General features: G+C 44.7%; 2 protein-coding genes across 4 annotated transcripts; one reads left to right on the forward strand and one right to left on the reverse strand.

Moving 5' to 3' along the window:
* The first annotated feature begins 11,317 nt into the window (after positions 1–11,317).
* ARHGEF4 (Rho guanine nucleotide exchange factor 4) lies at positions 11,318–83,847 on the forward strand. Of its 3 annotated transcripts, none has more exons than XM_065881148.1 (11): positions 11,318–11,892; positions 64,382–64,521; positions 75,044–75,223; positions 76,163–76,339; positions 76,412–76,591; positions 77,939–78,171; positions 78,456–78,585; positions 80,285–80,416; positions 81,177–81,420; positions 82,079–82,156; positions 82,683–83,847. In XM_065881148.1, exons 1-11 carry the CDS (start codon positions 11,490–11,492, stop codon positions 82,832–82,834), a joined length of 2,049 nt encoding a protein of 682 aa, XP_065737220.1. In that variant the 5' UTR covers positions 11,318–11,489; the 3' UTR covers positions 82,835–83,847. The 3 variants fall into 3 exon arrangements, with proteins under 3 accessions (XP_065737220.1, XP_065737221.1, XP_065737222.1); XM_065881149.1 differs by lacking the exon at positions 64,382–64,521 and having other exon boundaries at positions 11,490–11,506; positions 11,562–11,892; positions 82,683–82,834; XM_065881150.1 differs by lacking the exons at positions 11,318–11,892; positions 64,382–64,521 and adding an exon at positions 70,970–71,203.
* Positions 83,848–89,321: 5,474 nt separating this feature from the next.
* On the reverse strand, positions 89,322–114,989 carry FAM168B (family with sequence similarity 168 member B). The gene is made up of 5 exons (XM_065880986.1): positions 114,920–114,989; positions 106,129–106,212; positions 91,527–91,669; positions 91,218–91,395; positions 89,322–89,434 (listed from the first exon to the last, which is right to left on the reverse strand). Exons 1-5 carry the CDS (start codon positions 114,987–114,989, stop codon positions 89,322–89,324), a joined length of 588 nt encoding a protein of 195 aa, XP_065737058.1.
* Between the last annotated feature and the right edge of the window lie 29,190 nt (positions 114,990–144,179).

A 144,179-nucleotide genomic window follows, 5' to 3' on the forward strand; every position in this document is an offset into this window, starting at 1 on the left:
ACCACGTTTTTGTTGGCATTTGTTTCTATGTATTTTTAAAATTTCCTCTTTCCTCTTCGATTTCTTCAGTGATCTCTTGGTTATTTAGCAGTGCACTGTTTAGCCTCCATGTGTTTGTGGTTTTTACAGTTTTTTTCCTGTAACTGATTTCTAATCTCATAGCATGTGGTCAGAAAAGATGCTTGATACAATTTCAATTTTCTTAAATTTTCCGAGTCTTGATTTGTGACCCCAGGTGTTATCTATCCTGGCGAATGTTCCATGTGCACTTGAGAAGAAAGTGTATTTGGCCACTTTTGGGTGGAATGTCCTATAAATATCAATTAAATCTATCTGGCCTATATAAAGCTTGTGTTTCCTTATTTATTTTCTGTCTGGATGATCTGTCCATTGGTGTAAGTGGGGTGTTAAAGTCCCCCACTATTATTGTGTTACTGTCAATTTCTCCTTTTATGGCTTATCTATTGAGGTGCTCCTGTGTTGGGTGTATAAATATTTATAATTGTTATATCTTCTTCTTGGATTGACCCCTTGATCGTTATGTAGTGTCATTCCTTATCTCTTGTAACAGTCTTTATTTTAAAGTCTATTTTATCTGATATGAGTATTGCTACTCCAGCTTTCTTTTAATTTCCATTTGCATGGAATATATACTTCCATCCCCTCACTGTCAGTCTGTATGTATCCCTAGGTCTGAAGTGGGTCTCTTGTAGACAGCATATATACAGGTCTTATTTTTGTATCCATTCAGCCACTCTGTGTCTTTTGGTTGGAGCATTTAATACATTTACATTTAAGGTAATTATCAATATGCATGTTCCTATTACCATTTTCTTAAGTGTTTTGGGTTTGTTTTTGTGGGTCTTTTTCTTCTCTTGTGTTTCTTGCCTATTGAAGTTCCTTTAGCATTTGTTTTAAAGCTGGTTTGGTGGTGCTGAATTCTCTTGGCTTTTGCTTGTCTGTAAAGTTTTCGATTTCTCTGTCGAATCTGAATGAGATCCCTGAGTAATCTTTGTTATAGATTTTTCCCTTTCATCACTTTAAATATATCCTGCTACTCCCTTCTGGCCTGCAGAGTTTCTACTGAAAAATCAGCTGATTACCTTATGGGGATTCCCTTGTGTGTTATTTTTTGCTTTTCCCTTGCTGCTTTTAATATTTTTTCTTTGAATTTAATTTTTGTTCGTTTGATTAATATGTGTCTCAGTGTGTTTCTTCTAGGGTTTATAATGTATGGGACTCTGCACTTCCTGGATTTGGGTGGCTATTTTCCTTCCCATGTTAGGCAAGTTTTTGACTATAATCTTTTAAAATATCCTCTCAGACCCTTTCTTTTTCTTGTCTTCCTCTTCTGGGACCCCTGTAATTTGAATATTGGTGCATTTAGTGTTGTCCCAGAGGTCTCTGAGACTGTCTTCAATTCTTTTCATTCTTTTTTCTTTATTCTGCTCCTCAGCAGTTATTTCCACCATTCTATCTTCCATCTCACTTATTCGTTCTTCTGCCTCTGTTATTCTGCTATTGATTCCATCTAGTGTATTTTTAATTTCAGTTATTGTGTTGTTCATCTTGTTTGTTTGTTCTTTAGTTCTTCTAGGTCCTTGTTAAACATTTCTTGTATTTTCTTGATCCGTGCCTCCATTCTCTTTCTGAGATTTCAGATCATCTTTACTATCATTACTCTGAATTCTTTTTCAGGTAGGTTGCCTATTTTCTCTTCATTTATTTGGTCTTGTAGGTTTTTACCTTGCTCCTTCATCTGTAACATATTATTTTGTCATCTCATTTTTTTTGATGGGTGGGACTGTGTTCCTTTCTTACTGGGTATTTGGCCTGAGGCATCCAGCACTGGAGTTTGCAGGCAGTTGGGTAGAGCCAGGTCTTGGTGCTGGGATGAGGACCTCTGGGAGAGCTCACACTGATTAATATTCCCTGGGGTCTGAGGTTCTCTGTTAGTCCAGTGGTTCGGACTCAGTGCTCACACCACAGGAGCTCAGGCCCAACCCCTGGCCCATGAACCAAGATCCTGCAAGCCACGTGGCATGGCAAAAAAGAAAAAAAAAAAGGAACAGAACAATAACAAGGAATAGAAAAATAAAATAAAACTAGAAAACTGACAGATATATTAGAAAAAATAAAAATATAAATCAGAGAACAACTGGAAGGTAAAACAGAACCACAATAGCAAAAAAAAAGTCCAGAAAAGTCCTTGGCTGTAGAGGGCAGGCCTTAAGCAGGGGAGGGGTTTAGGCAGGGCCAGGGTCTAGGCTCAGGACCCATGCGGCCAGATAAGGCACTGGGGGATCTGGGGGAAGGGCTTAGGCGGCCTTGGAGCACAGAGGATCAGGCCTGGGACCCCAGCAGGCTCCCCAGGGCCCAAGTGGGCAGGAGAAACACTAGCTGTGTTCCCCTCCAATCCTCTCAACCCCCGAGGGTCTCTCCCCATCCCCGTTGATGCCCTCATGGTCAGTGGGCCTCTCCAGGTGTAGGAACCTCTCCTCTCCCCCAGCCAGCCCTCAGGGGCACCAGTCCCATCCCACCTCCACTTCTCCTATCCCCTCGCTCACCCCCACATCCTACCCAGTTGCTTGGGGATTCCTCCCATCCTCTTGGGTGTCAAGGTCCCCCACCAGAGTCTGGTAGGTGCCCTAGTTGTGATGCAAACTCCATGTCCTCTTACTCCAACCCCTACTGTATTTTGTTTTAAAGTCTATTTTATCTGATATCAACAGAGGCACTCCAGCTTTCTTGTGGTTGCTGTGTACATGATATATCTTTTTTCCATCTTTTTACTTTCAAGTTATTTGTGTCTGAATCTAAAATGTGTCTCCTATAGACAACATATAGGTGGATCGTGCTTTTTATCCATCTGACACTCTGTCTTTTGATTGGATTGTTTAATTCATTTACATTTAGTGTTGTTATTGATATAGTTATATTTACATCTGCCATTTTACTTTTTATTTTCTATATTTTTGAGTACTTTTTAATGGTTGCTCTACAGTTTAACATACACATCTTTTAAAATTTATTTTATTGAAGTATAGTTGATTTATAATGTGTTAATTTCTACTGTACAGCAAAGTGGTTCAGTTATACATATGTATACACACAGTTATACATATGTATATACAGTTATACATATGTATACATCATATATATATTGAATATAGTTCCCTATATAGTAAGAACTTGTTGCTTATCATGTACATCTTAACTTATTAGAATCAACTTCAACTGTATATTAGCTTAATTCCAGCAACGTATAGAAATATTATTCCTATATAGCTCTATTCCCTTTCTCCCCTTTGTGGTATTGTGGTATTGCTGTTATACATATATTACATATATTACATCTATTAATGTAATCTATTAATGTTACAAACCCAACAATGCATTGTTAAAATTATTACTCTGCCATCTATCATTATTTTCCTAGCTATTACAGCTTTGCTCCCACCCACCTCCTTTGTGCTAGCATTAGCAGATATAGTCTAGATATATTACATTTCTATATGTTGTAGGCCAAACAATACATTAGATACATATTATTTTATACAATTGGTTTTTAAATCAGTTAAGAGAAAAAAGGGAAAAAATAGGAATTTATCTTTTATAATTACATAACTACCTTTGCGAGTGCTCTATTTTTGTCCATGTGTATTTGAATTACCACCTGGGGTCACTTGCTTTCAATCTGAAGAACTTAGGTATTTCTTGTAAGTTAGTTCTGCTAGCAACAAATTCTCTCAGAGTTTATCCAAGAAAGTCTATTCTGCCTTTGTTTTTGAAAGACAGCTTTGCTGGATATAGGACTCTTGGTTGAGAGGCTTTTTATTTATCTCTTTCAGTACTTTTAATATTATCCCACCACCTCTGGCCTCCACAGCTTCTGCAGGGAAGTCAGCTGTTAATCTTTCTGGGGTTCCCTTGTAAGTTATATATAATTTTTCTCTTGCTGCTTTCAAGATTTTCTTCTTGTCTTTTGCTTTCAGCATATTTAAGATGATGTGTCTGTTTGTGGGTCTCTTTCCATTTATCCTACTTAGAATTTGTTGTGCTTCCTAGATATGTAAATTTTTATTTCTCAGTAAGTTTTGGAAGTTTTCAACTATTATTTCTTTGAATGTTTTTTCTTCTCTCTCTTCTCTTTCTGCTACTCCCATTATACATATGTTGGTGCAGTTAATGGTGCTCCTCCATTTGCTCCTGGCTGGGAAAGGAGGTCTCTGCCTGGTACCCCACTCCAGGAAATCCTTCCACCTAATGATAATGGTGCTGGGGGACTGTTCCTTATTACTCTGAGGCTGTGTTCATTTTTTTTCATTCTTTTTTTCATTGTGTTCTTCAGTTTGCATAATCTGTATCAATCTCTTCAATTGGCAGGTTTTTCTTCCTGCCAATTCAAACCTACTGTTGAGACCCTCTAGTGAATTTTTTATTTTAGTTACTGTACTCTTTAATTCTAGAACTTCCATTTTCAAAAAATAATTACTATCTATTGATGTTCTCTATTTGCTGCAACTTGTATTAAAAAACAAAATTCAACTGAGTAAAACTGAAGATCTATTTGCCTTTATTCAATAATTCATGAATCAGACAGCATCCCACGTAGCAAGTAGAAATGTGCTCTGAGAAACTGCACAAATTGGAAAGTTTTTATAGGTAGAAAGAGGATATGACAAATAAGTAAAAGAATAGATTATTTCAGGCAAGGTTACATTCCCTTAGGGAAAGGCAGGGATCTTAGGGAGTTTACCTCACTAATACTAACCAGGAAATTCCAGACTGATTGGTTTAAAATCCACTCCTGGGAGAGGCTGAAACTGTAGTTAGGTCAGGTATTATGTCTTACTGGGGCTTAACACACGTGTCTCCATCTGGGACTTTTTTTTTTTTTTTAAACAATTCTCCTTTGATCTCTCCCTGAGATATGTAATCAAAATTTAAGGCAGTAGCACCACTCTCAATTATACTACTCTATGGTTCTCACAACTTTCGTTGATCCTTGATTTTTGCTTTTTGGGTTTTTTTTTTTTTTTTTTCTGAACATCTGTGGTATTCACAGGTCACGACTTCAGGTTCACATTTTTTAGGTAGGTCACTTCCTCCATTTCTTTTTCAGTGTTCCAATCTGAGGGAGGTCATTTCTTGGTGGCTAGTGACTACAAACATGCATTTAAAGCTTTTGAGAGGACACAACACACCAGAGAGGTTATTATGATTATTATAAGTAGGATAATTCCCAATGTTCATAAAGCATTTGGAGCTATGGTCCCCATGACCCAAACCAATCAAAATCAAGTAAGTCAAAAAAAGACCCCATTGGACTTCCCTGGTGGCATAGTTGAGAGTCCACCTGCCGATGCAAGGGACACGGGTTCATGCCCTGGTCCAGGAAGATCCCACATGCCGCAGAATGGCTGGGCCCGTGAGCCATGGCCTCTGAGCCTGTGCGTCCGGAGCCTGTGCTCCGCAACGGGAGAGGCCACAACAGTGAGAGGCCCACGTACCACAAAAAAAAAAAAAAAAAAAAAAGACCCCATTGAAGGGTCTTTTTAAGCCAAATGGCTTGTTCAGTGATTTATGTGACTGAGCTTCAGCTTCCCCAGAAGTGTCAATTCAGGTGCAGCAGGTGGTGTAGGCCACAGCACAGACATCTCCTTGCTCAGCTTAAAGATAATCCAACTTTGGTTAGAGAGTGTAAGGATCTTTGCCGGGCAGCCAGTATCTTAGCAATTGAATCTGCAGTGTCTCCAAGAATTAGGAATGGTTTCTAATCATACTCTCATTTGTGTTTACTTCCACATAAGGGGTTAGTCAGGTTTCTAGCACAAATGGGAAGAGAATCTTCTAGTCTGAAATAAAAAGTTGTTCTAAATTCCAGAGGTTACTCCCTTTAGCAGTGGTCTGGGAGGTATGGGTGATGGCATTATCTTTCCAGGCCAATGCCAGAGTAAAGGAAAGAAAGGGAAGAAGAAAAGTATTAAGTTTGATTCAGCATCTTGGGTGGAAGCAGATTTCATTGATGCTGACATATTTTACAACAGAGATAACGTGAATTTGACTAGTAAGCCCAGGTAGAATAAAAGTTGTTTATCTGCATTATAGTCAATGTTGATAACTCTAAAAAGATGTCTGTTTTAATTAAGCCAACGAACTTAAACTAGCTTTAATACTGAATGTTTTCTCGGACCACATGAACCTGAAAAGCATTTGGGTTAGTTTATATTTCTGAGAGTTTTTAGAATAACCAACCCATAATTTATATAAGTTCTTGTTTGTTTTCAAAGCAACTGAATAGAGCTCTTTTACAAATTAATTTTAGTAATATCATCCAGAGGTAGGAAATAACACACGTCAACCACACATGTATATAGAAACAGGAACATATTATACAAATGCAAACAGAGACCTCATAGCTTCGTTTTAAAATTTTAGTTACAAGACAGGTATGATGATGTGAAAATCACTATTTATAAAAAAACAGTTGGAATAAGTTAAGTTCTTCTGTTCAAATAGCTAAAGCTTTTTCTGCTAATATTTATGGAGAAGACACATGATTTTTCATTTGTCTAAATTCAAATGACCTTTCCCCCTTTCATTCTCCTGATTAGAATTACCTCTCTGAAGATTGTGCTTTAAAGAAATGGCCTAGATAAGAGTTAATATTTACAGCTCAAAGGCACAGGAAAAGAATGCCGTTTCCTCCAAGGACTTTGGTTTCCTAAGGCCAATATTGAAAAGCTTTTTGAGATGAATAAGGGAGGTCTGAGGATTGGTTAATAAGGATTGGTGGTTTCTGGAAGCACACCTCTGATCCTGGAAAGACTAGACTTGTAAAACAAGGACAGCTGTTTTTAATTTCTCATAGAATTGTATTGCTGCCTAAATGATATCAAAGGACTGTCAGACCCATCCACCTCTGTTGGAATATTTTTCTTCCTCTCTCGGTACAATTAGCTTAGGGGAGAAGGCTTTAAGAAAAGTACTAACAGGCTGGGAACGTCGGCTTCCAATCTGGCCAAATTTCTGATCATAGAGTTATTAAATCCTTTCAAATATCTTGTCAGGCTTCAGCTGGAACAAAGAGTAAACATTTCTGGCCGTACTGAATTGGATTTAGGAGGTGTTCTTAAAGAGGGTGCAGAAGATATTATCCTCACAAGATCTTAGAGCCACTCCCAAAGATAGCCAAAAGGAAGACGTAGATAATGACCAACAGTTGTCCCTGGGAGAGAAAGAATCAATAACAAGTGTGTCTGGATTTGGACAGGAGGGGGACATGAAATTTTACTTTCCTCTCTCAACTGGTCACTACAGACAGGGATTACCAGGATGAGCACTCAAATAAAAGAGGATAGAGGGGAGCAATAGAAATTACATCAGTCTTGGAAATTCCCTGGGGTCCAGTGGTTAGGACTCTGTTCTCTCACTGCTGAGGGCCTGGGTTCGCTCCCTGGTCAGGGAACTAAGATCCCACAAGCTTTGCAATGCGGTCCAAAAGAAAAAAAAAAACCAGACAGACAGAAAGAAATGATATCAGTCTTACTGTTTTTATCTTGTTTTGTTTTTAGGTACCTCTTGTGTCTTTAATTTTTAATTAGCATTTTTCAATAAATATTTTAATGAAGCTACTTCGTAATTTTGAAGGCTTTTGGAGGCTTCTGCAAACCAATTAAAATAGGTTATCCTGTTCTGTTTGTTTGATATGGGAACCCTTACTTTTTTTTATAGGCCATTAGGATTATATTTTATGATTTTTTAAACAGGTATTAATGTGAGAGATATTGACAACTAGACTCCATGGCTAAAAGGGAAGTATATAGGGCTTCCCTGGTGGCACAGTGGTTGACAGTCTGCCTGCTGACGCAGGGGACACGGGTTCGTGCCCCAGTCTGGGAAGATCCCACATGCCGCGGAGGGGCTGGGCCCGTGAGCCATGGCCGCTGAGCCTGCACGTCCGGAGCCTGTGGTCCGCAACGGGAGAAGCCACAACAGTGAGAGGCCACAATAGTGAGAGGCCCGGCATACCACACACACAAAAAAAGGAAGTATATAAAGTGTTAGAATAATAGTCACATGGAAATCATATAGTATACTTTCTTAAATTGAAACAAAGAAGTGAAAGACAAATCAAAGATGCAAGAGTTAAATTATATAATTGATATAAAATAATCTGTTGTATTTTCTATCCTACACTTGATTATTTTTGTATGACTTTTATAGATGCAGTCCTTCTAATAGTTTATAGTTGACTCTCACAGAATTTCTATGGGATGGAACTAATCATATTCCTTGCTACCTTCTCACTCCTTCCTTTGCAACCTATATTTAATATTCCATGGATATACAATTATATATTTTTTTATTTTTTATTTTTCCATTATGGTTTATTACAGGATATTGAATACCCTGTGCTGTACAGTAGAACCTTGTTGTTTATCTGTTTTATATATAGTAGTTTGTATCTCCTAATCCCAAACTCCTAATTTATCCCTCCCCCACCCCCTTTACCCTTTGGTAACTGTAAGTTTGTTTTCTGTCTGTGAGTCTGTTTCTGTTTTATAAATAAGTTCATTTGTGTCATATTTTAGATTCCACATATAAGTGATACACAGTATGTGCCTTTTACTTTCTGACTTACTTCATTTAGTGTGATAATCTCTAGATCCATCCATGTTGCTGCAAATGGCATTATTTCATTCTTTTTCATTGCTGAGTAGTGGTCCACATACACAATGGAATACTTCCCATGGTGTGGGGGCTGGGGGGGTTGGCGGCTAAATCTCACTGCACCAAATTGTGTCCCCTGACACTCCCTGAACTTTGGGTAGTGTTACTTTCAGCTGCCATCACCACTGTGGTCTTAAGAAATATGGATCCCTTTTGCATACCAGAACTCAGTGAAGACACTCTACTCTTCCCTGCAGTACAGCTGAAACCAGGATAGCTGGTTCAAATAAGACTCTACAGAAAACTTAAAAGAGAAATGCACTCAGAAGAAGCATGGCACATGGCTGGCTGACACAGGCTAGATCTGCCCAGGCTGCTGCTACCTAGAGGCACTCACCACTTGGGATCATACACCACCTTCTCAAAGTCCTGACTCCAGAGAGCAGGGGTGCTCCCTTCTGCCTAGCTGGCCTCCTGCTCAGTTTCAGGTCCCTACTCACTCTTCCACAGGCCCTGCCCGGGCACCTAGCCTGCAGCAGATGCTCTGCACACACTGGGGGTACAGTGGTGGTACAGAGCTGCTGCCCACACAGTGCATGGTCTATGGGAGGCAGCCAACAGATAACCAAGCCACTGACAGATGGCAGTAAGTGCTGGAAAGGAATAACTGAAGTCTCACTGAGGAGGCAACATTTACTGAGATCTGAAGTTTGGGGAGCCAATGCCTTGAAAAACAAAGAGAACATTCCAGGTAAAAAGAACAGTAAGTGCAAAGGCCCTGAGACAGGAAGGAGAGACAGCAAGACAGCCACCGTGGCTGGAGTGGAAAGACCAAGGGAAAGGGAGCGCTGACAGGAGGTGGAGAACAGGGCGGCCAACAGACAGGGTCTTGCAGGTCTTGCTAACTGCGAGAGAAGCTTCTGAAGGGTTTGAATCAGTAGCAGGACACGGTATGATTTATATTTTAATTTAGAGCTCCCTCTCTGGCTGCTCTGTGGAACAAGTCAAGAGACTGAAGCTGTCTTCCAAACACAGTATGGTAGTGGTCCAGTAAAGTGAAAGAAATGGACACCGTGGACACTTATTTTGGAGGGAGAACCCACAGACTTGCTGATGGATTGGGAGGATGTCTCCTGATCTGTGACTCATCCCCCAACAGCAATTCTTCCTACTCCCAAGGGCTAGGTTCACAGGCTTCAACAGGACAACCGGACGAGAACACAGACGGTGACTCTCCTTGCTGAAAGCCTGCACTCAGGAGCGAGGGGGTGTCGGAGGACAGCTGTTCTTCCCTCCCAAGGACAGCGAAGAATGGAGGCATGGGTGGGAAGTGTGCATACCAGGTATGGAATGGTCAGGAAGGATCCCCAGAGGAGTAAGCTGAGGGGGGGCCTTCAAGGTGCAGATGTGGCTGAGTCACCGTGCAATGCCCATCAACTGAACCTCCAACACACTAGTATTGCCTTATGCTTGTACAGAGCTTTGTACTTTGTACATAAACGCTGGCATGCCATTGTCCCAGCCCCCTGAGTTGTTATGAGGAGATAGCACAGGGCCTGCAAGGAGAGGAGATGATACTGAGGCAGGGTCCCTTATGATGCAGAGCTAGGAACACACGTGGCTTAGGGAAGGAGACGGGCTACAGGAACTGGACCCCAAATGGAGGGAAGAGGAGAGAATGACCACTGTTCCAGCATCCATCCTACACCAGCTGGTGTGCTGGGGCGTGGCAAGGACCTCTCATTTCATCCTCACCATCGTTAATACAACGAGCTGCCTAGGGCTCGGAGGAGTGGTGATGCTGGGGGTGGGGGCGATCAGCAGCCCTGCTTAGCCCTCGTCAGTCCTTACTGGGACTTCCTCTCACACTGCTCACTGATTATCGCGCTTGTTTGGAGCAGTGGCGGTACCTCACCCTCCCTCTAGGCACACTCCAAGAACCTACAGAATGCTCACGGGTGTCTGGGAGCGTCGGAGGAAAAGGCAACTCTCTTCCCTAATCCCTGCCCCGCTCCCCCGCATCGACAACAAAATGTGAAAAACCCTAGAATCCTTGGAGCTACGTCAAGGCTCCCATTTTCGATCGTGCCTGTCACTGGATTTTCCCAGACACTTCCTAAAATCATTTGGCGTGGACCGTGCCTCTACTTTTGATGGTTTCTTAATCAGAAGTATGCAGAGCACCGCCGGCATACTCCTGCTGGCCGGCTGTCCCGAGGGTCGCGGGCGCCGAGTGTTCCCAGCGCACAGCCCCCGAGGCAGGCCCGGGGAGGAGGGGCGCGTCCCGACCAAGCGCGCTCCCCGACACGGCTCGCAGGGCTGAGCGTGACCTCCCGCCTACACTCCTGCCCCAGACGGGCAAGGACGCGCAGTCTGAGCTGGGTCCTAGAAGGAAAAAGTGAGCGCTCGCCGGTTCTACTCACTGTCGTGCCTGCGGGGTGCCGGCCGCCTCCCTCCGAGGATGCGCCCGTCCTAACATACGCGCGCCAAGGCCGGCAGCAGGGCGCGGCCCTGCGGGCACCGATAGCTGCCCAGGGCCCCGCGCGCCGCGCCTGCCGCCACCGCCCCAGGTCTGCGTGCGCGCGTGCGTGAGCGCGTGCCGACCGGGCCCGCGACCCACACCGGGGTCGGCGCCGCGGCACAGCGCCCGCGGGGCGGCCGGGAGCCGGGCGAGCGGAGGCGCCGTGTCCTGCCCGGTGGGCGCCTGGCCTTGCCCGAGGTCCGCGCGCACCGCGCCCGCTGAGGGTCCCCGCCGCCGCAGCCACAGAGCCCGAGCGGTTGGCGGCGGCCGGGAGCCTCCTTAGCGGAGCCCCATGATGTCAGCTGGCCCGGAGCGGCGGCCGTGCGGCGGCGGGGATGGGGCCGAGGACGCCGCGCGGCCGTCTGCACGCCCCTCGCCCGGTCCGGGCCCCGGCTCGCTGGCCCCGTCGCCCGGCAGCCCCGCCGCCGCCGCGGCCCAGCCGCCCGCGAACCTGTGGCTGGAGCTCGGGCCCGCCTGCTCGAGGGCGCAGCAATGCCCAAGCGAGTCGAGCGGGCAGACGAGCGGGGACCTCGGCACCAGCAGCAGCAGCGGCGGCGGCAGTAGCGCCGGGCTGTCCCCGGGCTCCGACTCGGACAGCAGTGGCGTGGTGTGCGGCGGCCGCGGCGGCAGCGGGGGCATGCGCGGCGCCCTGTCCCGCTCCTGGAGCCTGGAGAGCCTGCGCTCGGCCACCGCCGGTAAGGGCGCCGCCGTCGCCCCGCGCGCCGCCGCTCCCTGCGTCTGTCCGTCTCGAGCGCCTTCTCTCCATCCCTCTCGAGACGGTCTCTCCTCCTGTCCTTTCCTCCTGCACTTTTTCTGTTGCTTGTTTCCATCTTTTGGTTCCTGGCTTCCTATTGCTTTGCTCTTCCGATTCCTTCTCTCTTTCCGGGTTTTCTTCCGATTTCCCACCACCCCCGTCCCGTTTTCACCCACTTCTACCTGTTACAGCCGAGCCCTAGTCGGCCCCCTCCCCCCTTGTAGCCGGGCGCGTCCTCAACTGGGAAATTGAGTATTTACGGAGAACAGAATGTGGTCCCTTGATGCGCCGTTTCCCTTCCGCAGACTGTTCTTGACCGATGGCACAGGTCTGGCTTTCCGAACTGCAGCTCCTTGAGTTCTGTAAATCAGAGGAGAAAGGAGAGGGCTCACTAGCCAAGGGTGGACCTGATTCAGTGTGTTTGGTCCTGACTCTAGGACTGAGGCTCCCTGAAAGAGGAGGGGCTCTAGTGGTCCCTTCAGAGGGACCCTCTGAAACAGTGCGGTTTCCGTGAGATGGGATTGCTCTGATGTCCCCTGGCACTGTGTGCCCCCCCTTAGTGCTCCCTTTCTGCCCCAGGGACCGAATTCTGGGTGCAAGTTGATAGGAAGACTTTGACCCTAAATATTAATTAGCAAGGAAGCCCAGAGTGGTGACCCTTGATTAGTTGCTAAACTGCAATCTTTATATTTTACTTCTTGGAAACCTTCAAGTTATTTTTGAGCCCCTGTAATGAGAGCTGTAAAGGAAGACAGGTGCTGCCTGGGAATCAGGGAGGTAGTTCACCCATTATGTTTCTGGTTGGGGGTGGGGATGCTGCCTGTGAAAGCCGTAGAGCCCCAGGTAGGCAGTGGAGATGAGGGTCTGCACGTGCCCGGGTCAGAGCAGCAAAGCCAGAGAGGAGCAGGAGGGCCATGCAGGCAGCAGGGTTGTCTTGTCGCATTCCGTCCGCTGTAGTTGTCCTGTCCGCGCCCGCACCTCTCCAGGATGGAGCACAGGCCAGGCTGAGGAGGACCAGAGGTCGGCTCTGTGGGTGTAAGAGTACCAGGAATGGCAGATAAAGGGTTTGGACTCTGCTCTAAAGTCCATGCGTTTGGAAAAGGAAAGTGAAGGATGCCCAGACCCCTGCATTGAGCACTCCGTGACCCTCATTTGTCCTGTCTCAAAACAAACACATGAAACTCAGAAGAGTTGAGTAACCCAGCTGTTGGTGTATCCTCCAACTAAAAGTTTTTCAGAATTCTGCCACTCTGATTCCCTCCCATCCCAGTTCCCTTGAAACTTGCCTTTCCCTCCTCTCTGGGGTGCTTAAATAGCCCCTAATTCGAGAAAAACAAACTAGATAATAGCGATGGGGGACTTCAAGCAAACTGGCAAAGGAACCTTCCTTCTCTTTGCCTAAATGACTTGCCTTCCACTTCTAGAGTTGGAGGGCATACCTGCTCCACGTCAGCACTGGCAAACCGGTTCAAAGAGGCTGCGGGAGGTGGCCCTGGTGCCTCCCTGGACTCCCTTGCCATTTCTTCCTTCTGCCCCGGGGCAGGGGTAAGCCAGATGGATATGGAGGCCTGGGTTTATTAGACACCCCTGCGATCCAGGGACTCTCCAGAGCAGACTGGGGGGACTGAGGCAGCGTGGATGAGTTTGAGAGATAGCAGCTGTATGTGCATGAACGTGTGGGGCGGGTGTGTATGTGTGTGGGGTCGGGGTGAGGGCAGGCAAGGTGAAAGCTAAGGCCCAGAAGGCTTCTCCTTGAGGGGCTCAGAGCTGCCCTTGCAGTGACAGGGCAGGGTTTAAAGCAATATGATGTTGGAAGAGTTGACATGAGAACCCTCAGACCTCGACTTTCTGCCTTTTTCTGGGAGGCTCTCCATGGGTAGTGTGGTATGAGGGTATGAAGGTATGAAAGGGTACATGAACCCTGTACCCTTGAGGTATGAAAGGGTACATGAACCCTGTACCCTTGAGGTATGAAGGGGTACATGAACCCTGTACCCTTGAGGTATGAAGGGGTACATGAACCCTGTACAGCTGTGTGAGTGCATGGAGCCATCTCTCAACTGAATTCCTGGAGAGAATTAAGTCCTGATGTCCTGAGGCCCTCATTATATGTAATGAGTGAATCCTCTTCTCTTCTTCTGGAATGGTACTAGCTATTTGCCATCCTTGGGAGGAACTGAGAAAATAAGCGTTCAAATAATTTTCTTTGGATTTGTGGTTCAGTTGAGGAAGTCTTGTTGGAAAGGCTGCCATAGAGGAGGACTTGATAGGAAGAAGAAAGGGAAGGTACATTTGTCAAGCATCTTCTATATATGCCAGGTGTGAGGCTCCATGTTACTTCATTAACCACATAAAAATCTACTGCTATACTACAATCCAGGTATGAAAACAAGCTCAGAGAGATGCAGTAACTTATCCAAGGTTGCCCAGCTGGGTCATGTCTGACTAGAGCTTCAGGCCTGAATTGGTGTGACTTAAACGGGGGGCTCTTTGCTGAGTTTAGACTGGAAGCTGGGCCAGGCCCAGCAGGGAAAGGCAGCATACTGGGGGGATTCACACATTGAAGTAATGTCTTAGCTACTTGCATGGTCACTGTTGTCTTTATTCAACAGACAGGGCTTTTATTCTGGGCCCCAGGTACCCCATTTTCAAAATGAGGACATGGAAATCTAAGGTCTGACCTCTTTTCTAATCAACTCTAGAATTCCACGATCCTAGTCAGGGCTGTTGAATTAAGGTGGGTTCCCACTAGTGAGTTGGCATTTATTTCATATTGTATTTCCATTTGACTGGTCTGTGGCTCTAAGACAAAACATACGTGTGTTGAATTGAGCTGTGTGTGCGTGCCTCTGAAGGAAGATTCAGAATTACCAGTAAAAGGTCCTTAGCAAAACTTATCGTTGTTTTGACTTTTGTGATGAAGTGTATTGCTAAACATTTTCAAAGCTGTCAGCAAGAGCCAGAAAGGTTAGTACTTGAGGCTGGAATTACAGCTAACCTGCCGGGCAGAACATTAGTCAGGAAATCCAGCAGAGAACTGTAAGTAGACCCTCCTTGTTTCCAAAGACTTTTTGTTTGTTTGTTTGTTTGTTTTATTTGTTTTTGGTTGCTTTGGGTCTTCGTTGCGGCACGCAGGCTTTCTCTAGTTGCGGTGAGCGACGGCTGCTCTTCGTTGCGGTGCACGGGCTTCTCATTGCGGTGGCGTCTCTTGTCGCGGAGCACGGGCTCTAGGCGCGCGGGCTTCAGTAGTTGTGGCGTACGGGCTTAGTTGCTCCACAGCATGTGGGATCTTCCCAGACCAGGGATCGAACCCGTGTCCCCTGCATTGGCAGGCAGATCCTTAACCACTGCGCCACCAGGGAAGTCCCCCAAAGACCTTTTGAATTTTAAATATCCAGTCTTGGCATTTTCCACTGAAATGTCACTTACCCTGGTTTGGAGAAGGCTTTCCTTAAAGGCAGATTCTGAAAATAAAATGTAGTTGACAGAGTGGAATTTCCATAGCCCTTTCTTCTGCCCAGTGTTCTCTTCTCCCCCTCAGCACCTGTAGCCTCCGTAGCCCTCAGCTATGCTATCACGCCACTGTTACTTGGCTAAGGCTTTTTAAATTCCTATTCTGGATGTGTTGTCTCACAGGCTTAATTCTCAATTCACGCTTCTGGGGTTGACGGTTCTCACTACCCGTGCTGACAGTTCTCACTACCTGACAGTTCTCACTACCTGGTCAGTGTCATGTGATTTCTTGGGAGAGAAACCATGCTACATCCACATTCCTCTGCAAGCCCTGGAGGCATTTTTCTGGCTCAGAAGGGAATCAGCCTCATGAGAAGGCTGTGCCTCTCTTGCAATCAGACATTTATTTAACACATTGGGTTCCAGGCACAGCTCTAGGCACTAGAGATGGCAAACAAATTGTACGAGGTTATTGCCCTTAAAGGAATCACAGCACAGAGAGAGACAGGCAGCATCAATTCATTATGATAAGTGCTGTGATAGAAGTAAACTCAATGGGATGACGTTCCAGAACCACTCTCAGTAGATAATTCTCTAGAAGGATTCACAGAGCTCAGAAAAGTGGTGACACTTGTAGTTCCAATATATTGCAGTGAAAGGATTCAAATTAAAATCTAGGCAAAAGGTGCATAGGACAGAGTCCAGGGGAAAGCAGGCACAAGCTTCCAGGTGTCCCCTTTCATGGAATCCCAGCAACATGGCGAGAACGTGTAGGAGGTATTGCCAACCAGGGAAGTTCACCCAAGCCTTGAGGTCGAGGGTTTTTATTGGCGGTCAGTTACTTAGGCATGCGGCATCCACAACTGACCTTAGTTACTTAGTCTCCAGTCTCTACAGAGGCCACTAATATAGTGTAGCTCAAGGGGCCCAGCATAAATCATATTCTTGGCATAAACTATCTGTCATGTCCCAAGGCCCCAGGTATGCAAAGACACTGTTAGTGGGCAGGATATTTTAAGGACTGCACAGATAAGGAAGCTCAGAAGAGGGGTGCCAGGCCCAGCCTGCCATGGGGGGCAGGGACAGGAGGAAGTGGTTCAGAGAAACACATCAGGAGGAGGTGTTGCCTGAGCCTTAATGCCTACGAGTTTTCTGTGATGAGGTGTAGAAAGAGCTTTGGGGAGAGAGGGCTAACATAAACAAATGCTGAAAACTGTATGAAGAAAGGTAACCTGTGCTGACTGAGCATCCGTGCTAGGTACCATGCCGGGTGCTTTAAATATGCAGGAATTGCATATACTATGGCATGAGAAGCATAGCAAGAGATGAGTCTGCAGACGGGAAGACCAGACTGTGGCTGCATGCTGGAAAATGTGGACTAACAATTTTTGGAGCCATGGAAAGGTTTCAGGCAGAAGGTTGATGTGGCCAAATTGCTTAGATACTTTTTTTCCTTCTTTCTTTATTTTTCTTAAAGTTATACACAGTAAAAATTACTCTCTTTGGTGGATAGTTCTAAGAGTTTTGACAGATTTAAACAGCTGTGTAACCACCACCATAATCAAAATATAGAAGTTTCATCACTCCAAAAAATTAAAGCTGCCCCTTTGTAGTCAACCCTTTCCCCCACCTCCAGTCCCTGACTAGTCTATTCTCCATCCAAATGGATTTGCCTATTCCAGAATGTCATATAAATGGAATTATATCATGTTGTCTTTTTAGCCTGGCTTCTTTCACCTTACGTAAATGCATTGGAGGTTCATTATGTTTTTGCATATATCAATAGTTGGTTTTCTCCTTTTAGTTGCTGAGTAGTGTTCCACGGGATAGATGTTCCACAGTTTGCTTATCAGTTCACTAACTGACATTTGAGTTGTTTCCAGTTTTTGTCTATTACAAATAAAACTTCTGTGAACAATTAGTGTATGAGTCTTTGTACGGACATGAGTTTTGTTTCTCTTGGGTAAGTACCTAGGAGTGAATTGTTGGGTCATTTGGTAAATGAACGTTTACCTTTATAAGAAACTACCAAACTTTTTTCCAAAGTAGCTGCATTCTCACCATCAAAGTATGCTGGTTGCCATTGCTCAGTATCCTCGTCTGTGCTTAGTATTGCCAATTTTTTAAGCCATTCTATTAGGTGTATAATATCTCATTTGGTTTTAATTTGTAGTTGCCTAATGACTGTTGATGTTGAACATCTTTCATATACTTATTTGCCATATTTATATCTTCTTTGGTGAAGTGCCTGAATCTTTTGCCCAGTTTTTATTGGGTTATTTTCTTATTATTGGGTTTTGAGAGTGCTTTATACTGTATTCTGAGTAGAAGTACTTTGTCAGATATATGATTTGCAAACATTGTTTCCAGTCTCTGGCTGGTATTTTAATTCTCTAATAGTGTCTTTTGCAAAGCTAAAATTTGTAATTTCAATGGAAGCTAATTTATAGTTTTTCTTTTATGGATCATACTTTTAGTGTTATAGTCAAAAAATCTTTACCGAACCTGAGGACACAAAGAGTTTCTCCTGTGTTTTCTTTAGGAAGGTTTTATAGTTTTACATTTTATACTTAGATCTTTGATCCATTTTGAGTTAATTTTTATAAGGTTTGAGATGAGGGTGAAGGTTCTTTTTTTGCATTTGCATTTTCAAATGTTGTAGCACCATTTAGTTAAAAGACTTCTTTCTCCACTGAATTGCCTTTGTACCTTTGCCAAAACCAGCTATCTATGTTTGTTTCTGGACTCCCTGTTCTTTTCCACTGATCTAAGGGTCTGTCCTTTTACGCATACCACATGGTCTTGATTATTGTAGCTTTATAGTATGCCTTAAAATCAGGTATGTGAATCATCTAATTCTGTTCTTCTTTTTCAATATTGCTTTAGTTATTCTATTTTTTTTTTGCCTTTCCTTGTACATTTTAGAATCAGATTGTCAATATCTACAAAATATCCTCCTGCAGTTTTGATGTGGATTGTGTTGACTCTATAGATCAGTTTGGGGAGAATTGAAATCTTGACAATATGGAGTCTTCCAGTTTATGAACGTTGTACATCTGTGGCTAGGAAGCCAAGCCAAGAATTCCCCACTAGATCTCACCTGCAGCACCTGTAGATTTGGGTGAATTCCTGCCTTCTAAATATTTCCAAAACATCCTAAAGCTCCTGAGCCTGCCAGAAGGTGACTTTCCTTACTGACCTGTAAGGCTGGGAACCCAATTAGCCTGACATCAGGCCACTTTTTCCAAGAGGGCTTTGTGAACATTGGCTCCAGGAAGTCAACCTGAGCTCCTTACAAGTGTCTGGTTATTTTTATTTTATTTTTTTTTTGCGGTATGCGGGCCTCTCACTGTTGTGGCCTGTCCTGTTGCGGAGCACAGGCTCCGGACGCGCAGGCTCAGCGGCCATGGCTCACGGGCCCAGCCGCTCCGTGGCATGTGGGATCTTCCCGGACTGGGGCACGAACCCGTGTTCCCTGCATCGGCAGGCGGACTCTCAACCACTGTGCCACCAGGGAAGCCCTGTCTGGTTATATTTGACTAAACTAGTATCATTCCCAAATATGACATTCCAGGCAAGGGTTTGGTTGTGTAGCCAATGTTCCAACTATTCCTCTTCTTAACAGGGAGGACAGATTCTCACTGCACCTATGCAAATAATTATATTGCTTTGAAAATAAGAATACTTAGTAAGAGTTTTTTAAATTCTGGAGCGGTCTGATAGGGAGAAAAAGATATTATTTACAGATGTTTCATTTAGCTTTACAAAGTGTAGTCTACTAAATGGCAATTTATGAGTTAAAGATAATGTAAGAACAAAAGGGGGTTCTTGTATATCCAAGAAATAGAACATTAAAATGAAAGATCTGATGAGAATTCATAATAAGGATAATGTAATGGATGAGGAAATTTCGTTGTTTCTGCAGTATACAAAACAAGATAATGAAGTCAATCAAAAAAAATTTAGACAGGGCTTCCCTGGTGGCGCAGTGGTTGAGAGTCTGCCTGCCGATGCAGGGGACACGGGTTCGTGCCCCGGTCCGGGAGGATCCCACATGCCGCGGAGCGGCTGCGCCCGTGAACCATGGCCGCTGAGCCTGCGCGTCCGGAGCCTGTGCTCCGCAACGGGAGAGGCCACAGCAGTGAGAGGCCTGCGTACCGCAAAAAAAAAAAAAAAAAAATTTAGACATCATAATTACAAACATAATGATTAACCCTGTTCTCAAAGAAGGCCGTTAACGTTACATCTAACTTGTTAAAATGGATGAACATTTTCAGGGGAATCTTTATGGAGGATGCATCTTTACAGAGGAAAAAATCTTCAGATATATAATAATTCTGACAAAGTTATATTATGAATATGCCAAGTACACAGTTAGAATATATCAAATATATAGAGAGAGTCAATAAGTCTGGAGCAGACCTGTATATTAATAAACATCTGTAGATTAATAAAATCCCATAAGTAAGTGATATGAATCCCTTACAAGATGCTAGATTTAAAGAAGTACAGCTGCAACCAAGTTAACATTTTAAAAATACAGTTGACCTTTGAACAATGTCAAGGTTAATCCACATACAGCTTATAGTCAGCCCTCTGTATCCGTGGTTCCTCTGCATCTGCAGATTCAGCCATCCATGGACCATGTAGTAGGTAGGACCATGTAGTCCTGTAGTATCTACTACTGAAAAGAATCCATGTGTAAGTGGACCTGCACATTTCAAATCCGTGTTGTTCAACTATAAATGAAATTATGACCGATAACACAATACTGTTGTTGTATGATATCAGGAAAAGTGGCACCAGGATTCCAATGAATAGAAACACATCATGGACAGCAAGGACATTGGCAATTCTCTAGGGACTTTCCATGGGACTTTCCATACAGTATACAGTGTCTGAAATATTTATATTATTAGTATTTTACCCATTCAAAAATTTTTTAATATTTATTTATTTGGTTGCACCAGGTCTTAGTTGTGGCTAGCTGGCTCCTTAGTTGTGGCATGCAAACTCTTAGTTGTGGCATGTATGTGGGATCTAGTTCCCTGACCAGGAATCGAATCCAGGCCCCCTGCATTGGGAGCTGCGCCACCAGGGAAGTCCCTACCCGTTCAAATTTAACCTAGGGAAAGCTATGCAACTCTTCTGACTTGACAACTCTTCCCATTTGACTCATCAGTATCAAATATACCTAAATATATCTAGCACTTGTCTTTCTTAACAAGGTGAGAGAACAAATGCTTTATGATTTGCCAGGGGCCCTCTGGGAAATCACAAAGACAGTTATAGGTACAAAAAGTCATCATTTAGGATTTAATTTTGGAAAGGCAAAATATCAAAAATTGTCAGAAGATTTGAACACTGATTAAGATAGGATTGTGGGTTACTGAGAACAATACTTGGCTAACTATTTAATAAAATATTTCTAAAGTAAACATGATTGTAAAGAACCTTAGCTCTTTCCTAACTAAGAAACTTTCATTTTATTAAATAATCGAGGGCATAACAAAGTCAGCAAAGCACAAGGAATGATTTTGATAATACACAGAATCTTTACTATGTAAGCAGATTACACAGAAAGCAATGAATAACCTTTTACAACCTCTTATTAAGAGCAAACCAGGGCTTCCCTGGTGGCTCAGTGGTTAAGAATCCTCCTGCCAATGCAGGGGACACAGGTTCGAGCCCTGGTCCAGGAAGATCCCACATGCCACGGAGTAACTAAGCCCGTGCGCCACAACTACTGAGCCTGCACTCTAGAGCCCTCAAACCACAACTGCTGAGCCCATGCGCCACAACTACTGTGGCACCTACAGCCCGTGCTCCACAATGGGAGAAGCCACCACAATGAGAGGCCCGCGCACAACAACGAAGAGTAGCCCCCACTCGCCGCAATTAGAGAAAGCCCACACACAGCAACGAAGACCCAACGCAGCCAAAACTAAATTTAAAAAAAAAAAAAAAAGAGCAGACCTATAGGAAATTCCCTGGCAGTCCAGTGGTTAGGAGTCCGTGCTTCCACTGTGGGGGCCCCGGGTTCGATCCCTGGTCAGAAAACCAAGATCCTGCAGGCCAAAAAAACAAAAAAAGAGCAGACCAGTAATCTAAGAAAATTTTGTCATTTTAACAGACAGAAAATCAAATTCTTTTTTTATCGGTATAGTATTTGATACTAAAGTTCCTTTTGAAAATCTTATTTAAAAACCCATCAACTCTTAGCTTTGACCATGACGTAGAATTCCCTTACAACTTTCTGTATCTGTATACATTCCTTATAGCACAGCTTCTTGAAGTGAAAAAATAAACATAATGATTAACAGAACCAACTATATACAGTCTGTCTGTAGCATATAAAATAAAAAGCAAGAGTACATAAACTTGTTATATTTAGTAATCAATGATACAGTATTGTATTTTATTGAAATGATCTAGATACCTATTGAATATCTATCAGTTAAGTTACTTTAAGCTCTTAGAAATTATCTTCAAGCTGACATACTTCCTATTGAAAGTTTGTAGGGATATTGATTCAGTTTGGTTAAATACAAATGTACATTTTTTTATAATCTTAAACATTTAGTATAAGTAATGCTACCTTATACAATCAGTAAGCCCATGTAAGTTTAGGAAGACAAATTTGGGGGGATTTTCCCAAATATCTTTTATTGATTTCCAGTTTAATTCAGTTTGGTCAGAGAGCATATTTGGTATGATTTAGTTCCTTTAAAAAATTTCAAGCTTCATTTTATGGCTCAAAATATGGTCTATCTTGGTAAATGTTGGGTGCAAATTTCACTTTGAAAGGTCATCTTTGTTCAGAGAATAAGTAGAGTCCATCAAGAATAGAGCTGAGCTGGAGAGTGCTGTGCTGCCAGGTGTTGGCAAAATTGATTAGACACCAAAATGAGAGTGTCTCACAGCCAAGCCTTTAATCGCTCACTGCAGTAGTGTAATCACATGTGTCAGAATGGCGATTATCTAAAAGGCAACGAGTAACAAGTGTTGGTGAAAATGTAGAGAAAAATGGACCCCTATTGATGGGAATGTAAATTGGTGCAGCTGCTATGAAAAACAGTATGGAGGTTCCTCAAAAAATGAAACATAGGGCTTCCCTGGTGGCGCAGTGGTTGAGAGTCCGCCTGCCGATGCAGGGGACACGGGTTCGTGCCCCGGTCCGGGAAGATCCCACATGCCGCGGAGCGGCTGGGCCCGTGAGCCATGGCCGCTGAGCCTGCGCGTCCGGAGCCTGTGCTCCGCAACGGGAGAGGCCACAACAGTAAGAGGCCTGCGTACCGCAAAAAAAAAAAAAAAGAAAAAGAAAAATAGAACTTCCATATGATCCAGCAATTTCACTTCTGGGAAGCAACCCAAGTGTCTGTCCAGAGATGAATGGATAAAAACGATATGGTATCTATATACACAATGGAACATTACTCAGCCATAAAAAGATGAAGTATTTCCATTTGTCATAGCATGAATGGATCAAGAGGGTGCTATGCTAAATGAAGTAAGTCAGACAGAGAAAGACAAATGCCATATGATCTTATATGTGGAATCTAAAAAACAAACAAACAAAACAAAATGAAAACAGACTCAAACAGTTGGTTGCCAGAGGAGAAGGAGGGGTGGATATAGCTAAAGGGGATTAAGAGGTACAAATCTCTAGTTAATAAAATTTTAAAAGTCATGGGGATGCAATATATAGCATAAGGAATATGATCAATAATATTGTAATAACTTTGTATGGGGACAGATGGTTACTAGATTTATCATGGTGATCATTTCATAATGTACACAAATGTCAATAAAGTGCATTTTGGCCTAAAAAAAAAAAAGAGGAGAAAGCTCTGGCTCCCACAATGTTCCTTTTCCCGCATATTTGCGCAGATGGGGAGAATGTCTCACTGCGGAGAGAGCCCAGAACAAAAGGCTCCTGCCGTTTTATGGATGGGGCACCAGGGGTAGGTAGCAGGGAAAGGTTAAGGAGTACTGGATGGGAGTGGAGAAAAGTGTCTTCAAGGTTTCCCCCCACCTCCATAAGGCATCTCAACAGAAGCACCTGAGTAAGGTCTTGGCTGAAAGCTCCAGATAAAGAGGTCTCCGAATAGAGGCACCTGGGCCAGGGATGCAGCTATGTGTAGGAGCATGGCCAGCCAGGGGGCCGGAGTCCTGACTGTAGCCACCATCCCCCTCAGAGACCGCAGTGTGCTGTCTGTGTACCAGGTCTGCTCTGGAGAGGGCAACTTTCCCTGGTGAAAGTCTTTGTAATTGCCTTTGGTCAGACCTGAAAGATCACCGTAGGTTTTTGGCCAGGAGCTGGACTCTTGTGGTTATCTAAGCAAGATATGATGGTGGCCATGAACTAAAACACCAATAGTGGGGCAAGACTTGAAAGTAAACTTCAAAAGGTGTTGCATAGGAGGTGTTGCCCAAACTCTGTAGTAGATTGGTGTCACAGGTTGGATTTCCTGGGAAACAGCCTTAGACAGAATTTAGAGCACAGGATGTTTATCAAAGAGTGTCTTTGGGGATCCACATCCAGGAAGGGAGAGGAACGAGGCAGTCGTGGGCAAAGGGAGAGATCCAGCTATATGATGCAGATCCAGTAACAGGCATGGCCAACTTCCCAGTCATTCAGGAGCTAGAATGGCCCTTCACAGTTGTGTCAACTTGGGCTGAGATGGCTAGGCCTTTATCCTTCCACATCCATTGATTGGGGACCACTCCGGGAAGGGGCAGGGCCTTGGGGATGATGGCTCTCTGAAGTTGCAACAGTCTCTCAGGGCGCTATCACTGAAGGCTACTTGTCATCAGTTTCCAGCATTGGGGCAACTGCTCATAGAGAGCAAAAGAGGTACCTGTAACTCCCAGGCATTTGACTTGGGTACCCAGGGTGGGTGGAGATGCTCTCACTGAGGTAAGTAGTCCAGGACCAATAGGTTGTAGGAAGATGCTGAGTTAAGTTCTAGACATGTTGACAACTTGGGAATCAGGAAACAGGATCAGGTCCCATTTTTCCGAGTGTACAAAGCACTAACTGTGTCAATCATGTTTTCATTTTCTGTATTACCTAATTAATTACCTGTATTACCTAATTACACCTCCACCTCCTTTATCAGGCTGTCACCCTCAGTGCCACTATGCCCTGTCCTAATGTCTCCAGGGTCAGGGGCCAGAAGACTTAGCCAGCCTCTACACCCCGGAACCCCAGCAGTGATTCAGACTGGCCAATCCTGCCTGCTTACCCCGCCTTGCCTTGCCTTTCCCATTGAAACCACAGTCAAGGCTCTGGCCTATCTTTCCCCACTCCCTGCACCTCCTGACTAAGCCTGGTACTTCCACATTGGCCCTGCATGACATGCCAAGCTTCATATTTCTAGGGAACCATGAGTATAAACTTCTTCCTTCATGACAGTCATTTCTGTGTCTGCATGTCTTACTGTACCTGATTAAAACAAATTCTGGGTACATTTTAAAACACTAATTTAGGTGATCTAGGCTTCCAGACCTGTCATCTAGGCATCTCTCTACCCACCCTCTGCTGTCAGTAGTAGAAAGAACACTGCTGAGAGGGTGCAGATGAAGAAGAAATGCCATATTAATTAAGAATTGTTCTATTTAATTCTCAGAACAGTTCTATTTTATAAATAAGATAAATGGGAGTTCACAGAGTTTACTAAGTGGTGATCACATCACACAGCTGATTGATTAGGTAGCTTAGAATTGACCTCTGGTCTATCAGGTTACCATGTTTCTTCCATTCCATCTGTATCTGATCTGAGATGCTTATTTGGTCTCTGTTGAGCAGTGAGGAAATTGCTGCATGGGGAGGTTGTCCAAGGCAATTACTATGAAAGCGAAACTAGAAACACACATCCCAGAGTGTGACCTAGAGCAGGGCTTCCCAGCCCCCAGGCCATGGACCAGTACCGGTCCGCGGCCTGTTAGGAACCGGGCCACACAGCAGGAGGTGAGTGGCGGGTGAGCGAGCGAAGCTTCATCTGTATTTACAGCCGCTCCCCATTGCTCGCATTACCGCCTGAACCATCCCACCTCCCATCCGTGGAAAAATTGTCTTCCACGAAACTGGTTGCTGGTGCCAAAAAGGTTGGAGACTGCTAGCCTAGAGCACTAGTCGTCAGCGATGTTTAGTGGAAAAGGGGATCCATGATCAGATAAGTTTGGAGAAGGCAGGTTAAACATCTCAGAGCCTATAATTTTCTTCTCTGCATTGTAGCACTTTCAAAGTTCATTTGACTCTAGAATTTGTGTATGTGTGTGCACATATACACCTGAGGGGCACACTTGGGAGATGTTGACCTCATGCTTCCGTTTCCTACTAGCCCCTGCACCGTGGGATGCCACAAGCCTCCCCTGGGCTCCAAGTTCAGTGCCAGGGATGGTTAGATAGTCAGGTTGATTTCGGACGCACGCAGCAGTGAGCAGTAGCTTACAGTAAGCAGTGACTGGAACCAAGAACTTAGTTCCCTGACTGGGGATCGAACCCAGGTTACCTGAATGGAAACCAGGATCTTAACCACTAGACCACGGGGCCAGAGGATAGAAGCTAAGTCCCCAGTCCTTTGTCTACCTTGAGAGGAAGAATCTGACAAGGAGACAGAAGGTATAGAAGAAAGTAAAAGTGTTTATTAGAAAAGCAGACTACACGCACGGGCGAACTCAGCAAGAGAGTCACAAGAGGCCCACCTTTGGGAAGTTTAAATCCTTTATAAGGGGGCAGTCTTCTGGGTCTTTGTCTTCTTCTTGGCCAATTATATTGTTTTGACCCCACGGCAAATTTGTCTCATGACCCTCCTCTGGGTGCACACGCACCCCTCAGCCAAAATGGATTTCATCACAAAGGCATGGGGGAGGAAGACAGCAGGACTTACTATGGTCTGGCTTCCCCTGCCTTTTTGACCCTGGGAAGCCTTTTGTGCATGTGTAGTGTCTCCCTTGCCACGAGGATGGGAAATGTATGACCTCTTGATCTTTTAACAGGGTTTAGCCTCTCTCTGTCCCTGCCACAGAAGTGTCCAGTGTCCAGTTATCTACCCTATTCCTGTTATTTCTTCTTATATTGAAGTGCAGATCTCAAGATGTAGACAGGAGTCTGGTCATAAATATGTAGCACATGTTTGTCTCTTGCCTCAGGAAATGTAAACAGAGAGCTGGTAGTGAGCCCATCTTTTTCTCACCCCAGGAAGTGTGAACAGGAGGCCAGTTGTAAATGTCTAGCCTGGAGCCCATCTATCTCCTGCCTCAAAGTTAGAAGTTATATAGGAGCCTTCTGAATTATACTCACTAAAATCAGCCAACAGTAGTGCCAGCAAATAATTCATTTTGAGGGGAGGAGGCAGATGAAGGCAGATGTGGAAACACTTCAGAAAGTTTCAGGAAATAATCTAGACAACTCTCTGAACCCAGTCATCTTAACTGAGAACCTGAGTTGTGTAAGATACACTGAAGAAAGAAAAGGTGGGACCTGTAGACTGGAGGCAAGTGATGTAAATTGAGAGATACAAGCTTAAGCAAAAGAAGAGACATTTTTTGACCCACCTCCTAGAGTAAGGGAAATAAAAACAAAAATAAACAAATGGGACCTAATGAAACTTCAAAGCTTTTGCACAGCAAAGGAAACCATAAGCAAGACAAAAAGACAGCCCTCAGAATGGGAGAAAATATTTGCAAATGAAGCAACTGACAAAGGATTCATCTCCAAAATTTACAAGCAGCTCATGCAGCTCAATAACAAAAAAACAAACAACCCAATCCAGAAATGGGCAGAAGACCTAAATAGACATTTCTCCAAAGAAGATATACAGACCGCCAACAAACACATGAAAGGATGCTCAACATCATTAATCATTAGAGAAATGCAAATCAAAACTACAATGAGGTATCATCTCACACCGGTCATAATGGCCATTATCAAAAAATCTAGAAACAATAAATGCTGGAGAGGGTGTGGAGAAAAGGGAACACTTGCACTGCTGGTGGGAATGTGAATTGGTACAGCCACTATGGAGAACAGTATGGAGGTTCCTTAAAAAACTACAAATAGAACTACCATATGACCCAGCAATCCCACTACTGGGCATATACCCTGAGAACACCATAATTCAAAAAGAGTCATGTACCACAATGTTCACTGCAGCTCTATTTACAATAGCCCAGAGGTGGAAACAACCTAAGTGTCCATCATCGGATGAATGTATAAAGAAGATGTAGCACATATATACAATGGAATATTACTCAGCCATAAAAAGAAACGAAATTGAGCTATTTGTAATGAGGTGGATAGACCTAGAGTCTGTCATACAGTAAGTCAGAAAGAGAAAGACAAATACCATATGCTAACACATATATATGGAATTTAAGAAAAAAAAATGTCATGAAGAACCTTGGGGTAAGACAGGAATAAAGACACAGACCTACTAGAGAATGGACTAGAGGATATGGGGAGGGGGAAGGGTAAGCTGTGACAAAGCAAGAGAGAGGCATGGACATATATACACTACCAAACATAAGGTAGATAGCTAGTGGGAAGCAGCCGCATAGCACAGGGAGATCAGCTCGGTGCTTTGTGACCACCTGGAGGGGTGGGATAGGGAGGGTGGGAGGGAGGGAGACGCAAGAGGGAAGAGATATGGGAACATGTGTATATTTATGGCTGATATGCTTTGTTATGGAGCAGAAACTAACACACCATTGTAAAGCAATTATACTCCAATAAAGATGTAAAAAAAAAAAGAAACGTGAGGTAAGAAAGCCAAGATGCAGCCTGGCCCAGGGAGAGCCTGGGGATCAGGCAGCAGTGGGGTCTGGGAGGGGGCTCATCACTGCTCTCCTCTGTGCCAGCTTCCCTCTCTGTCTGCTGTGGACAGCCCTGTCTTTGTGGGAAGCCAGAACAATCATAATTGCCTCTGTGAGCTGGGCAGACAGGCGTTCCAAAAGGTATCTACTGCAAGGCAGTTTCTAGTCTTGTTAAAAAGATGCTATTTATACACAGGAAGCGGTGAAGACACTGATTGCTAGAAAGCACAGCTCAGACACGACTGCCAAGATGGTCGAAGAGGGAAAGGCTCCTTGAAGGCTGGCGAGGTTGGCTCTGAGGGGTCTGAGCTGCAATGGTGTGAAAGTGCAGCTGTTCTGTGCTCAGGCGTCAGAAGGGCTGGCATGAACTGCAAGACAAAGCTCGGGACCGCCGCCCCCCACCAGCAATAGGGCGAGACTCATTTGGGGCCCAGCAAAACAAACAAGTTCTCCTTAGGGACTTGCTCCATTTCATCAGTGCCTCTGCTTCATGTTCCGGCTGCAGCCATGTCCCCAAGAAAACAGATTGTAAAGCGGCTAGATGGGAGAGATGGGAAATTTGGGAAGGATCATCGGCAGGAGGTGCTTAATAAGTGCTTGTGTGCACCTGTTCTCTCTACCTCTCCTGCTTCGGGCAGTTCAGTGGGCTCTGAGCAGGCTCCTTTGCTTCCCTCTCCCAGCACCATCAGCACGGATGGAGCAGGGGAGGCTGGGAAGGGCACTTCCAGCCCTGAACAAGCAGCAGGGAGAAGGAGACTCTTTCAGCGTGTTGTCACCCATCTCAGCCACCCAGCAAGCAGACCTTTCTGTACTTCCTGCGTGTCTTCCATCTGATGTATCTGCCATGGTTCCAGCAGCCCCACAACCTGTGACAAGAGCGCAGCCCTCCCTGCCGGCCGGGCGGCAAAAGGCTGGGCCGTCCCAGGCACTAAGCCTGCCTTGGGCTGCTGGTGCTGGCCCGTGCCTGGCCCTGCCGCAGCCCAGAGGAGAGTCTGTGAGGTGTGCTGCACTGTCCTGGCCCCAGACTCACCTGGCCAGGAGCACAGGGAGACGGCTCTGGGAAGTCGGAAGTCAGAAGGTCGCAGAAGGGGCCCCTCAAAGCACCCAGGTGACGGTAGGTCTCCTTCCACCGTGGAATGACCTCCACGTTTTGACGCTGCTTCTCGGTGGGGTCCTGGTCAGAGCCTGCAGACCCTCAGCAGTGGGCATTATGAGCTGTGTCAGGGCCACGTTGGCTGTGGCAGCTTGTGACTATAGTGAAAGATGTGGATTAACATTCGAAGCATCAAGTCTGATCTTCTAATTTACTTTGAAAGAAATCGCCTGTGGGAAGTACTAGAGAGCTGAGAAGGACACTGGGCTTGGGAGTTTGGATCCCAGCTGTGCCTCTTACTGTGACGAGCTGACAAGTGACCTGATTCTCTACCCTCAGGCTTCTTCTCTGTAAAATCAGGACCATAACATGATTCCGAGGGTTTTCATGAGGATTAAAGGAAGTAATGTGTGCAAATTTCCTAATTTACTGCCTAGCACAGAGAGAGTAAATGCTCAATAAATTTATGGAATAAATGGCTGAACTTTGGGTAGAAAAACAAGTCAGATAAGTCCTCTGTGGACGAGTAGGTCAATCTGTGCCCCAGTGAGTTCCCGGGCAGGCTGTCCGGCCACTGGCAACAGACTCAACCAGGAGAGACCAGAGTCAAGCGAGGCTTCTCCCACTCCAAGCCCTGAAGGCCGTCCCAGGGGCCCCGAAGGAGCCTGCCTCAGGCTGGAGACTTCCTGTTGGCCTTGGAGGCCAGAACTCCCAGTTCAGGCTACATCCAAGTGGGCAGTGTTCCATCCCTGGAAGCATCTCAGGCAGGAAATTAGGATCATCTATGAAATTGTGATACGTGGGCACAGAGAATTGAAATTGGATCTGGGGTTTAGGAGATTTTAAGAATTAACTTTTATTGATTTTTATTATTATGAAAGTAATGTATGATCATTATAGAAATTTTAGAAAAAAGTCACGTGAAATCTCCCAACCCAGAAACCATTGCTATTAACATTAGGGTATATATTTGGCCGATCTTTATTCTGTGTATAAACTTGTCATTAACGAAATGGAGCTCATAGAGTTTGTTTTGTTTCATGATCTGTTTCCCCCCTACACACACACACTTAATAATATGTTGTGGGCTTCTCCAGAAGTCATTAAATATTCCTCAACAGTATTATTTTCATGGCTACATTTTATGGACATATGGTATTTTTAGTTAATATACTATTGTTGAACATTTAGGTTGTTGTTTACAAGTTTTTAGTATTTTAAACAACACTCTACTGGGTATCTTTATATTCTTTCATCATTTTCTTAAGATAAACTTCTAGAAATGGATTTGCTGAGTCAAAATGTATGTAAAATTTGAAGGTTTCTTATAAGTTTGAATTAGATTTCGATTGTGGTTTTACTCACCATTTGGTGCGAATCCCTAAAACAGGACTATCCTATATAATTTCAATAATATATTAGACCTGGTATGTTCGTGTTAGGAAAATATGCTGTATCATAAATAGCAGCGAGCATCATTGTGATTAAAAAAAAAACTGAGAAGAATAAGTATAAAGGAATAGGACAAAATTGCTCATAATCTCTCTTTCCAATTAGGTCAATTCTTAACATTTTTAGTATTTTTCCTTCCAGGTTTTTTTTTTTTTTAACATCTTTATTGGGGTATAATTGCTTTACAGTGGTATGTTAGTTTCTGCTTTATAACAAAGTGGATCAGCTATACATATCCTTCCAGGTTTTTTTTGTGTGCGTTTAAACACAGCTGATATCATTTCTGTAGCCTTCATCTGGTACTTGTGCTGGTGTGGTTTGTATGTGGGGAAATGTGCTAGACTTGTCTCCATCAGCGTTTTGATGCCAGGACTCATGTTCTATCCTCCTTGTGTCCTGACACCACATAGCACTGTCATGAGCACCAAGCAGATGCTTTATACAGACCTTCTCTGAAAGGACTGGAGAGTCCAGAAAAGCAAAGGTAAAATCAGTTAGTGGCCATATGGTGGGGAATTATCGCCATGTTGTTAAGACTCTGCAGGGGCTGGGGACAGCTCTGCATTTCCAGGACTAACTCAGAAACAGCATAAGCAGATCCCTTTGTACCTCTGTCCGCAAACAAACAGCGTGCACCGTGACTCATTTCCCCTGCACACTCTCCCACCACCTTTACCTGGGGCTTCCTAACCTCTGCCGTGTGTTGGGATCCAGTCAGATTTGCAGCTTTGGAGTCTAGAGATGTTTAAGACTTAGGTTTTGAGATAAGCTTTCAGAGTTTGACAGATTCAGAAAAAAAAAATTTATGTATAAAATGAATTGACATCATACAGATCCATCTCAGCCTTCTTCAGGTGAGAGAACTACTAATTCTGCTGAGAGAAATGCTCTAAATAGCCAAGGATTCAACAGTAACCCCTTTTTGCTTTAATATTTTTGCGTTTTCAGCCTAAACTCTTTGAGTCCATTTCTCCTCCTTATTTAGTTGAATCTAGAGATGCTGATTTAATTCTTTTCTTTGCTTATTAAATATCAGCAGATACTGAAGAAGGTTTTCTAATGGAGTAGACTTAGCGTGGGCTTCAAAGTCAGACCCGTTTGAGATCAAGTCCTGGCTCCAGCCCTTGTGAACTGTTTGGCTTAGGCCCAGTATCTAATCTGGAGCCTGAATTTTCTTATCTCTAAAACAAGACTAATGACACTTCATTAATTGAAATACTGAATCTAAAGTTCCCAACAGTATTTGGCACATAGTAGATGCTTAATCAGTGTTTAGCTTTCCTTCTGCTTTCCCTAAGGACCATCATCAATGGTCATGATCTAAGACTGAGGTCATCATCCCAGATATCACTAACTGTGACCTCGAGCTGTGGGTAGGAAAAAACATAGGAAATTAATCCACATAAATCATTATCCCTGGATATTAACTGGTTATGTTTTTGAACAAATTCTTAATAGCAAGTTAGTTTTATTATCTTTTTTTTTCTTCTAATGAAAATTGACTATATCTGAAATTTAGGCTTCTTTTTGCTTAGCTCAATTCTGCTGCTTTTTTCTTTAATCTCTGTGGCTCAGAGGAGAGTATGTTTTATAAACAGTTTAAAGAGATGTGTAAAACATTTGTGGGTAGAAGTGTTTTGGATGTTGGTTAAAAAAAATTGGAAAAAATCACCAATCTGACATTTTACAGAGCAAGATTCCATGATTTCTTTGTTAAAGATTTAATTTCTCATTAGTTTCTGGATGAGTTTACAGCTTTAGGAGCTACAATTCAACTGGCAATTTGTAGATTAGTAAAGATAAAATTACAACTTCCAATTCTGCAAGATGACGAGCCAACTCGAGAAACTTCTGCTATAAACCCTTCAATATGCTAGATAAAACACAGCAAAAGTTAGCTGTACAGCTCAACTGTTAGGAATGAAAGAGAAGTCCCAGGTGTCAACAGTAGGAGGCTCTGAAGACAAGAGTTGATAGTCACATCCCCTGACACGGCAGCTAACGGGGAGAAGCGGCGCGTTCAATGGGAAAACGGAGCAGCTAGAGTTGCTATTCGTCCACTTGGGAACAGAAGATCAGGCCTTGGGCTGATGTGAGGCTGGGGGGGAAAAAAAAAAAAACTTATGCAAAACTGAGACACTCTAAGAGGTATACGTCAGTGGAAGAGTGGGTTTTTTATTCTATTCAACTCTTGCTATCTCTGTTTAGGTTCTGGGTCAGGAAAAAAGTCCTCTCCTTGGGCCTGGACCTTACATGGATATAGAGTCCAAATTTACATCAATTCATGCAGCCTGAGACCCTACAAATTGGGAAATCACCTAAAAATTAGTCCCTGTTTAGTGATAACCCAGGGCATTTGAGAAACATTCATATATTTAATAGGTGTCCAAATAGGAGAAAATAGAATAAGAGAAGTATTTGAAAGATGCATAGCTACAAATTTTCCAAAATTGATTACAGATATGAATCTTTAATTCAGTAGTGACAATACAACACTCATCATAGTGAAACTACAGAACTGTAAAGACAGTAGGAGATACTAAAAGCAACCAGAGAGAGAGAGAGGCCAGATTAACCACCGTGGAACCAGATTAGATGGAAAGCCTACTTAGTAACAGTGGAAGCCAGGAGAATAATAACTTCAATAATAACTTCAGAACATGTCAAAGTGCCAAGAATTCTTTACCTAAATAAAGTATCATTCAAGAGTAAGGTTAAAATAAAGACATTAAGGCCCTTCCTCTTTTCAAATACAAGATTAAGGCAATATACTTTCCTCCAAGCAGATTAAGCTGCATTCTAGAGATTTTTATGTTACTTTAATTATTTTTCAGTTCAAAATATTTTCTAATTTCTGTTGAAATTGCTTCATTGGCCTGTGTGTTATTCAGAAGTATATTGTTAATTTCTAAATATATATGGATTTTCTGATTAGCTTTTTATCCTTAGTTTCTGATGTATTTGCATTGACAGAGAAAAAGACTGCATTATTTCAACCATTTGAAATTTATTGAAACTTGGTTGATTTTCACAGCATTTTCAGTATCTCATATGTACTTGCAAAGAATGTGTATTCTGTCTTTATTGGATGCAGGATGTGTCATTTAAGTCTCCTTGTTGTATTTGTCTGCTTCCTTTGTCAGTTGCAAAGTACGCCTAAATCTTCCACTGGGATTTAAAATTTTTCTGTTTTCTTTGTATATTTAGAGGCTATGTTATTAGGAGCGTACAAATTTAGATTTGGATATCTTCCTTAAACATTATCTTTTTGACATTATTAAATGTTCCTCTTTTTCTCTAATAATGTATTTTGCCTTATTGTCTACCTTGATATAAATACAGCTGCATTAGCTTTCTTTTGGTTACTGTTTGCATGACATTATCATTCATTTACTTTTAACCTTTCTATGACTTTACATGTATCTCTTATAAATAGCAAGTGAGTGGATTTTTAAAAATCCAGTATGAAGATCTCTGGTTTTTAATTGGAATATTTAGTTCAATGTAACTAGTGATATATTTGGTTTTAGATCTACCATCTTAATAAATATGCTTCATTTGTCCCATCTATTTCGAGTTGCTTTTCACTTCTTTTCTTGCCTTTTTTGGATTAGCTATTTTTTATTTTTCCTTTTTCTAATCTTCTGTTAGCTTGAAAGTTATAAACTTTGTTATTTTTTAGTGCTTATCCTAGAGATTATAACATACATCCCTCTTATAAAAGTCTAATAAATAAATTAGTACCTTTGACATCTTCATAAACAATACAAGGACCCTAGAATACTCCTCTCCTGACTTATAGGCCATTGTTGTCATAAATTTTAATTTTCCCTTTTACTTTAATTTTATACTTTTCTCTATATAGTTTTAACTCAACAAGACATCACTGTTTTGTAGAGTCAGTGTTTGTTTATAATTTCCCATATATTTACATTTTCATTGCTCCCCATTTCTTCCTGAACCTCCAGTTTCCTACCTAGGATCCTTTTCCTTCTGCCAGAATAAACATGCTCAGTATTTTCTTTAAAGTTTTGAATATATCTGCTTGAGATTCTTCCAGTTTTTCTTTGTCAGAAAATGCCTTCCTTTTACTATAATTCCTTCATTTTCTGAGTATAGAAATTGACGCTTTAAAGATATCATTACATTGTGTTCTAGTTCTCATTGTTTTGGTTGAAAATCAGCTGTTGATCTAATATCTGCACGTTACAGTTTTGGTTTTTGTTTTAATTTTTGGCTGTGCTGTGCGGCTGGTGGGATCTTAGTTCCAACCAAAGATCGAACCCAAGCCCATGGCAGTGAAAGTGCCAAGTCCTAACCACTGGACCACCAGGGAATTCCCTAATTTCTGCACATTTAAAGTCAATATATCTCCTCTCTGGCTCCTTATAAGATTTTCTCTTTGCCTTTGCTTTTCAGCAGTGTTACTGATATGCCCAGATGCAGTTTGTTGTTGTTGCTGTTGTTTTTTCATTTACTCAGCTTAGAGTTCATAGAGCTTCTTGAACTTGTGGCTTGATATCTGTCACCTATTTTGGAACATTCTCAGACATTCTTTTCAAATATTGATTGCTTCTAGCACATTCTCTTTCTCATAACCTGGAACTGCAATTACATTTGGACTTGCTCAGTGAGAAGTAAATTTACAGTGTCTGTTACCATCTCTCTACTTTCCATCTTTTTATCCCTGCTTTATTCTGAATATTTTTGTCTGACCTAGTTTCACTATTCAGTTGTATCTAACTTTCTGTTAAACCCATTTATTGAGTTCTTGATTTCAGTTATTGAATTTTTAGCTCTCAAGCTTCCATTCGTTTCTTTTCTTTATAGTTTTCACTTCCCTGCTGAAATAGTCGATCTTGCCTTTTACCTCCTTGAACCTATACATTAATTTTAAGATCTGTGTCTAATAACTCCAGTTCTAGATTGCCTGTGGATCTGTTTCTATTGAAGTTCTTTCTTTTGTTCATATTGCCTTTCCTCCACATGTGCCTAGTTATATTTGTGATGAACAGACTATTTGCAGAATTGTTTATAGAAATAATTTTGGACTTAGGATGATATTATCTTTCCTCAAAGGGGATTTATATTTGTTTCTTCCAAGTAACTCTGGGCAGTAGTACTTAGCCTTACCTTAGTCCAGTTTCAAATTATTCAGAGCTGAGCCAAGTCCTGCAAGGGCCTATCTATTTATAATTTATCCCCACTCCTGGCATGTAGTCCTTTGAAGTCCCAACACAGAGTGTCCCCACCCTCACCCCCTTAGAGGGCTCTTGCATCCATTTCCTCTCCCTTTAACCCCCTGGGGTATCAAAAGTATTGTTCCACTTCCAGCCATTCCTCTTCTTTGTCGTGAATCAGCACCACCTTTCCCAGGGAAAGGTAGCCATCAATACTTGGCTTATTTGCTTGAGCCTGTCCTCTGGATCCTGACCTGGTTGTTCATATCTTGATAGTGTCCATGTGTCTTGAAGCCTGTATTTTATATTTTCTCTAGTTTTTCTAACTGTTCTCCATAAATGGCTTGTGTGAATTGTAGTCGCCACCTCCAGAGCAGAAGTCCTGTGTCATTATGTCTTTGAGGTCTGCCTGTGCTGCTGTTCTGTTCTCACTGTCGTCTATGGTGTGCCCTCGCCACATTTTACCAAGTGTTCCACTGATAAACACCCAGATTGCCTTCAGCTGGCTACTGCCACAATTGGTACGACAAAAAAATACAGCACTAAAATGTTTCTTCATAAACTGTGGGAATTGGGGGCTACATATATCCAGGAAGAGATTGCTGGACCGTGGAGTATCTGTATTTATTTTAATTAAGTGCTGCCAGGTGACTTTTCCAGGATGGTTGCATCAATATACCCTCTACCAGTAGTATGAGAGTGCCATATCCCCACACCACTGCCTGGAACCTGGAATGTTCCAGCTTTCTAATTTCCTTCAAGTCTAATGGAAATAAAGGGATCTCATCATTTTAATTTGCATTTCTCTGATTCCAATTTTTCTATCTGAGTTTCTACACTTTTCCTTTTGACTGCAAGAGTTCCTTTTGTATTTAAATAACACCCTTTGTTGGATACAAATATTGCAAGTATATTCTCAGCCTGTCATCTAACTGCCATCTTATTCATAATGTCTTAATTGATCAATATTGATCATATTGGCTTATGGCTTGTGCTTTGTGCTGTTACTTAAGAAGCCATTCACTGCCTTATTTCTCCTATATCATAAGCTTTTAATTTCATATTTTTATCATTCATTTATGTCTTTAAATCATTTGGAGTCCACTTTTGTATAATGTGCTGCTAGGAATCCAGTTTCATTTTTCTCCATATAGTAATCCAGCTTTCCCAACACTACCTATTGACATTCTGTTCTTTCCCTCTTTTTTCATTTCTTTTCATTTCATTTTCATTTTTAATGGACTTCTATCTTTTTTTAATGTGTTACCAACCAGATTTTTTAGTATTATTCCCCTAACCCCATTTTTCCCCAAATCCTGTAGTTTTTGTTGCATGATTTTACATATCATGGTGATTTTACATATGTTGCATTATAGTAGAACTATCTGTATTTGGACTTTTCCATAATAAAATGGGTTTTTTTTTTTTACTTTTTAAATTAAAATGTAAAAAAAAGAAATTCTCTTTTATTCCAGTTTTGCTAAAAGATTTTTTTATAAGTAGGGATTAAACTTTGTAATATGGTTTTTCAGAATTGATTGAAATATCTTTTGGTTTGTTTCTCTTTTTGTCTACAATTGTGGTGAATTTCATTGATAAATTATCTCATATGGAACCATCCTTGCACTTCTGGGTAAACCCTTATTTAAGCATTATGCATTATTTTTAATGCACCATCATATTGGTGAGCTAATATTTTATTTAGGATTTTTGCATCTACTTTTATAAAGAAGATCTGAATCTGATTTTTTGTTGTCATTGTATTCCTTTATTTGGCTTTTGAATCACAGTATACTAGCCTCAGTCGAGCAGTTTTTGTTCTTTTTCTACTTGCTGGGACAACTTATATAAGGTATGAATTAATTTTTTTTTTTTTTTTTGGCCGTGCCACAGGGCTTATGGGATCTTAGTTCTGCTGCCAGGGATCAAACCCAGGCCCTTGGCAGTGAAAACACAGAGTCTTAACCACTGGACTACAAGGGAATTCCTGAATTAACTATTCTTTAAAAGATTGATAGCCTCCTGTATAAAACCATCCAGGCCAAGGGATTTGGGACAGAAAGTTTTTTTTAACTACCATTTTAATTTCTTAAATCTTTATTGGCTTGTTCACATTTTCTCGTGCCATTTTATATACAATTTTCTTTAAATTTTTAGGAAGTTATTCATTTTACCTAAGTTTTCAGATTTGGAATTGAATGAGAAACCAAAACTACAACTGTAACTAGAGGGAAAGATATATGCCTTAAAATGGGCAGGAAAGTCAAAGCCAAAAGAGAAACCCTAATATACAAGAAAAGACTGATAAATTTAATAAATTAAAATATAACACTGCTTCAAAAGACCTTCTAGACGATGTGACTTTCACAGACTAGGAAGTAGAGCAGGTCACAGACTAGTAAAGCTACCTACAATATCTTGTAAATGGCAAAGGATTGGTATAAAGAATGTATGAAGAACTAAGAATGGATGAGAGGAAGACAGGAGTCAGCATGACAGGGGACAGCATGGCGTGTGGTGTGAATAGGCGGTGCTTAGCAGAGTGCCTGAGTAATGAGTACACATGTGAACAAATGCCCAGCCTCACTGATGGCAAGAGAGGCAACAGGAGGAACCCTCTCACACCCTTCAACTTGGCAGACACCACATGTGCAGTTGCCTTAGCGCGGACACTGACAAGTCACACACAGGCACATGTCGGATCAGAGTGCGGACGGTTCTGTGGGATTTGACACAGGCCAGGTTCCAGAGTTGGTGAGGACCGTGGCCCCCAGGCATCCTCACTCAACTCCTCCCCAGGCTCTCAGCTGTTGTCATCCTGGGCCCCATCCTGCGTTCTGTACTTTCCTTTGGTGGAAGGCTTATTCCTGAGGACCAGGTGAGTCTCTCTTCTACTCTTGTATACAGTGTCTGAGGATGGCCCAGAGCAAAGGGCGAGACTGCTGGTGGCAGCTGTGTGTGACAAGAACAAAGGGCTGGAGACAGGCCTTCCCCTCAGAGCCTCCCGGGAAGCCACAGGCCTGAAGGACCCTTGCCAAAGGCAGTCTGGGACCTGCGGCTGAGAGCTGGAATGGTCAGAGTCAGACACCTGCCAAAGGTACATGCACACCCAGCATGTGTCAGGCTTTGTGCGAGCTGGTGGAGCACAGTGAGAAACAAGAAGCTGTTCCCAGCTTTCACAGAAAGTGTGCCCTGTTGGGGCCCCAGACCAGTAAGAGGGGAAGTAAGAGCACATGTTACCAAGAGTGATTGCAGAAGGTGATGTTGCTAGTATTTCTGTAGAGAGAAGTATGGGGTGCTGTGGACCTCAAGGAAGGAGGAGTCTGGGAGTCCCAGAAAATGTCCCAGAAGACAGAAAAGCCACAGCTAACATCGTATTTAATGGTGAGAGACTGAAACCTTCCCCCTAAGATAGGCACAAGGCAAGGGTGTTCACACTCACCACCTCTATTCAGCAGTGTACTGGAGGTTCTAGCCAGAGCAATTAGGCAGTTAGGCAAAAATAAATAAATAAAAGGCATGTAGATAGGAAAGGAAGAAGTAAAACTATATTCACAGATGACATCTGTGAAATTTTAAAGAATATACATACACACACACACACACACACACACACACAGACACAGAGCTAGTAAATGAATTCCAGAATACAAGATCAACACATAGAAATGAGTATGTCTATACACTAGCACTGTACAATCTGAAAATGAAATTAAGAAAACAATTCCATTTACAATAGCATCAAAAAATTTAAAATTTAGGAATAAATTTAACAAAAACAGTGCAAGACTTGTACACTGAAAACTATAAAACGTAACTGTAATAGAGAAGACCTAACTAAATGGAAAGACATCCTGTGATCAACAGCTTTCATATCATCCCTATCAAAATCTCAGCTGGCTTTTTTGCAGAAGTTGACAAGCTAATCCTGAAATTGATTCATGTGGAATTTCAAGGAAACCAGAATAGCCAAATAACCTTGAAAAAGAACAAAGTTGGAGGACTCATACTTCCCAATTTCAAAACATACTACAAAGCTACAGGAATCAAGACAATATAGTACTAACATAGGATAGACAAATTGAGAGTCCAGATATAGCTCCATACATCTATGCTCAATTAATTTTCAGCAAGGGTGTTAGGACCATTCACTGGATGAAGGAATAGTCTTTCAACAAATGGTGCTGAAGTAACTGGATATGGACATGCAAAAGAATATAATCGGTCCCTACTTCACACCATACTTAAAAATTAGCTCAAAATTCATCAAAGACCTAGTATAAGAACCAGAACTTCAAAACCCTCACTGCACAAGGTAGGATATAGGAGACATGGCTCACAGCAACAGCACAGGAGAAAACAGGCTTTAGTTGACATCTGAAGGAGTCAGCAATAGGATGCAGGGACCGAGCAAATTCGTACATTTCTTCCCAGTGTTGCGCTGAGCCATTTGAAGTCTGATCTTGGAGCGATTGGTCATGCCAGAGCTGGGGCATTGCGGATGCGTGTACTACAATGTAAGAAAGTCAGAACACTCGAGTGTGCTCAGAAGAGTGCTCACTCATCCACGCCCATGCCTCCTTGGAGATCTGTGCTGTGTGTGTGTATAGTAGTACTGTCTGTTTCCCTGGGAAGTGCACAGATACAGACATTACCAGCTCTCTGTGTGCTATGAGGTGAGCAAGATTGAGAGGCACTTTGCCTGCCATTTGTGTCTTTCCCCTGTCTGAGTTGACCTTTCCACATCAGCTCGGTTCCTCTAATCCCTCCTCTACAGCTATTGCTCTGTCCAAAATAAACTCTAAAGGACCAGCATGCTTATCCCTACTTGTGTGTCTCCACTCATGCACTTGGTAACATCATTTTGAGTTCCTTTCCCATTTTTTTCTATCTCTCCAAATCGTACCTACTCTTCACTGCTCAGTGGGAACCGCCCCTTCCTCCAAAATCTCTTTCCCGACCGTGCCAGCCCACGTCTCTCTCTCTAGTTTCCTCATTGGCCCCATGGTGAGCACAGGTCATCAACCATAACACTCCCACGAGGCCTAGACAGCTTCTCGGTCAGAGGGTGAGTCGGTTAGTGACATATGTCACGGATAATGGCGAGAGGGCCAGAACCTGTTGTTCCTCATTTCCAGCTTGGTTGGCGTTATTTGCGTTCCGCTAGGGAGACTGTCCCATCTCCCATAGATCATAACAGGAATATTAAGCACAAAATTGTAGTTCAAGAACAACGGCTGCCTTACTGGTTCCACTGACTCTTTTATCTGGAGATACAATTGTGTGACTCCAAAGCCCATGTTGAAATCAGGAGCCCAAAATATTTATCATCCAAAGCGTTAATTCCACAAGACTTTGGAGCCATTTGTATTTGTAGCCGCCTTCTCTGTCTTTGTCTTTCCAAAGTTCTCCAAACAAACCTTTCTTCTCCAGTGGGCCAGGGCCCTCGCAATCTTCCTGAGAGTTCAGAGCTCCTACCGCTGATTCTAACCAGAAGCCTTTCCTCTCCCTCTGCCTATCCGAAATCCCAATTGAATTTAAGATACAGCTCCAGTGTCTCTCATACTTGGAAACATCCTCCAGCCCACAACACCTCTTCCTTGGCTTCTCGTACATGGGAGTACCTGTAATTCCTTGGCAGTTGGGTTTACTATCTTATGTGTTCATCTTGGTTTCTCAGTGGAAATAGCTCGCTGTGGATGTGGCCAGACTTCACATCCACATCCTCCCATGTACTCTAAGACACGACCTCTCCAATCCTCACTCAGTTCTTTATTTATAAAACAGTGGTGATTCCTGTTTTATACTGTCTTTATATGAGGTGACATAATATATATGAAAATTCCCAAGGCATCGTAACTTCTCAGTGAACGTTAGTTTTGTTTCTTCCTTCTTGAGCATGAGAACCATCTCTTAAAATATCTCTAGTATTCTCTGCAGCTTCTTTTTTCTTTAATATATGTTTATTTACTTATTTATTTTTGGCTGCGTTGGGTCTTCGTTGCTGCACGCAGGCTTTCTCTAAGTTATGGTGAGCGGGGGCTATTCTTCGTTGCGGCGCGTGGGCTTCTCATCACGGTGGCTTCTCTCGTTGCGGAGAACGGGCTCTAGGCACGCTGGCTTTAGTAGTTGTGGCGCACGGGCTTAGTTGCTCCGCAGCATGTGGGATCTTCTCAGACCAGGGCTCGAACCCGTGTCCCCTGCATTGGCAGGCAGACTCTTAACCACTGTGCCACCAGGGAAGTCCCTGCAGTTTCTCTAAGCAGAGTCCTGGTCAATGGTTAGACACTCATAAACACAGACTGATGGGAACGCACCGTTCATTGAGTCCCCAGAAGCACTAGGACGAGGTGCCTGTGGGCAGATGGGTGAAAAAAAAATCTAAAAGGCACTCTGTCCCGACTTGATGGGTCAATCAGAAAGACGACAGCCCAGCAGCCTGCAAGGGTCTGCCATGTCCCAGAGACTGATGACGGTGATGTTAAAACTGAACTCTGATTTAGCCAGCATTGCCTTGCCTTGGATAGTATGTGACAGCAGTTGCTAGAATGCTCCTGAAATGCAGAAACATTGAGAAGAAAATATATCTGACAGCCTAGCGTAGAAATTCAAATCTAAGCCCAGTCACATGTCTGTTAGCTGAGAGCTTTCAGATCCATCTTCTGCGAAATTGGCTGTCGTGAAATTGACGGGCTTCATTAGAAAGAACTTAACTAGAATAACTGAGCGATAATGATTTGGAAATATTCATGCAGGGATCCCGCACAAGGAGATTTTTGGTTGAAATAGTACTTTTTATATCCCAGCGCTTTCAACAGTCAAAGGAACATCTTTGGTTTCGGCTGTGGATGTCACCTGCCACATCAGTAAACAAAGGGTGTTGAGGCCATCAAGCCAGCAGCCACTGAAGCCGCCGCAGCGATGCACCTCGAGGGTTCAGGATGGAGGAAAGCACAGGATGCTGGCCCCAGAGAGCTGAGGTGCAAATCAAAGGAATGATTTCAGTGAGCCCAGTCGCTTGCATCTTCCCATACGTAGAAAAGCGCTAAACTCCTTAACTTGAGATGTCTGGTTTTCTTTAATGAACAGTAATCTTTTGATGTTCTGACTACCTGGTTTTTATTGCCAAACCTCCTATATGCCCTGGCTCCCCCCTTACCTCTTAGGAGCAGTCCCTCAGAGCATCTGAGAGGCTGTGTCCCGGGCTTAAGTTCTCAGTATGTCCACCGACTAAAACATAATTCTTTTTTTTTAAAAGAAGATGTTCGGGGTAGGAGTTTATTAATTAATTAATTTATTTTTGCTGTGTTGGGTCTTCGTTTCTGTGCGAGGACTTTCTCTAGTTGTGGCAAGCGGGGGCCACTCTTCATCGCGGTGCGCGGGCCTCTCACTATCGCGGCCTCTCGTTGTGGAACATAGGCTCCAGACGCGCAGGCTCAGTAGTTGTGGCTCACAGGCCTAGTTGCTTTGCAGCATGTGGGATCCTCCCAGACCAGGGCTGGAACCCGTGTCCCCTGCATTAGCAGGCAGATTCTCAACCACTGCGCCACCAGGGAAGCCCCTAAAACATAATTCTTAACTTTTAGGTTGTGCTTTTTTTTTTTCTTTCAGTTGACAGGGCTGTCACGGGAGGTGAGCTTCTCCCCACAGGGGCTCCCAGTGCCCCCAGTGGGCCAGACCTGCCTGCGGGGGGAGCGGGGGAGAGATGTGAAAGGGAGGAGGCTGGACCAGTGTGGTGCCAGCTCCAGATACACCTTTGGAATCAACGTATCTCCGTTAGTCAAAAAACTACATTCTGAAGTGTTTCCATTTTACATTTGTCTTCCCCTCAAAATAAAAAGGCTCAGGGAGGGAAGGGGGTAAGGAAGCTCACCCAGTGGCAGAGCTAATCTCTCCTTCTCACACCCTCAGAGCTGGTATCCATAGTCCTTCCGGGGCTGCATCCCCGCTGTGTGTTTGGGCCACATGCACGTGCTGCCACCAGCCTCCCCCGAGGTGTGTACAGTGGTCTCTGTCTCAGCCATGTCCTTGCAGAGCCCAGATCTCTGCACTAACTTGAGAATGAAGAATGGTCTGCACCCAGGGGACACTTCAACTGAGACCTTCTGGAAGCAGTGTCTCCACTTTTTTATTTAGTCCAATGTTGGCAAACAGCTTGCATACATGGAGGGCAAGATCACCCCCACCACCACCTCCCTCCAAGCTTGGTGTAGCTGTTGTCGACCGAAAAAGAATGCACAACCTAAAATTTGAGAGTTACATTTTATTCGGTGGACAAAACAGAGGGCTTAAGCCCGGGACACAGCATCTCAAATCGCTCAGAGAGACTGCTCCCATGAGGCAAAGGGGGAACCAAGATAGAAGTTTTTGCAACAAAGACCAGGTAGTCGGAACATCAAAAGATTACTGATAATTAAAGAAAACCAGACATCTCCAATTAAGGGAACTTAATACCTTTCTGTGTATGGGAAGATGCAGGAGTCTGGGCTCATTGAAATCATTCCTTAGATACGCACCTCAGCTCTCTGGGGCCAGTATCCTGTGCTTCTCATCCTGCGTCTCCTCGGGGTGACCGTCATCGTGGGTGGCTGCAGCGGCTGACTGCTGGATGGCGGGCATCCTGTTCCATCCCGAGTTCCCTCAGGGCTCACCGTCTGGGAAGCTGTCAGGTGATGGCTTGGTGGCTACAGCGTGGTCTGTTTACTGATATGACAGGCAACATTGTTCACTCACAATGTTGAGTCTGGTGACACCAAGAGGGTATGAAAAGGTTTGTTGTTCACAAAGTGGGGCTCTCTGGAGAGCAGGACAGAGTCCCAGCCTGTGTGGAACGGCTGGAGCAAAGAGTGGGTAGTGGCTTAGGATTTTATTGTAGTTAGGGGTGGGCTGGGGTGAGGGCTCCCCGCCCCCGCCACCTCAGGTGGGGCCACAAAAGGCAGGGAGACCTTCAAACAGGTGATCAAGGTGCAGGAGAGAGCAAAGTAACACCTGTAATCGAGAGAGGACTTTGCCTTTCTGAGCTGTGCTGTATACAACATGAGTGGGCTTATTCTATTGTAAAGGTTTAGCTGGAGGTATTTTTGATTCAAGGCATGGATTTTATATTCGAGGTAAAGTCCAGAATCTACATGATTTGGGGGTGAGAGTGGCTGGGTTTGAATTCCAGCTTCACCATTTTTTGGTTGTGTGTCCTTGGGCCAGTTAACTTAGATGCTCTGTACCTCAGTTTCTTTAAACTCAGATAACAGTGCCTACTTACAGGTTTGTTTGGAGTAAACAAAATTATAATAAAGCACTTAGCTGAGTTTCTAATACACATTGAGGACTCAAAACTTTTTTTTATTATTTTTTACTCTTCTGGAAGTACCAACACATGCAGTAAAATAAGAAAATAACTCGAGGCATAACAACTGGAAAAGAGGAGGCAAGTGCAGAGTGTAAACACTGGGCCTTTCCTGACAGCTGTTACCCCCTGACCCCAAGTGTTAGGTCTGTTCACCACTAGGATTCAGGCGTTGCCCCAGGCACTGAGACACAATGGAGACAGAAGCCAGTTACAGAGACTTCTTTGAGGAATAACTGGGAACTTTCATGTGAGCTCTAGTCTAGATATTACTGAACTAATGTTCATTTTCTTACATGTGACCATGGTGCTGTGCTCATGTAGAAGAACATCATTCCTGGAGATGCATGCTGAGTACTGGGGTGACCGCTACGATGGCCGCAACTTACTTTTAAATGGTTCAGCACAAAACAAAGTGTGTGACGAGTGTCACATATGTGTGGGGAGAGAATGAGAGAGAACTGAGGGACGTTATTTTTTTTTTTTTTTAACCATCTTTATTGGGGTATAATTGCTTTATGGGACGTTATTTAAGGTACAAATCACCACCAGGAGATAAAAAGTCCTGGAGATCTGCTACACAGCAGAGTGATCATGGTCAACAATACTGTTACAAGCTTAGCAGTTGCTAAATTGCTAAGAGAATGGATCTTAATTATTCTTACCACACACAAAAAATTGTGTGACGTGATATAGTTGTCAGCGAACACTACAGGGCGGTCATCATACTGCAGCATATGAATGTGTGAAATCAACATGTTGTACACATTAACCTTACACAATATCATATGTCAGTTATTGATATATCTCAATTTTTTAAAAAACAACTAGGGAGACAAAGCAGATGTGGCAAGGTCAGGCTCTCTTTTTATACAGTTACAACCTAAGACCCCATGTCCCCTCTTAGAATTGCCTTGTCAGTAGAGTTAGGAAGACTTGTGTCCCAGAGGCTGGGCTGGGCTGGGGAACTTCTGATACTGAGGGGGAGAGAAAAGTGCATATTTATAGGTTGGTAGTTTAACATCTGAAGGATTGAAAAGTTGTATTTCGCAAGTCATGGTCACGTGCATTAGGAAGGAGTTCTAGGATCTAATCAAACATTAAGCAACTATCATTTTGTCGAGACTGTTTTGTCTAGTTTACATAACTCAAAGCTCTCTCTATTATGGGGACCAAATTTCTTCATCAGCAGATTGGCTGTGAGGGCACAATGATGGAGCAATGCCACCTGCTGGCTTCAAGACAGAGGGAGCTAGAACCAAAGAGAGTGCATGAGAAATTAATTCAGACAGTCCTGGGTTCAAATCTGGACTCAAGCACTTACTAGGAAAATCACTTAACTTTTCTTTGCCTCCATTTTCTCAGCTTTAAAATGGGTTGTTAGGAGAATTAAACAAGACAAATGATGTGAAATGCGTAGCTTAATGCCTGCCATTTCATAAACATTCAATGCTCAGTGGTTTCATTTTTCCTTAATGGTATGAATCATATACATATGGATTTGTATATAAGTTAAATTTTGAAAAGTTGAACTTTGACACGTGTGTATATATGTGTGTACAGAATATGGATTAGAAAGATATATGCCAAATTATTGATAGAGTTTTATAGAGGGAGTGTGGTGGGCAATCTTCCACTATTCACTTTATATGAACACTTCACTCACTGTTTAAAAATTTTTACAATGAAAATCTGTTTTTTTCATAATAAGAGAAAAGAAAGAAAAGCTGAGCTGCCTTCTAAATGCACTGGAGGTGGGAGCGGTTTGCCTACCATTGAAAGGAATCTTGCAATGAATCCTTTTCTAAATCCTTTCATCTGTTCATCTGCAATCAGGACTTTATATGCAGGATTTTTTTAATAAGGTGCCCTAGATTCTGGTTGGTAATGACTAGGCAGGATGGAGAACAGAAACTGATTTTAAAAATCTGTCCTCAGGGCTACCTTTGGCTGACCCCACCTTGGCCTCGCCACTTTCTTCTCAGAGCATAGCATGTATTCCTCTGCTAGGAAAGCACTGGCCGTGTGATCCAGTCCAGGGGTCCCCTCTTCCATCCAGTGGCACTGTTTATGTTTATTTATACTCCTGGGATAAGCGGGCTATGGTAGTTATGTTCACAGAACTAAGGCTAGTCTTTGGCTTAGGAGAAGAGTATCACAAAGAAAGCTAAAGGCCATGCTGGTTTAACATTAAACAACAGGCAAGAACCCTTCATTATTACCCCTGTCAGATGTCACTCTCTCATCCCTGATTGAACACTTTAATTTTGTAAAACTTTACTGCTTTGGGAAGGGCTTCTTCCTGATGCTGGGACACAGTCAGCCTTCCTGTAGCTTTTCTCTGTTGTTCATTCTTTAAAGTAATTCACACGAAGTTTTCTTTGTCTTAAATGTAACAGCCTTGCAGACATCTGAAAACCATTCCCCTCATCTCCCCTGCCTCCAAGTCTTCCCTTTGCCAGGGTAACTCTCAGTATTTCCTGATGTTCACAGACATGTCATTGTCCTAGCTACCTTCTACTAGACATGCTCTTATTTTTTAGGGTTCTTCTTGGAAGTATGTGGCCAACTACAGGACATAGTATTCCAAGTGTGTCCTGTCAAGCACAGTGGAACCAATACCTCCGTGGATCACCAAGTATTACATCAAAGATATGAGTATCCATCTAAAGAAGTAAGAAAAAGAACAGCAAGTTAAACTCAAAGTTAAGTAGAAAGGAGGAAATACTAAATGTGAGAGAAGAGATTAACTAAATGAAAAGCAAACATATGATAGGGTTAAAAAAAATTGTTCCTTTGCAAAGTCTAATCATTTTTTCAAGTCTAAAATTGATAAACCCCTGGCAAGAGTAATGGGAGGGGCTGTTTTAGGTCGTTCCCCAGTGCCATCTGATAGCAGTTTTATATTTTTTCAGTGGGTATAGTTATCTGTGGGAGAGTTTGTCTGATAGAAGTTATTCACTATTACGGGAGCCCTTGAGATAAAATAAGTGTTTAATTTATTGAGTGGTTGAGAGAGAGATTTTGACAGTCTCTGCCATGGCAAATTAAGTTTTGCTTGACCTTAAACGCCTTTGTCTAAGTAGACTAATCAAGGATGGGTAACTCAGAGCAAGTGTTACCGTTGTAAGGAGATGCATGTATTTGCACGTTTGGAATATAATGAAAGGAAGTTAACATCCTTACAGAACCCTATATCTTTCTGCCTTAGATACCAAATTCATGCCTGTGTTTTAAAAGCAGATCCAGAATGGAAAGTCTTTTTAAGTTAATTTTGGACAGATCTTCAGGTAGAAAAGAAAAAGGACATGGGCAAATCGGTAGAGCAGAGGTGTGTGTGTGTGTGTGTGTGTGTGTGTGTGTGTTGGAAACTACACAGACCTGAAGCCATAGGACTCTGCCTCATGTCTCAATTCTGTTGCCATTTTCTCTGTCACCTGGTAAAGCTCTCCAGGATGCAGCATTTCTCTCATGTAAAATGAAGACAAATAACATAGTTCCCATGACAGAGGAGTAAATGAAAATATTTGTTGAACGTGAACCTGAAAGATTTAGAATACATTCCCTTGATAGTGAAACAAAATAGTCCAGGCATTTTACAGGAATTCCCTGGCGGTCCAGTGGTTAGGACTCCATGCTCTCACTGCTGAGCGCCCTGAGGGCCTGCGTTCAATCCCTGGTCGGAGAACTAAAATCCCACAAGCTGCACGGGGCAGCCAAAGAAAAAAAAAAAAAAAACAACTCCAGGCCTTTTAGCACACCTGGTCTTTTCAGCCCTCTTTATCCCAACTTGAACCCCTTTCCCCTCCCACAGGTTATTCTAAGTTTCAGCAGTGTGCAAGCCCACGAACAGGACTTGTATGGAAAATATTTTGACTATGGGAGAAAAGAAGCCTTGGGCAAATTTATTTCATCTGTCTGAAAGGATACGTTCATTTGAATAGACAGTGTCAGTGTTGATAGGAGGGATGGTAGCAGACGAGAAACAAAATGCAATTTCTGGAAAGTCTGGATGTTTCCAGCAATATTTCAGGACTTGAGCCCTGAACATCAGGACCTTAAGCACGTGCCTCTGTATCAACCACTCCGACTAGCACGGCGTGCTGTTAATGCCCACATGGTTACCAGCAGCTTCCGCCCAAACTGATTAGTCTTCGGATGATGGGTCAGGAGCCCGTGGGAGCTGCAGTGGGTGGGGGTGGAGAGAGAAAGCGAGGCCAGATAGGCCACAAACTTTGGGTGCCATGGCGAGGATTCTGACTCTTACTCTGAATTAAATGGCAGGCTTTGCAGGTTTTAGGCAGAGGAGTGATGTGATCTGATTGCATTTTACCAAGGGCCACTCTGGCTGTTGTGTAGAGGGGGACAAAGGCTCAAACAGGGAGACTGGCTGGGAGGCTCTTGGGTCACTCCATGGAGAGGGGGCAGTTGATGCGACCTGCACCAGGGGTCACTGGTGGAAGGATGAGAAGTGGCTGCGTTCTGAATAACAGAATGAACCCAGAGCTGATAGATTAGGATGTGAGTTGTGAGAGAAGGAGAGGAGTCCAGGAGAGCTCCAAGATTTTTCTTTATTGAAGTATAGTTGATTTACAATGTTGTGTTAGTTTCAGGTGTACAGCAAAGTGATTGAGTTTCATATATATATATATTCTTTTTCATGTCCTTTTCCATTATAGGTTATTATAAGATATTTAATATAGTTCCCTGTCCTTGTTGTTTATCTATAATCCCAAACTTCTCATTTATCACTCCCCAGCCCCTTTCCCCTTTGGCAACCATAAATTTGTTTTCTATGTCTGTGAGTCTGTTTCTGTTTTGTAAATAAGTTCATTTGTGTCATTTTTTAGATTCCACATATAAGTGATATCATATGATATTTGTCTTTCTCTTTCTGACTTACTTCACTTAGTATAATAATCTCTAGGTCCATCCACGTTGTGGCAGGTGGCATTATTTCATTCTTTTTTATGGTTGAGTAATATTCCATTGCATATATGTACACATCTTATTTATCCATCCATCTGTGGATGGACACTGAGGTTTCTTCCATGTCTTGGCTATTGTAAATAGTGCTACTATAAATATTGGTGTGCATGTATCTTTTCAAATTAGAGTTTTCGTCTTTCCCAGATATACGCCAAGGAGTGAGATTGCTGGATCATATGGTAACTCTTATTTTAGTTTTGTAAGGAACCTCCATACTATTCTCCTTAGTGGCTGCACCAATTTACATTCCCAGCAACAGTGCAAGAGGGTTCCCTTTTCTCCACAACCTCTCCAGCATTTATTACTTGTTGACTTTTTATGATGACCATTCTGACTGGTGTGAGGTGACACCTCATTGTAGTTTTGATTTGCATTTCTCTAATAATTAGAGATGTTGACCATCTTTTCATGTGCCTGTCAGCCATCTGGTTGTCTTCTTTAGAAAAATGTCTATTTAGGTCTTCTGCCCTTTTTTTTTTTTTTTGGATTGGGTTGTTTGGTTTTTTGTTATTGAGTTGTATGAGCTGTTTGTATATTTTGGAAATTAATCCCTTGTCAGTCACATCATTTGCAAATATTTTTTCCCACTCCGTAGGTTGCCTTTTTGTTTTGTCTACGGCTTCCTTTGCTGAGCAGAAGCTTATAAATTTGATTAGGTCCCATTTGTTTATTTTTTCTTTTATTTCTTTTGCCTTGGGAGACTGATCTTAAAAAACATTGCTACAATTTATGTCATAGAATGTTTTGCCTATGTTCTCTTCTGGGAGTTTTATGGTGTCATGTCTTATATTTAAGTCTTTAAGGCATTTAGAGTTTATTTTTGTGTATGGTGTAACAGAGTGTCCTAACTTCATTGATTTATATGCAGCTGTCCAGCTTTCCCAATACCACTTGCCAAAGAGACTGTCTTTTCTCCATGGTATGTGGCTGCCTCCTTTGTCAAAGATTAATTTACCGTAGGTGTGTGGGTTTATTTCTGGGTTTCCTATTCTGCTTCATTGATCAGTGTTTCTGTTTTGTGCTAATACCATTGGCACATCAATATTGCTGCTTTGATTACTGTAGCTTTGTTGTATTGTCTGAAGTCTGGGAGGGTTATGCCTCTAGCTTGTTCTTTTTCCTCAGGATTGCTTTGGCAATTCTGGATCTTTTGTGGTTCCATGTAAATTTGAGGATTATTTGTTCTAGTTATTTGAAAAATGTCATGGGTAATTTGATAGGGATCACATTAAACCTGTAGATTACTTTGGGTATTATGGCCATTTTAACAATATTAATTCTTCTAATCCAAGAGCATGGAATATCTTTACATTTCTTTGAATCATCTTCAGTTTCCTTTATCAATGTTTTATAGTTCTCAGCATATGTCTTTCACCTTCTTAGTCATGTGTATCCCTAAGTAATTTTCATATGATTTTAAAAGTGATTATTTTTTTACCTTCCATTTCTGATATTTCATTGTTAGTGTAGAGAAATGCAACAGATTTCTGTATGTTAATCTTGTATCCTGCTACCTTGCTGAATTCATTTATCAGTTCTAGTAGTTTTTGTGTGTAGTCTTTAGGGTTCTTATATATAGTATCATGTCATCTGCATATAATGACAATTTTACCTCTTCCCTTCCAAGTTATATCACTTTTATTTCTTTTTCTTATCTGATTGCTATGGCTACAACTTCCAATACTATGTTCAATAGAAGTGGTGAGAGTGGGTATCCTTGTCTTTTTCCAGATTTTAGTGGGAAGGCTTTCAACTTTTCACCATTGAGTATTATGTTGGCTGTGGGTTTGTCATAAATAGTTTTATTATGCTGAGATATGTTCCCTCTATGCCCACTTTGGTGAGAGTTTTTATCATGAATGGATGCTGAGTTTTATCATATGATTTTTCTGCATCTATTGAGATGATCCTGTGGTTTTTGTCTTTTTTTCTGTTGATTTGGTGTATCACACTGATAGATTTGCATCTGTTGAACCACCATTGTGACCATGGAATGAATCCAACTTTATCATCATGTATGGTCCTTTTCATGCGATGTTGGATTTGGTTTGCTTGGCTGCTTTGTTGAAAGTTAACTGATCATATACGTGTGGGTTTATTTCTGGGTTCTCTATTCTGTTCCATTGGTCTATATGTCTGTCTTTATGCCAGTACTGTATTGTTTGAATAACTTCATAATATATTTAAATCAGGATGTCTGTCCTTTCTCAGGACTGATTTGGCTATTTGTGGTCTTTTGTGCTTCCATATGAATTGCAGAGTTGTTTTTTTTATTTCTGTAAAACAAAATGCCTTATGGATTTTGATAGAGATTGCATTGAATCTGTAGATCACTTTGGGTAGGATGGATATTTCAATAATATTAAATCTTCCAATCCATGAACACAAGATATCTTTCCATTTGTGTCTTCTTTCATTTCTCTCTTCAATATTTTGCAGTTTTCTGTAGGCAAGTCTTTTGCCTCCTTGGTTAAGCTTACTCCTAAGTATTTTATTCTTTTTTGGTGCTATTGTAAATGTGATTGCTTTCCTAATTTCCTTTTCAGAAAGTCTTTGTTAGAGTATCGAAACACAACTGATTTTTGTACATTGATTTCATATCCTGAAATTTTACCGAATTCATTTATTACTTCTAACAGTTTTTTTATGGAATATTCAGAGTTTTCTGTATATGAGATCATGTCATTTGCAAACAGGGACAATTTTACTTCCTTCCCAATTTGGACAATTGGGATTGTCCCCTTATTGCTTTGGTTGGGATTTCCAGTACTGTGCTCAATAGAAGTAGTGGGAGTGGGCATCCTTGTCTTGTTCCTGATCTTAGAGGAAAAGCTTTCAGTTTTTCACCATTGAGTATGATGTTAGCTGTGGAATTTTCATACATGACCTTTATTATGTTGTGGTACTTTCCTTTTATTACTTGTTTGTTGAGATTTTTTAATCATGGAAAGGATGTTGAATTTTGTCAAAAACTTTTTCTTCATCTATTGAGATGATCATGTGATTTTCATCCTTTATTCTGTTAATGTGTTATTTCATATTAATTGATTCTCACACATTGAATCATCTTTGCATCCCAGGGATAAATCCTACTTGGTCATGGTGTATGATCCTTTTAATGTGTTGTATTTTGTTGAGGATTTTTGCATCAATGTTCATCAGGGATATTGGTCTGTAGTTTTCTTGTCAGAAAAAGTTGTCTTTGTCTGGTTTTGGTATCAGGAGAGTTATGGACTCATAAAGTGAGATTGGAAGTGTTCCTTCTTCATTTTTTGGAAGAGTTTGAGAAGGGTTGGCATTAATTCTTTAAATGTTTGGGCAGAGACATCTTTTAGATACATAAGATTGTCCTGTTGCATTTAACTTAAGCAGCTTACACACTAAAAGTAGGAAACTGTATCATTTTTAAAAAAGCTTTTAAAAGCTTAATTTGTTAAAAATAACTGCTCAGCTAAATCTACCATGAAAAATCATGATGTTTAATTTTTTGCAGTGAAAATTATTATAAAGTAATGCATGATATGATTTTATCACCTTGCACAGTACTGAGGTGAAAATGAATTTTTTCATTAAAGTATTATGTGACATAATTTCATTATATTATATTGTATTGATTTACCAAAACTTGTAATTTGGTAAAAACAGTGCCTTTTTTGGTTTTGTATTACAAAAGTCTATGATCTAGAATATTATATTGTGGGCTCATTATGTTAAATTAAAAAATCAAAGTTATTACCTAAATTTTCCACTTCACATTTGTCTAACATAAAAGAGCCATGTATCAAAAATCATGTTTCACTTACTGCTAAGCATGACATGACATATTTTTAATGTAATTGCTTTCTGAAGTATTGATAATTATAACCAGAAAGCATCTTTTATACATGAAGGCCTACTTGACTGATTTCCCTGGAACTTAATTCTTTGTTTCCTTTTTTTTTCTTTTTCCTATTTTTTGGCCATGCCGCGCAGCATGTGGAATCTTAGTTCCCTGACCAGGGATCGAACCCATGTCCCCTGCAGTGGAAGCACGATGTTTTAACTACTGGACCACCAGGGAGGTCCCTAATTCTTTGAATAATAGGGAACCATGGCAGCAAACAGCCACATGCAGCACATGTTTCCCCGTGGCCTTCTCTCTCATGGGAGAGAAGGCCACGGGGAAACAAGCAGCTGTGTGCTCAGGGAGGCCGGACAGTTCGGAGGCCCTAGAGAGGTGCAGGGAAGAGTGTGGCATTTGGGCAAGTTTTAATCCTGCCTCTGCTGCTGGCTGCCTGTGAGACCTTAGCAAGTGTCTTAACCTCTGTGAGCCCCAAGTCTTTATCTGTGTAATGTGTCTAATAATACCTATTTCACAAGTAGGCTTGAATCTGATATGTTAGTAGGTGGTACACTGTAAATTCCCAGTAAAAGTTATTTTACTCTCAGCAGTAAGAGAACAGGGAGGCTGGGGAGGACGAAAGAAGGTCAGAGTCCTTCCTGTGAGAAAACCCTGAGTAAGCCTTGAGGTGCAGAGGGGATTCAGATTTGGTGCTATAGATGTCTATAGAAGTTTTATTTGCTGAATGAAAAAGCATTCAGAAGCATGCAAAAGCAAGGCTTCGTGGGACCTAAATCAAAAATCTTGAGCTGAGGAGACCACTAAATGTGATATGGGATCCTGGAACAGAAAGGATATTAAGGAAAAACTGTGAAAAGTATGGACTTTAATTAATAATAATAATGTATCAATATTGGTCCATTAATTCTGAGTAATGTACCCTGTCAATGTAAGATCTTAATAAGAGAAACTGGTGTGGGGTGTATGGGAATTCTTTGTACTGTCTGCCCAATTATTCTATAAATCTAAAACAGTTCTAAAAAGTAAAGTCTAGGGAATTCCCTGGAGGTCCAGTGGTTAGCACTCCATGCTTCCACTGCAGGGGGCCCGGGTTCGATCCCTGGTTGGGGGACTAAGATCCCGAGTGCCTCTGGGCCAAAAAAAAAAAGTGAAAAAAGTAAAGTCTATTAAAACAACAACAACAGTAACAAACCTTTTGTTTAAACTGAAAGCTGGACAGGATTTAGAGTGGAAGGCAGACGACAACAGCTGAGCAGGGGCACATGAGGAGAGAGCAGTCACGTGGGGAGGACAGCCTGGCATGGGGGGCCCTGGGGGCCCACTCCCTCTCCACCCTGGGCCAGCGCTGCTGCTCCCAGACCAGAATGTCAGCGCAGTGCGAGAAGCGGCTCTTGTGTCTGGTCCAGCTGGGAGGCGGTGCCTGGGCTGCCTGCTCCCCCAGCAGCAAACACAGACTGTACCACCCTCGTCTGACTCACCATCAGCAGGAACCCTTCATACAGGAGAGAAGAGAATTTAAACAGACTCAGTCTGGTGAAAACAGCCCAGAGATCTGGGTGATTTGGGGAAAGGAACTTTAGCTCTCTGGGCCCCAGCTTCCCCACCTACAGAATGGGGCACAGAGTTTAGCCTTCTTTGTTCGTGTCATTAGGATGTGGTGAGAAGCCCGTGAGGCTGAGGCCTGAGCATTTACTCTGATGACTCAGCACGGGGCTGCCTAGGACAACACTCCCTGCACCAACTGTCCTTCCTAGGAAGGGCCGTCAGACCTCACCCCTGCTGTCCCTTCCCCCTTCTCTATTCCTGGATCTCTAGGACTCTTCTGGGTCCTTGAACAACATCCCACTTGCGTCTGGGGCCTGATGCTGTCTCCATTGCCTGGAACACTCTTCACCCTTCCACAGTACTCCCCTCCCCCCCAGGTCACCCCCAGCTCAGGGTGGCCAAGACCTCACACCCTTGGGCAGGGGCTCCTGTGCTCGCCGCTTCATCACTGTTTACCCCTATTCCTGCTGGACTCTGATCTCCACGGGAGCAGGGGGGTGTCTGTCTTATTCACACTGTGTCCTCAGAACCCCGTGTGTGTCTAGTGGCACAAACACAATAGGCACTGAACACTTTTCAGTGAATTCAGAAAGGAACAAACAAGTGCATAGATGTGATAAATGGAAGCCCCTGGCCAGTGGGTGCTGGGGGAGCAGCCAGAGCTGCCGACACCTCCCCAGACACCCCAACGTTCTGGCATTCCTGTTTCAACTCGAGACTGTATGCCAGGCTCTTTAGAGTTTCCTAAAGGGGCCCTGCGGCCACCCCAAAAGACCGTCTGCCCTGACTGTGCTGGGGCAGAATTTCCTGGGAGTTAGCAAATCACTTTGTTAAGGGCTCTTGACTGAGAACAGTGGGTCTCAGGCTTTGAGCTCTGCACCAGATCACCTGAAGTCACACAGCCTGCTGGGCCCACCCCGGAGTTTCTGATTCAGCAGGTCTGGGGAGGGGCAAGAAACTGCGTCTCTGACAAGTTCCCAAGGGATACTGCTGGTCTAGGGACCCACTTTGAGAACCACTCTTCTCCAGGGCTCTAGGGCAGCACAGAGCGGCATTCTCTCCTCACTGGAAGAACCACTGCTTTTCCTTTTAAGTGGAGACAGAAGATTGTTTGGGTGCTGTTCATCAGAGGTAAAGGGGCCCTTGCCAATCTTTTGTCTAGAATCCAGAATTCTTAGCTGTGTTGCTGTCTAAAAGTTCTAAGTTATTAGAATCTCATAATGGATCAGACAGCTGGCTTGTCTTCCTACATAAAAATTAAATATCCAAAATCAAGACTGATTTTGTATTGACCCGGCCGTGTCATTTATTCACCCAAAGATGCTTGCGGAGCACAGGACCACACCCTTTAATGCTTTCATGTACGTTAACGGCATGTGAACCTTCCAAGGGCCTTGCTTATATGAAAGGAGTTTGAGCGCATCTCGGAGGACAGATGACTAGCTCTGCCCCCTGGCCGTTTGCAGACCAGCACTGGGCCTGGGTGTCCTGACTGCAGTCCTGGGGTGGTCCTCCCACTGCCACCTCCACTCACTCTCCTGTGAACGGTCTCCTACTTCCTTCATTTACGCAAACACCTCCTCTGTCCCAGACCCTGTGCTGGAAGCTAGATATTAGATGATGCTAAAAATATTGGCAGACTCATGTTGAAACTTGCTTTCCTTTCCTCCCAGGCTGCAGGTTTGCTAGATAAGCAACTATTTTGTGAGCTGCTGAGACCTCAACTGGGACTGGCTAAGAGAGAGCCAAGAAAAGTAGTAACTCTTACAAAGAATCTGTTTTATTTCCTCAAAGAGATGATTGATTTTTAAATTCTCCTAGAAGAAGGTGTGGCAGAGAGACAGACTCTGTATCTCTTAAGACATATACTATATAGGATTTACAGATTAAATTATAGGATGTCTGGGATTTGCTTTAAAATAATGCAGCACTGAAAGAAATCAAAGATCTAAGTATGGAGAGATATTCCACAGATTGGAGGACGCAACAGAGTAAAGATGTCAGTTACCTCCAAATCAATACATGGGTTTGACACAATTTCTACCAAAATCCCAGCAAGGTTTTTTTATAACTATAGACAAGATTATTCTAATGTTTATAGAGAAAGGCAAAGGAACAAGAATAGCTAAAATAGTTCTAAAAAAGAGGAATAAAGAGGAACCACTCCACCAAATTTCAAGAATTATTATACAACTATAGAAAACAAGATTGTGTGATATTGGAGAAGAACAAACAAGTAAATTAATGGATCAAAATAGAGAATCCAGAAATAGTGCCAAACAAGTATAACCGAACAATTTTTAAAACAGCTTTTTTGAGATATAAACCACATACCATACAACTCACCCATGTAAAGTACAAAATGCAAATTGTTTTGTATGTTATTAATTTAAAAAATTGTGATAAAATATGTTTTAAAATTTGCCATTTTATATGTATAATTCAGTGGCATTATTTTCACAAGGTACGCAACCATCACCACTATATATGGCCAAATTTTTTCATCACTCCCTGTTCCATTAAGCAATAAGTCCCTGTTCCCCTCTCCCTACAGCTCCTGGTAACCACGAATCTATTTTCTGTCCCTAAGAATTTGCCTATTCTAGGTACCTTATATAAATGGGACCATACAATATGTGTCCTTTAGTGTCTGGCTCATTTCACTTAGCATAGTATTTTCAAGGTTCATCCATGTTGTAGTGTGTATCAGAACATCATTCCTTTTTATGACTGAATAATATTTCATTGTATGTAAATACCACATTTTGTTTTTCCATTTATCTGTTTGATGGACATTTGGGTTATTTCCACCTTTTGGCTATTATGAGTAATGCTGCCATGAACATTGGTGTACTAATATCTGTTTGAGTCCCTGATTTCAATTCTTTTGGGTACATACCTAGAAGTGTAATTGCTAGATCATACGGTAATTCTATGTTTTGCTTTTTGAGGACCTGACAAACTCTTTTCCACAGCAGCTGCCTTGTATATCTTTCCTGAAGAAATGTCTACCCAAGACATTTGCCCGTTTTTTAATGAGTTTGTTGTAGTTGCTGTTGTTCTTGAATTGTAGGAGTTCTTTATATATTTCTAGATATTAGTCCCTTATCGGATATATGATTTGCAAATATTGTCTCCCATTCAGTGGGCTGCTATCTCATTTTCTTGAAAGTATCCTATGATGCACAAAACTTTAAGATTTTGACGTAGTCCAGTTTAGCTATTATTTTTTCTTTTGTTGCCTGTGCTTTTGGTGTCATATACAAGAAATAATTTCCACATCCAATGTCATAAAACCTTTCCCCTGTTTTCTTCAAAGAGTCTTACAGTTTTAGCTCTTATGTTTAGGTCTTTGATCCATTCTGAGTTAATTTTTGTATACGGCATTAGGTAAGGACCTAACTTCATTATTTTGCATGTGGATATTCAGTTTCCCAACACTACTTATTGAAAAGACTGTCTTTTCCCCCACTGACTATCTTGGCACCTTTGTCAAAAATCAACTGACCATTTATGTGAGGGTTTATTTCTGGGGTCTCTATTTTATTCTATTAGACCAATAGAATATATGTCTATCCTTGTGCCAGTATCACACTGTTTTGATAACTGTGGCTTTGTAGCAAGTTTTGAAGTCAGGTAATGTGAGCCCTCCAGCTTAGTTTTTTCAAGATAATTTTGAATATTCAGGGTTCCTTGAGATTCCATATGAATTTTAGAATAAGTTTTTCTATTTCTGTAAAAATGCCATTGGGATTTTGATAGGGATTGCATTGAATCTGTAGATTGCTTTGAGTATTATTGTCATCTCAACAATATTAAATCTATTAACCCATGAACATGGGATGTCTTTCCATTTATTTAGGTTTTCTTTTTATATCTTTCAGCAATGTTGGAATTTTCAGTGTACAAATCTTTTGCCTCCTTGGTTAAAGTTATTCCTAAGTATTTTATTATTTTCAATGCTACTGTAATGGAATATAAAATATTTCTGTTTTCAAATTGTTCATTGCAAGTATATAGAAATAAAACTGATTTTTTTGTGTTGATTTATATCCCCCAACTTTGCTGGATTTATTTATAAACTCTAACAATCTATTGTGGATCTTCAGAGTTTTCTACATATAAGATTGTGTCATCTACAAACAGAAATAATTTTACTTTTTCCTTTCCAAGTTGGATGACTCTTATTTCTTTTTCTTGCCTAATTGGCCAGAACTTCCAATACTGTGTTTAATAGAAGCGGTGAAAGCAGGCCTCCTTGTCTTTTCCCTAATCTCAAGGAAAAAGCTTTCAGTTTCTCATCATTAAGTATGATGTTAGCTGTGAGTTTTTCATATATGGCCTTTATCATATTGGGGACATTCCCTTCTATTCCTAGTTTGTGTGTTTTTATCATGAAATAGTGTCGAATTTTGTCAATGCTCTCTCTGCATCAACTGAGATGATCATGTAGGGTTTTTTCCCTTCATTCTATTACTGTTGTATATTACATTGAATGATTTTCATATGTTGAACCATTCTTGTATTTCAGAAATAAATCCTAATCAGTCAAGATATATAATCCTTTTAATATGCTGTTGAATTCACTTTACTAGTAGTTTACTGGTATACTAATCCTCTGTTTAGAATTTTTGCATGTATATTTATGAAAGATATTTGTCTTCAGTTTTCTTTTTTCAATAGTGTTTTGTCTGGCTTTAATGAGTTAGGAAGTATTTCTTCCTCTTCAGTATTTTGGAAGGTGTGAGAAAGATTAATGTTAATTGTTATTTAAATGTTTGGTAGAATTCACTAGTGAAGCCATCAAATCTTGGGCTTTTCTCTGTTGGGAAGTTTGTGATTCAATTTCCCTGGTGATTATAGGTCTATTCAGATTTTCTATTTCTTCTTGAGTCAGTTTTAGTACATGTGTTTTTCTAAGAATTTACTCATATAATCTAGTTTATCTAATTTGTTGGTGTATAACAGTTCAGTTGCTAGTATTTTCTTATAATTCTTTTTATTTCTGTAAAATTGATAGTAATGTCCCCACTTGGCTAACTGATATTTGACAAAAGTACAGAAACAATTCAGTAGAGGAAAGTTTTTTTTTAAGAAATAGTGCTGGAACAACTGGACATCCATAGGCAATAAAAATGAACCTTGACCTAAATCTCACATTTTATACAAAAAAACTCAAAATGAATCATAGATTTAAGTGTAAAAGGTAAAACTAGAAAGGTTTTAGAGGAAAAAACATAAATGAAAATCTTTTGGAACTAAGATTTGGTGAAGAGTTCTTAGATGTGACTCCAAAAGCATCACCCATAAAAGAAAAATTTGATAAATTGAACTTCATCAAAATTTAAAATTTTGCTCTGTGAAATCCTTGTTAAGAGGATGAAAAGATAAGCAACAGACTGAGAGACAATACATGCAAACCACGTATCTGACAAAGGACTCATATCTAGAATATACACAGAACTTTCACCACATATCTGACAGAGGACTCATATCTAGAATATACACAGAACTTTCACCACATATCTGACAGAGGACTCATATCTAGAATATACACAGAACTTTCACCACGTATCTGACAGAGGACTCATATCTAGAATATACACAGAACTTTCACCACGTATCTGACAGAGGACTCATATCTAGAATATACACAGAACTTTCACCACATATCTGACAGAGGACTCATGTCTAGAATATACACAGAACTTTCACCACGTATCTGACAGAGGACTCATATCTAGAATATACACAGAACTTTCACCACGTATCTGACAGAGGACTCATGTCTAGAATATACACAGAACTTTCACCACGTATCTGACAGAGGACTCATATCTAGAATATACACAGAACTTTCACCACGTATCTGACAGAGGACTCATGTCTAGAATATACACAGAACTTCCAAATCTCAACATTAAAACAATAAACAATAGAAATAGAAAATAGGCAAAAAACATGAAGACATACCTCACCAGAGAAGATATATGAATGGCAAATAGGCACATGAAAAGATGTTCCACAGCACCTGCATTTGGGAAATGCAAATTAAGACCAAGATGTGATATTATTATACACCTATCAGAATGTCTGAAGTATAAAATAGCGACAATACCAGATGCTGGTAAGGATGCTGAGAAACTGAATCTTTCATACATTGTGGTGCGAATGTAAAATGGCACATCCACTCTGGAAAATAGTTTGGCAGTTCCTTAAAAAACGAAACATTCAACTGTCATATGACTCAGCAGTTGCACTCCTGGGCAATCACATTTATCCCAGAGAAATGAAAACTTATGTCCACCCAAAAAACTGTACATAAAAGTTCCTCATAGCTTTATTTGTAACAGCCTAAAATTGGAAACCACCCGGATGTCCTTCAATGGGTGAATGTTAAAAAAATGTGCACATTTATTACATGGAATACTACTAAGCAATAAAAAGGAATGAAGTAAAAATACAAGCAACCACTTGGATGGATCTCAAGGGCATTTGCCTGAGTGAAAAAAGTCAACCTCAGAAGCTTACATACTGATTGCCTTGGAGGTTACACAAATCTACACAGGTGATAAAATGACATAGAACCATTTACATGTCTTGTACCAAGGGCAGTTTCCTGGAGTCATATGAAATGTAATCATTGGGGAAAACTAGGTGAAGGGGACACAGGACCTCTCTGCAGTAGAGTCAGAACACCCTATACTGTATAGTTATTTCAAAATAAAAAGATTTTTTAATGCCTTAGAGGGAAAAGGTATGACAGACAACTTTCAATAGACTATAGTCTGTTTTAGATATGTGCTATGGTTACACTTTTTTAGAAAAGAGTCCTCATCTTGGGACTTCCCTGGTGGCGCAGTGGTTAAAGAATCCGCCTGCCAATGCAGGGCACACGGGTTTGATCCTTGGTCCAGGAAGATCGCACATGCTGCGGAACAACTTATCCCGTGCGCCACAACTACTGAGCCTGCGCTCTAGAGCCCACGAGCCACAACTACTGAAGCTCGTGCACCTGGAGCCCGTGCTCTGCAACAAGAGAAGTCACTGCAATGAGAAGACCACGCACTGCAATGAAGAGTAGCCCCTGCTCGCTGCAACTAGAGAAAGCCCGCGCACAGCCACGAAGACCCAAACAACGCAGCCACAGTAAAATTAAAAAAAAATTTTTTTAAAGAGACAAGACATGCCACAAACAGGGAGATTATATTTGTGGCACAGATGGGTATCCAGAATAGAGGGGGAAAGTGTATGTATATAAACTATACATACATAGAAATATATTTTTACATTAATGATTATATTAAAAATAAACACTCAATAGACACTTCACATTAAAGGAAATACAGATAATCCATAAACATAGAAGATAAGATGTTCAACACATTAGTAAGCAGGAATTTTCAATTAAAACTACACTAAGATCCCATTTCATACCTATCGGCCTGTCAAAAATGAAACTGACAATGCCCATCCCAAGAGTTGGGAGGATGTAGAGCTGGAAACATGCCTACACACTGTCTGACGTCTAAGTTGATAGGATAGCTTAGGGGACAGTTTGGCATACCCAGGACCCAGGGATGCCATACCTAGGTGTCTATACCCAGGAGCGTGAATTCACTCCACGGGTAATGGTTTCATCCAAGAGGGTGAAAATCTTAGCTATTACAATGGTTTGTGATCCACCAAAGAGCAACAGGACTTTGAAATACATAGTGTATTCATGGTATTAAAATTTCATTGGGGTCAATAGGAAAACAATGTATAAAAGGCGCTTTGGGCGGGGGTACTAATGAAAAAGAGGTTGGGAAACTCTGGGAGAAAGTCTGCGACCTATGCCCAGGCGGTACGTGGATGTGTCTGCAGCACCATCATTTGTACCAGCAACAGCATGGGAAACACCCGATGTTCTGCAGCAGTGCAGTGCCCCTGCAAAGCTGCAAATACTCACAAAATGCAAGACTGTGCGTCAGGGAGACTGAATCTTCACAACTCCATGAGCTGTTGAGTAAAAAAGCCAGTCGGAGAAGAAAAGTTACTGGATGGTTCCATTTATATGAGGTCAAACCATGCGAAACTCAACAGAAATAAATGCTAAAACAAAGATAGCCTGTATAATATATAGAAAGCTTGAAATATTGGATATCTTTAAAGGAAAGAGAGGGGAATGGGATTGGAGTAGGATATACAGGAGGTTGAATTCTAAGATTCTGGAATTTTCTAAAACATGATGATAAGTTCCACAGGTGTTCATTTTATTAATTTTCAAACAATATTTGCATGTATATACTGTATATTTCTTTGGAGATATATACATATATGTTTAATAAGAAGTCGTTAGCATTTTTAAGGGCCTTATGCCATGTATGAGGTATGGTAAAGTATACTATGTATACCTGACACACTGGTAAGTGGTTTTGAATTGAATTCAATGGGAGGGGACTCGAGTGTCATGTCACGGCACGTAGTTGTGCGTCCTTGTTTACGGAGCTGGTGGGGACCAAATGGTAGGTGATTCACAGTGACGTGTGAAAGTCGACCAGTGCACTTTTTCAACCAGACTGTGTTTTTGCAGCAAGAATGGTGTGAGAACCTGGCTCCCAGACCCTCTCCCTCCTCTTACAGAAGGAGCATTTATCCCGGAAAGGCTCGTCTCCTTCTCCGCGTGTCCCCTCCATCGCTCTCCTTTAGCAGTTGCTCTCTCTCTCCTTCCAGCCCTCCCTGATGGAGCTCTGGACACGGCGCTCCGTGCGGACGAGGCAGGCAGTGAGGAGGACCTGTACGAGGACGTGCACAGCTCCAGCCACCACTACAGCCACCCTGGAGGGGGCGGCGAGCAGCTGGCCATCAACGAGGTAGGGTCAGGGCTGCATGGGTGAAGGGATGGGGCTGGAACGCACGGCCTGGCCATCGGGGCGACTTCAGCACGCTCATGCAGGCCTGGATGTCCACAGTCTGTGTTCCAAGCAGATGACAGTGGCACCGGCGTGCACTCCACACAGTTTCAGCCTGTGGCTCTCACTTTAGAATGTGGTGTCCACGAGCAGAGCTTGTCAAATCCAGGACCCTCCCCTCTGCCCTCAAGGGGCCTAGAAGGAATCCAGAATAGCAGGTGTGGTACCCAGGACCTGTGATGTAACTCCTGTAACCGCTGTCCTGGATGGAAGAAGCTCTGCTTGGCAGGAAGGAGGCCAGGGCTTAGCCCCTGACCTCTCAACCAGTTGCCTGGGCAGGACCTGGGCAAGGCACGTGATTTCTTCCCTATTGACTCCAAGAGCTTAAAGAGTATTGCTGTCACTATGACAACTGTGTAGTATACGTTACCACTTTTTACTGTTCCTACCTAAGCAGAAGAAATCAGTACGAAACTTTATCTAGGCAAAACTGGTCCCCATGCCAAGTCCTCCTTTGGCATTCTCCAAGGAAGGAGAAATTTCGAGACCTGGACGCTCCTCTGTTTTTCTCACTCATACTTCTCTTTTCTCCCCTTCTTCTTTTTCACTTAATTTGGAGAAGGCTGTTGAACATAATGTGGTAGGTAACTGGCAGGTAGTCCTCTGAGTGCTGAGCTGTAAAATAGGATGACCGTACGGTTACAGGAGGACGGACAAACGTAAGTAACGTGGCACGCAGTGGGTTCTCAACCTCCAATGACGCAGATGGTAATGAGGAAGGAATAGTAACATAAAACTTTCTGTGTGGGGTTATCTGATTGGCCAGCAGTGCTGCGTCGTTAGAGCTCTCGTGTCTACTTTTTATAGCTGTTCATCTCCTACCTAGTGGTGGAATCTGGTCCATCACATCATGCTGCTGGTGGGGAGGTGCCTTTTTGGCCCTTAAAAAATTGTCCATTCTAAGATGCTTTGGATGACGAAAGCCAAGAGCCAGGAGTGCTCTAGAAGAACAAGTAGGCTCTGGCCAAGGGCAATGAAGGCAATTTAGACCATGAATTGTATAGGACCTATTTTAGCTACTTAGAGAATTTGTTTCCTCTTTGGTTCAAAGGTCCTGCCTGGTATTTGAGGTTACTGAGTGGACAGCGCGGTGGTGTTGTACCTGTGTTTAGAGCCCTCAGCGCTCCCAGGGTGCTGGTCTTCCCTGGACCCTGGGCGTGCGCCCAGGGTAGGGTGAGGATGCAGCATGCCACAGAGGAGGACGGCCGGGCCAGGTAGCAGAGCCCCTCCAGTGATACAAGGCTGACATGGGGCAGGGGCTGGGCTGCTGGCTAGTGGAGGACCTGCGGCAGGTCATTCCCGTCTCCGGCCTCTGTTTCCTCTCTGTGGGGTGAATGAGGCCCCTGGGCCCCACTGGCATGTAGGAGAGTCACCGTGCCCGGGTGTACTGGGTACCCGGGAAAGGCTGTATTCGTTATGATTCCTGGGCAGCATTAAATAGATTCACCTTATCAGGAACTCCAAAGAGACATAAGAGGTGATTCTCCGATGACAGGCTGGTTCCCCCAGCCTTGCGAGATCAGCACGTCCTGCTCTGCATCCCCGGCCCCTCTGGCACGCACAGCTCTTGCGTGTGAGGCAAGAAGGCTTACTGGTGGTCAGTGTGGGTTTCAGGCTTGGAGATAATAGAAGCAACACGTGTCAGAAGTCCACACTAAATAGCATCTGGCTTGCTCTAAACTCACACGTACACTTGTATTTTCTAAGAATACATTGGTGTCATGTTCTAAATTGGGACACTGTCTAGTTCCTGGTGACCTAAGGAGGGATCGCTCTTCAATTTCCTAAGCAGGAGGCAACCGAAACCAGCTGGCCTGAAGAGCAGGCGATGCAGGGCGGGCAGCGAAGCCCTTTTGTGTCCTGGGTACATGAGGAGCGTGTGTGTGTGACCACGTGAAGATCTGAGTGTGAGGTGTGCACGTGTGTGTTGCATGCATGTGACCCACATTTACTGAGTGCTTAGTGTGTGTCAGGCAGTGTCTCAGGTCTGGGACAGAGCTGTGCAGAGGACATCATCCTGCCTTCCGGGAGCTGACCGCCAGGGTGACGGCAGGCACTGCACGTCTGTGTGTGGGCACCTGGCCTCGTCTGCATGTGCCCCAATGGAAGGAGATGTCTTGTTCATCCTGTATCCCTTGCCCCTAACTTGTGCCTCGTGCCTTGTGACTGTCCAGTTCCTGCAGCATGAGTTAACGTCAGGGCCCAGAAGTGTCCCCTCTCCTTTCAGTATTGTCCCCGCCAGATGCCCGTGACCCGGGCCCAGGCCTGGGCCTGTCTGCCCAATTCCTCACCCCCCTCCCACCCTCTCCCTGCCTCCCACAGCTCCGGCCATGCTCTGCTGAGCTGGCGTCACCCCTGAGGTCAGGCCTGAGGACATTCTTAGCCCAGGGATTTTTTTTCTGAAGAGTTAAGGGCTGAAAGTAGGCAGTGTCTTTGGAAGACATTGTTCTTGTTTCTTTTTAACCTCCCCACCCAAAGTTGTGAGATGGGACCGGCCCCCAGCCAGGAGGCCTGGGGTCTCCTGGTGCTCAGCCACCGCCCTGCAGATTGCAGTCTCCCCTCCGGGCCAGGCCAAGCTGTGCTGGAGGACGGCACGCGTGTGGAGCTGGGCTTCCCCTCAGCTCTGCCCACTTCCTGTACGGAGCTGAGGGCCTTCGAATGTCCAGCTCCCCTCCAAACACCTGTGTGTAGACCTGCTCCAGGAGGGCAAGGGGGCGCTGAGGGCAGCTCCTGGATCATGCTGCGGAGAGAAGATGACACCCAGACTAGAGGGCAGACAGACATAAAGCTTGTCCTCCAACCTGGGGCTGAAAGCGTAAAAAGAGCTTTGCCGGTAACTTGGCCAGCACAGCAGGTGGGAAGCTGGACTGGCCCGGCCCCCCAGGCCGTGGGGTCACCAAGGAGAGAAGACAGTCTGGCCATCCACCTACTCCCAGCACTTCCTGGTGGAGCATTTAGAGAACATCGCAGGATGCGAGGCTGGCTTGTGACCACCCCTTCCTGGAGGCGGTCTGTCCCTCCATCCAGGAGTTTCTGCCTTCCCTGGTGCCTGTGACCCTGGCTATCTGTCCCCACACCTGACTTAGCTCTTGCACCCCCTCCCCAGCCCCAGGGAGGAGGCCAGTACTGGTCAGGGCTCCAGACCCCTCACGCGCGCCCTGAGCTGGGTGAAAAACGGACGTAGGTCTCCGAGAGACGGGGCAGGAGCAACTCAAGGCCCCAGCGCCAGGCCTGCAAGTGCCCGTGGCCAGCAGCCCAGAGCAGCCTTCCTCTTCCCTCACCCTCCTGAAGCCCTGTCCCGGACACCTAGGTCACCCCCCTCCACAGCAGTCCTGCCCCTCCCAGACCTACACACTCACCCAGCTAGCCTGGCGGGCCAGGCCCTGCTGCCTCTTCTACTCCTCCCTGGCTTGGATCCTTTCAGCCTGAATCTTTCAAGGGCCTACGCCTTTGTTTTCAAGCTCTTTTGGCTTTGTTTTTGGTCATGAAACACACACACAAATTCTGTTGCTACTATCTTCCCTGCCGTACACCCAGATCACCGGGATCTGAAGGCTGGGTGCGCCGGGGTGGGGCAGAAGCCACCTCTCAGTCCTCCATCCCGGCCCAGGTTCAAGGTTCTTCTGCCACTTCATGTCTCCCAGGCTGCTCAGCTGCCCAGGGGACACAAGCGTCATCCCAGAGCTGAGCCGTGGCTGAAGTCCTGAAGCTCGCCCCCGAGGCCAGGCAGCAGCAGGAAGGTCCTGTAGACCCACAGCGCTCAGTGCTGCGCTGACCAGTGGCTTCCTGGAACCGCCCTGACGGGTGGCCTGAGGTCACACAGCCCACCGTGCCCTCCTTCCTGGGTGTCCGATGGCTCTGCAACCACAGGGGCACAATGACTCAAGTCAGGGGTCCAACCCCACCAGAGGCGTCACACAGTCTTACCAGTGCTGGGATTTGGGGCAATAGGGAGTCCCCACAATCTTTGTGAGAGCTTGAAGGGAGAAAATCTTGAGCCAGTTATTTGAAGAACTGGGCAGGAAAAGAAGACTCTTTCCCCCAACTAGACAGATAGGCCCAGTTGGATCTGAGGGGGGCAGACAGCCTCTCTGGACACATCCCAGCCCTCCTCTGCCACACACACAGGTACCCACCTGCGCACATACATCCCGGCGTCCCCTTGCACTCTTCAGCAGGATGGTGACGTCCACAGGTACCATCGTCCCTACTCACTCACATGCATGTAGAGCTGGCACACACACAGGGAACCCGAACATACAGCTGCTACCCACAAGGGAACACCCAGCCTCTGCACGTAACCCCTCCATGGGCTTCTCCTGCCCCAGGAGCCTCAGAGCTGAGCATGGAGCCTGGAAACCTCTGCCCACTTCTGAGCTGTTTTTCAGTCTCCTCGGCCCCCTCAGCTGCTGCCTCCTGACCCATCAGAGGGGCTCGGTGACTGTGACAGAGCTCCTCACTGTGGATGGAATGACAGGCTTGCACATGAGCTCTGAGCCCTGCAAGGTTAAGGTTGCAAGCTCTGTCTGGGTGGCAGTAGAAACCACCGGGTACCTGACATAGGGTTTTTTTCAAAAGCTGCTGAAACACGTGCAAAAGAATGAAATCGGACCCTCAAAAATCAACTCAAAATGGGATTAAAGACTCAAATATAAGACCTGAAACCATTAACCTACTAGAAGAAAACGGGAAAAAGCTTCTCGGCATTGTTCTGGGCCATGATTTTTGTATATGACACATTTGAAAAGCACAGGCAGCAAAAGCAAAAATAGACAAGTGGGATTGCATCAAACTAAAAAGCTTTGCACAGTAAAAGAAACTATCAACAGAGTGAAAAGGCAACCTATGGGGTGGGAAAATATATTTGCAAACCATATATCTCATAAAGCGTTAATATCCAAAATCTCTAAGGCACTCACAACTCAATAGAAAAAAAAAAAAAAAGAACCCAAAAAACAAACCAGAAATAATAATAGTAATAACCCAATTAAAAAATAGGCAAAGAGACCTGAATAGACATCTCTTAAAAGAAAATGCCCAACGTTACTGGACATTCAAATATCAGGGAAAGGCAAACCAAAACCATAATGAGACATTACCTCACACCTTACAATGGCTATTATTAAAAAGACAAAAGATAAGTGCTCTTGAGGATGTGGGAAAAGAAACCCTTACACACCGTTGCCCATTTCTGGATGTATATCCAAAGGAAATGAAATCAGGATCTTGAAGAGATATTTGCACTCCCATGTTCACTGCAGCATTATTCACAATAGTCAAGATATGGAAACACCTAAGTGTCCGTCAGCGGATGAATGGATGAAGGAAAATGTGGTATATATATTATTCAGCCTTAAAAAAGAAGGAAATCCTGCCCTTTGCAACAAGGTGGATGAACCTAGAGGACATTACGCTAAGTGACACAGAAAGACAAAGACTGCATGATTGCACTTATATGTGTAATCTAAAAGTCAAACTCACAGAATCTGAGAGTAGAGTGGCTGCCAGGGGTTGGGGGAGAGAGAAGTGGGAAGATGTTGGTCAAAGAGTACAAAGTTTTAATTACGCAAGATGAATAAGTTCTGGGGAATCTCATGTACAGGATGGTGAGTATTGTTAACAGTCCTGTATTGTACTTACAATTTGCTGAGTGGTTAGTTCTTAAAGTGTTCTCACCACACAGACAAAATGGTAACTCTGTGAGATGGAAATGGTAATCCAGCCACCACAGTGGCTTGATTGTGGTGGTCATTTTACAGTGTATATCAAGTCGTACGCCTTAAATATATACAATTTCTGTCAATCATACCTCAGTGAAACTGGGGAGGGAGGGTTAGCGGCTGAAGAAGCCAGCTGCTTTCCCATAGGAACAAAATGCCGCTCTGATGGGCAAGGTCAGTAGGAGAGGTCCTGAGTCAGGGCCTTTCTGGAGCATCTCAGCGCGGATCCGCCCGTCTGTCCAGAGTTCAAACTCCTGGACGAGTTTATGACAGAGCAAATCGACCTTTCGGAGCCGCATTTACTCATCTGTGCTGTCGGGGCCAAGGGCAGCCCTTGGTGTTAGGACTCGGAACCCCTGGCCCCCGGCACCCCAAGCGCCACCGTGGTCATCTATGCGCCCGGCCCGCGCGGAGCCGGGACCGCGGAGACCCCTCGGGTGGAGGCGCCCCGGGCCGAACGCGGCGCACGCGGGAGCCGCCCAGCCCGGCCCCGCCCCCAGCCCCGCCCCTGCCGGCGGCCGGGTCGCTGGGCCGGGTCTTGGGGGACGCGGCGCGCGCGGCGAGGGAGAAGCCCGGGCCCGGGGAGCGCGGCGGCTCCGCCCCCGCTCTGGGCGCTCCGGCAACCCCGCGGCCGCCCTGTCGCGGCGGGATCCCTGGGCGCGCGGAGCCGGGAGGCTGGGCGCCATGGCCAGGGCCCCGCAGTCCCGGCACCGCCCAGCGCCGCCTGGGAGCGTCCTGCGCGCCCTCCTGCGCTGCAACCTGCCCCCCGGCGCCCAGCGCGTGGTGGTCTTCGCCGTGCTGGCGCTGCTCGTGCTCATCAATGTCGTGCTGATATTCCTGCTGGCCTTCCGCTGACCGCCGGGGTGAGTGGCGCCGGCGTGGGCCCCCTCCACCGCTGCGCGTCTTTCCTGCCGCCCGGCTCCGGCTGTGGCCGCCCCAGCCCCCAGCTGCCCGAGGCGGGGCCCTGAGAGCCCTGCACCGCCCCACGAGGGGAGGCCTATACCTCAAACCCGTGCGCTGGGGCCCGTCTGTGTGCGCGTCCCCCGGGGCACGGCCGGCTGGGTGACTTAGGGGCGCGGTGACACATGTGCCATGGGGTCCTTAATGTCTGTCTCGTGTGTGTGTGTGTGTGTGTGTGTGTGTGTGTGTGTGTGTGTCTCACTGAGGGTGCAGATGCCGCTGTGGCCGCAGCTGTCTGGTTGTCAGGGAACCTTGCACATGTGACCACCGTGTGAGCGGATCTGGACATGCCTTTCTGTGCGGGTTGAGAGATGTCTGAGGTTGAGTGGGCTCCTCTGCTTATGTTGCCTGCAGTTGCTTTTCCCACTTTAGGTGTTAGATAAGTGGTCTCAGTCAGCGTCCCCCCCACTGCAGGCAGGCCGCCCCCCACCCTGCCCCTTGCAGGTGGGCACCCCTGGGCTGCGTGCGCGGGGGCCCATGGGATCTGCGTTGCATTCCCAGACTGTAGGCGTGGACTCCTCCACCAGCGTGCATGTGTGAGACAGCTGGGAGGTGGGGCAGGGTGGGGAGGGTGATGGGTGGTCATCAGGGGGCGCTTTGAGGCAGAGCCTGGCTTTCCCAGCCCTGTCAAACTCTCAGAGGCACAAAAGGGGATCCAGCACCCTGTCCCTGGCTTGTCTTCGTCCTGAAATTGCCCCCCGCCGTCCGGGACAATCCCCCACCTGCCTCCACAGTTTTAAACACCCCATACCTCAGAGCCAGCGTATGCTCCCCACTGCCAGGCCAGGAGGGAGCCCGGAACCCTCGCCCCTGGGCCTGCCCAGCCTGAGTTTTGGCTTCAGTGCAGCTGCACCTCAGACAGAGTGCCAGGAAGGGCCTCTGTCCAGAAGCCCACCCAGCACTGGCCCTGGCAGCCTCCAGGCTGTCCTGAAAGTAGAATGTGTCTCTGACCTCTTGGAGCTACATCTTGTCTTAGTGACGTCACATAAATGGTTAATGTCATAGCTGTACCTTGTCTGAGCACCTCCTCTTTGTGGATCTACACGGGAGACTGGTGACCCAGGTAGAGCACACTGTTACTCTGGGTTCTGATGGGGACCGAGGCACAGGGATATCAGGGGAGTTGCTCATGGCTGTGTGTCTATCAAGTCCCCTGTGCCCAGCAAGTCGCTGGGACAAGGAAGTGACAAAGGTCACCCTACCCTACCCCCTGCCATCAAGGGCTTCTAGGTGACGGGTCAGGATGGGTATGGGGGCTTGTCCATAAAGGCGTAAGGAATCCTGGTCTCTCTGGGAAGCCTGCCTCTTTGCCCCACACCTGGAGCCCTTCCCAAAGCTGAGCAGGAGACCACCTGCGGAGGACCCGCACCTCTCCGCAAAGGCTGGCGGAATAAAGCGGGGGCAGGCAGGAGGCACTGGGCCATGCAAGCGGGGATTTTGCTCAGGGCTCATTGGAGGGAAGGTGGAGGACAGGGGGAGATGCCTGACCTGATTGATATCATGTGGGACTAACCTGGGAAGGGAACTGGTCAGAAGCTGGGCTGTGTGGGGTGTGTCTGCAGTGCTCCCTCCCTGCCTGGGCTCTAGCAGTGGGGACTACCTCCATGCTGTCCTGGAGACTAGCGCATGCAGCTCGTGTGACCTGAGGATGGACGGCATCCGCCTGCAATCTAGCAGATTGTTCTCAAGAGATCAGAGTGTAGCACCCCATTAGCCAGCCTGTGAATGTGCACTGGCAGGTGCGTGCCGGAACAGGGAGTCTCAGAACACCCACTTCCCCAGGATCAAAACTACAAAGCTTAATGAACCAGAAGTTTTGTTCCCTGCCAGATTCAAACCTCAGGTTACGAAAGCAGCTCCAGGGGTGAACCCTCCCCAGTCTCCGTAACTCATCACTCAGAACGTACAAACCTTCCCAAATAGTCTCCATCCTGATGGGCCAAGTCACCCTTGGTCACTGGCCCCGTACGGGAATGTTCACCTGCAGCCACGTCCTCATTGGCTCAACTGCACCACCTTTGAGCCACTCTGCTTCCTCTTGGTCTAGGGCCAGATCCTCTGAGGGCTGGATGGCAGCCCGCTTGTGCCCGTGTGCCGGCTGTGGGCCGCCCAGCCTGATGCCTGCTCCCGGGCTGCAGCTGGCCAGCTCTGCTCACGTGGCCTCGCTGAATCCTCTGGTCTCATCCTGGCCGCACTGCAGCCCGGAGGTTTCTCCCTGCAGAAGAGGACAAGCCTGTAGTAGGTCTTCTTAGCTGGGATGAGTAGTGGTTTCTTGAGGAGGCCTGCAGCCCCCAGGATTAGCCCAGTGCTGTCTGCCCAGGGTCCCTGGGTGGGCCACGGGAATCTGCAGCCCTTGAACAGCTGCTGCTGTGAGGATGGGTGTACACATAAGCTGTGGATTATTCTGAAGGGTGGTTTCACTGGGGTTTGGAGCAGGTTTAAACCCAAGAATACATGAAGAACCTCATGGTGGTTTGTGAACGTGCTTTCTCAGGCCCTACCCTGGAGGAAGGGCCCAGCCTGAGTGCACTCCAGTACCCAAGCACCCCCTGCTTCTCACCCTGTCCCTTTGGGGTGCCGTGGAGACAAGTGAGCCCCCGCCGGGCAGCAGCTCAGAGGAGGAAACAGCACAGAGGCCGTGCCTGGTGATGCCCCAAGGCCTTGACTGCGTAGCCAAAGAGCCAGCTCAGGTCTGTGACAGTCAGAGCCAACACCTGGTCCCAGTAGAGAGGGGCACAAACCTCACCTCCTGGGCAGCCCCCAGCCCACTGCTCAGGAGGCGGGCTGCCCGAAGCTCACGGAGCCACTCGTCATTCACGGAGTAGACACTCAGCCCACATTACATGAGCAGGGAGGAGTCAGCCCAGTGCAAAACGGAGCTCTGAGCACAGGGGCTGCCTGGGAGGGGAGCGTCCCTCCTAATGCGATTTCTGATCATGCGGGAGGGAGGAACCACGCCAGTCATTTCCGGAGAGAGAAATTAATATAGAGAATTGTCAGCCAGGTATAAAGTGGGTGACTCAGTCATGAAGTGCTCAGGAACAGCCCTGAGGTTTCTGTGAAGGAATGAAGGAAATAGACTGGAATAATTAAAACTGAGAATTCTGTGAGCTGGAGGCCTAGAACTCTGAGGAGGGGGGCTGCTCAGCTGGTGCCGAGGGGGCCGAGACTGGCTCTGCAGGCGTTCAAAAAACACTGCAGACCGGATCCAGCTACTGCAGTGGCTGGGCACCAGCAGACCTGGGGAAGCGGTGTTTGCTGCTAATCAGGTGGTAGACTGCAGGTCCACAAGAAGCCACTAGGAAGGAACAAGCCCCCTCCCTCTCCAGTTCTCAGGTCCCCTCTGATGCCACAGGGGACGGCCGGCACAAGCAGAGATGCAGCCGGCAGTGCCCCAGGCCAGCATCACGGAGCAGAGCAGAGACACGGGAAGCTGAGAGGCAATAGTTTAATCACGGCCCGGGGGGACGGGAGGAAGGTGTGTGCCCTGTGTGCAGGAGGGGGCAGCATGCTCGCCCTCAGATTCTGTGGCTCCCCAGGATTCTAGCAATCAAGGATCAAGTTCACCGCCAGTCTAGACATGCCCTGGGCACAGCCCTGCCTCCCGAAGAGCGGCTGGCTCAGAGGGAGCCTCCGTCTGCCCCTCTGTACCACGAGTCAGGATCCCCCCTTCCCAGGGGTGGGGGACAGAGGGCAGGAATACCCTCACCCCCGTGACCTGCCCTCCCTGGTTCTCTCCACAGCTCATCAGCGATGGCAGTGTGGTCTGTGCTGAAGCGCTCTGGGACCATGTCACCATGGATGACCAGGAACTGGGCTTCAACGCCGGGGACGTCATCGAAGTAATGGATGCCACCAACAGAGAGTGGTGGTGGGGCCGGGTCGCTGACGGCGAGGGCTGGTTTCCAGCAAGCTTTGTGCGGGTACGCACTGGCCCGAGCTTCTCCTAGCCCCGTAAAGAGGCAGCTGGCTCTGCTCAGCAGTGCAAGCCTGAAACTGCTCTGGGGTCTGGGGTGCTGTGTGTGGACCTCCCACTCATAGCTGCGCTGGGACTGCAGGCTGGGGGCTGGGTGGGCGGGTGGGTGTCGGGAAGCCCAGCCTGGGAATCGAGACACAGCCTTCCTCCTGCGCCACCACCAACTCCAACCCTGCCCCTGCCCCTCCCTCCAGGAGTCCTCAGCGGCCAGTGAAGAACGAGTCAGAAAAGTGGTCCCCTCCGGGCGCGGGGGCCGGGGGGGGGGGGGTGTCTGTGTGTTAGAGTACAGCCGCCACAGCCAGCTGGGCTTCCCAGGCATCTGCAAAGCGCTGTGCAGACCATCTGCGCGGGGCGTCTCAGTTCTAACTTTCACAACAGTCCTGGGATCTGGGAGCCATCGCTACGCCTGAGGAAACTGAGGCAGGAACAAGCTAAGTCTTTAACCCAAGAGATCACGGGAGCGAACCCAGACCTAAGGCAGCCTTTGGTCTCCAGGGAAGGAATCCAGGCGCAGGCTCCGAACCAGGCAGAGGGCTGTGGGGAGGGGAGTGCTTCTCCTGCCCCAGACCTCCCGGAGGAACAGCGCTCTCTGCACCGAAGCCTTTCCTAGTTACAGTCCCAGAGCTGGCAAGGCCACATCACCCGTCTGCTTCCTTCACAGCCCCTAGAGGGCTCAGTAGGAGCGGGCGCTGGCTCAGAGGCCCTGCAGTGAGCATGTGCCCGGTTCCGAGCACTATGCCTGGCAGAGCCGAATGTAAGGGGGAGGCCGGGGGACGGGGCGCCTTCGGACCTGGCGTCCCCCGTCCCTGCGGGCACTGTGCGGGTGACGGAGCGGCTTCCTGCCCCTGCGGTCCCGAGGGATGCTGACCGGCTGCGTTGCCTGCAGCTGCGGGTGAACCAGGACGAGCCAGCGGACGACGCGGCGCCGGGGACCGGGCACGGCGGGGCCGGGCACGGCGGGGCTGAGGCGCAGAGCAGCAAGGACCAGATGCGGACCAACGTCATCAACGAGATCCTCAGCACCGAGCGGGACTACATCAAGCACCTGCGCGACATCTGCGAGGTGAGGCTCGCGGGCTGGCGGGGCTGGGGGTGGAGGGGACCCGGAGGTGAGCCTGACCGCCCGCGCCCCCAGGGCTACCTCAGGCAGTGTCGCAAGCGCGTGGACATGTTCAGCGAGGAGCAGCTGCGAACCATCTTCGGGAACATCGAGGACATCTACCGGTGCCAGAAGGCCTTCGTGAAGGCGCTGGAGCAGAAGTTCAACCGGGAGCGGCCACACCTGAGCGAGCTGGGCGCCTGCTTCCTGGAACACGTGAGCAGCCCGCCCCGGAACCCCGCCCCCGAGGCCCTCACCCTGTGCGGTAGCCCCTGAACCCCCCATCTCTGCTGGGGGCTCTGCCCTGCCCCACCATCCCTGGCCCCGACCGCTGTCACCCTTCCACTCTGCTTTAGAAGTTTCTCTGCTTCTGGGGGTCCGGGTGGGGTGAGGTGGGCAAACCAAGCCGCAGAAGGCTCCCTGGAGCAGGCAGGCCTAGGCTTTGGCCCTGGAAAGGATCTGCTTGGGACAGAGGTGGGCTGGGCCACCTGCTGAACACCCTAAGGGCTGTTCCTAGTGAATTCTGGGATTCCTCTCACAGTGAGCACACTGGAATTGAGGTTGAATTAGTTCTTACTTCCACTCTAAATGCCAGTTGACATTTTAGCCAAGGTTCATTGGACTCATCTGGGCTAGGTGGACTCCTTGTTCTCATCCCTCTCCTGTGGCAGTCATGTGGGGCTGAGCAGAGGATGTCTAGCTCAGCCCATCAAGGACAACCTGGGCTCCTTTCCGACTGCTAGCAGTGGGGGGTTGGGGAGGCCCTTCCACCCCTCTCCAGTGGCAGGAGGAAAGCTGAGGAGGGTGACCTCAGAAGCAGGTGGTGGGTCTGGGTACCTGAGTGAGTGTGGGAATTTGGGTCCCGTATTATTCATCAGGCAGAGTTGTGACAAGGGAATGGGAAACAGGGCATGTCTAACAGGCACGCTATCAGCATTACCCAGTGGGACCATCACAGCAGCCTGCCAGGCAGCCAGCTACCCTCCTTTTCCACCTAAGTCCACGAAGTCCTAGGTCAGACCTAGGTCTCCCTCTGGCTCCAGGTAGATGAAAGTTACACACAAAAGCAGGCACAGTGAGTCTCCCGTACAACACACATGCGACGTGGATATATCTCTGTCACGTGGTGTTGAGTAAAGTTTGACAGCGGCTGTGTTCAGATGTGAGGCCAGCGCTTTGTGAGGAAGAAGCAGAACACTGGGCTGAGGAGGAAGACAGCCTGGGAGGCACAGCCGTCGGGGTCTCTCTTAATCTCCCTCTCTCTCCTTTTGGGCTGTGATATCCCTTCCTTATTAATATCATGGATTTCACCCAGAAACCTGGCATACTGTCAAAATATCTGCTGAGGGCCCTGCAGAGAAAGCTAGGTGGCGACGGGCAAGCGCATGCCTGAGTTTTCTGGGGTCTTTCACGTCCCTGGGCACGATTCTGCGTGGCTTGTGCCCAAAGACGTAGGTAGACAGAGCCTGGGCTCCCTGAGTTGCCTACCGCCCCCGCCCCCACACTGCCCATGGCCTGGTGGGGTCAGGAGGCAGCCGTCCTCACCTCCAGCTGTGCCCGCAGCAAGCGGATTTCCAGATCTACTCAGAGTACTGCAACAACCACCCCAACGCCTGCGTGGAGCTCTCGCGCCTCGCCAAGCTCAGCAAGTACGTGTACTTCTTCGAGGCCTGCCGGCTGCTGCAGAAGATGATCGACATCTCCCTGGACGGCTTCCTGCTGACACCTGTGCAGAAGATCTGCAAGTACCCTCTGCAGCTGGCTGAGCTGCTCAAGTACACGCACCCCCAGCACAGGTAGGAGGGTGCTGGGGGAGGTCTGTTGAGGCTTTTAGTGTGCTGGGCACTACTGCGGGCACTGGGGTGACAGCACAGACCGAAACGTACAACAATTCCAGCCTTCGTGAGCTGTCCTTGCAGTGAGGGGCTGGGCTGAATAAAGTTGAATAGGATATTAAGTTCTGCTCTGTGCCTCTTTTATGGAGAAGATGGGGGTATGCACTTGATGGGTGGAGAAATGGCCCAAGGGCGCAGCCCCAGAGGGATCTCGTGAGCCCTCTTCCACCTCTGTTCCGCCCCAGGGATTTCAAGGACGTGGAAGCTGCCTTACATGCCATGAAGAATGTGGCCCAGCTCATCAATGAACGGAAACGGAGACTTGAAAACATCGACAAGATCGCTCAGTGGCAGAGTTCCATAGAGGACTGGGAGGTGAGGGCCCAACACCCCCAGAAAATGCCGTGGGGCTTGGCCTTGGCTTTAAAACCATGCTTGCCCCTGAGAAACCTAGGAGGGTGCTGAAGCAGGGGGCCATGCTCCTAGGAGCCAGCAAACAGGAGCTAGTGTCAGGAGGGAGAGCTGGGGCTCTGCAGGGCCAGCCCGGCCCATGTCCGAGCCCCAGGCCTTGAGCGCTGCTCCCGGAGCAGGCCTGCTGGCCTCCTCCTGGTGAAGAGCTCAGGGCACGTGTAAAATGCCACATGCTCCTCTCAGGGTGCAGCCAGCCAGCCTCTGGGGACAGGCTGGGCCCCCAAGTTCGAGTTAACTTCTGGGGCGCCCAACAGAAGGGGCCAGGCTTGCCACAGTGTGACCAGAGACAGACTGCCACCGGTCGGAGGAGCCTCCTGGTTCCGTTTTCCTGGCATACACAATCCCCTCACGTGGGCCAGTCTCGTCTTCTAAGGCAGCACGGATGCCTGAACTAACGGCGACGGTCCTGTCCTGTTCTCTCCAACTCCGCCCACCAACCGTAAAATCCGTGAAAAAACAAGATTCCTAGGCCCCATCCTAGAAATACGGAATTAGACTCCCTGAGAGGGGGGCTGAGTGTTTGATTTGTGTTTTGTTCTGGGTGCCTGGCTTTTGCTTTCCTGATGATTGGTTCTGAGGCCCAGCCCTGACCAAGGACCCTCACAGACTCACTTATCCCAAACTGAATGGCTGCCAACAGTGCCTGGCTGTGGTTTGCATTTTCCTGGAGGAACCGGGTGCAGTAGGGCTTCATCTGAAAGTGTGAAGTCTGATGATAGGAATTCAGGTACTAAGTACCACTGAGCCAGAGGAAAACCTCCGAAACCCCTTTTGAAAGACAGGCCTCGGAAGTGACTTCCAGCCAGGTCTAACTGTTCTCTAGAGCCGCACTGTCCGATCAAAGTACCGTGTGAGCCACATAGGGTATTTTGTATGTGTTAGGATCTATCTTAAAAATGAAAAAAAGGGGCTTCCCTGGTGGCGCAGTGGTTGAGAGTCCACCTGCCGATGCAGGGGATGCAGGTTCATGCCCCGGTCCAGGAGGGTCCCACATGCCGCGGAGCGGCTGGGCCCGTGAGCTGTGGCCGCTGAGCCTGCACGTCCGGAGCCTGTGCTCCGCAACGGAAGAGGCCACAACAGTGAGAGGCCCGCGTACCGCCAAAAAAAAAAAAAAAAAAAAAGAAAAAAACAGGTGAAACTAACTTTAATGATGTTTCATTTAACTCAGTATATCCAAAATATCATTTCCACATGTAATCAACATATAAAATACCATTGGTGAAATAGTCACAGTCTTGATTTCATACTAAGTCTTAAAAATCGGTGTATAGTTTTCCTAAATGACACCTTGATAGGGATTAGCCACATTGCGAATGCTGACGCCAATGACTGCTGTGGGGCCTCATTTAACGGAGATGACCAACTCCTAGGCCAAACCGCCTTCTGACTCCACCCCACTTCCTCGGGCTTCAAGAGCAACCCCTTCCTCTATGGCCTGCTGCTTGCTGCAGACCCTGGCCCGACGGGGGCCGTGGGCAGGCAGGGCCAGTAAGGACCCCACCTACCGAACCAGCAGTAGAGACAGGACACCGAGCCCAGCAGAGCCTTGCTCTAAGCCCCAGGATGGGAGCACTCAGCTCACGGCTCCCCTTGGGTTCCCCAGGGAGAAGATCTCCTGGTCAGGAGCTCAGAACTCATCCACTCGGGGGAGCTGACTCGTGTCACACAGCCACAAGCCAAGAGCCAGCAGAGGATGTTTTTTCTCTTTGACCACCAGCTCATCTACTGTAAGAAGGTACCAGAGTCACTCTTCCCTGCTAGATGGACCTGTTCAGAGCAGGAATGGAGGGAGTGAGGTCGAGGGCTGGGAGCAGCTGCCCAGAGAAAATGAGACACACATACACACACACACACACACGCGCGTGCGCGCGGTAGGGGGCTGACTACAGAGTGAGCCTAGTGGCCCAGGGACCAGAGGGTGGCCCTCAGAGTCTGCCCCGCACACAGTGCTGTTAAGAACACCCTCCTTCCTGAAGAGCCCCTGCTCGCTTCTCAGGCCAGCTCTTCTCTTCCTGTAAACCTCAGCTCCCCCTTCCCAACCCTGGGAGCCTCTGTTGCAGCTGCCTCCAGGCCTCCTCTTTGCTGCTGGCCTCTACTCCCCTTTGAAAACACGGCACAAGTGGCTGGGCAGCCCTCCTGAGCACTGGCTCTGGCCTGGCCTCGGTAGACTCATGCTCTCCTTTGCTGCGCCCTGTGGGCCCTGGCCTGCTGCCTGTCTCCATGGCTGCCTCCCCGTGAGGCTGGGGGTGTTCAGAGACCCCCAGGCCAGCCAGTAAATGTTAACTCAAGGAGCGCCTCCTTCGCCATGGGTTCAGCATGTGGTCGTGGGCCGAGCCAGGCTCGCTCTCCCTCCCGAGATCACTTTCTGCAGCCCGCTGGCCCTTCTGGTCACAGGGCAGAAGGTGAGGCAGGGCCTCGGACGCGGTCAGGAGGATGGTTCAGGCCGCGGGGCCGGGCAAGCAGGCGGGCCGGGGGGCTCACGGCGTCTCTGGCAGGACCTTCTCCGCCGGGACGTGCTCTACTACAAGGGCCGACTGGACCTGGATGGCCTGGAGCTGGTGGACCTGGAGGACGGGAAGGACGGGGAGCTCCATGTGAGCGTCAGGAACGCCTTCCGGCTGCGCTGCGGCCCCTCGGGGGAGAGCCAGCTGCTGTGTGCCAAGAAGCCCGAGCAGAAGCAGCGCTGGCTCAAGGCCTTCGCCAGGGAGCGGGACCAGGTGCGGCTGGACCAGGAGACAGGTGCGAGAACCCGCTTGGCCTGGCCCCACCGCGAGGGCCCACCCAGCCCTCCGTGCCCCCGTGCCGGGGAGCCAGCATGACCTTGGGACTGTGAGAGGCCGGTCTCACACGGGCAGAACCTCGGGGTTTGGCGAGGCTGCGGGACACGTCGTGGCTTCGGCCCCAGGCGTGGGTCACTTCCCCCCGCCACACGCGTGCACACACTCCATAGGGTGGGAGCCTCTGCTCAGTTGGAGTGGGAGGTGGGCGCCGGCCTCCAGAGGCCTCCCCCTGCCCCACGTGAGCACGGCATTCTCCTCCTGTCCTTGGGCCCCTGGCCATCACGCCGGGTCGGTTCTGCATCTGGCAAAGGAGCCGCCTCCACAGGTCCGAGAAAGGACAGTAGGCACCAGCCACGTCGGTGAGCCGGGCAGGGTGAGCGACGGGGCAGGGCAACGAGGCAGGCCGCCGAGAGGTGCACCAGAGCGCCCCTGCGGAGCACGTCCTCCGCCTGAGCGGCCGAGCCAGGCTGGTGGGGCGGGATGCTAAGCCCCCGAGTACCGTGGGCAGGGCCAGGTGCACAGAGACTGCACTGGTGCCAGGACAAGAGGACCGTGGCCGGGGGGAGGAGGGGGGTGTGGGAGGGCAGCTGTGGCTCTCATTTGTGGCCCCTTCTCAGGCTTCTCCATCACCCAGCTACAGAGGAAGCAGGCCATGCTGAACGCCAGCAAGCAGCAGGCTGTCGGGAAGCCCAAAGGTAAGCAGGTGGTGGTCCACCTCCAGCCACGGCAGCCCGGCCCAAAGCAGGGTCAGCTGGGCCTGGGTCCTCAGAGGTGCCCGCTGCCCTTTGCAGGTCTGAGTTCTCAAAGGTTGGCGGTGAGGGGAAGCCTGCTTAGGCACGCGGTGGGTATTCCTGCTCTCCAGCCCCGCAGGCTCCGGGGAGCAGCACACTGCTGTCCGGTGCCAGCTTTTCCTTCCCCAGGCAGCGCTGCTTCCTGGCAGCCGGCCTAGGCACCTCGTGGCAAGGAACTAACAGCCTGTTCGTACAGAAACGTTAAACGCCCCCCCAAGAGCAGCTCCAGGCCTCACGCCTTCCCACGCCCCCTGGCTATCCCCCCTGCAGACCACGGAGGGCAGCCCAGGCCCTTGGGTGTGGTCAGCCCCAGGGGAGCAAGGGTGGGTGTCGGAGGCAGCCCAGGGACGGCCCGCTGCCCCCACAGGCTCTGCCCTGTGCCACCCGGCTCCCAACACACCTCCGACCCCTGCTCTCTTCCCCTGCCCAGCCCTCAGCCGGCCCTACTATCTGACACGCCAGAAGCACCCAGCTCTGCCCACCAGCCTGCCCCAGCAACAGGTCCTGGTGCTGGCAGAGCCCAAGCGGAAGCCGTCCACCTTCTGGCATAGCATCAGCCGGCTGGCGCCCTTCCGCAAGTGAGCCCATGCCCCGCCGATGGCACCATCTGGACCTGCCCTGCCGGCGGGCCTCCAGCTTTTCCTCCCCAGCCTTCCTCTGCCTGTTACGCAGACTGGAGGTGGGAGGTGCGAGGTGCCCCCATTCCCGGTTTCCTCCCCACTACTGGGGCGCTGGAGACGCTGGCTGGAGAGGCAGGCCCCCAGCACATGAACCTCCCGCCACCCTCTCGGCCTGTACGGGGCCTCCCGGGAGCCACAGCTCAGAACCACCCACCAGGCCAGCACGTGTGAGAATGCCGCTTTGGACCCTCTTCTCGGGACATCTAATCATCCCTCCTGCCCCTGGTTTCTCTGGGCAGGAGACGTCTCTGCCTTCGGCCACCTGCAGAGCCAGGCTGTGTGCCCCTCTGCCCTCCTGTTCTCCTTGCAGGCCCCCAGCTGGTAGACCAGGCAGCCTGCGTCCCTGGTGGGTGGGAACCAGGAATTCTGCACACAGAAACATCTGGCCCAGAGCCCACCCGTTTTTGCTTCCCAGCCCCTCTCTAGACACTCCTGGCTGCTGGACACCCTCTCTTCACTTGTGATGTGTTTGTTTATAGTGGAAAGAAAACCATAGTCAGCTGAATACTTCTGTCAGGGTTTGTGCCCAGTCCACCTGTAGCTGTGGGGTGATTCCAGAACCTGGTTCCAGTATTTTTTGTTCAGATTTTGTTTTTCTAACGGTAGAGAAAAAGAATTGTTAGTGACACGGAAAGACTGCCTTACCCTAAGTGAGCGTGAGAAGCCATAAGGACTGAATTCTGTGGCCCGGCACCCAGGACTGACCCACCCAGAGGCTGGTGGGCATGTGGGTTGGAAGGAAGCCTACATCCCACAGAGGAGGGGCACCAATGAGTGTGGCCAGGGCCTGGCTTGGGGCACGGAGCCGCCCCTGTGGCCCACGGGAATTCAGCAGCATGTACAGTCACTCTTGCACTACACCTTCTCCAAGCCAGAAACCACATTTAATTTCATAAAGAAACTTGTGAAAAATAACCTGGCTGCCGGCCCTTGTTTTCTGTGCATTTTCTCGTCCCCTCGCCACGTATCTGTTTCTACCCAAGGCCTTTCCTAAGACTAGAGGAATGAGCTAGGCCCCCAGGGCTTTGGTGGACAGAGGCTTCAGAGAGGCTCTGGGTAACTGGGAGCTGTCTCAGCACCTCCCTGCCTGGCTGCTTCCAGAGTCAGTCTGCTTAGCTGAAGTGAGTTTGGGGGACAGGCAGTCCGTAATCTTTCTGGGTCTCACCTTCCTCCATGGTGAAATGGGGAAGGATGTGTCTTCCTCCCAGGAGGACCCAGGCCACAGGACCACAAGAGGAGGAACAAGGGTGGCTTCCCTCCCCTTCCCCACAACCTGCTACCTTCATACACGTACACACTGCCCAGGTCACTGGGGCTGAGCCTGAAACCCCTGGACTTCCTAACTTAAGAGACGCTACACCTTCCATCCAGGCCAAGCCACCTGGAGACAAAACCTATGGGGAAAAATCATGAAAATCACAATATGCAACACAAGTCAATCTTTATTGAAAACTGCAGTATTAATACATAACAATTCTTGTTACAATAAACGTGCTTTTAAGAATTTTAAATCTGAGCGCATCTACTCATCAGATTGCGTAAAAAATTAAAATAGTACGAATTTACACACAATGGAATTGGCTCAGGATGGGTGTTCCACTCCTTTGTATTGATTGACACCTTAAGTTCAATGCAGAGGTGAGGGGGGCCTTTAACACTGGAAGACAATGCTGACTTAAGTTTTTAAAAAGTACTATGAGAACGGTCTAAAAAAAAAAAAAACAGTATTCCGAAATCGTTTTAAAAAAAACAAAAACCAATTTCCTAGTCAGTAACAGTGGCTCCCTGGGGTCTCTCTTGAGTGGCCATCACAGTAACCCCGCCAGGAACACATGAGAGCTGGCCTCAGGTCCAGCCCAATTAGTCTACCAACCACTGGTCTGCACAAGGACCTACAGGAGACTCCAACAGGGCTCAGGAGGCCAAGCCAAGACACTTGTCATCTCCAACACACCAATCCTGGGAGCACAGCATCCCCTGAAGCTCACTGCAGGCTCCCTGCACAGAGATGCCAGCCTCTCCTCCGTCTCCCTTGATGTTTGATCCCGGGGATTCAAATAAGATTACCCCAGAGGTTTTCTGTTCAAGTGAATAGGGTGGGGAAAGAGACAAATCCTCTGAAACATGTAAGATCAACTCTGCAACTTTCTACCTGAAAAGATCAGACCCTCCTTTGCAGCGTGTCCTCTGCAGGCTCCTTTCAGAAAGCTCAGGTTGAGTAACAAACAGCTCAGGACAAAAAAACACACCAACATGTGAAATGTGCTAGAGAGGAGAGTCACGCGGGCCACCCTTCCCCTATGCCAACCACTCCTCTCTAGAGACACACCCGTCCTTAGAAAGCACCAAGAGAAGAACCAGAAGCTGCCCCCCACCTCAAGCCCCACACCCTTAAGCCTGACCTTGCACGGCCAGAGGAAGTCAGGCAGGCGTCCCGTCTGGGCAATGCCCAGGCTGGCAAGAACGGGCGTGTCCAGCCGTTAGCTGCCAGATAGGGAGAAGGTGGCCCAACTGGTCAGAGTAATACTGTTTCCAAATGTTTACAAAGGACAGGTGAAGAAGTCTGGGTTTCCTTCTTAAAAAGCAGGCCCCAATACTGATGCGTCTGGTGCCTGCCATCCTTTCTCCACCTGCTGGTAGGACAGCACTACCAGAGATTAGTACATCCCAAGCCCCAAGAATCTGTTTCCTCTTGTTTGAAGTGCCGATGCCAGCAGATGGAGCGAGGCACTGCATGCCCAGCCTGGGAAGGGCAGGGCGCGTACCGACCAGTTGTCTAGCCCACAGCTCAGAACCACATTCGGCTCCTGTAAATACTACACTTGCATAGCACTCAAGAAACAGTCACATAATACAACTGGTAGGCTTAATAACCAAACCGATAAGAATGCTGAGAAAAGGTTGAACACAAGAGATGTAAAAGATTCTGGAAGCGCTTCTGTGCTTGTCACCATGAATGGCCCTGGCCCGGATGCTGGCCTCAGTTCTCAAAGGCAGCAGGATGACAGGACCATCACTCATCGTGAAACGTTCAGTCACCTGGCCCAGATCCAAACAAGATTTCCCTAAGCAGAGAAACATACCTTCTAAACCTTAGGGGAAGGCTGAAGAATAAAATTTCTTAAAAATATTCATGAAAAAAAAAATATATCCATGATGATACCTATGTTTATAGGAATTAGTTCCTTTACTTGCCTGTCTCAACTTCTAAAATAACTGTAATTTAGCTGAAAGACTCTCAAATTAGGAATGTCACATATAAAAAATGCAAAATTTCTCTGAATGTTCTACTATTGTGCTTAGGATATCAAATTATGCAACTTTATAACAGAAGCTCTATTCCTTAATTTTACTGGAACTAAATGCTGCTAAAATTACAACATATGATAGTTTTGTTACTATTCATTATATCCAGATTCTCACCTGCTAGCAAGATCTACCTTCCATATTTGGTAGCTGATGCCGATAGTTTCAAAATTAAAAAGATTTCCACAGAGATGTATTCCATAATGCAAAAGTATCTGATGAAGTCTCCCAACTCAACTTCACAAAAGGGAAATAAGATTTTTTAAGAAATTACAGGGGGGAAAGTGTTTATAAAGCTGATGTAAATGGGGAGAAAACGAAACCCACTCTTTCCTTTCTCTTGAAAACACCATTTAATTCAGTGCTCGTGAAAACACTCACCCTGTGTGTGCCAAGTCTCAGGCAAGCTGCAAGAAACAGCCTATATAATTTCTCATAACTTCCTCCTGAATTCAAATGAGTCCAATCCTTACAGGTAGTGGCATGTGTGTTTCTGTGTGTGCGCACACTGGGACGTTTAAAAAGCATATCCTAAACTCTTATTTTCTCCTATCTTATTAGGCTAAACTGGGGAAACCAACTTCTCTGTTCAGCCCCTGGAACCCTTAGAACATATTGATATTACAAACCGTCCACTATACAGATGGAATTACCAACAAAGAGTTGAAGTGGAGAGTGTGCCTGGGGTAAATGGCTGCTACTCACAAACACACACACACACAAGAATACACACACACACACACACAAATACACACATACAAAGGTGGGTTAAGTGCTCTTGAAGCAATTTAAAGTACTTATCAGTAAACACACTATGTTAACAGACATTAGAAATAAATCTTCTGTTTACAATGATCCATGCAAAAATATTCCTAAAACTCTTATAAAATAAAATGTGAAAAAGAAAACTATGAAGAGTACTTACTATAAAAAATAAGGTTACCAAAGGTTCAGGGGTCAGGTATCCACTCACCATCCAGGGCTGAATGCCACCCCAGTGCCGGAGCCCTGACCAGCTGCTCAGGGAAAGGCGCCCTCCCCACCTGAGGCCCACAGCGCTTGAAACGACGACGGGGTGGAGCAGGGGCACCCCCACCCCTGACAGACCGCTGAACGGGAACGGCCCTCACCCCCCACCCCCTCCGACTTCATCTGAGGACAGACACACACACACACCCATCGATACAAGTTGGGCACATTTAGGCAAAAAATCCTCTTGGTTTCTTATGTACAATATTCAGATTTTAAACACAAAATCCTTTCTGTGATAAGTTCTGGCAGGCAAACACGTTCTGATGCTGCCTGGCCCTTTGCTGTCCACACGTGCTTTGTGCTGAGTGTCCCCAGCCACGAGAAGAGATGGCCAAAGGGGCTCACAGACAACAGGCGCCAGCCCTTTCCTCACACCTCCCCACAGCCATCTCCACGAGCGCCCTCCAGGTGGTCTCAAGAGGACAAGTCCCCATCAAGTGCATGGGCCGAAACACAGCCACAGCCCTGCCTCTCTACAAGGAACAATCAATATCCAATAAAGTTCTGTTCCCTTTTAAAAGTTCTTAAATATACAACTTTCTTCATAACACACAGCTGAATGAAGTCTTTGCCTTCTTTGTGAGAGGGAGAACAACAATGCCTGCATATGTTTTCAGGTGACTCAGACATTTCCCGGGGGGGTGGGGGAAGGGGGGAAAGGAATGATTTTTCTAAGCTAAATAAAGGAGAGGCCAATATCTCCTCCAAGTGTGGCTGGTTCTCTTTCACATATCTCCCATCCCAGGAAAATAATTTAGCTCTACATAGGACTTTTCCATTAAACATATAGAAAACATCATCTCTATCTGTAAGAGATTTGTAATGAAAATTTAGATGGCAGAGAAAATTGCTTTGCTGATACATAAACCACCTTGTGTCCCAACTGGATTCACGGTAATCCCTAAGGACGTCCACATCACACTGACCCCACAAGCCTAAATGGAGAGAAAGCCATTAACCTGGCTGCACCCCAAGCAGCGGTGGCCTCCCCACACTCTCCCCGTCCCTGCAACTCTCTCCCAGTGCAGTCCGTGCAAAAGGAACAGATGGGTGGAAACTAGAAGTCCACGTTTCCAACTGGCAACCCACGTCAACCCCAAAAGGCTGAAGAATCATCAAAGAGATTTCAGATGCTCTATGAAGAAATTCACTTTAACACTTATAACGTTAAGACTCTGCATACATTACAACAGTGCATTAGTGATACAAGTTGTAAAATACTTTTCCATTCCTTTGGATTTTGCATATGATGGTTCTGCATCAGTCACTGCAGGTAGATTGAGCAAGCTTTGTTTTTGTGTTTGTTTTTTTTAACATGCATTCAACTAGATATGATTCAGAACAGATTAACACTCCCTTTTTATCATTACAGTTAGCTAAAAAATTGCCTGGCAGCCCACCAAACAGGATTTGCTTTAAGACCAACCCACAGAGTCAGTTGGAGACTGAGGGTGCTAGGACCTGCTGGGTCGGCCGTAGTAGTGTTTAGCTAAGTGTCGAGAGCATTAAGAAGAAAGTCCTGGTTGGAGGCACAAGGCCTGCAGCACCAGCTGTGGAACCTCCATGATGTGACTGCACAGCTCCATCCACAAACCTGGGGGGTGGGGAGAAAGATGGACACAGTCACACACAGCTCCTCTGGCACCACTGCTCAGAAAAGGAGGCATTCAACTGGAGGAGGAGATCCACTAGGACAAGAAAGGGCAGCAGCAAGAGAGGCAGCCGTGCTGGTTCCCACGGACCCCAGAGACTTCCAGTTACAACTGGAGTCCTACTTCCTGCAGGAGGCGGGCAGGAGACTAGAGCACAGCCCAGGTAAGGGACACAGTGCAGAGGATGCACAGCAAGAACTCAATGGTTTCCTTCTTCTTTCCTCTGCAGAGTCCCAATAAGGACAAAAATTTAAACGCTGCATTGCCTTTGGATCATCAGGTAGCATTTTTCTTGGCAGTATTTAAAATGACACAGATCTCCCATTCTCCTCTTAAAAAAATGCACTTTAGTCACAAGCTGGCCTCGGGCTTCACCACTCACTTACGTTTGCAGGGTGATCACCACTGGGGGGGCACATAGCTGTAGGTGGGTGTTCCTGGGGCCCGATACGTGGGCACGGTGACGGGGTGGGGGGCGACAGGAGTTGGGGAGTGGGCAGTCAGCAAGGTACCTGGAAGGAAGAGCAGGCATCTCAGTGGAAGGCAGCACCCCACCACTGCTCCCTCTTACAGGGGAGCTCCCGCCCAACCCCCGTGGCAAGGCGGGAGGCAGACAGGAAGAGGGGATGGCTCTGACCCACAATGCTCTCAGAACTCTTGATTATATACAAGTCAAAGCTGTATAAACACAGCAAGCTCGCATGGATAGCATGTCTGCAGAAGCCTTTGGGCCTCCTCTCCATAGAAGCATACCGTATTATTTTTCCAGATGAGGTGATAAAAAGAAAACAAAAATATTATTCGGCCTTAAAAAGGAAGGGAATTAGTCACATGCTACAACACGGATGAACCCCGAGGACATTATGCTCAGTGAAATAAGCCAGTCACAAAAAGACAAATTCCGCATGAGTCCACTTATACGAGGTCCCTAGAGGAGTCAAATGGACAGTGACAGTAAGGAGAATGGTGGTTGCCAGGGTCTGGGCCAAGGGGAAGGGGGAGCTGTTTAATGGGTACAGAGCTTCAGTTCTCCAGGACGAGAAAGTTCTGGAGATGTGACACCACAGTGTGATAACACCACTGACCTGTACACTTGGGTTGTGGTGGTAATAAATAACTGGAAGAGAGGGAGAGAGGGAGGCGGAGGGAGATTCCCAACTACACGAGCTTCTGAGTACCGTAAGCTAAGCATGTTTTCCCTGAAACTGCAGAAAACTCGGCTGTGTCCATTCACGGACAAGCACCACCTCGAAGCTACGGCCTCACCCGGCAGCCCTCCTCTCCCCCCTCCTTCCTGCCTGCACCCACACCAGGGCACCCACACCAGGGCCTGCCATCCCCGCCCTCCATGTGCCGCAAACACGCAGTTTCTATCTGTGCCAGACTCTCCTCCGCCTTCACGGGTAAGTATGGGAAAACCAAATAAAATAGTGACTCTAAGCAGAAACACACATGGTATCCTGAAACACCATTCTCTCCTGACACGTTTTCCTTATACTTAAGTCTAGGAAAACAAAGAGGGAAATATATATATATATATATATATATATTTTTTTTTTTTCTAAAGACCCAGCCATGGGCAACCAAACGCATTGTGTGTACCTGGCCCCTCACCACAGACAATTCACATGCCCACAGGAGGTAACCTAATCCCTAGACATTCAGTCAAGCCCCCAAACACTCCAAGGTTCCATGGAGACAGGCCCATTTCAGCCACGGGTCTCTTCTCTCTGTGGTTTATTTTCCAGACCTAGGGGAAGCCTGGGGAGATAAAATCAATGTACGCCAAAGGATTTCTACAGGCAGCTGTTATCTCTATGAACACAAGACCGGCTTTCCTAGATTCACAGAAACATTCCCGTTCAGACAACTTGGCCTGCGCTGGTATCCCACACTGAAGGGGAGGATCAACAGGGCCAGCCCCCAGATCACAAAGTACCCCCCCTCTGCCCAAGCTCCATGTGCTCGCCACAGGCATCTGGTCACTCCTTGTCCCTACAGCCAAGTGACTCAGCTCTCCAAAAAAAGTGGCCCCATCCCATTTGGAGAGGGCTACTCAGCCATGGTCTATGGAAAAGGTACTTGGTTCATGGTCTCAACTGAAAGGAGAGCGAAGGGAAAGGAGGGGAGATAAAGAAAAACACAACATGCCACTTCTTCCCAAAAGGATCAGATGTCCTTCCACACAACCCTAGCCATGAAAAGTCAAAGCCAAGGGTCAGAGTAGTGGTGAGCTCTCCCTTTCCCCAGCCCTCATGCCATCACAGAGCAGGCGCCCCAGGGCCAAGGACTCACCCGCTGACATGGCCATAGTGGTCCCCGCCACCATGCCCATGGTGACGCCGTTGCCTCTAGGCGGAGGGACGGCAGCAGGGTACACCGTCGCCGGCATGCCGTTGGGTTGCACCACTGTGGTGTGGTGGATGACGTGAGGGGGTGCTGCATACAGGGGCTGGGGGTAGTACGTGCCTTGCTGGGGAAAGAAGAGAGACGAGGGCCACAGGGCCCCACACCCAGAGGGTCAGAGCCCCGAGGAACCGGCCACTCCCACAGCACAGTGCCCAGGAGACCCCGTAAGACACCCACAGCGCGCCCCAGGCCTACCTGTGCGTACGGGCTCTGCTGGGGGTAGGCACTTCGCACGGGGTATACAGCGGTCTGGTAGGGGCTGGGGGAGGAGGAGTACGGCGGCACCGCCCCGCTGGTGGGGGAACAGGACACTTTGTAAGGTGTGCCAGGAGTGTAACCTGAAACAAAGAAGCCCAAAGCCTCAATTCAAACCCACACTCGGCCAGACACAGGGGACGGACCAAGTGTGCAGCGAGGGACGGGGCAGTGCTCCAGCCCCAACCACAGTCGTATCTGACACCTCTGCTGAGATGTGCTTTCACTGCGTAGACTATGTGCAAGTATTTGTTTTTGGGGGGGATGGGGAGAAAGTTCTACCGAGTGCATACTTACATAGGAACAGGAAAGAAACACTTGTCCTGTCGGAATTTAAATTAGCACGCCCTTGCTGGGGCACAATTTGGCATTAAAAGTATGTGTGTCTTTTAACCCCACCATTCTACTTCTAGAAATTTGTTTTAAAGAAACAAGCACGGCACATAAAAAGATGCTCAACATAGCTCGTCATCAGGGAAATGCAAATCAAAACCACAGTGAGGTATCTATCGCCTCACACCTGTGAGAATGGCTATGAATAAAAAGAACACAAATAACAAATGTCGGTGAAGCTGTGGAGGAAAGGGAATCCTCGTACACCGTTGGTAAGAACACAAATTGGTATAGCCACTATGGAAAACAGTATGGAAGTTTCTCAAAAAACTAAAAATAGAACTACCACATGACTCAGCAATTCTACTCCAGGGTATTTATCCCAAGAAAACGAAAACGCTAATTTGAAAACATGTATCCCAATGTTCATAGCAGAATTATTTACAATTGTCAAGACAGAAAGCAACCCTAAGTGTCCATCAACAGATAAAACGCTAATTTGAAAAGATACATGTATCCCAATGTTCATAGCAGAATTATTTACAATTGTCAAGACAGAAAGCAACCCTAAGTGTCCATCAACAGATAAAGAAGATGTGGGAAACACACACATACATATGGTGGCACAGGGGAATGTTACTCAACCATAAAAAAAGAAGGAAACTTTGTCATTTGCAACATGGATGGACGTGGAGGGTATTATGCTAAGTGAAATAAATCAGAAAGAGACAAATACTGTATGGTATCACTTATATGTAGAATCTAAAAAATACAACAAACTAGTGAATATAACAAAAAAGAAGCAGACTCACAGATATAGAGAACAAACCAGCGGTTCACTGGAGAGGGAAGGGAGGAGGGGGGCAACACAGGGGTAGGGGATTCAGAGGTACAAACTACAAGGACACACACAGGGAATATAGCCAATATTTACAGTAACTATAAATGGAATATAACCTTTAAAAACTGTGCATCACTGTATTGTACCCTGGTAACTTATAAAATACTGTACATCAACTACACTTCAATTAAAAAAGAAAGAAGCATGGATTTGAACAAAGGCTGAACTGTAAGCATGCTCATCACAGTGCTGTTAATTCCAGCAAAAACAAAAGGAAAAACTTGTCAAACACCAGGGTTTTGCTAAAAAGACTTCTGGGTCTAAGGTACAGCAGGCTGAACACATACTTTTGCCTTTGTCCCCACCCAAAATGACAATAAAGCAGATTAATAAATAAAAAGACACAAAGCCACACAGATCAAGAAGAGAGAAAAGACATTTTAGAACCTAATAATTTTGGAATCTTTTTAAAAGTACAAGTGGAAAATAATTTAGCAGACTCAGAAAAGCTGTACTCTCAGCCAGCAGTGAAGAGGGTCAAGCAGCAAGCAGCCTGACACCTGGAAAGCCCCTTCCCCTAGACCTAGAAGCTGTCAGCATGTGTTGCCAGGAAGTGACGAAGGACCACGATCTGGAAGAGGGATTCAGAGGCTACCTGGTAAGCAGTAAGATGCCTGGCTCCCCTGACTCCCCATTCCAATGGAGGAGTTTTTCTCCAGGGAGGTTAAGAGAGGGTCCCTGAATTGCCACGTTCATAGCCCACTGATTTATACAGTCTAAACCACCAGCAAACTGTGGTACAACCATACAACAAAATACTACTACTCAGCAACCAAAAGGATAGAACTGCTGATACACATAACATGGGATAAATCTCAAAAAAAAAGAAAAATACAATATGCAAAAGAAGTCAGACACGGTAACACATGATATGAAACTCTAGGAAAGACCAACATAATCTACAGAGACAGAAAATCAATTAGTGGTGCCCAGGGGCCAGAGGGCATGAGGGCATCTTTCACAGGAATGAAGTCACTTGACTGTTTGTGGTGTCACACATCTGTATACATGTCCAAACACACCAAACTGTGCGCTTATAAAGGATGGCTTATATGCAAATTATACCTCAATAAAACTGCTTTCTAAAAAGTCTGAGAAGCCATTTCTCATTCACTAGAACGGCTGAGATGGCAGAGTGCTCACACGAGTTCCATGGAACAATACAACTTCTCATAAAGCTACAAATATACTTCCCATAGGGCCCAACAATTCACTCCTAGATACTTTCCCTATAAGAATGAAAACATACTTCCACAATAGGACTTGTAAAAAATGTTCACCAATCTTACTCATAATAGCCAAAAGATGGGAAATAATCCAAATGTTTATCAAGAGGAAAATGGGTAAATTATGATACATCCATATAAATACTACTCAGTATCAAAAGGCAAAAGCATGAATGAATCTCAAACCATGCTGACCTCTTAAAAGACATCAGACACAGAGCAAACACTGCATGATCTCATTTTCAACACTTAAATAAACCTAGCTATGGTGACAGAAGTCAGGGCGAGTGGTGTATGATTTGCAGCGGGTGAAAGGAAAGCCTAGGCGCAGTGGTTGAGAGTCCGCCAGCCAATGCAGGGGACACGGGTTCGTGCCCCAGTCCAGGAAGATCCCATATGCTATAGAGCGGCTGGGCCCATGAGCCATGGCCGCTGAGCCTGCACGTCCGGAGCCTGTGCTCCGCAACGGGAGAGGCCACAGCAGTCTGAGAGGCCCTCTTACCGCAAAAAAAAAAAAAAAAGTGCTCAGTATTTTGTTTTGGGTGGTGGTTACGCGAGTATGATAATTGTCAAAATCCATCCAAATGAACATTTAATATGTGGGTGATTTGCATAAATTATATCTCAAACTTAAAAATGAGCTGAGTATTAAAAAAATGAAAGTTTAAAAAATTTAAACCACTTTATTGAACTGTGTTTAGCGGTGTACTTATATTATATTTTAATCTAAAAGAGAAAAAAAGAATGAATGACTTCCAGGATATACACTAGTTTTTTCTGTTGTTCTTTTTTTTAACATCTTTCTTGGAATATAATTGCTTTACAATGGTGTGTTAGTTTCTGCTTTATAACAAAGTGAATCAGCTATATGTATACATATATCCCCATATCCCCTCCCTCTTGCGTCTCCCTCCCACCCCTCTAGGTGGTCACAAATCACCGAGCTGATCTCCCTGTGCTATGCAGCTGCTTCCCACTAGCTATCTATTTTACATTTGGTAGTGTATACATGTCCATGCCACTCTCTCACTTCGTCCCAGCTTACCCTTCCCCCTCCCCGTGTCCTCAAATCCATTCTCTATGTCTGCATCTTTATTCCTGTCCTGCCCCTAGGTTCTTTAGAACCATTTTTTTTTCTTAGATTCCATATATATGTGTGGAGTCTCAGGATTTGGAAAAGCAACGTTAAAGACAAGAGCAACGTTAAAGACAAGGCAAAAACAAATACGGTATTTGTTTTTCCCTTTCTGACTTACTTCACTCTGTATGACAGACTCTAGGTCCATCCACCTCACTACAAATAACTCAATTTCGTTTCTTTTTATGGCTGAGTAGTATTCCACTGTACATATGTGCCACATCTTCTTTATCCACTCATCTGCTGATGGACACGTAGGTTGCTTCCATGTCCTGGCTATTGTAAACAGAGCTACAATGAACACTGTGGTACATGACTCTTTTTCATTTATGGTTTTCTCAGGGTATATGCCCAAGTAGTGGGATTGCTGGGTCATATGGTAGTTCTATTTTTAGTATTTTAAGGAACCTCCATACTGTTCTCCATAATGGCTGTATCAGTTTACATTCCCACCAACAGATACACCAGTTTTAAATGATCTTTTTTTTGAACCACAAGTCCCCCTTTCCTCCAAGGGGCCAAGTCAGTCCTGGAGATCCACTGAGAACCATCATGCACTTGGTGTGCCTGGGTTCACTAAGACCTTAAATGCCATGTTTCTCATTTATTCTCCAGACTGTCCCTCATGGTGCTCATGATGAAGATGCTGGTAAAGGTGTTAATGCCCCAAAGTCACACACATCAGAGCAGGTGCTCAGACAAACCCAGATCCAGCTGCACTGAGCAATGACTCCTTTGCCCAAACCAGGTAATTCCCAAGCTCAGCTCGTATCTGTTTTCAGGAGAAAAGACCCTCACAGGTTTCCCTATTTCTGTGTTTTAGAAAAAAAATTTTGTATTGAAGTACACTTGATTTACAATATTGTGTTAGTTTCAGGTAGACAGCAAAGTGATTCCATTATACACACACACACACGGGTTTTTTTCACATTCTTTTCCATTACAGGTTATTCTAAGATATTGAAATAGTTCCCTGTGCTATACAGTAAATTCTTATTACTTCTCTATTTTATGTATCTATTTGTATCTGTTAATTCCATACTCCTAATTTATCCCTCCCCTCTCCCTTTCCCCTTTGGTAGACTGAAGTTTGTTTTCTACGTCTGTGAGTCTGTTTCTGCTTTGTATATACATTTATTTGTATTATTTTTTAGATTCCACATATAACTGACATCATATATTTGTCTTTCTCTGTCTGACTTACTTCACTTAGTATAATATTCTCTAGGTCCATCCACATTGCTTCAGATGGTAATTATTTCATTCTTTTTTATGGCTGAGTAACATTCCAACATACACACATATACCATGCCTTTTTAAACCAATCACCTGTTGATGGGCACTTGGGTTGTTTCCACGTCTTGGCTATCATAAATAGTGCTGCTATGAACACTGGGTATCTTTTCGAATACGAGTTTTTATCTTTTCCGGATATATGATCAGGAGTGGGATTGCTGGATTATATGGTAGCTCTATTTTTAGTTTTTGTTTTATTTACTTATTTGCTTATTTATTTTTTGGCCACCTAGCGCAGCTTGTGGGATCTTAATTCTCTGACCAGGGATTGAACCCAGGGCCCCGGAAGTGAAAGCGCCGAGTCCTAACACTGGACTGCCAGGGAATTCCCTATTTTTAGTTTTTTAAGGAACCTCCATACTGTTTTCCATAGTGGCTGCACAAATTTACATTCCCACCAGGTTTCCCTATATTATTTTGAAATTCATTAACTATTATATAAGTAAAAACAATGTCAAAATTTGAAGACACCAAATTTCAATACCAGTTTTGAGCTGAAAGAGAGTAGAATAAAGAGTCTCAGGATTTGGAAAAGCAACGTTAAAGACAAGAGCAGTTAAATCCCTCTCTCTAGCTGCTCATCTTCTAGTCTTTAAGAGGGACAGAAAAGGAAAGTGATAGTTTCACAGGTATATACACGTTAAAACCCATCAAATTGAAGCTTTAAATACATGTACTTAATTGTACACCAATTATACCACAATAAGGTGGCAAAACATTTTCTTTAATTACAAAGAAAAAGGTAATTATGAAAGCCACTAATTTCTAACCCTGCATTGACACTCCCAGGAGACGGCTCAGTGATAGCTCCTAATTCCCCATAAATGACTGACTACATCAGAGGAGGAATGAGGCACTGGTGCCTGGACACACTTGTGACCAGTCATGGTGATGGAAGCACTGCACCAGGGCAGAGTGCTGCCAACTGTCAGAGTGCATCACCAACATCACACGCCATTCTTGGGGCCAACAGGGCTTGTCAAAAGGTCCAGCCCTCTTGACAAGGTGTTGACTTCAGGGGAAAACCACAAGGGAAGAGACCACCAAAACAGCAGCACTGACACAGTCCTGGCTGGCAAAAGCAGGAGCAGGTCTCAAAAACAGAAGCTTGTGGATGAAGGCAAAGTAGGTCTGGACAGCTCCCTCCTCCGCGAGCTACCCTCTCCTTCCCACTTCTCGCAACCCTGCAGCAGCGGCATCGTTGAGTTAACTCACAGGGGAACACTGCTAAACGTGGTCCCACTGGCCTGAAGTAAGAGAGCCTCACTGGAGTCACTAAACTCACATCTGACCAAAAGGATATCAGGTTTTTATAAAAATGTTGGAAAATCAAAATATTCACAGAATTAGCATATTTTGAGAACAAGTGCTAGACTTCAAACTTGAAAATCACGTTCAGAATTTCTGGTGCTAGCCAGTTTTCACAGGTTAAAAGGAATCAACAAGTCCCCCCCTTTCTTCACTGTACAATTAAAAAACATCCATGACATAGATGAAACAACTGGAAATATAAATACTGATTGTAGTATTGATAGTATTAATTATAGTTATTTTTTAGGTGTGATGATATATATTTTTAAATTCATCTTTTAAAGATAATACTGAAAAACCGATGAATGTGATGTCTGAGATGGGCTTCAAAATAATATAGGGGAAAGTGACAGGAGTACAGATGGAAAAGATCAACTGTAAGCTATTAACTGCTAAGTCTAGGGCATGGGCAGGTGGAGCCCGTACTGTGTACTTGTGTATACTTGTAACTGCTGAGGCTAGGGTGTGGGTAAGTGGCCATCATCCTGCTGTGTACTTATGTATTTTTGTTATTTCAAATTTTTCATAATAAAAAGTCTTTCAAGGTGTTTTATAAAGGTTAGGTAGATTTATGGATTAAGAGAGACAAGAGACATAACAAACTCAACTTTATAAAAAATTCAACATGTAAATTTTGAATAGATCCTATTTCCAAATCTTTTTTAAAATTTTTGGGACAAATGGGCAAATCTAAATATGAAGTATAAAATGAAATGAGAGAATTACTGCTTCTGAGTATGGCAACAGTATCACAGTCATGCAGAAGAGCATCCTCATTATCTTGAGGGTCAAACTGAAGCCCACAGGACAAGTGCCAAAAAAGGCTGTAACTCTGAATTGCTTCAAGAAAAAACAAACAACAAAACGTACACACACACTCATCTTTATATGGTAGATAAAGCACATATGGCAAAATGATAACTGATGAATCTCGGTGCTGGATATTATGGACATTCACTCCACTGTTCTCTCAATTTTTCTGTATATTTGAAAATGTTTTGTAGTAAATAAGGTGAAAAAATTATAATGCCTTCTGATGGTGACACACAACTGAGAGAGGAGCTAAGAAAACCTTCCAGGAAACAACAGTCATGCAGGAGCTAAAGGGACAAGGAAGGAAGCGGCAGGGGTCCCCTGCTACTAGGAGAGGAACATAAAAGCTTTCTGAGCCTTTAAAAAGGCCATAAGCTAGGAAGGCATGGCTCTTCAGCAATCTGATCTGAAAGATAACCTGGCAGCTAGGTACTAGCTGGAAAGGCAAATAAAGGTAAAATATGCCAATGTTCAATACATGCAGCCAACCCTCTATAGAAAGTCATGGTTCTACAGGATAAAGTGATTCAAAAAAGAATGAGAAGAGAAAGGAGAACCTGTCTGAGGAAGTGAAAACACACAAGCAATGCATTCATGACCTGAATGAAAAACTGGGAGAAAACAGAGCCTCTAAAAAAGCCATCAATATTCCTAATAAGAAAGTCCATGACAATTTTGTCTCTGTTCAAACTGCAGAAAGAGCCTGGAGCTTGGACTGAAGAGAAGCTGGAAGCTGTCCACCTGAGTAAGCTTCCCAGGACACAGTATGAAAGCAAAGTTAGGAAGATCTAAGCATACAACTCTCCAGAGAGAGGCCCTCTGATTCAGAAGCACTCTTCTGGCCCACCATATCCACTAAAAAAAAGGTAAAGTCCCTTATTTACCACATTCAACGATAGGCCAACCTATGATGTCGAGCTTTTCTTTTAAGGGAGGCTAGAGGCCTACTGCTGCAGAAACCCATCCAGCAAGCCTGCGATCTCTTAATCATCTGAGATATCTTTTTAACACCTGCCTCATATGTACACTTTATTGAAGATAAAGAGATGACTCCAAGAAGCTACCATGTGTATGCATTTGTCAGAATACAATGAATGGTATATTTAAAATGTGAGCATTTCATGTATGTAAATTTCACCTAAAAACAAAACCTAAAAGAACTGTAAACAAATATTAACAATATGCCCACTGAAGTAGATGGGGAAAAGGGTCCTGACATCCACAACTTACTTCAAAACACATGAAAAAACAAGATGGACTGAAGGATGGATGGAGTAAAATATTTAATTTTAGAAGTTGATTTTAGGGACTTCCCTGGTGGTCCAGTGGTAAAGAATCCGCCTTCCAATGCAGGGGACTGGGGTTCGATCCCTGGTTGGAGAACTAAGATCTCACATGCCACGGGGCAACTAAGCCCGCGCGCCACAACTACTGAGCTCGCGCACCTCAATGAGAGCCTGCGTGCCTCAAACTACAGAGCCCACGCACCCTCGAGCCCGCATGCCACAACTAGAGAGAAGCCCGCGTGCCACAACAAAGAGCCCACACACAACTCAGATCCTACGCAGCCAAAAAACTAAAGAAAATAAATTTTTTTTAAAAAGTCGATTTTAAAAAGTTTAATTATAGAATCTTGGCAGTCCATACGTAGATGTTTACTGTGAATTTTTTTCAGCTTCTCTGTATGTTGGAAAAATAGTCACCCACTATTTCTACTAATTATAGCAACAATTTTTAATATATATTATCTTACTGCTTATTCTTGTAACTGTGAGCTATGTCCTGAACTCTTGAGAAAATTGATTTTGATTTTTTGTATGGGCATGAATATTACATCACTTTCTATCCAACACTGAGACAAATCAATTTCAAGGAAAGCAAACATGTCCTCCAGTCAATTAAAAACCAAGTGTGTATAGGCACTTTCCTTTTTGTTTTATATAACACCAGATCCACTGTCTCACACCAGAGAACCTCAACAGGAATCTTACAAACTTAAAATTAAAAAATACATAAATAAATATACATACATCTCATAGTATCCAAACTAGACACTTTGTGAAATAATATTTAGATCTGCCAACCATTCACAATACAAAACCAAACACACGCATTGCTTGGTCTTTCAAAAACACTAACAGCTTTCCAGATGCTCCTTCCCGAAAGACAATGCATAAGGGTGCCACACAGACAACACACTGGCCACAGCCTTCTTCCCCCTCGCTCTCAGCAAACATGCATCACCACAGGCTGACCTCCTCTCTGGGCAGAACTCATGCACAGGGCCACTGCTCTCAGACTGCTGTGAGGGGCCAGAAACTTTTTACATCGGAACAGATCATTTTTCCCCAAAAGTACCGCATACCACACAAATTACGTATAGTAACTTTCTGAGTATAAGACATTTATTTAGAAAATTTGGAAATTCAGAAACATATAGTATATGTGAGGAGGAACGACCTGCACCAAACACAGCATCATGAAATTTCAGAACCTGGAGACAGAATTACTACAGAGCACCAAAGAGAAGCCCAGCTCAGTCAACCAAGCATCAGAAAGGTACCGACATTCTCAGCAGCAGCAACAACAAAACTGGCAAACAGTTCGGCAATGTCCTCAAAATTCTGAGGGGAAATAACTGCTAGCCTAAAATTCTATATCCAGACAAACTAACAATGAAGTGTGAGTGCAGAATAAAATGTTTTCCGACATGAAAAATCTCAAAACTGTGACTCTCCCATATTCTCCTGGGAGATTACTGAAAAAGATCTTCCACTAAAACCAAAGAGTAAACTACGAAAGTAGACAAGGAATCAAGTGGAAGGGAAGAGGAGAGAACTCCCTGGGGTGATGGAGGAGAACGACCAGTGTAAGGCCCAGAGGACAAGCAGCCCAGGCCAGAGTAGGAGAGAGGGTTTCAAAAAGACACCACCAAGAAAAGAAACCACAAACACCTTACGTGGCCTAAAATGCTGAGAAGAGACCCCACACCTGGGGGGAAGCTGAGGGTTTAATTAACTTTGTGGTTACAGAAATCTAATAAAGGACACTAGGTCCGGGGAAGAAAAAGTAACTGCAGAAGAAAAGAGCCACTCGTTCACAGCAGTGAGCAATGCTCACCGGGTCACAGTAACAGGGGTAGGAAGGAAAATTAGGAATCTAAATTTAAACTATGTGAATGTAAACCTTTAACTTAAGTGAGAGAGAGAAACAGAGGCCATGACCCCACAACCTATTAACACACTAATGCTCTTCTCTCCTGTGTGGCCCGCCTTAAGTGAAACTTAATTTTTAAACAAACCTGGGATCTTTCCTCATGGACATAATTCTGAGCTTAAAAAGAAAGAAAGTGACATATCGTAAAGCATTTCCACTTACTAAGTATCCCTCATAAACAAGTAATAAGACCAGTTAAACACTGAAATAAACCAACAGTTTAATTAAACCATTACTTTACTAGATATATCTACACGTATACATAAATATTTGCATAACTGATTATTCTCATTTTTAAGCTTCTTTCTATTATATTGCCAAACTGTCCTCCAAAAATGTTTCCCCAATTTATCCGCCATCCAGTCATGCATGGCAGCAACCAGAGAAGCCTTTCCATCACTCCTAGCAACGTTTTCATCTTTTTAAAATATGTGCCAATGTAATATCTAAATCACCTCTTACATAGAGCTTACTAAAAAGAACTGAATGTTTTCCTGATGATTTCAGATGATCAATGCAAATATTAGTTACAGATACTCCTGGCTGTAAGCGGGAATAGAACAGAAGCCTGAATGTGCATCCTTGGTGCCTTGGGAGCTTGATTGCGTGCTTGCAGCTAGAATCCTCAATTAACACAGCTGAGGAGATATAATGATTCATTAAACAAAATGCCCAAAATGAAACATCTTTCCCAGGAGTGACACAGTCAGGATTTGAGCCATATCTTGCTAATGCTACAGCCCAAACTCTTTCCAATATACTGTTCTGATTCCAAAAAAAGACAGCCCTCTCTGGCTGCACATGTACTCAGCCTACTAGGCTTGTTCATGAGGATGAAATGAATATCACCTCCATTTCCAGATTCTGAGTGATGGAATCTTTCAGCAAAAGACATGACATCTCACAAGGTTCTCTAAAACCTCCCTATGTCACACTTGTAAGAGCTAAGAAATAAGCAGTGTTAGGGCTGCAAAAGTGTATGTATGCAAAAGCTACATACACAACCCCTATACTATACATCAGCTTTGTCCAAAAATCTGGTGGTGAGAGAACCAGAACATTGAGAAAGCAGCAGAAATGGAGAAAAATTTTGTTTAATTTTTCTATAGTGACAATTTTGGCTTACTCATCACATAAGAAAAAAAGCCCACTGAAAAAGGAAATTTAAAAATTCAAGCTATGAAAATGCTGAGGATCCCAGAAAAAGAAGGGAGCACAGCTGTAGCCTAGACTCAGATCAGGTGGCTGCAAGCACTTGCATGACACCGGCAGGACCTTCCAAGTGCCTTTTATCTTTTTCACTCACAAATTTCACATACATCTTTATTCCCAGCTTCTCCTAAAAATCTGAAGATCTGGCAATGCTGGGCGAGCAGTGTGGCAGCCGACCACTATCCAGCACCCATCAGTGGACACCCCTTTCAACAAGGCAGGCCCTCTTGGCAGCCACCGTTCCCACCAAGACCACTACTCCCACCTGCCCGCCCCAGCTTCTGGATTAGAGAAACAGCTTGAGAGCAGTCTTGGAAAAGAGGCAAGAAAGGGCCCATCTCCCTACAAGAAAGGAAACACGCAAGAGAAGAGGAATGGCACCTGTTCTACAGGTGGGCCAGAGGAGGAAACTATCAGACACCAGCACCATCCTGATAAACACCAAACTTTCCCTTCAGGGGAGCACTTCACACCCTGGGCAAGGAAAACGGCTTCACCAGCCTCAAATAAACCTGAGGCTCTTTTTGTAAAAGAATAAGAAAGTTGGAAGCTTTTAGTACATTTTTACATCAATTTGTACTCCATAGAGAAAATGAGTACAAGTGAGCTACGCTGGAGAATTCTAGAACAGTGACATTTTATGGTGGTCTGCAGCATGATCACATACAGTAAAAAACAACTAAGACTTACGCAAACATAAACTGCAATCCATTCCTACCACCATACAGAAAAATTAATCCAAAATCGGTCATAAACCTAAATGTAAAACCTAAAATTATAAAACTTCTAGGAGAAAACCTTTGTGATGCTGGGTTAGGCAAAGATTTCTTAAAAACGATACCAAAACCGTGATTCATAAAAGAACAAGATGATAAAGTGAACTTCATTAAATTTAAAAACTCTTGCTCTTTTAAAGACACTGTGAAGAGCCACAGACTATGAAAATATATTTGCAAATCATATATCTAATAAAGAACTCTCAAACCCAACAATTAAAAAGAAACTTTAAAAGTGACAGGCAGAAAAAGATGTACACAAACACTTAACCGAAGACACACAAGTGGCAAACAGGCACATGAAAAGATGTTCAACATTATTAGTCATTAGATAAGTTCAAATTAAAACTACAGTAAGATATCACTACATATTCACTAGGATGGCTGAAATTAAAAAGAATGACTATATCATGTATTAGCAAAGATATAAAGGAACCTGAACTCTCCTCCACCGCTGGTGGGAACATAAAATAGCACAACTCCTTTGGAAGAGTGTGGCAGCTTCTTACAAAGTTAAACATATGCCTGCCTTAAGAGCCAGCCACTCCACTCCTCTGTATTTACTCAAGGGAAATGGAAGGGTATGTCCACATAAAGAATGTACACAAGTATTCACAGCGGTTTCATGTGTGACAGCCTCAGACTGCACACAGTCCCAGTGTTCATCACCCGGTGAATGGGTGAGCAATTTGTGCTATTTCTGTACAATGCAATACTACCCAACAATAGTAAGAAACGAACTACTGACATACACTACAACATGGATGTCAAAAATTATCCTGAAGGAAAGCCAGTCGCCCAGAAAGGGCATTCAATATGATTCACTTATACAAAATTTTAGAAACTACAAACGATCTGTAGTGAGAGAACACAGATGAGTGATTTCCTGGAGCCTAGGTGAGGTCACAAAGGGGCAGGAGAAAACTTTTGGGGATGAGGGATATGTTCACTCTAGACTGAGAAGGTGGCATACATCATATCAAGTACCCTTTAAATATATGCAGTTTACTGAACGTCATTCAGACCTCCAGAGAACTGTTTTAAAAAAGTTAAACAAGATGAGATGTTTCACAAAAGGAAATGGTGGTGCCATGTGGCCCTTAAACAATCTACTGAGTAATAACGTAATACTGCTTGTCCCAGGGAAGGGATGTTCCATAACAGATCCCAAAAGATGGCACAAAGTAGCAGGTTCTCTAGTTCTTGGGGGAGAAAGAGTGTGAATAAAAGCTATGCAAAAACAAAACAAAATCTCTTTTGGAAAGAACAGGTCAATGTGTCAAAGAGCTAGGGATTTAAAGTTGGGACTCTAGGCTTGACTGTGTCTTAGTCGTGGGAAACCTTCATAACTGTGAACATTACTCTGGTATAAGTGCAGGGAACGTGAAGTCAAGGAGAGAAAGCTTGGGAGCAGGAAGACCAAGCTAAGAAGGTCTTTCTCTGGGTGTGAGCTACAGGGTAAACAAAGGCAGTCAGAGTGGGAATGGAATGCGAGTCATGGACAGAAGGGCCACAGAAGGAAGGAAGAATTTTATGATTATCAAACTGGAAGAACTCAAGAAAAGGACACTGCTGCTGTCTCCTCTCCTGTCAAGTTAACCATGTGAGGCTAGGGGTTCCGAGGGACAGAGAAGCACCCCAGCAGACCCGTGAGGCTGAGCCTTCAGGTCAGAGTGTAGGCCACCATTGCTGCAGCAGAATCACAAAGTCCATCCTGGGTGAATAAAGCCTGGAATGAGCCAACACCAAAATGCAGGCTCAAAGAGGAAAGTCCCATTAAAAAAAACTGTCTTTACAAGGACCAGACCCAATCAAATTCCACTTTCAATTGTACCACTTGATTTCTAAAATCTGAAACTATTCTCATGCACCTTACATAGAAAACAAGACTTTCTTTTAAAGCCATAATCAAGGTGCTCAAGTTCTAGAGAGAAATCAGTTATCTCTAAAAATGTTAGCAACATGGAAATTCTACTTATTAACATGGCAACATGATCTTTAGTTTCTAATAATCAACACTATTTCATAAATACATACATGTTCTGGCACAACTAGTTACCTGTAACAAGCTATGATTGGAATGAAGATCCGTGTTGTGGAAGGACGCCAGAAATGCAATATATTGATACAAAACTTTACGTGCAATAAGAATTAAGCTTTTATTGTACTTATTAAGAAGCCTAATTTTATGAACCAATAAATCATTTCAACCCCAAATCCCAATTCTATAACCACCCTTCTCAAAATCCATCCACTTGACATTCTCCCCCAGCCACATAGACAAAGCACTTTTGCCACCCAGCACATACGGCCTGCATACCTGTTTGGAAGGTAGGATTCGCTCCAGGGTACATGTTGGGGGAATAGGCAGGAGCTGCTGCTGCATAGCCCATGGGGAAACCAGCTGGAGAAAAACAAAGAACAATGTGATTTTAAAACCAGGGCTCCCACAGACCCAGCTGTCCTCAGCTTCTTCACCGCAACCCCCAGACTGACTTCAGGAGCCCAACAGCGCTATGGGTGCTGAGCAGGTGGTCTCTACTTGTCTCTCCTCAGAGCTGTGATGGGTCACAACCATAGACGAGTCTTTTAAACCTAAGAGTATAAATGCTTACAACTTTCTAAATTAAAAAAATTTATTTGACAGAAACTGAATCAGAATGAAGTAAAAAATATATATATCCTCAGCTGAAGTCAGAAAACTCTCAATTCTTCTGGCAGTTTTATTTTCGATTCTAATCGCCTAATTTATTACTTAGCAAGAGTAATAAGAGTGTTGCAAGCTTCACATGCTAAACGGGCTCTAACCAGCACCATACACAAATGGAACTGGGAAAAATCTAATCACACATTCCGTTTGCAAGCAACCCGACCTTTATTAACACAAATGAGGAATCCTTAATAAGACTAAACTACAACCACTAATTGATCACGTGAACACAACAGAACCATCAAGAAAGACGTTAGTGTTTCAGCCAAAGCCAGAGGGGCGGACTTCCCTGGTGGCGCAGTGGTTGAGAGTCCACCTGCCGATGAGGGGAACACGGGTTCTGTGCCCCCGTCTGGGAAGATCCCACATGCCGCGGAGCGGGTGGGCCCGTGAGCCATGGCCGCTGAGCCTGCGCATCCGGAGCCTGTTGCTCCGCAACGGGAGAGACCACAACAGTGAGAGGCCCGCGTACAGCAAAAAAAAAAAAAAAAAAAAACAGGAGAGGGGCCTCAGTTATTCGCTGCAGGTCCCTCACATCTCTCAGCTCGATCCACTCACCACGCAACAATGGGGCCTTAAAGAGCCTTCTCTACATTCAGGGCACAGAGCCAAGATGACCCAGGTTTGCTAGTCTTTACTACCTACACAAATGGTTGCGAGAAGCTGTAATCCCTCCAGAAAATTCTAACCTGCAGGGTTCCAAATCAACATGGTTGAGAACCACTGTTCCCTCCCACTCCTGTCCATCTTCCCAGTCACAGTACTGTCCTCCTGAAAATGCCCCTTGGCGAGTACCATGGACTGTCTCCTCCAACATCGACTCTACCTCCTTTCTGGCAGGCAGGGGCTGGCAAGCTAAAAACTACACTGCCCAGACTCCCCCTCTTGCAAGAGGTTGGAAGTGATCCCAAATCCCAATCACTTCATAAAAACAAAAACTTAAATACCACTAGCTGTGTAAAAAAGACTTAGCTTTTTACAAGAAATATACTTGCCAATTATTTAGACAAAGGGAAAATACACTTAATATATAAATAACTTTTAAAGTTAAAAAAACAAAAACCCAAAAGAAAACGGAAGACATGGACAGAGAGAACTGCCAACTACCATTTCTAACTTCAGGCTGGCACAAATCCAAAAGCTGAGGACACGCTTTCTTGGCCAGGTTGTGGGGTAAACAACAGTCTCACACCCTTCTGGTAGGAGTGCAAAGCAGTAAAAATCCTACGCAAGAAGGGAAATCGGCAGTACCTTTAAAATTACATCTGCGTTAGAAGATGTGGTATACCTACAACGGAGTATTACTCAGCCATTAAAAAGAATGACCATAATGCCATTTACAGCAGCATGGATGTACCCGGAGATTATCATACTAAGTGAAATAAATCAGACAAAGAAAGACAAGTATCATGTGGTATCGCTTATACGTGGAATCTAAAAAAAAATATATACAAATGAACTTATTTACAAAACAGAAACAGACTCACAGACTTAGAGAAAGAACTTAGGGTTGCCGGGGGGAAGGGTAGGGGGAAGGGATAGATTGGGAGTTTGTGATTGACATGTACACGCTGCTATATTTAAAATAGATAAGCAACAAGGACCTACTATATAGCACAGGGAACTCTGCTCAATATTCTGTAATAACCTAAATGGGAAAAGAATTTGAGAAAGAAAAGATACATGTATATGTATAAGTGAATCACTTTGCTGTACACCTGAAACACAACATTGTTAATCAACTATACTCCGATATAAAATAAAAATTTTTTAAAAGAATAACAGGAAAAAAAAATCACATCTGCATTTACTCTCTCCACTGGCAATCCCACCTCAAGGAATCCACCCTGAAGATAATTTTCACAAACACTATCAACTGCAGTATTACTGGAATAGCAAAAGACTTCAAACAACATACCCATGCAAAGACCTGGTTGAATAAAACTATGGAAACCCCCACAAGATGAAGGGTTACGCAGCAGTACTATGTATTATAAAATACAAATAAGAACAAGGCAAACCTTTGTGAACCGACAGGGAACAATCAAGAAGCTGACAAAGCCAAGTGACCACCACCACCTGCATCTCGATTCCAGAAAACCACCTGCCATTCGGCTGGGGGGAGGAGGATGTGGGAGGAGAGCCTTCAGCAGCAGGGCTTTGCAGGGCCACTTCTGCCTGCCGAGGCCTCCTCTAACTGCCAGTGCCGCCCCAGGGCTCCCCAATGAGCCCGCTGACACTGCACGCCCGGGTCAGGCTCCCACACCCAGTACTGCTTCCACCCCACCAGATCCTTTCAAGCGTTACCCACCCCTACAACGTCTGAACTCCTAACTCCATCTCAGGGTCCGACACCCTCGTGCAACAAAGGCGAAATTAGAATACATGGACATAGTTGGCCTGGGAGCATGATATGTCTGTGTCCCCTCCAAAATTTACATGTCGAAACCCTAATCCCCAATGTGATGATATGTGGAGATACTTAATCGTGGTAATCATTTCACTACATGTACATACATTAAATCATCACATACACCTTAAAAAAAACCCATGTTGTACAACCTAAATATATACGGTTTTTATTTATCAATCATACCTCAGTAAAGCTGGGGGGAAAAAAAGATCAAGCAATGTGCTGTGTGGTTAACAAAGGAAGATATCAACCTGATTACCTATCATTTTTAATACACTTGTTTATTACATTCCATGAAAAAAACACTAGGAATGGCAAGACACAGGACCTTATGGGTGAAACAGAAAAAGATAAACTGAAAATACAGACCATGGGTGATCCACAGACTGCAGTCAGCCAACAAGGTCTTTAAATTGTGTATTTCTTATGACTTAGAAAACTAGAGCTCAGGTTTGCTCCAAGACGCCCCTGCCGTTTAGAAGAGCCGTGCGGGGGAGCTTTGGTCCCTTTGGTCCCTCGTCTAACCCCTGCCCTCCAGTGCTCCGCCAGTGGGTGGGGAGGGGCCAACCTGTGCATCCGGCAGGGAATCCAGGAGGGGGAGCTGCAAAGGACTGGGTGGGGTTGCGGAGCTCCTGCTGCTGAAGTCGGGGAAGCGAGGGAGGGGATGTGGGGGTGCAGGGTCCCAGAGCTGGACCCACTGCGGTGGGATGCAGCCTCCTAGCCTCCCCTCCCCCACTTTACAGTAGGTTCCAATAATATTTAATTGCATCTCGGGCTCTCGGGCTTAAAACTCACCCACAGGCTCGCAGGTCCCTTGACTGTGCTCCTTCCTCTATTAGATAAAGTATGGGGGGGGGGAGGACGGGACACCACAACAACAGGGAGGGGACTGGAGGGACCCCTGAAGTGCTGGCCTCAGCTGACTAAAGAGGTCGGGACCCACACTGTCACAGACCCCTGTCAGAGGACCCCTTAGGGCGGAATTGAGGGGGACAGTTAGGAGGTGGTCTGTGTCAAGCGAGCATGGATCACCATGGGGTGGGGAGCACGCTGACCCCTGAGAAGTACTGTTAGAAAGATGCGTTCCTCCCTCCTCTTGAAGGATGTGGGTGGGCTTTAAGGCTCCAGTCCCCGCCACACGCTCTTTCCAGGCCCGACTGCACCTCTGGCGCCGGCCTTGTTAGCCTGGCTTCCAGTCCTAGAACTTGCCAGGCTCTGGGGGAGAATCTGGGCTGCTGAGAGGGTCGCTGGGGGCTCAAGCTACCCCTGGGTTTCGCAAGTGGAGGGAGGAAGGGTGAAGGCAGTAGTGGGGTGGGGCCGGGAGGGGTGAGTGCCCCGGGAGACCCTGAGAGAGAAACACCCCCCGCAAGCCCCTGCCCCCTGCCGCTGAGCCGGATGCCCGAGGCTTTCCGTGTCTCTGGGAGGAGCCCTGCTTCTTCACCCCTGTGCTCAGAACCCTGCGGAGGCAACTCCTCACCCTCCGGCTGCTGTGCCACGGTTTTCCTTTAAATGTTGTTCTTGGCTCATTTGGCTTTCAGTTCCCTAAACAGCAGTTTTGAGGTCTCCAAGCTATTTAAAAGTGTTCTCCTTAAAGTGAGACTAAAGCCCACTCTTCTGGAAAAACTACCTTCACTTCAGAGGAGATATTTTTTCCTCCCCATTTCTTCCTTCTACCGCCCTCTGAACAATCAAGCCAAAGTCAAGCAGCTCTGTGAGCACTAAGCAAAGATAAACACAAAGAAAATCACATCTAGCCATTTCACAGTAAAAACAAAGATATTTTAAAAGCAGCGAGGTCGGGGAGCAGGGGGGAGGGAAGGGATATACTAACTCCAAAGAAACAAAAATAATTCTGACAGAAACGGGAAGACAATACAACTGCCTTTAAAGTGCTGAGAGAAAATAACAGCCAACCTAAAACTGTATACTCAGTATGGTAGGCAAACCCCGCCCCCCCCCGAAGATACATCATCAAATCCCTGGAACCTATAAATGTTACCTTATTTGGAAAAAGAGTCTTTGTAGACATAAGTTAAGGACCTTCAGATAAGATCATCATGGATTACGGGTAGTGGAGGCCTAAACCCAACGCCAAGTGTCTGCATATGAAACACAGACGAGAAGGAGATGATGTAACCATGGAAGTAGAAGCCGGAGTGATGCTGCCACAAGGCTATTCATGTCACGGAATGCTGAAAGCTTCCAGAAACTTCCAGAGGCAAGAAATGATCCTTACCTCGAGCCTCCAGAGGGTATGAGGCCCTGCCAACACCTGAATTTTGGACTTCTGGCTCCCACAACTGTGAGAGAATAAGTTTCTGTGGTTTTTAAGCCACAAACTTTGTAGCAATTTGTTATAGCAGCCACAGAAAACCAACAGACTCATCAAAAATATGCTCCAAAAATGAAAGCAAAATAAAAACATTTCACAAACTAAAACAAAATTCACTGCTAGCAGACATGCAGTAAAAGGGGAGAGGAGGGGAGGGGAGGAGGGGGAGACGAGGGAGATGGGGAGGGGATGAGGGGAGATGGGGGAGGGGAGGGAGGAGGGGGAGGGGAGGAGGGGAGGGAGGAGGGGGAGGGGAGGAGGGGAGGGAGGGGGAGGGGAGGAGGGGAGGGAGGGGGGAGGGGAGAAGGGGAGGGAGGAGGGGAGGGGAGGAGGGGAGGGGGAGGAGGAGGGGAGGGGGAGGAGGAGGGGAGGGGGAGGAGGAGGGGAGGGGGAGGAGGAGGGGAAGGGGAGGGAGGAGGGGCAAGGAGAGGAGGGAGGGGAGGGAGGAGGGAGGGGAGGGAGGAGGGGAGGGAGGGGAGGGAGGAGAGGGAGGAGGGAGGGGAGGGAGGAGGGGAGGGAGGGGAGGGAGGGGAGGGACGAGGGGAGGGACGAGGGGAGGGAGGAGGGGAGGGACGAGGGGAGGGAGGAGGGGAGGGACGAGGGGAGGAAGGAGGGGAGGGACGAGGGGAGGAAGGAGGGGAGGGAGGAGGGGCAGGGGAGGAGGGGAAGGAGGAGGGGGAGGAGGAGGGGAGGGAGAAGGGGAGGAGGAGGGAGGAGGGGAGGAGGAGGGAGGAGGGGAGGAGGAGGGAGGAGGGGGAGGAGGAGGGGAGGGAGGAGGGGAGGAGGAGGGAGGAGGGGAGGAGGAGGGAGGAGGGGAGGGAGGAGGGGAGGGAGGAGGAAGGAGGGGAGGAGGGGAGGGGAGGAGGGGAGGGGAGGAGGGGAGGAGGGGAGGGGAGGAGGGAAGGGAGAAGTGGGGGAGGAGGGGAGGGAGAAGGGGAGGGAGGAGTGGAGGGAGGAGGGAAGGAGGGGGAGCGGAGGGAGGAAGGAAGGAGGGGGAGCGGAGGGGGATGGGGAGGGGGGAGGGGAGGGGAGCAAAAAGTGCTATAATCTTTAGAGTCATCACTAAATAGCAAAAGAATTTTTCAAAAATTAAAAGAAGGAAAAATTTAATGAAAAATACTTGGTTAATCCAAAAGAAAGTGAACAAAACAAAAAAACCCAGGTGCTATATCAATTAGAAAATAACAGTAAGATGGTGCATATGAACCCAATTATTGTCATTCCTCAGTATCCTAGGGGTATTGGTTCCAGGTCACAATACCCAAAATCCACGGATATGAAGGGCTGACCACATGTCAGTTACCATATTACTACAATTAAAAGATGAAGTTGTTGGGAAGTGTTTCTTTTTTCCCATTAAATGTAAATTTTAGAAAGTTATGGACAAGTCTCTCCATTTACTAGTATAAAAGTATAATATGGTATAAAAGCACTTTCTTTTCTTGTAATGTCTCGTTAGTTTTTGGTACTGAAGTTATGCTAGCCTCAAAATTCTGTAGGCACATTATTTAACTCCCACTCCCATTCAAAATACCTAGAGTGGTTACTAGTTCCTACACTAAACCCTTGCTGATCTAGAGAGTTTTATGAAAGTCAAGGAGACTAAAATACTAAAACCAAGAAAATAGTTAAGACAGGTATAAAGAAATGGATAAAATAAGAAGAAACGATAACATTTTAAACAGATTTAAAGTTGCAGAAATTTTCTTTTAAATGTAATTTTAAGACCAAAAAACCCCTAAAAGAGTGCACATGGGAGGGAGACGCAACAGGGAGGAGATATGGGGATATATGTATATATATATGTATAGGTGATTCACTTTGTAATAAAGCAGAAACTAACACACCATTGTAAAGCAATTATACTCCCATACAGATGTTAAAAAATAAAATAAAATTTTAAAAAGTGCACAGAACTGGTATGACAAGCAACCAATGTTTCATTATAGGTAATGCTAATACCATCAGGTTTTGCCTATTCCCTGGTTTCAGATTTACACAGGATTCTCTTCAGCTATTTAGCCTTCTGTTTAAACTAGTGTTAATTCGTTAAAGACAGTAGGCCTTATCACTAAATCACCTTTTATCAATTCTGGAAAATTCTGGCACTCCTTTTCTTCTAGTCTCTCTACTTGGTCCTTCTGCACCTTTTAATTCTCCTCAAAACTTCTCATCCTAACACCTCTATTTCTTAACCAGTCTGTTTCCCCCTTTCCTTACACTGCATTCTGGTCCTCCCTTTAGCAGTGTTTTATCTGCAGCTTAACTTGAATTTTGTTCAAATGCCTTTTTTTTTCCATTTAAGTTCCAGGTGGTTCTTTTCGATATGATTCTTTCTTTTGCATCTTCAGTAATTCTAAACATGCTTGTGTGATATGGTTTTTACCTGTTTTGTTCCTGCTGTCTATCATGACTGGTGACTCTGACATGACGAATAACATCACAGTGTTCTGTAATAATTTTGACTTGTAGGTAACAGGCAGAACTTTGTGGGAAACCCACACAACCTGGGTTGAGAACATCTGCCTCCACAGCAGTTCTGCACCTGCTATTGTCAGGTGCTCAAGGAATAGTGCCGCCTAGAGACTTTTTTTATGTTAGTTTCTCGATGTATGGACCTCCTGGGACGGACAAGTAATTCAAAGTAGAGCCTGAAACATCCCTGAATAGTTACAAATTCTTAGAAAAGGGTTCTCCCTTCCCAGAGCCCAAGCAGAAACTGAACTTCCCCATGGAGCCAGTGCATGGATTGTTTAGTCTGCCTCTCCAATGTGAGTATCACCCCCTGGAGCAATCAGACTGATGAGGGGTCCCACTCCAACTCCCAGCCTTACAAGGGCCAAAGGCCTCAATTTCTGTCCCCAAATAGGTTGCTAAAACCCACAAATAACAAATGCCCCTAGGACAGGCGCATCAACTCAATGGCCCAATGCTCTGGTTTTTATGTCGCTTTCATATTCAGCGGCAGAAATCTCTTACTTTCCTGCAAGTTCAGTTAAACGTTTTTGAAATGTTTTATTTAACTTCCCAGGGGTTTTTAGCAACGGGGTTTTAAGAGTATCTGTTCCACCATATCATCTAAACCCACAATTGTAATACTACAAATAACTATTCCTTTCAATTAGGACGACAATTTGCTATTTTTGACCACCAACTCCTATTCCCCCAAATTGTGCTTCACCCCCTCCATCACAGCCCATGTTGGACGAGCAGACTTCAGTGAGGTGGGAACACGACTCAGGCCTAAATTCATCAGTAGACTGCCCTCCTGGCCCCGGGTGCTGGCGTGGAGGGAACAAGATGAGAGCCAGAGCCAGAGCCAGAGCCAGGTGAAGAGACTCACAGCCAAGGGAGGGGCTGAGCACCACAGAACCACAATGGTCAGAATGGGACCCACACGGAGAGGACACTGAGGAAGCGGAGCTGAGCACAGGAAGCAGAGAAACTAGACGCCAATCCCCACCCTTGACGCCACCAGATCAGCCTTTGACCAAAGCCAGACCAAGCTCCTGATTTTTCAGTTCCGTGAGCCAATACATTTTCTTCCCTATCTAAGCCACTTGAGCTGGGTTTGTCCATCGAAAGCATTCTTAGTGACACAGAAATTCACCACGTGTTCAAAGTTCAATAATGGAAACAAAATTTTACTTGCTTACCTGGATAACCAATTCCTTTGGCATTTGCATAGGGAACCCCAGAAGAACCCGGGCTATAAACAGGATTCATGATTTCAAGAACTAAAAAGGGAAAAAAAGTGATTTAGCCAAGCACTTTTGTTCTCAGGTTTTTCTCCATCATCAGTCTCAAAAGAACAAGAGTCCTTTCTCTAGCATATAATAAAACAAGGCATTTCATGCTGCTGCCAACCAACAGAGAACAGAAAAGGAACGCCAAAGTCCTAATGGGTGCTCACCAGGACACTACAGGCTTTCCTTTATAACTCTCTTCGGTCCATCAGAGGCTAAGGGAAAAAAGTGTTCTCGGTGTCCCTGCTTAAAACTGTGAAAAAATATCTATAAATAATCTAAATGTCCTTATAACAGAGAACAGTCTTAACCAGATCTATCCAGAGCATGAAATAGCATGCAGCTGCTTTTTAAAGTGTTTAAAAATACAGATTGATATCATGGTAATTGGGGGAAAAAACGGTACAATACTGTAATGCAGTATGCTCCCAAATTTGCACCTACACATATGGGCATGTGCACCTCTAGCACAAACAGAAAAAAAGTCTGGGAGGAAATTAAAATATCAACAGTGATTGCCTCTAGATGGGGTGGTTTAGTGTTCGCTTTGCACTTTTGTCTATTTCTGAAATAACTTAGGTTAAATATATGTCTATTTCCTAAAAAAAGACAGATGAGCACAGCCCAGCAACTCTATTAACCCATTCTATAATTCCCAACCTTTTTTTTTTTTTTTTTTTTTTTTTGCGGTACACAGGCGTCTCACTGTTGTGGCCGCTTCCGTTGTGGAGCACAGGCTCCGGACGTGCAGGCTCAGTGGCCATGGCTCACGGGCCCAGCCGCTCCGCGGCATGTGGGATCTTCCCGGACCGGGGCGGGGCACGAACCCGTGTCCCCTGTGTTGGCAGGCAGACTCTCAACCACTGAGCCACCAGGGAAGCCCAATTCCCAACCTTTATTGCCTGAAAAGTTCAAGAACTTGCACAGCTACAACCATGGTTTTATCCCATCCTCTGAATTTTTTATCACCCAGTGTATTCTTAAAGTGTGAGCTAAATTAAGACTATTCAGTATTCCCTGACTTACGTGGCAGTAAGGACAACAGGGATCTTAAATTTAAAAATAAAAACAGCAATGGGGGGGGGGACAGGTATATGGGAACTCTGCACTTTCTGCTCAGTTTTGCTGTGAACCTAAAACTGCTCTTTAAAAAAAGTCTATTTAAAAAGAAAAACAGGCAGTTCCCTGGTGCATAGTGGTTAGGATTCTGGACTTTCACTGCCGTGGCCAGGGTTCAATCCCTGTTTGGGGAACTGAGATCCTGCAAGTTGTGTGGCATGGCCAAAAAAAACAAAAGAAAAACATAAAATGTACACGTATTTGCTTTAGTGTCTGCCTTCCCCACCACATCCTCAGCTAGAATGTAGATAGGGAACTGGAACTTAGCCCTATTTGCAGTAACTTCAGCCCCAATAACAATGTCTTACACACAAAAAGGTGCAACTACCTGCTGACTTTCTAAAAAACACATGCACCTCAAAACACTCTAGGTATCAAATTCCATTACAAAGGCAAAATGCAAAAACAAACCACTTCATATTTTCAGCTCACCTGACTCAGAATATTTACAACCAAGCAGTTCAGTAGAAACTATACCTGGTCAAGTCCTTAGCCTTTGTAACAAGTTCTAAAGTCGAAATAAATTGGGGATATCAGTGATTGATATTGATACTCATTACCTAAGTAATTATCTTATTTCTTTAACTTCCAAACCAAAGACAGAGATACTTTTTGAAGCCATGACATCCAGAACCACAGCTAAGAGAGAAGTCTAGATCAGTGCTGTGCAACAGTACTTTCTACAAGGATGAAGATGTTCTCTATCTGTGCTGTTCAATATACCATCCGTTAGCTACAAGTAAACACTGAGCACCTGAAAAATGTGGTTAGAACAGGATCCAATTTTTTAGTTTATTTAACTTCAATCTAAATCTAAATAGTCACGTGTGGCTAGAGGCTACCACCGTGGACAATGCAGATCTACAGAACAGACTACAAAGAAACAAGGATAGGAAGGCATAGGAAGTAGGCATGAGAATCAATTGTATCTTACACCACAGTTTAAGAATAAACAAATCGGTGGGCTTCCCTGGTGGCGCAGTGGTTGAGAGTCCGCCTGCCGATGCAGGGGACGCGGGTTCGTGCCCCGGTCCGGGAAGATCCCACATGCCGCGGAGAGGCTGGGCCCGTGAGTCATGGCCGCTGAGCCTGCGTATCCGGAGCCTGTACTCCACAACGGGAGAGGCCACAAGAGTGAGAGGCCCGCGTACCACAAAAAAAAAAAAAAAAGAATAAACAAATTGGTAACTGCCAATCCCCATTTTCCTGCACTTTTAACCCATTTTTGGTGGACCTACAACATAAGGATATGGAGGTCTTCACATATTTCATCTACTTCTCTGGTTCGACTCTCATCTCTGGAGAAGTGAATACTTCCCAAAACTCTATTTCTCTATTCTGTGCCAGGATCTAATTTCACTTTCTTAATTGAATTTAAGATAAGTAAAGCACTACGCAAAGGCCACAGGGGAGAAAAAGTCGCAGTCCCTGCTCTGAGTTTACAATCTAGAAAAGTATTGTCCAACAGAACTTTCTGTGAAGATGGAAATGTATGTCTGATCTGTCCACACAGAGTAGTCACTAATGGCTACTGAACACCTGAAATATGGCTAGCATGAACAGTCACATGTAGGTGATGGCTACTGTATGGACAACACAGGCCTGTAAGACAGAAGACATAAATAATGGTGATTCAGGCCAAAGGGTGTTAAGTGCCATAAAGGAATAAAGTGTTCTGAGGGTTGAGTGGGGAAAGCAAAAATTCAAGGAGGAAGAAAGGAACGGTCAGGAATAACTTGGATTACGGAGGTACTGTTTCCAATAAGCTCTAAACAGGCAGGATCTTGAAATGCCACAGAAATTAGAAAATGCAAGATGCACTCTTTAGGGACACTACAACTGGGCTTGTTGGAGATTAGGCTACATGTAGGGAATCAGCAAAGATGATTATGGAGACATAGGTGAGACTGAAACCATGTGGAGACCCTTAAATGTGGGGCTGAGCAGATGTCACCTGGTAGGCCATGAAGCTGAAGAACAGCGTAGCGTAGCAGTTAAACACAGGAATTACCATTTGACCTGGCAAATCCACTCCTAGGTATATACCCAAGACAAGTGAAAACATACATCCATACAAAAACCTGTACATGAAAGTTTATAACAGCATTATTCATAACAGCCAGGAACTGCAGACAACTCCAATGAAGCACTGAATACCACAAGGCTCTCCTTTCATGACCTGACTTACATCTAAAACAGCAATACAATCCTACTCCACATCTGCCACTAAAAAATGTATAAAATTGCATTTGAATTCTAAATACCATAAGTTCCAAACTAACCAGAAGTTACGTTTCCTGAAAGCACTTATACTTCCCAAGAGGCTAATAATAACTATTTCCTAAAGTGATTAAGAAGTCATAATTTAAAATTATAGGTTAAAAATATAACAGGATTAACAAAAGAAAATGTTTGTACAACTTCTGTGAACAACTGTCATACAGCTTTTTAAATTACTTGTTCATATGATGAGAGATTCCTCAAAGACTGTGAGCCTCAAGGGCAGGGAAAATACCTTATTCAGCCCTGTCCCTCTGCATCTCACTAGTGCTTGGTCCAGAGATAGCTCATAAATATTTTCTGAATGTTCTTTAATAAAAGAACTGTCCAATGGAAAATACAGGACTCTTCGTAGCAATAAATATGAAGTTGAGACATTTATTTAAAATCTAATTCAGAATTGTTGAAACATATCTGTTATTGATTCGTGGATATGAACGCTGAACCCACTGATCAATCTTAATATCACTAACAGTCAAACTATTTATTATCTGCATCCTCATATGATGGAATTACTCTGCATCATCTGAGGTGTATTGCGACTAAAACACTAAAATCTGAATCCAATGCAGCCTATACATCTACCTCCCAGGTTACAGAAAAAGGCAGGAGTTAGAGGAATATGCTGAACACCATGAAGCAAGCAGACAAAGCCAAAAGGAGGGCATTCTAGAGGACAAGGGGGTCCAGTTTCTTCACTAAGTCAATGGTCTGGGAAAAGGTGGAAGGTGGAGAGAAGGATAGTCCTAGATTAAGACAGATTTGATAAAGGCCATAAAACACTTTTGTTTGGATCCTTATTTTAAGACGGAAAAAACTGTAAAAAAGTTATTTTAAGGATTTGAGGATACAAATGAATATGGGCTAGGTATCAAACGGCATTAAACAAACATTAATTTTGTTACATGTGATAACAGTATTTTGGTTATGTAAAGATGCATCAATTTTTAGAAGTACGTATTAAACTATGTAAGGATAAAAATGACATGAAGTCATAATTTACAGTATTTCTACATAAAAGGGATTGAGATATTGGGTATATGGCTGTACGCTGTATTTTTATACTTTTTAAATAATGAAAAATTAAGGGAAAAACCCACCATCACCACTCTGCCTGGGATTCTAGTGCCACTGGCCACCCAAAAACCACCGATTTCCCAGTCTGATTCGGTGTAGGCGGAAGATCACGATGCCAAGGCTAGATCCTAAGAGTATCACTTTTTTTTTTTTTAAGTTTCTCATTTGTAATGACTCAAATGTCAGAATCCCTATGGGTAGTTTGACATCTGCAGCAAAATAAGTTAAGCCTCAGATTTACCCTTAATAAAGAAGATGACAGCAAAAACTTCTCAATTTGAAAATCCAATAATAATCAGAGGGAAAGACCCATTTAAGACCCATCACTGTACTACTTTCTCTAGTCTCAAAATACACCATGACCTAAACAAAGTTCCCACACAAAATAGTAATTCTAAAACTTGAAAGGCCTTGTCTTAGTATTTAATATCAAGAAAACTAATGTCGCGGGGCTTAAATTCTCTCTCAGCAATATACAAGATAAATCCCTTTAATACAATCTAAACTGGAAATTCTCGGTAACATCTGATAACATCAAGAATATATAATAAGATAAAATTCTAAACTCCCCCAAACTCTACCTTCACTATCAAGGTTTGCAATCTATTGCAAAATTCACATTTTTCTGCACAGAACAACTGGAGAGACTTCAGTGATACAGACATAAAGTGGAACACAGACACAAGAAAAGTAACCATTAACTCTAGTACACTGGTGTACTGTTGCTTTAAAATTGCTCTGAACTGACCCAGGAAAAGCAGCTGTTTACATAAAACAAGTCTGGTAGACAAAAATTTGCCTGTAAACTACAGAACCTAAAAAAAACTTAAAATATTCTTTAATTGCACTTGTTTTCTTTTTTAATACTTCTAATCCTCTACCTCTGTGGCATTACCCTACACCTTTTCCCCATGTTTGAAAATTCAAATAATTCTGACATCACAATTCTGTCTAACCTTAAAATGGAAATGAGCTGAAAGGCAGTTGTAGAGCAGAATACTAACTAAAAATCCTAACAAGTATATCAGGGCCTGATAGGAGGGCAGAGGCAGTAATAACAACAGCAGCAGATGGTGCTTCCTCCTTCCTCCTGGGTTGCAGGCACTTGCCTTACACACAGCCCAATCTTTCCACTATTCCCAAGGGCTGGAGACAGGAAGAGGGGACGCTACCTGCTCGGCCTGTCCAGTGACTGCAGCACAGAACCTAGAGGAAGCCTACAGTCTCCAACTCTTAAAGCCTGCATTTAGGCACAAGCGCGACTAAATAAAAGTAACTATGTGAACACTCGTACTAAAGCAAGCCCGATTTATAAAGCTTAAGAGACAAAAAAAAACTTCGCAGTGTACAGCACAGTACCTTCAACTAGAAAAATTAGCCTTTAATTGTTCAATTCTTGGCTGTCAAAGCAAAAATAACCCACTACTTGTTTATTTACCAAAGTTCTAAAATGTGTCCCTACTATTATTGTCAAGTTTTTCATAGACTATTTGAAAAAATCATCTGATATTACACAAGGATGATTTGAGAACTTAAGGAGAGGAAACTAGACAAAGCTTTTCATTTAAAAAAATTGTTTTGCTTGGCAAAACACTACAAAATACTTTTATGTATGACTTTAATGAAGCATTAACTCATACAACCCATTAGACACATGCTTATATACACTATAAAAGACGACGACCCCGTTTGGGGGTACGTTATAAAGGCGCATCTCTCTCTCAAAGTTAACCCAGAATGGGCCACGACACGTCCTTTCTGAAGAAAACACTGAACCCGTTCAAGCTAAGCTTCTGCCGGGCAAACTGAATAATGTTTACTCTGTGAGTAGACAAAGTGAATAGTTTACACACTGGAAATGATGAAAATCCTAAGAACCTTAAACCTAAGTTACAGAAACACCACCCCACTGCTTCCCCATTTCTTGTTCATTTTCCTGATCTGATCACCTAGACCTTAAAAAGACCCAGAGAACATTCTTGTGCAACGAATGCTCCTCTCACCGGGCCCCAGGCAGCGTCCCCGCCGCCCACGCCGCACCTGCCCTAGCGTCCGGTCGCCCAGCTCCGCCTCCCTCGGGCCTCACCAGCCCGCCCGGCCCAGCGCGGGACAAAGCACCGCCGCGGGCCCGACCTTGGCGCCGCCCAAGTCGGCCGCACAAAGCGCCGCACTTCCGGCAGCGCAAGCCGCTGCCGAGCCCCTCGAGTGCCCCGCCCGCACTCACCGCGCCGCGGCGGCGGCCTGGGCCTCGATGACCAGCGCTCGCCGGCCCGGGGCGGGCTCGGGGGTCGGGCTCGGCGAGGGGCGCGCGCCGCGGAGGCCTGCTCCGATGCGGGGCTGAGCCGCGAGGCCCCGGTTGCCGCCGCCGCCTCCCCGGCCCGCGTTCCCGCTCGCCCCGCTCGGTCCGGTCCGCCTCTTCGCAGCCCGCGCTCCCCGCCAACGCTGCGCAGCGGCCGAGCTCCAACCTCACTTCCGCCTAGAGCCCGCCGCGGCGGGGGCGCCGGCACGTGACCTCACGGCACCTTCCGGTGTCGGAGCTGGCGTGCGCGCTCCCGCTGGCGTCCGAGAAGCTCCCGGATGCGGAGGCGGCAGCGAGCTTCGCGGCGCGGAGATCCCCGGGCCGAGTCCTTGGGCTCTCGGAGTTTGGCGCTTGGAGAGCTGAGTGCCTGAGAGGTCGTCAGCGCCCGGGGCGTATCTGTTGACTTTTTCGAACAAACGCTCATATTTTCCTCACGCTATCTTTGCGCTCTTCGTGCAGTGTGGAAAGAACACAGTGGAACATAATTATAGGGTTTTATTAACTTCTTAAAAAATGTATTTTTTTTTTTTTTCAAACAGCGCCGCACTACAGGCACCCTCGTGTAAATGCTGCCGCGGCGAAGGGGCTGCGCCTCTCCAGACTGTCAGGCTCCGCGCCCCCGGCCGGGGTGGTCGGGTGGCCTCCGGCGGGGTGGTCAGAGGAGCGGGAAGGCCCCGCTGCCGGCCGGGCATCCTGGGGCTCGGCGCTGGGACCGCCCGGGCTCACGGAGCCGCCACGCTGGCCGCCAGCGCGCTCCGGCGCTCTTTGCGTTCGCTGTTTTAGATGCTCTGCATTCATTAAGTCACTTAATACTAATAATAAGTTGTTTTACAAATGGGGAAATTAAGGCACGAAGAGGTTGACAACGTTCTTCGAGAGCACACAACTCCTAGGAAGCCGACCCGGGATTGAAACCCCAACGTCTGGCTTCAGAGCACTTGCTCAGGAAGAGGGAGTTTTGGCTTTGCGCTTTCCCAGACCTGAACTTGCTGTCTCTGCAACGTTACTCGGACCCACAGGTTCCCTGCGTGAGCTGAGAGCCGATGGGTCTGCCTTGGAGAAAGGTGAAGGAACCCTGTGGCCTGTACTCAGCAGGAAGAGTCCAGGCAGTCTTCCTTGCCCTGACCAAGCTGAGAACATCTGCTACGGTTCCTAAAGACTTTTTACTTGGCATCTCTAAGATTTCAGTGCAAGTTAAAATAGTTGCAAAGGACTTGATTTTTGGCACGCTGTAAGTGATGATGGTTTTAAATAAAACAGGATGTTATTCTTTAAAACATACCCACCATGGTGATTCGATTCCCACTATTTTCCATTTTAAAAATACATGAATTAGCTCTGGGCTTCCCTGGTGGCGCAGTGGTTAAGGATCCTCCTGCCAATGCAGGGACACGGGTTCGAGCCCTGGTCCGGGAAGATCCCACATGCTGCGGAGAAGCTAAGCCCATAAGCCAAAACTACTGAAGCCCGAGCACCTGGAGCCCATGTTGTGCCACAGGAGAAGCCACCGCAATGAGAAGTCCGTGCACCGCAACGAAGAGTAGCTCCCTCTCGCCGCAACTAGAGAAAGCCCGCCGGCAGCAACGAAGACCCAATGCAGCCAAAAATAAATAAAATTAATTAATTAATTTTAAAAAATACATGAATAAGTTCTGTAACAGTGTGAAATTCCATTCCTGCTTTTTCTCCTTAAACTCCTGCTTCCATAGCACTGCCCCTGGAGAATTTAACCCTAATATATTGTCTGTTGAGCGTCATTATTTAAGTCACTTGTATCTGTCAGGATAGCTAGGAAATGCTGCAGTAACAAGCCCCAAATCTCAGTGTCTTCACACAATAGAGGTTTATTTCTCACCTAATCAACAGATCCAAAGCAAGTGGTATCATCTAAAAAACTACACAAACAGGAGAATCCAGCAGCAAGTGATAATTGAAGTGAGAAAAAAAAAGATAGCTATCATGTATCTAAATAACTAATTAGACGATAAAATAGAAGAAAAGATCCATTTTATACAAGGTTACTTATAGGAAAAATAAACCAATATATAAATATAACAATATAATACCTAGCAATAAACTTTCGTAAGAGTTGTGCAAGATCTATATGAATAAAATTTAAAATTACCACCAAATGGCACAAAAGAACACTTAAATTCATGAAGAAAAACATCATATTCTTGGATAATTCTTCTAAATTTATGAATTTAATACAATTCCTATCAAACACCAATAATTATTTTTAAGTAGATAAAGTAATTCTAATTTACACATGAGGAAAAAATCAACAAGAAAAATCGAAAGCAAGAATATCTGGGAAAATCCCTGGCGGCCCAGTGGTTAGGACCTTGCGCTTTTACTGCCAAGGGCCTGGGTTCAATCCCTGGTTGGGGAACTAAGATCCTGCAAGCCGTCCTGCGTGACCAAAGCAACAACAACAAAAAACAAAAAAAAGTGCCAGGAAACCTTTGAAAATAAGGAGTAATAGTGAGGGGGCTACTAAACCTATCAGACAAGAAAACATATTTAAAATCCTCAATCAACGGTGTATCACAGATGCATAAATAGACCAATGAAATATAACAGAAAATTCAGAAATACAAATTATTTTAGGAAGATGGTATCTGGTAAATGTAACATCTCAAGTCACTGGGCAGAAAGATGGACTGTTTAATAAATGGTATTGGGACAGAAATATAGCCATCTGAAAAAATGTAAAATTGAATCTATACCTTACACCATACCAGAATAAAATCCAAATGAAAAAAGATATAAATGTAGAACCATGGAATCATAAAGAACAAGAAGAAAACATGGAAAATTATTTTTAAACCATGGAGTAAAGAAAGCCTTTTTAAACTGCCTCTCAAAATTCAGACACCATGGCTATGAAAAACTTTGGTTTGACAAAAATCGCCATGAGCATAGTAAAAAGACAAATGATTAACGAGGAAGAAATAGTCCCAACACATATCATAGTCAAAGGGCTAATCTCCTTAATATTCAAAGAGCTTCCAGAAGTCAGTAAGAGAAAGTCCTAAAACTCCATAGAAATTGAGAGTTCACAGAAAAAGAAATGTGGCTCATAAACCTATGAAAAAATTTCAGCCTCACTCATAAAAAGAAAAATGCAAGTTAAAACTCTTTGAGGTAGCATCTTTTCACCTATTTGATTGGCAAGCATCAAAAAAAAGTGACTATTGTTGAGGCTGTAGGGAAGCAGACACATTGCTGGAATGGAGAGGGGACCATTTGATGATGTGTATCAAGAACAAATATACAGAAAACTTTTCATCCAACAATTCCACTTCTGGGAGTTGCTCTACAAAGAAATTCTCTGAAGTGTAAAATGAAATAGGTTCAAGTTTATTCATTGCAGTATTGCTAAGAGTAGGAAAATACCCTAAGCAACCCTAGTGTTTGTCCTAAAAGACTGACTAATATACTCCATAACTCAAGAAAGAAATGAGCAACCTTTCTATATACTGAAAAGGAAATATCTTCAAGGTAGACTGTTAAATGAACAAAGCAAAGAGTAGAACTGCTGTTATGGGCTGAACTGTGTCCCTTACTCTCAATTCATGTGCAGAAGCCCTAAACCCCAGTGCCTCAGAATGGAATTGTATTTGCAGATAGAACCTTCAAAGAGGTAATTAAGTTAAAATGAGGTCAGTAGGGCAGGCCCTAATCCAATCTGACTGCTGTCTTTATAAGAAGAGGAGATTAGGATACAGACAAGATAGATCTATGGACAACCATGTGAGTAGATGACCAAGCCAAGCAAGCCAAGGAGAGAGGCCTCAGGAGAAAACAATCTTGTCAGCACCTTCATCTTGGACTTCCAGCCTCCAGAACTGTGAGAACATCAATTTCTGTTGTCTAAATTGTCTTGTCTGTGATATTTGTTACGGCAGACTTAGCCAAATGATTCAACTGTGCTAAAGAAGATTATGTAAAAAAAGGGGAAATGAAAATATATATTTGTATTTACTTTCATACAAACACAAATAATGGTAAAAATCCAAGAAAGTATTGGGTGGGCCAAAAGGTTCATTCAGTTTTTTCTGTAAGATGGCTCTAGTAGCGCTTAGTTGTCTGTAACTTCATTCGAAACAATTTAGTTAGATTGTATGTGACAGCTGTCATATCAGCATGCATTTAAAAAAAGACATCAAAATTGGTGAATTTTTGTGTAGCCATTTTAATACTGAAGATGGAAGAAAAAAAGCAACAATTTTGGCATATTATGCTTTATTATTTCAAGAAAGGTTGAAACGCACAAAAAGATTTGTGCAGTGTACGGAGAAGGTGCTGTGACTGATCAAACATGTCAAAAGTGGTTTGCGAAGTTTCGTGCTGGAGATTTCTCGCTGAACTATACTCCATGGTTGGGTAGACCAGTTGAAGTTGATAGCGATCAAATCGAAACAGCAATTGAGAACAATCAACATTATACCACATGGGAGATAGCCGACATACTCAAAATATCCAAATCAAGCGTTGAAAATCACTTGCACCAGCTTGGTTATGTTCATCACTTTGATGTTTGGGTTCCACACAAGTTAAGCAAAAAACACCTTCTTGACCATATTTCCGCATGTGATTCTCTACTGAAACGTCATGAAAACTTTCCGTTTTTAAAACAAATTGTGATGGGTGATGTAAAGTGGCTACTGTATAACAATGTGGAACGGAAGAGATCATGGGGCAAGCGAAATGAAGCACCGCCAACCACACCAAAGGCTGATCTTCATTCAAAGAAGGTGATGTTGTGTATATGGTGGGATTGGAAGGGAGTCTTCTATTATGAGCTCCTTCTGGAAAACCAAACAATTAATTCCAACAAGTACTGCTCCCAATTAGATCAACTGAAAGCAGCACTCAACAAAAAGCGTCCAGAGTAGTCAACAGAAAACGCATAATCTTCCATCAGGATAATGCAAGACCATATGTTTGTTTGATGACCAGGCAAAAACTGTTACAGCTTGGCTGAGAAGTTCTGATTCATCCGCTGTATTCACCAGACATTGAGCCTTCGGATTTCCATTTATTTCGGTCTTTAAAAAATTCTCTTAATGGAAAAAATTTCAATTCCCGGGAAGACTGTAAAAGGCACCTGGAACAGTTCTTTGTTCAAAAAGATAAAAAAGTTTTGGGAAGATGGAATTGTGAAATTGCCTGGAAATTGGCAGAAGGTAGTGGAACAAAAGGGTGAATACATTGTTCAATAAAGTTCTTGGTGAAAATGAAAAATGTGTCTTATTTTTACTTAAAAAACTGAAGGCACTTTTTACCCCACCCAATAGCAGCAGTGCTTACCTGTGGTGAGACTAGGGACTGAGTGGACCTTGAGCAAATCTGGGATACAGGTGAGAATGATCATTTTCAAGGTTTGTTTTTCTTTTGCACTGCATGAATATATTACATGTTCTAAAATTAAATTAAAAATAAAAATCTTATATTTTGATGAGAGTATAAAATGGTATAATCATTTTGGAAAAATGTATGGTCATCTCTTTTAAAAAAAATAAGCATACACCTATCCTATCACCCAGCAAATTGAAGGTATCTGCCAAAGAGAAATGAAAGCATACCTTAATGCAAAGAATTGTACAGGAATTTTCATAACAATTTTTTTAAATATCTTTATTGGAGTATAATTGCTTTACAGCGTTTGTGTTAGTTTCTGTTGTATGACTAAGTAAATCAGCTATATGCATACATATATCCCCATATCCCCTCCCTCTTGCGTCTCCCTCCCACCCTCCCTATCCCACCCCTCTAGGTGGTCACAAAGCACCAAGCTGATGTCCCTGTGCCATGCAGCTGCTTCCCACTAGCCAGCTATTTTACATTTGGTAGTGTATATATGTCAATGCTACTCTCTTACTTCGTCCCTGCTTACCCTTCCCCTCCCTGTGTCCTCAAGTCCATTCTCCACATATGTGTCTTTATTCCTGTCCTGCCCCTAGGTTCATCAGAACCATTTTTTTCTTTTTAGATTCCATATATACGTGTTAGCATATGCTATTTGTTTTTCTCCTTCTGACTTATTTCACTGTGTATGACAGACTCTAGGTCCATCCACCTCACTACAAATAACTCAATTTCATTTCTTTTTATGGCTGAGTAATATTCCATTGTGTATATGTGCCACATCTTCTTTATCCATTCATCTGTCGATGTTCACTTAGGTTTCACAGCAGTTTTATTGTTAATAACCAAAAACTGGGATGAGACCACGCATCTACCCTCAGGAGAACAACAGCTAATCAAGCTCAGTGGTGTGCGGGGTGACTTTCAATGCCTACACTGGCCCCCGGAATCCAAGGGACACATTTTCAGGAATTTGGCAAGCCAGACTTTATTAAAAATTGAATTATAGGAACTTGATGTAAAGACAAAAGGAATAAATACTCAAAATTCACCCTTTCCTCATTACCGTCTTGCTGCCTGTGCCCCGAGGCTCTTGGCAGCTTTGGGACCTGCCAGGTAGAAACTTGGAGCTACGCTAGGCTGAGGGCTCCCTTCCTGCCTCCCTCCCTGGGCGTCACCTCTGGAGCCTGAAATCCGCCAGGGCAAGAATGCAACTCATGGGATAATAGTAATCAGGGCTTGATTTATTGTTTTGTTAATTTTATAGATTTATGCATATGATGGAGGTAATATTAATAATGCAGATTAAAATTTAAAAGGGGTGGTGTCTGTAGGTGTCACATTGTGAGTAGAACAAAAAATTTAGAAAATATTCTCCTAATATTAAAAAACGATTACTATCCTATTCAGCAAAGAAGTCACTCACGTCATTGACAAACAACTGAAGTTCCAACAAGGTTATTTCACTTTGATCTTACTAGTTAACATAAAGGAAATAGCAACCCAGAGTACTCTGAGACACGAGAACAATAAGGTGTTTAAGCTTTGCAGTAGTTTGGTATGCAGCAATAGATAATCAATCATGAGCACCAGCCCAACACCAGGCTCAGGTCACGAAATCAATCTAGTGATTCATTGTCTGCATTTTTAAACATGGATTAGACTGGAAAATAAGAATGTAGAGCGTGTGGCACAAGAGTAAGGGTAAGTATTGTTTGGTAAAAAGTTATTTTTATATAAATTTTTTTACTCATATGTTATGTACTGAGTTATGAAGTAAATTTATTATTGTAGATGGGAGTCAAACAGTTTGAAAATACTATGCTAAGGCACTTGCCTAGAAGCAGAATTGTTTGGTCATAGGGTACCTGCACCTTAAAACTTACTAGGTAGTGCTGAATTGTTCTTTAAAGTGTTTGTAACAAGCTACACTATCCCCACTAACATATGAACTCTGGTACCTTCACATATTTGTCACATTTACCATGAAGTTTTAGATTTTTGCCAAACAGGTAGGTATGAAATTGTATCTCAGGATTTTTTTTTTTTTTTTAGTTGAAGTAGTTGGTTTACAATATTGTGTTAGTTTCAGGTATACAGCAAAGTGATTCAGTTATATATTTTTTTCAGTTTATTTTCCATTATAAGTTATTACAAGATTCTGAATATTATTTCCTGTGTTAAACAGTAAATCCTTGTTGCTTATCTATTTTATATACAGTAGTGTGTTCAGGATTGTTTTAATTTCCATTTCTTACATACCTGATGTACACCCTTGTAAACAATTTTTGGCTGGAGTTTCTGTTAATTATGGGATAGTTGCCTCAAAGAATTACTGGTTTAAAGAGTATGAAGTATTTTTTTAAAATTTTTTTTGGTGGTGCCACGCGGCTTGAGGGGATCTTAGTTTCCTGACCAGGGATTTAACCCAGGCCCTCAGCAGTGAAAGTGCAGAGTCCTAACTATTGGGCCACCAGGGAGTTCCCAAGTATGAAGTATTTTAAACCTCTTGATATTATCAAATTTTATTCCAGGATTGTACCAATTTACATTTGCACAAGCAAGTGTATCACAGTGACCATCTCATTAAATCCTTCTATTGAGTATTTCACTAAAAATCCTTTAAAATTTCCCACTATCTTTTAGATAGCTGGTGGGAAGCTGCTGCATAGCACAGGGAAATCAGCTCGGTGCTTTGTGACCACCTAGAGGGGTGGGATAGGGAGGGTGGGAGGGAGGCTCAAGAGGGAGGAGATATGGGGATATATGTATATGTATAGCTGATTAAAATTTTAAAAAATCTTTTAAAATTTGATCACTGAAAATCTGTATTTCATTTGTTTTAATTTGCAGTTGCTAGATTGCAGGCAAAATTCATTAAAAATATTTGTTGCATTCACATTTTTTCTTTTGTGAATGATTTATTCATATTTCCTTTGTCTTTTTTTTTTATATTTATTTATTTGGCTGTGTTGGACCTTAGTTGCAGCACACGGGATCTTTGTTGCAGCATGTGGGATTTTTAGTTGTGGAATGTAGGATCTAGTTCCCTGACCAGATATAAAACCCAGGCCCCCTGCATTGGGAGCGTGGAGTCTTAGCCACCGGACCACCATGGAAGTCCCTTTGCCTGTTTTTATATTGGAGTCTTAGTGTTTTTCTTGTCAACTATATATAAACTGAGGGTTTAATAGGAAAATAGCACTGTTTTCTGTTCACCATCTAGCTGGAGGCAAAGTTTTTGAGAGCACAAAACTCTGTTTTGGTTCTGCACATTGGGTTGAACACAGAGATCTATGTCTCTTCCCTTCCAAGGCCCTATTAAGGTAAAAGAAAACGTATTTGTAAAAGTTCTGGAAAACAAGTTAAGGGCACTGTCAGTTAACCAAACATTTTGAGACAATTGAGCATGAGAGAAAGCAATTGGGGTTGGAGGCTTCTGATTCAAGACGGCAGATCAAGAATACACTTTTACACTTCTATTTTCTCCTTAGACTTTTATGAAATAGATGATAGATGTTTAAAAAATAATAGGCAGCACAGAAAACTGAAGCAGTAGTAGAGGCCCTGGTTGGGTGGGGGAGGGAAAGGACTCACTTTCAAGTGGATGGTTCAAATAGGCAGAAAAACCTGCAACCCAGAGCAAGCGTGATGGGGGCAGAGGGGAAAGGTGGTGAGAAATGGACCTGTAAACAAGAACAGTAACTGCAAGGCTGCCTGTGCCACAGCTACACCCCATCTCTCTTCCCCATTCTTGTGTGCATTGGGAGTTTCATGCTTATAGTGGGCAAAAACCCGACTGCTCTCCTCAAAAGAAATTGACTCAACTGAAGAAAGCCAAGGCTTCTCAGCAGACGTCGAGGGCAAAATAAAGTCAAATATAAGTGCACAAAACTCATTGTTTCCTACCCAATAGAGGTAGTTCCAGCATTTCCTCATAGGAGGAACAAAGGTGTATCAAGCTCAGTGGAAGAGCTTCCTATTCCTGAGCTGGACTTTGCTTTGGCTCAACCCACACTCTGTTCTCACTAGAATTGTATGTCTGTTGGGATGGATTTGGGGTACTGATGAAAATTGTGGGGCTGGTGAAGTCCAACTGCTCTACCCTAAGTGGCACATCTGCTATAGATAGATAGAGAGATAGATAGATAGGTGCTGCAGGAAAATAAAAAGTAATCCAACAAAGAGAACATGAGAGCTGTGATTCATTTAGAAAAGGTAAAGGAAGCTGGAAATAAAAGGATGTCTATTACCTCCTGTTACTTGGAAGATTCTCATTCCAGATTATGTGGGATTGGCAGGGGGATGATATTTTACTTCATGTCCTATTTAGCTTTTCTTTTTTAACCACAAGAACTTATCGCTTTCTTTTTTGCAATAAAGAAAGAGTACTAGTAGTTGGGAAGTGGGGCTAATCAGGTCATAATTTGGTTTGCCTGGGTTGAGGACCACACATTGTATGGAGCCAAGGAGTCAAGCAGCTGATGGAAGCAGAGACCCAGTGTGGTTCCCTGAAGCACACCTTTCAGTATTGGCCACATATTTCGTACTGGGAGATGTGTGGCTTACCCAACGTTAGCCTTCTCCCTACTGTAATTTTCTTGTCAGCAGGCCTGGACAGAAAGCCAGTGTTATTAACCAGAAAACTTACTAGTGGTGCACCTGCTCCAGTTCCCAGAACATCTACCTTCACCAAACTGGATTCAAGTATTACTTTTTCTTGTTGTTAAGTTGTTAAAGTGATTTTTAAGTTGTTTGAGTGATGCATTAAAGAAAATTTGGAAAGTACAGAAAAGTAGGAAGAAGAAATAAGTCATGCACAATCCCATCACTCAAAGACAATATGTTAGTGTATTTTTGGACACTCCAAATCCCTGAAAGATAGGTACCTAACACTGAAGGTAGTCAGAGTTAAGACTTGTAGCTCTACAGAGAGAGGTCAGTATCCCCCGATGATACCGAGGGACTATACCCTTCACTCAGTTTCCCCTAAAGTTAACATCTTACATAACCATGGTACACTTGTCAAAACTAAAAATAGCTAAAAATTACAATTAACTAAAATCAAGAATTTATTTGGAACTTACAATTTTTTTCACTAACATTTTTTTTTCCCTGTTACAGGATCCCATCCAGGACACTACACTGCATGTGAGTTTCTCAGTCTTTCTTTGTTTTTCATGACCTTCATAGTTTTGAGGAATACTGGTGAGGTTTTTTTTTTTAAAATATTTATTCATTTATTTATTTGGCTGTGCTGGGCCTTAGCTGCGGCACGCGGGATCTTTTATTTGCAGCATGTGGGATCTAGTTCCCTGAGCAGGGATCAAACCTGCGCCCCCTACATTGGGAGCGCGGAGTCATAGCCACTGGACCACCAGGGAAGTCCCTGGTGAGGTATTTTGTGGAATATCCCTCAACTGGGATTTGTCTGCTGTTTTTCTCATAGTTAGACCGGGGCTATGCTTGTTTTGGGGAGTATGACTCCAGGAAAAGTGACCTTGTCATTATGTCGTATCAAGGGTAAATACTATCAACAAGACTTATTGCTGTTGATGTTAACCTTGATCACGTGGTTGAGTAGCGTTTGTCAGGTTTCTCCTCCGTAGAAGTTATTTTTCCCCTTTCCAACACTGCACTCTGGGAGGAAGTGACCATGCACAGCCCACGCTCAGGGGTGCGTGGGTGGAGATTAATACACCCTCTGTATGGAGCATGATTAATTAGAATTCTTCTATAAGGAAGAGTTAGCTCCTCTCCCCAGTAATGTATTTAATTATTTATTTACAGCAGAATGGACTCTAATATACTTATTTTATATTCTAAGTTATAACTGTGCCAGGTTTGGGCACCGGAAGCTGTCTCAGGTTGCCTCCTACGTCCCTTGACAGGCCTACACGCATTATTTTTGAGCATTCCGCACTTCTGGCGCTACACGATGCTCCAATCAGCTATACTTTCCCCGAAGCAGTTCTAGAGTCAGTCGTTTCTCTAAAGAGCCCTGCCCGGCTCCTTTCACTGGAGGGTGGTACTTATAAGCAAGATCAGGGGGCCTACAGTTCCTCTTCAGGTGAAACTTAAGCCTGCGCACCCCGCGCAACAGCCAGGCTTCCCCGGGCCCCACCGAACCTCCCGGCCTGCAGTGCGTGCCGTGCGCATGCGCGCCGGGGAGACGTGCCGTCGGACGGCAGCCAAGACGCTGGCGTGAGGCAGTCGGAGCCGAGGAGCCCGGCAGTGTCCTTGCGCTCCCGCCCTGCTTCGGTACGTGGCTGCGGCCGGAGGCTTTGCAGGTGAATGTTCCTGTTCGGTCCGGGCGAGCCAGACCCCCTCGGGCCGGGCTCACCCACCCCACGCCCTTCCAGGGAGACCCCAGGCCCGCGCCCTCCGTTCCCCACCCCGGGCGTCGGTCCTTCCGGAGCCTCTCCAGGAGACTCCGGTCAGCGCCCCCCAGCCCCACCCGAGTCCTTCCCCTCTCCTCTCCCCTTCCTTCCTCTCCTCCCCACTCCCCTTCCCCCTCGCCTCCCTTCCCCGGATCCCTCCGGAGCCTCCCCTAGAGCCGCCCGCTCGCCGCCCCTCCGGAGCAGACCCCCCTCCCTTTCCCCCTCCCCCGGTCAGTCTAGAGTCTCTCCTGGAGCCGCCCGCCCCGCCGGAGCGCTCCTGCTGCCGCCCCGCTTCCTGCAGGTGATCCCCGCCGGCACCCCGCCTTTCTGCCCGCGGGGCACAGGTCTTCGGCCCTGCAGTCCGTCTGGTCGAGGGGATTGGGGCTCTTTTTGGTTATCCTGCCGCCCGGAGGTCGCAGCCTCCTTAAGGAGTCCGAAATGGCATTGAAGCTGTGCGCTCTCGGGTGGGGCCCGCCTCCGCTCGTTTCACCTACTCTTGGTTTTGCAGTGTCGTTGGCTCTAAGTGCTTGGTGTTGTATTATAGGTTTTTTTCCACGTTTGATTCTCTCACCTAACTACATGGGGAACCCCGAAGGTCAGGGGTTTTCATTTCGCGTCAGAGTAGTGTTTTTTGTTTGTTTTTAACTCAAAAATAGAGTAATTTACACAGAAAAGTCTGCATAAATGACCGAATAGTAAAGTTCCAGGTTTTCAGCGTGAGTGGGGGAAAGGAATGAGGTGGGACGATCACAGTGTCAAAAGATCCAGGGGAACATGCATGGTTAATTCCAAACGCTGTTGACTCCTGAGAAGCTTTCGTTGTTTTAATACCTCCTCTGACTAGGACGCGGTGGAGCCTCTGCCAGGGGGAGCGGCGCTTAGTCTAAAGGGAGGGAAGTTCCTGGGTCTTGGTAGTCTTTGAGGAAACCAGCGCCAATGCAGGAAGTGACTTGTGTAAAAGTCACGAGGGGAATTAGGGCCCAAACTGGGACTGTTAACTACCTGTTTATTTACGACGCTTAATGTTTGTCTGACAAATTAATGACCAAAATATCTGTGTATGTGTGCGTGTGCTTCTGCGACTGGTTCTGTTGTGCTCAGGAGTGGCCCCTGGGCTGGGCTGATGGTTATTGATGGGAGGTGGGTATTGGGAAGAGAGCTGGGCAGGTGCTTGTCTGGGCTTCCCTTGTGCTTGGTGTTTACTCAGTGGGGTAGTGATTCCTTAACTCCCCCCATCTCTGAGGGCAGGAATCAAGCATATGTTGCAGGATTATCCTGGCAGATAAGAGTGTCTCGCACAGTGTAGGTGGTCAGTAAATGCTTCCTGAAGCAGGCTGCGGAAAAGAGCTCAGAACCTGACAATTGTTCTTAACTAGCATATTTTTAATGGTGTTAGCACATTCTGTAGGTAAATTTCCTGATAATCTCAGGGACTAAATTGGTGAAATGTATAGGTCAGTGGTATAGAAAGAACAGATACCACTCTTGAGGTAGTCATATTACTCCTTGGGGGAAGATAGAGGTTTCTTTTCTTTTTTTTTTAAAATTTTTATTGGAGTATAGTTGTTTTACAATGTTCTGTTTCTGCTGTACAGCAAAGTGAATCAGCTATACGTATACATATATCCCTTCTTTTTTGGATTTCCTTCCCATTTAGGTCACCACAGAGCACTGAGTAGAGAGGTTTTTCTTGACTCTCTCTAGAAGGTTTGCTGTACTTCCTAGCTTGCCATCCTACATTAATATTTGGGTTCTTTCTCCTTTCCTCTGTCTTTTTTCTTTTTTACTGGATGTCTAAAGAAATTAAAGAATTACTTTATTAGTGTCAGTAACTGCCAAAAACTGCTGAGTAAAATAAACTATTAAAAATGTTACAAAAAGTGGGCTAGTTGAACCAGTCATGTTTTATTTGTTGTGTATTTGCTTCTGAACTTGATCATGAGGCCAGAGTTGAACTTTCTTGCCTCTTTGTTTTAGTCTGTCTGTCCTTTGATGAGTGCTTATTATTGGGCTTGTTATTAAGAACTGATTGCTACCTGAAATGGCCAACACCACATATGAACTGACTGGGATGGATCACCCAGTCCTTCTTGTCCCCTGTGTCGTTTTGGAGTCCTTGAAAAACAGAGTTTTCCTCTCTTTGATAAGGAAACAACTTTCACAGCTAAAATAATAGGTCTTCTAGTTAACACATTCTGAAAGTAGATTTCCTGATAATCTCAGGGACTGAATTTGTGAAATGTGTAGGTCAGTGGTACAGAAAGAACAGATACCACTCTTTTCTTTTTTTTTTTTTTTGGCCACGCTTCGCAGCTTGTGGGATCTTAGTTCCCCAACCAGAGATTAAACCTGGGCTCTTGGCAGTGAGAGCATGGAGTCCTAACCACTGGACCGCCAGGAAGTCCCCAGATATCACTCTTGAGGTAGTCATATTATTCCTTGGGAAGATAGAGTGCTAACTAGAGGAGCCAGGCAAAGTGGGTTTTCAGTTCAGAACTGTCAGATTCCAAAGGCAATATTCTTTCCACCTCTTAAGTTGGTCCCTTTTGGATTCAATGATTTTTACAGTGATTTGAGTTCATATTTTAAAATAACTTGAATTGGGGATTTCCCAGGCGGTCCAGTGATTAGGACTGGCTCTCACTGCTCAGTCCCTGGTTGGGGAACTAAGATTCCACAAGCCTCGAGGCGTGGCCAAACAAACAAACCTCAAAAACTTGAATTGTTGAATATGGTTTGTATTTTTAAAACTTTCTGTAGGTTTTATTGGCATGTGAGTAATGTGGGTATTTTGCAATTAGTTTGCTGGCATCCTCTAGAGACCAGCAGCAGATCAGACTTTAGTGAGTTTTAGTTTATGCATTAGATCCTGCTCCAGGGTATAAATAATAGTGAAAGGTTGAAATACGTTATGGAGAGTGGAGTTCAACAAGGTACGTCAAAAAGCTACTCCTGTTCCTTCAGAGACTAATTTAGTTATGTATTCTGGGAAGGTTTTTGGTTTGATTTTTTTTTTTTTTTCCCCTTCTAGGTATGTGTTCCAATTTTGACTGTCAGGCACATCTTACTAAGTCTTCTAAGCCATTTGAGAAGCAGCCTGATGTGCTTCTGTCTTCTAGAATGTTTTAGGCAAATTTTAGTCAGGTGGATAGTGAGGAAATAATAGCAAAAATAGTAGTAATAATTGCTGTGGGAGCAGCTACCATTTGTTAGTTTTAGTAACTAACAGGTACTATGCAAACACAAGTTATTTCACCCAATTTTCCAAACATCCTATCAAGTAGATGTTAGTATTCTCATTGTATAGATGAAGAAACTAAGGCTTGGAAAAGTTAAATAACTTGCCCAAGGTAATTTATAAGTGACTGAGCCAGGATATAAGTTCTTTTAACTTCAAAGCCTGTATTATGAAACATTAGGCTCTATGAATTTTTCAAAGCATATTATCAAAATCATACTTTATGATTTTTGATTGCTAAGAATATACTAAGTTTCTCCCCCCATTTTAAAGAACTCTTAGAAGGGAGGTTCAAGAAAATGGTGTTCATCTAGGGTTTTTTTTTTTTTGTATGTTTGAGGATAATTCAAATTATTGCATACATGTTCACATTTATCAAAATAATACATATACGTAGATTGAAAAGCCAAATAGCACTTTAAACTTCAGAGTCAAAAAATACTCACTCCCTTTCCATTAACTAGAGACAAACGTTTTCACCTTTTCTTAGCTGCCTTTTTTACATTTATATTCGGGACACGATAACATTGCTGTTGATTTAGATGTAATCTTTGACTTCTTGCCATAGAAGACTTCTGCCTCCTGTAAACACTCTTCTTGAGTCCACCAGACTCTCTTAGATGTCAGGCTCTGTCCCCTTCCCCTTCCCCTCCCCCACCCCCCAACACTGTCCTCCAGTCTGGACTGGTTTCTTTTCTAGGCTTGTGGCACAGCTGTCTCCCTGGGACTTTCCTTCGCCTGCATTCCCTAGTTCCTCTTGGTTTATGCTCTCATTTTGGTGGAATACATTCTTTGCTAGGCTCTGGAAACAGGGTAGGGTACGTGGAAGGTAAATCTTAAGTCTTTCAGCATGCGTGTAAATGTCTTTATTTTATCTACTTGATTGATAATTTGACTGGGTATGGAATTCTGGCTTGAAAATAATTTTCTCTCAGCATTTTGAAGATATTGATCCATTGCCTTCCAGCTTCCAGCATTGTTGATGAAGATGCCCTAATGCTTTGTTTATCCTTTATGTGACCTCCGTTTTGCTCTGGGAAGTTTTTAGGTTCTATTCTTTGTCCGTCGAGTTCTGAAATTTCAGTTATAAACCTTACCGAGGATCTTTTAAAATTCATCTTGCTGAACACTCATTAAATGTCTAGAAATGTGTCTAGAAATGTATTGTCTAGAAATGTGTCTAGAAATGTATTGTCCTGTTCTGGAAAATGTTTGTATAGTACTTTTTTTTATACTTCTTTTGCTTGTTTATTTGTGAAACTCTCCTGTAAGCAGGATGTTTTATATCCCAGGCTTATCCTGTAATTTTTTTCGTCTCTTGGCCTTTTTTTTCTTTTTTTCCTTTCAGAGAGATTTCCTCCATCATGATCTTTTCAGTTCTTCTATTTTAAATTTTGGTTAATCACGTTTAACTGAGAGCTCTGAATGTTCCTATTTTAGAACATTTTGGTTTTGTTTTTTGGTTACAATATTGTGTATCATCTTTCTGATAATAGTAATTTTTTAAAAACTTTTCCTTTGCTCCCTGCAATTGTCTCTGATTCCTGTGAGGTTTTTGAGTTTTTTTACTTTTATTTTTTTCAGTCTCTTTAAGCTTCCTCAGATGTCTGAATATACGTGCTATCTGTTTCTGTTTAAGATATTAAAAAAACGGATTGAAAGTTCATGTGTTTGTTTAAAGTTTATCACTTGATGAGAATGCCTGTAGGGTTTTAGGCAGAGACCAGCTTTTTTTTTTTTTAATATCTTTTTAAAAATAAATTTATTTATTTTATTTATTTTCGGCTGCATTGGGTCTTGCTGCGCGCGGGCTTTCTCTAGTTGCGGCTAGCAGGGGCTACTCTTCGTTGCGGTGTGCAGGCTTCTCATTGCGGTGGCTTCTCTTGTTGCGGAGCACGGGCTTCATTAGTTGTGGCGCATGGACTCAGTATTTGTGGCTCGTGGGCCACAGAGCACTAGCTCAGCATTCGTGGCACACGGGCTTAGTTGTTCTGTGGCTTGTGGGATCTTCCTGGACCAGGGCTCGAACCCATGTCCCCTGCGTTGGCAGGCAGATGCCTAACCACTGCACTACCAGGAAAGCCCGGAGACCAGTTTTTTTATAGAAAAAATGTCAGTATCAATGAACCTTTGGCTGTGCCCTTCGTCCAGAGCTAGAGAGTCTGGGAGTTAAGTAAAGGAAGAGGACAGGGAGTTTAAGACGTTCACTTACTCTGTTACTCCTCTAAGTTTGGCATCTCTCTTCCACTCTGAGCTACCCCTGGTGTCCCCAAGACTAGAGCCTCAGTGTTTCAGCCTTTCCAGAAAGACGATCCTCAGGATTGGGGAGGGTAGTCGCCTGGATGTGTAGAGGGCCTACTAACTCTTCTTAAAGACTTTCAGTAAATTCTGATATTCTTCCCCACCTTCAGCATTATCTCATACTTCCAGTTTCTGAATCTTTACAGTGTTCTGTGGCTAGAGTTGGCTTGCTGTGTTTTGGATTATTAGCACATGAAAAACAGAGAAAGCTTTTTATATTAGTTACTACTTGTTCATTTGCCTTTAAAACTTTCTCAGCATTTTTAGCATCTAATCTGCTTTTGTCTCTGCTGCGATTCTCTTTGTGTTTGTGGATTTATGCCTTGTTTTCCCCTTAACTGTCATTTTAGTTGCATTTCAGGAGAGAGCAGAGTTAGGTGTTTAATCTGTCATTAATGTTGGAAATAGCAAAGCAGTCACCAGCATGGGTGATCTTTACGTTATTCATAGATCTTTTGTCTTGGATTCTCATTTTTAAATTTTTAAAATATTTATTGATTTCTAGTTTCGGCTGTGTTGGGTCTTGGTTGCAGCATGTGGGATCCTCCGCTGAGGCATGCGGGCTCCTCGTTGCATGGTTCAGGCTTCTCTCTAGTTGTGGCATGTGGGCTTAGTTGCCCTGCGACATGTGGGGTCTTAGTTCCCCGTCCGGGGATCGAACCCGTGTCTCCTGCATTGGAAGTCGATTCTTAACCACTGGACCACCAGGGAAATCCCTGGATTCTCATTTTAATGTCACTGTTGTGTCTTCTGTCTTTGAAAATAACTCTCATGTGATTTGTAGTGTTTAGTATCAAGAAATCTGTATTTTCCAGAAATATGTAATATTTCTATATACTGTAGAGGGAAAAATGGGAAGATGGATTTTTTTTTTTTTTTTTGCGGTACGCGGGCCTCTCGCTGTCGTGGCCTCTCCCGTTGCGGAGCACAGGCTCCGGACGCGCAGGCTCAGCGGCCATGGCTCACGGGCCCAGCCGCTCCGCGGCATGTGGGATCTTCCTGGACCGGGGCACCAACCCGTGTCCCCTGCATCGGCAGGCGGACTCTCAACCACTGCGCCACCAGGGAAGCCCGGGAAGATGGATTTTTAAAGTCTGCCTTTTTTACTTTTTCCCCTCAGAGCACTAGTCCTAGGTAACCTCAACGCAGGGCAGGCCAGCAGGATTCAGGACCAGGAATTGGTCTAGGCTAATGAGTAGGGTACCTGTTTTAGGCAGTGGCATGTGAATGCTCTATAAGGCTGAGGGCAAGTAGGCTGAGTGATAGGCAATGTTCTCTCCTCCTCTGCTTTGTGGTCAGGGTTCAGGATACATTGGAGGAGCTTGGCAGGGGACAGACTCTAGATAGAAGGATTTAGCTGTGGTCCAGCATAGGTAAGGTGGGTCATTTGGGAGCAGATGAGGCAGCTGCTTATTTAAGTACTTGTTACCCTTGGTGTCTCTTACTTACACGGCCCAGTGTGGGGGTCTGTATTGTGTTACATCTTGCTTATGGGTTGGGAGCCGGAGGCGAGGGTACTCTTGCTGATGAGGCAGTATGCTCCAGTGGTGATGGGATACCAACATGGTACCTGACAGCAGAGGCTGGTAGACACAAAGGACACATACCTCTTTAATGGAGATAAAGAACTTACTTTTCTGCCCTCAGAGGACTGCCCATCTTGCGGTCTCTGCTAGATGGTAAAATGTCCAGCCTCAGTCCCCCAAGAAGATGACTGTTGGCTGATAATGTTGCCTGATCTGAGTGAAGACACCACAGGTGCTTTAGGAAGCTCCTTTATTTTATTTTTATTTTTTTAAAATAAGTTTATTTATTTTATTTTTGGCTGGGTTGAGTTTTTGTTGCTGCGTGTGGGCTTTCTCTAGTTGCGGTGAGTAGGGGCTACTCTACGTTGCGGTGCACGGGCTTCTCATTGCGGTGGCTTCTCTTGTTGTGGAGCACGGGCTCTAGGTGCGCGGGCTTCTGTAGTTGTGGCATGCAGGCTCAGTAGTTGTGGTGCACGGGCTTAGTTGCTCCACGGCATGTGGGATCTTCCCGGACCAGGGATTGAACCTGTGGCCCCTGCATTGGCAGGCAGATTCGTAACCACTGTGCCACCAGGGACGTCCAGGAAGCTCCTTTAATATCCTCTTGGTTTCTTCTGACTTCTGGAGATTGGCTTGTAAGTGCTTGCCCAGAAAGTGCAAGTAACCAAACTCAGCGCATTGCTGAGGGTGTGAATCCAGGGTTCTTTTCCAGGAGTCATTTCTCCCCAGCAGTGTAAGTTTTAGGATGGTTTGAAACCTGTTCCTGCGGTCTTCTCTGCTGCCTATGTAGCCGTACACTTGAGTCCTTAACTCAGAAATCTAGACTTTTTATCTTAAAAAAGAAATCCTGACGTCTTAGACAGTAAACAACAAACATCTCTTACTTGTTAATTCAATAACTGTTTGAATTATTTACTGAGAGGAAGGAATTACACAAATCAAAGTGTTTAACCTTTTTTTTAACCCCCCCACACCTCCCCCACCCCAGTTGTGAAATTGAAGTCACATTGGAAGGTGTGTTTCTCTAACACATTCTATAGTGATGTATATGGTTTTAATCATTTTATACTTAGGATGCCTTTTAGTCTCAGTTGGTTCTAATGAACCATAATTATTATTTTCACATTGGCACCCATGTTGTCACAATTTGGCCATTAGATGCCGTTTCTTCAGCTGGTTGACTTTTTTTTTTCCTGAAATCATCTTTGTTTTTTGACAGTAAGACAACTTAGGCACATCTTGAGGTGTCCTGTCCCTGAATTGTAACCAGCTCGTTTTCAAGGAGTACTGGCTCCTTTTAGAGGAGACCAGTATTAGAGATAAAGATCTGGACATGTGAGATTGTTTCACATAATGACTAATGGTAGACAGGATGATACCAGATAAGAAGCTACTTGAGTCCGCAGAACAACTACCCTTTTATAAAAAGTCGTGGGTTTCTGTTGCTAATTTCAGTTCAGGTTTCTTTCTACCTTGTAATCTAATTTTCTCTTTCTTTAATAGTTTGGAACTATTTTATATAGGCACGCCAGAGATACGTTTATAATGTTGTCTTCTCGATGGAGAAGGTTTTTTTTCCATTTTAAATTCTTGACTCCAGTGGCCTGAAATTGATTTCCAAGTTGGCTTTTCAGTTTTCTCTTTTCTTAGTACATTTATTTATTTTATTTATTTATTTTTGGCTGCGTTGGGTCTTCGTTGCTGCACGCAGGCTTTCTCTAGTTGCGGTGAGCGGGGGCTACTCTTCGTTGTAGTGCGAGGGCCTCTCATTGTGGTGGCTCCTCCCATTGCGGAGCACAGGCTCTAGGCACACAGGCTTCAGTAGTTGTGGCTCGTGGGCTCTAGAGCGCAGGCTCAGTAGTTGTGGTGCACGGGCTTAGCTGCTCCACGTCATGCGGGATTTTCCCACACCAGGGCTCGAACCCGTATCTCCTGCACTGGCAGGGGGATTCTTAACCACTGTGCCACCAGGGAAGCCCCAGTTTTCTCTTGTTGACATCCCTTGAGCCACATCTACCTGAGAAGTAAAAGAAACCCCGCCTCACCCCAAGGAAATGCCAAAGAAAACATAGGTACAATATCTGGCAACTCAGATGCTGACCCATACAATTAGTAGATAACTGGAAAGCTCTAGGTCCTTAAGGAACTCTGTTTTTAACTCTTTATTCTCCTGGATGATACTGGTTGGTGGTGGTGTTAATCTTACAGCCACCTAAAGTTGTTGGACTCGGATTCTTGAAGACCTGTGAATAAATGAAGCTGTTCTTAATATCATTGTTAGGCTGAGCTGACATTGTGACTATTATGATTGTCAGCAAATAACAGCCAAATTAATATCAAGAATCATGAGAGATTTAAAAAAATTTACCACAGAATTTCGCGAGACTCCTTCCTGTTGCATCACATTTTTGCACTGTTCATTTGGTTCCATAACCAACTCAGAAGGTACCAGCAAAGTTGTATGACAACATTTCAGTCAGGTTTTAAATTTGTATTGTATCTAGGTAGCTCCCAATACATTCTACAAGTAATTTGTGATCTATTCCCAGCTATTTTCCAAAGAAAAATAAATGAGTTTATGTTATGATCGTAGGAAGTTTTAGTATAAATATCCAGGATTTGGCATGAGTTGAATACGTGTTATATACCCTTCCAGTTTTATGTTCTGGGGTAATAGTATCACTGCAGAGATGTGATGCTATCTATAACACTCCATCCTCTATCTTTTTAGCTTACAAGTTTAACCTGTTTCTTCCATTAGAATGTAAGCTAACATGAAAGCAGGGGTTTTAGCTTGGTCACTGCTGTATCCTTAGTGCCTGCTGCAAGGCTGGGCACACATTAGATGTTCAAAGAATATTTGTTGAATGAAAATATGTTGGTATTATTTCTCTGCCTCGAATCCTTTTGGAAGTAAATGATTGTTTTAGGATGTTTTAGGCTGCAAGTTGCAGGAAACTAGTTCAACTCAGTTTAAATAATGAAGAAACGCATCGTTTTGCTTAATGGAAAGCCTTGCATTAGCGGGAGATCCCTGGTTGGGTGAGTCAGTGACTCAGCAGTTAGTGCTGCCATCTCAACAGTCAGCTGCCCTCAGGCTCGTCCCTTCACTGTCAGCAGGTGTCTCGCAGCAGCAGTGAGCAGTGTGAACATGCACTGAGAGAAAGAGAAGAGACTGACTGCATCTAGTTCATCTGGGACTGTACGTTTGAGTACCTAAATGTGGGAGGGAAAAATGAAAAACGTCTTTCCTTTCTTGGTGAGGACAGACAGCATGAATTTGCAGAAACTGCAGGGAGACTAAGAACCTTCAGATTACAGGATTTTGGAGATGCTGGAATATAGGATGATTTGTGAGACTCGAGCCATTCTTAGACATGGGGAAAGTTAAATAAGGGAGAACTCATTTGTTCTTTTGAAGTGCCCACTTGGGCTTGTGCTCCATTTTGCTAACCTGCCAAACCTTTGTGCCTTAAAGAGAATACCTAAAACTGCTAAAGTAGAAAACAAAAGTGGCCCATAATCTCAGCCTCCAAATAATATATGTTGATTTCAAAAATAAAATGATATAATACTT

This window comes from Phocoena phocoena, chromosome 7 (assembly GCF_963924675.1).
Source record: "Phocoena phocoena chromosome 7, mPhoPho1.1, whole genome shotgun sequence".
NCBI classification, from domain to species: domain Eukaryota; kingdom Metazoa; phylum Chordata; class Mammalia; order Artiodactyla; family Phocoenidae; genus Phocoena; species Phocoena phocoena.

Bases quoted from the DNA above. Each gene is read 5' to 3' on its own strand.
- ARHGEF4 (XM_065881148.1), top strand. From the start codon at position 11,490: ATGATGTCAGCTGGCCCGGAGCGGCGGCCGTGCGGCGGCGGGGATGGG. The intron at 76,340-76,411 runs GTGAGGCTCGCG...CCGCGCCCCCAG, and splicing joins ACCTGCGCGACATCTGCGAG to GGCTACCTCAGGCAGTGTCG. The intron at 76,592-77,938 runs GTGAGCAGCCCG...CTGTGCCCGCAG, and splicing joins GCGCCTGCTTCCTGGAACAC to CAAGCGGATTTCCAGATCTA.
- FAM168B (XM_065880986.1), bottom strand. From the start codon at position 114,989: ATGAATCCTGTTTATAGCCCGGGTTCTTCTGGGGTTCCCTATGCAAAT. The intron at 91,670-106,128 runs GTATGCAGGCCG...TCTTTGTTTCAG, and splicing joins GAATCCTACCTTCCAAACAG to GTTACACTCCTGGCACACCT. The intron at 91,396-91,526 runs GTAGGCCTGGGG...TTCTTTCCCCAG, and splicing joins AGCAGAGCCCGTACGCACAG to CAAGGCACGTACTACCCCCA.